Genomic DNA, 144179 nt, shown 5'->3' with positions numbered 1-144179 from the left:
AAAGGTACGACATGGAATATGCCCACTCGCCCACCACTCTCCCCCATACTTATCATTTTCCTCTCCCATCTCAGCTGCGACTCATGCATATCCCTCCCTTCCAGCATCTCTCTATCGCTTTCAGCCACGAATCACCATGTATCATATCTACTTTTGTAGCATGAGAACAACCCTCTGAGCAATTGTAGCAGTGTTAGATGTCTCAAGCTTACCATCAAGAAACTTAACAATCCAACTGCTGCAAGCCATCCTGAAAGAAACGCATAACACGAAAGTAGCCCTTAATAACATGTACCCCACCACCATTCACTGATACTTGTCTGTACATAACTATCTACGTCTCCAACAACAGCTATAAACTGTCAAGTTGCCAAAATACCGAATGTGCTTCCAATCCAACACACTCAAAAAAACCGTAACTCCATAGAAGACGTGGAACATCCTCCTCTGCCATTCACAGAATTGTACTCTCCCACACAGACTGAGCATTTCTCAGACTCAAATATCTCTCCTAGATGTTAAAAAAATATTTCTCAAAACTATAAGTACAACAGATTATGTCCGCAGCTCGTTGTCTAGTAGCTAGCGTTGCTGCCTCTGGATCACGGTGTCCCGGGTTCGATTCCCAGCTGGGTTTGGAATTTTCTCTGCCCAGGGACTGGGTGTTTGTGTTGCTTTCATCAATTCGTCATCATTATCATTCGTGGCAGTGGCTAAACTGGATTGCGTAAACATTGGGCTGTGTAGAAATTGGGACTTTATATGGGCGCTGATGTCCTCGCCGTTGAGCTCCCTACAAGCCAAACTTCACCATCTAGTACAACAGATTATCCAGAAGAAACAACCAGTTATAGAAAAGATCTTGATCCCAACATCTATAGAGGTCTCCTCTCCAAACTCCCTCACATTATCTTCGATCCCAGAGCTTCCTTAACATTTCTCAGTACCACCACGCAGACCAAACAACTGCAACGTCACCACCGTCCTCCCACCCTCACTGCTATCATCACGAAGGTTAAACTAGGAATCATGAGAAAGCAGACTCTGATTTCAACTCCCACCCTGATATAATAATCCAATAGATTCTTCCCGTTAACAAAGACTTAACTTCAATCATCTTGTCAATGTTTTTACAGAATCTGCCTCCACAGTGGATAATATTCTTAATGAGGGAGCACTGATATGCAAATACCGATTAGAAATTAAACCTTCCAAATCCAATAGTCCGCTGTACGGCATCCAAAATTGTCCTTCCTACAATGATCACCTCACAATTGCAAAAACCCACCCCACCTAAGCACACTGTAAAGCCTATCATTTTCTTTAATAATACAGCAAACTCACCTCCCTCTCCTCCCGTAAAACTGATAACTCCTATCTTTCCTGTATTGCTAAATACAAAGCCAAGCCTCACCTTACCAAACAAGAACTAACAGTGCCAGTCCATCCCATCGATAATGCGATTCACCCTTACAATTCCTTCCGCCCCAACCTCCCCTCCCCCCAACTACGGCTGAAGATGTTACAGAATTTCTTAATACCATACTCCAAAATAACCATTTTTAGAAATGTGTATGATGCTGCCTTGGGTAAGGATATTAACAGCGAAGATCAAGTCACTAACACCTACCTAATTTTTCAACCTACGTATTTGGTTCTTGGTATAATGAGCTGCACGGATGCACTAGATGAGCAACGTAAATGACAGTGTGGGAAGCCCTTTTGCGGGCACCAGATGCGACCTAGAGATGGAATGAATCCAACGGTGAAGCCACCTGTGCCGAGGGCAGCGCCCTGAGAGATTATTGGCAGATAGAAACTGAGCCCATGCCGATTTGTGCACTGTGGCGCTAGAGTGTAGCGTATGACTCCAAATTTTTAGAATTGCAAATTTTGTTGTTAGTGGCAGGGGCCACTTTGTAAAAGTACTCTGCTTGGGAATGATGCAGAGCATCACACCAAAGTGAAATAAATTATTGCACTAGCCACCATCTTTCTTAAAAGAACAAATTGCCGAAAAGTCTTCCAAGAAAGCCATAGAGAGCCGAGTTGGGCAAAATCTATCTCACCATTTTCACATGAGAAAGCTGTTTGGATTTTACTGGTAAAGTGCTTTCTTCTTCTTGTGGGAGAGGAATTGTGTCATCCGGATGCCAGGCTACAATCACAGAAAAACTTCTCTCTTCCGATGCAGGACAGCACCTAGTAGGGTGGCCTGGAAAATATTCACCAGGTGACAGGTTGGACCTCTTTTTCTTAAATTTCGTTGAGCGATAATTGACCGAGTTGAACATTGCGCTGATCTTTTGCGGGAATCTCTGGAGCAGGGTACCAATGTAAAATTTTCAAAAGTCTAGGACTTGTTCGGCAAATGTTGAACGAGACACGTGGACTTGTATTCGACAATCAGCTTGTCACTTCATGACTGAAGAGCTCCATCTGCCACACCAGACGTAGGTCTTGCCGTCACAAGGCGTTGGTGTGGTAAGAATAACTTGCAGCGATGGTTATCACAGGAGGAAAATGGATAGGTGTGTTTGTTTCGTTTCTTTTCAACTTATTTAGATAACACGATCTGATACAGTATTACGTCTTGCCGTAGAGGGCTCATGATAATTGCGTGTGAAATCAGTGCCTTGTTCCTGGTACAATCAGAGGAATAACACGCACCGAACAGCGGTAAGGTGTTAGAGGGGCTAGATCTGGTGAGATGATCGTCACTCTTACCTTATCCATTCCCTGCTGACATGTCCAGTACATTTAAGAAGCTCTAAAATTGTTCCCATTTCCACTGCTTGTATTACTATTTTCGTTTTTGTATTTGTGAATCACATTAATGTGTGCTTACTGTTGGTGTTTTTCTTACAAAGGCTGAGTGAACGTAGGGATAATCTGGCCCAATATCATCAACTCAGTAGATAAACAACTTTCTCCAGTTATTAATCTTCAGTGATCTTTCAGGAACCGACACCCAGAACACATTTATGACACATTTATGAGAGCCTTTCATTTGTTATTATGTGATCCATTGCACCACAAATTCGATCATGTATCGGAATGTATGGGAAGAAATCTCCCAGTCGGCCCATCCAGAACATATTACAAAAATGTGCAAAAGTTTCACTAGCACGAGTCTGCGTCTTGCAGCCTACTCTGAAAATCAAGTCCATTTAGTCCCCAACCTCCCCGACACCGTAGATTAAATCTTCTCTGGACCTCACCCACACAAACCTTTCCCAACCTACACTACAACATCTGGTTCTATTACACTGAAGCACCAAAGACACTGGTATAGGGATGCGTATTCAAATACAGAGATATGTAAACAGGTAGAATATAGCACTGCGGTCGGCAACGCCTATATAACACAACAAGAGTCTGGCGCAGTTGTTAGATCTGTTACTGCTGCTACAATGGTAGGTTTTCAAGATTTAAGCCAGTTTGAACGTGATCCTATAGTCGGCGCACGAGTGTTGGGTCACAGTATCTCCGAGGTAGCGATGAAGTGGGGTTTTCCCGTACGATCATTTCACGAGTCTATCGTGAATATCAGGAATCCCGTAAAACATCAAATCGCCGACATCGCTGCGGCCGGAAAAAGACTCTGCAAGAACGGGATCAATGACGACTGAAGCGAATCGTTAAACTTGACGGAAGTTCGGCAAGTTGCTGCAGATTTCAATGTTGGGCCATCAAATAGTATCAGCCTGCGAACCATTCAACGAAACATCATCGATATGGGCTTTCGGAGCCGAAGGCCTACTCGTGTACCCTTGATGACGGCACCTCACAAAGCTTTACGCCTCGCTTGGGCCGGTCATCACCGACATTGGACTGTTGATGACTGGAAATATTTTGCCTGGTCGGACGAGTCTCGTTTCAAACTTTATCGAGCGGATGGACATGTAAGTATATAGAGACAACCTCTTGAATCCATGGATCCCACATGTCAGCTGGGGACTGTTCAAGCTGGTGGAGGCTCTGAAATGGTGTGGGGTGTGTGCAGTTGGCGTGATATGACACCCCTGATACGTCTAGATACGACTCTGACGGGTGACACTAAGAAACAATCCTGTCTGATCGCTCGCATACGTTCATGTCCATTGTGCATTCCGATGGACTTGGGCAAATCCAGCAGGACAATACGACATCCCACACGTCCAGAATTGCTACAGAGCGGTCCAGGAACACTCTTCTTATTTTAAACACTTCCGCTGGCCACCTAACTCCGCAGAGATGAACGTTGTTGAACATACCTGGGACGCCTTGCAACGTGCTGTTCAGAAGAGGTCTCCTTCTTCCCTTCCCCCTCCCAAGGGATTTATGGACAGCTCTGTAAGATTCATGTAGTCAATTCCCTTCAGCACTACTTGAGAGATTAGTCGGGTCCATGTCACCTCGTGTTGCGACACTTCTGCGTGTTCGCGAGTGCCCTACTTGATATTAGGCAGGTGTACCAGCTTCTTTGACCCTTCAGTTTATGTTCGTTCACTCCCAGCAAGTAAACCACTCTTTATGCATAAACCTGCCCCAATACAAGACCCACGTCTTCATTTTAAATAAGACGTTCTAACCCAATCACACCAACCGAGCCTCTCCTTGTATCATAAACTGTACAGAAAATCCCGATCCCCTTGCTAGAGGAGGAGTTGCAACCAGCCACAAAAAGACAATCGCTGTTTATCCGCCAACCTCACACATAACAACCCTAATATAGCGTACGTGTAGTCTTCCGCGGCCATTGTCACTGTCGATAAGATGCTTCAGGTTGTGTGACCGCTTTGTCAATATATGAAATTGTCCGACGTTTCGGCCACTGTTGTAAATGGCCTTTCCCAAAGTATTTGGAAAAATTCCATAGGGAGGCCTTTTGCAACAGAAACTAAATTTCGGAAAATTTTAGATATTGACAATGCTGTCATATACAATACTCGCACTGAATACGTTATCCTTACCCCCTTTCATAAAATTTTAACAGTTACCTGTGCCATCACATGCATCCGATCCCATCACACAGTTCTTTTCGTCCTTAGCCACATACATTTTACTCGTCCCATTTTTTTATTGTCCCTTTCCAACATTTGGTGGAGTTATTGAGGCATCAGCTTTAAGTCTGGTGCATGTTTGACGCCAATCCTCGTTTTTTTTTCGACGTTGTGTAAGTTTCTGGTATCGTCTCTGTAACTGCAGATAGCGCCTTAGAGTATTCTGTTCCGTAGTCTGTAGGCACAAGCAGTGACTAGATTCAAATAGAAGGAGTAAAGCTTGTGGTGTTGGGGGTGGGGCGAGGGGGGGGGGGGTAGGGAGTACAGTGGTTGCGATAAATAGGTTTGGTAGAGACGTGGGTGATATGTAGTCTGACATGGCGTATTGAAGTAAGAAAATGGTAAGAGGTGTATCATCAGCGTTTTGAAACTTTTGTGCCTAGCTCTTTCAATGTAGGTTTTTATGCATTCTTGGCAGGCACTCTGTTTGGTACTAAAGTAATCAAGCATAAGTTTTGGATGGACGTTAGGACGCAGAACATTGAGATCAGACGAGGGACATTGGGTGGTAAATAGGACGCTTAGGTAGTCACCTACAATTGGATCTATGACTTCCGTTGGCGTTATGTACAAGGAGGAAGGTAGAGGGCTTATAGGATAAAATTACTTTCAAGACGAATTTGTTACGAGACAAGGACTGTGTCATTTTGGAACCAGTGTGTAAACTGACGGCACTGCTGGAGTTCTACCGAAAATAAAAAAAATAATGGGAAATGCGTGGTCTATGTGGACGAGAAAAACCTAGGGAGTAACATTGCTTAAAAGCTTTGTGAGACGCTGCGGTCTTATCTTGGACTTTATTTCATTATAATTAATTTCCACATTGCGCCATTTTCAGAGGAACAAAATATTGTTGATTCAAAGTATCAATGAAACGGATTGTATTTGGTGGCACAGCGTTTAAAGAAGAGGGTAAGGATAAGATGTTCAGTAGGAGTGATATGTGTATGGGTTGTATCCGAACAGTGGTATTCTTCTGGTGGCGCATTGTAACTCTGTCTCCAGCCAAGGGGAGGATCATCTGTACCGTGTAGGACACATGGAGAGATTCACATGGAGCGATAGGGTTGGGGGAAAGTATTATTTAAAATGAAGGCGTGGATTTTATTTTGGGACAGGTTATGAATAAAAAGGGATTTATTTGTTGGGCGGGAATGGATGTAGGGGAACAAGATATTCTAGTGCTTTCGCACGATGATGGTGGTTTTGGACTGCTTTGTGTGGGTGAGCGGTGGAAGCGATTTCGACTAGGATGTCGAGATGGTTGGGGGCAAAGTTAACACCGTTTATAAATAAAGTATAGAACTCCAAAATAAGGCAAACACTTAATCTCAGGGGGTTAGATGCAAGGAAACAACGGCAGTAGCCGATCAAATATACAGAGAGAATAGGTAAGTGCGGCGGGCAGAAATAACGAACAAATGAATCACAATGTAATTGTGACACAGGTTTGGCAAATAGCTAGTACCACATAATGAGGGTTTACTAGAATCTTCCTAAACTAGATACCGTTCAAAATTTGTAGGAGAAATTTAAATTACCAAGAATGACCTGATGGCAACCACACGACGAATTAAAGCATACAGTGTGGACGCTTTCTGGGTTTGCTCTTGAATACAATAAATAAGGTATTAAATTGTGGCTTATATGTGTTATAACAGACATAGGGAGAATTAAATTCTATTCTAATAAACTATGAAATACCAATAAATAAAACACGGCTGCGAAGCACTGACTAGGCATACGCCAGAAGGATAGCTTACGGAGAAATTTTAACAAGATCAGCGTCCTGGTTTCCGGCTAACTCTCTGAACAGCACCACAAGGACTGTCACCACACAAGCAGCTGCTTCCTCGCTTTGTGGGTGATCCACTGCCTCAGATTCGTGTTTTAATATTTGGGTCACGTCGTGATTCAAGTGGTTATCAATATCCCTTGCGTGATGAGCGCCAGAAGGTGGATATACACACAGCACCTCTTTAGTCTCAGCATCGTCTGCGACCTGGATAGCACCCTCGTTAAGTCCTGGTGGTCGGTCTCTAAGCACAATGGCTTATGCTCGAGAAAAGAGCTTGAAACGTTGCAATCCAAATTATACAGCTAGGACGTCCAGTCCGTATAACAAGTACTTGCTGTCCAAGGATCCCTCTCTCCCTCCCTCTGTTTTAGGAGAATTGCCTTGACACGTGAATTGGAGTCGTCTGCCTACAAGACAAACTCCCCGTCGAAATCTGTCACAGCTAGGACGGGTGTACCAGCTAACGGCGTGCCTGTTGAGCATTATCTCACTGAAAGTGCTCACCCTTTCTCCACGGTTAGTTAAGGGAGCCAGCCAACTGCATTAATGTGGGAATGGATTTTCAGAAAAAATCCCCATCTCTACGAACCTAGGTACGTTATTTTTATCCTTAGGCCTTGGGGAAGGATGAATAGCCATATTTCAATCAAGGCTGGCCCTCACACCTTTACCTGACACGAGATGACAAACGAAAGCTCTTTTCGGGTTAGGTTTGCCTCAGCAGATATTGTGGTCAGCCCGGCTTCCCATTCACGATTAAGGTCTTACTCTCTATGATCCAGATGCCCACTGAATGTTTTGTTGTGAATACCCACGTCCTATAGACAAAAATAAAATTTAAAGTCTCCCAGCACGGAATCTAGTAGGTGCGATCGCCCGCTGAACAGAACTTAGTCATATTCAAAGTGCTGTCAATTCGTGCAGTTAATCTTAAGAGGTTTAGACTCCTCTGCAAGAGGTACCGGGTAGTAGGCCTAATTCAGGTCAAGAGCGGTAAAATACTGTGCACCAGAAACCCAAGTAAAAGAATTATGAACAAAGGTTCAAATGGCTCTGAGTACTATGGGACTTAACATCTGAGGTCATCAGTCCCCTAGAACTTAGAGCTACTTAAACCTAACTAACCTAAGGACAGCACACACATCCATGCCCAAGGCAGGATTCGAACCTGCGACCGTAGCGGTTGCGCGGTTCCAGACTGAAGCGCCTAGAACAGCTCGGTCACACCGGCCGACTATGAAAATAGGGCTATCATACTGATTCCTGAATACCCTTTTGTTTCAGCACCCTATAATCCGTAACCAGCCTGTGCACGTAACTACTAGGTTTCAGAACCAGACTATTGATTATGAATACGGCGAGACCGATAGTCGAATTACAATTTCAGCCAAAATCTGATAAACAGTTTCTCTCAATTCTCAAATTCTCAGTGGTGACCAACAGTGGGGCGACTGCCAAACTGGCACCTGGTCTATCAACAAGACCTTACATTGGATTTTGTCTCAAAAGCGCTCACTTCCTTGTACACGGTCTGAACAAGCTCGGCGCATTAACCTCACTGCAGCTACGCCAACTCTCCCTCGCTTAGCTTACCTCCTGGCCCCAGAGAGCCAACTGCCCACAATCAGTGCAGCGACCCGGAGATAAGCAATCAACCATGGATCGACTCGGAAAAAGCCATCACGGCTGAACCGCCCCCACCAAAATCAGATATTCCCATCCCTCCCCCCTTGCAAAAACATACGGGACGGAAGAAGCTTATCGACTCGTCTCGACTTCACCGCCAAACTAGCTTCCTAGTGCCTTAATGTGGTTACATTGCAGTGGTAGGTTACTGAAACTATGTATTGGTAGGACAGAATAATTTCTCCCTGTACCTTGTGTTTTTGTTTTAGTGTTTGAGAAAATGAGCAAGAGGTGGATTGTCCTGGATCGGAGAGGTGTTTTGAGGATGTCCTATCTCACGGAAGCCCAACAATAGAATCAGATGGCTGTTCAGGGCGAAGAACCAGGCAGCAGCATTGCGGAACTGGAACAACGCTTTCGGGGTGCGCAGACTTGGCCGATCAAATATTGGAAAGAATTAGCTTAGCACGGCGGTCAGAAACAGCAAACAAGCGAATCACAGTATAATTATTACAACGGTAGCTGATATGGCATATAGCTAGCAACAAATAATGAGAATTTACTAAAATGAACTGGCCAGCTGTATTCCTAACCAAAATACTCTTCTCATAGACGTACGAGGAATTAATAGTTCCAAAAATAATTCGATGAATGCCAGTAGACCGGCTAAAGCATAAAGAGAGGCCCTTGCCGGCTTCGCTCTTGAATTCAATAAACAAGTTCTTAAATGATGGTCCATCTGTCCTTTAACTTACACACATTATGGGAATTAAATGCTATTCTAATAAAACACAAAACACCAAGATATAAAACAAGGCTGACAAGTACTATTTAGGCAACACGCCAGACGGGTAATTTACGGAGAAATTTTAACACTAGGAGCAGGTTTGCGTACCCCGTCAGCGGAGCCACGCTGCCCAGTAACGTAGTAACGAGGAATCAAAATCTGAATTACAGTCCACGTTTGTAAAAAATCGCGAATACATGTCTGCAAAGTGGGCTAAACACAGACTGGTAGAAAAATACGAATGAGCGCCTACGCTCACAACAGAGTGTCAGAGGAACGATCACAAATAACAGCCAGATCCGAAAGGAAACTGGATGCAGTGGCTCACACGCCAGTTAAGATTAAAATTATTGGCCCTTACGGGAAAGGGCTCGCCATGAAGTCCACAATATAGGCACGCAGCTGCCTCCAACGATCGAGTGGCTAACAGTTAAACTCCAACCAGCGTGATGGCAGCAATAACACTCCACACGATAGGCCGCAGCCGTCCAGCTACGTGTGTCTTGACCGAGCACACACACGCACACACACACGCACACCCACACACACACAGAAGCACACACACACATACACACACGTCCTACGTGAAACCGGACCTTCAAGTCGTCGCCACCCTGCTACCAGTACGCGCCTTCCCTTCTGCTTGCTGCTGTGCCGCCCCTACACGAGTATCTCTGACCGCCAGCGTCCACGTGCACTCTTGCGGGCCTGGGATGTCCAGTTTTTCATCAAGAGGCGCAAAGCGGCCAGACCCTGTCGATAATTGAGCGCCTTGGGTGTAGGGTGAGAATTTGCCACATTTTATGGTTTTTCCTACACGGATTCGAAACAAATGACCGGTGACTTTCACATTTTGTTACAACGTTGCTACTCAATCCTCTTGCAGAATGTGACTCAACAAAATTTTTATCTGGCGACAGAGACGGGGGAATACAGCTTTTCCGACGAAACATTCTCACTCCGCAAGTGGGTGACACTGTGCTACTACTCATGTGAGCCTGAAACGAATGGAAACCAATTTGTGGCACATTGTCACCTCTCACTGACTCACTAGAAAACAATTTCGCCTTATACTTCTACTAGAAATTCACAGTTCTGGAGGAAGAAAATATAATTTCAACTTAATTTCGGGAACAAAAACCATGTTGATTTCAGAATAACCCTCTTTTACTTCGATGTTAAAGAAGTTGCGATGTATACCGTATCTGCAATACACATAATAACCACTTCTGTCCGTGTCAATAGATCCCGCTAGCAAACCTTAAGATGAAAGATGAACACACCCAATGTACTACCGAACATAGATACTTAGGTATCTACAAATATGTTTAAGAAAGTAATAAGAGTTCCAATGAAAAAAATTAAATTAAAATGTCTTAACTCACTTTTTAGTACCTTCCCTGATAGAAATGTTCCTAGTGTTCATTTCCTCCAATGCTAGGTATACCTGATCAACTACCAAATTGCAATGCCGCCGCCCTCCGACCTTTTTCGTCTCTGTACGATCCATACAGCTGAATAACAAAGGAAAGATGGGCAAGAAATTTGTGGCAGACGCTCACCCCCATAACTGTTGACTTCACTTAAGTCCATGTGTTATACGGAAACTGTTGAATTTGTAGGAACATCCCTACAAAGTTATGTTATACAATAGTTTTAGCATTGATGAACTAACTTGTCTTCACGTGATTTAAATTACACTACAAACAAGATTATACTCCAGTTATCTATAAAACTGATGAAGCAGCCACCAACCTGAATAAATACTGATAACGGTGATGGGGTGAAATAAACAAGGCTAAGAGTCCAACGTTATCGTTGACATCTGGGGAATTTTAGCGAGCAGGCGGAACACCTTACTTCATCAGAAAAACCATTATATGGCACGCAGGCGTCAAATCTGTCGTGGCACATTGTAACCCATCTAGGTACATTCTCACTCCGGTTGACGGTACGTTTGAAGGGACTAATATAACTCATATACATTGGATATCAGTGCAACTTTTGCATACTAGAAGATTTGTCGCATCAAAGTTTTGGAGGTGTGGAGAGTAGTGGAATGGTGTAATTTCGAAGTTCGACCAGTTAGCACTTTTAGTATGCCTATTTTGAGCTTTCTATTGACTTGTTAGTAGGAGAGATTGCGATGTTAGTTGCCAGTCAAGGGCTACCTCAAGATATTTTAGAGCATTAGTTAACTTGCTAGTATGGTCGTGAATGCTGAAGCAGAAGTCATAGAGGAAGCTGTGTTTTTTCCTACAGTTGTTACCTGGATTTTAGAGGGGTTTATCTTGAAGAGCCATTCGTTGCACCAGGAAGTAAACGGCCTGAGTTGGATATAGAGGAATTGTTGGGAATTATGGGGTCTGGGGTAACAGCAAGGAAGGCGGTTCCATCATCATACTCAAAGAGGTGGACTGAAGATGGACTGGTCATGTCAGCGGTTTCGAAGGGATAAAGAAGTGAGAGGAAGGAGTCCTAGGTGCACGCCGGTAGTGGGATGGAAGGTATGGGAAGTGATATCGTTAATAGTGAGAGCTGAGTGATTAGAAGGTGTATATGCAAATTACAATTAATCTCTATGAATATGTAATTGTTATTAGCATGTATAAAACAAGTCTATAACTGATGTAGTAGAAAAAATTGGATGATCTTTAAGAATGTTCGCATATGACACAGTTGTCTATAACTAGTAGCAACTCCAAAAGACAGTATCGATTTTCAGAATGAAATGCAGAGGATTGATAAATGATGTAAAAAAGAAACCCACCTTTCTACAACTACACTGTTGATGAGAAATTGTTGGAAAAGATGTCTACGTAAAATATCTAGGAACAGCAATGACCACATTAAGCAAACAGCAGGGAAAGCAGACGCCAGTCTGTGATTCATAAGAAATCTTATGGAAACTTAGCTCACCCACGAAGGAAGTGGTTTATAAGGTACTTGTTCGTTCTATTCTTGAGTATTGTAGGTCAACATGGGATCCAGGATGGACAGAACAGGTAAAGACCCAAAGAAGAGTGGCGTGTTTCGTCACGGGATCGTTTAGTTAGCGTGACAGCGGTACAGAGGTGGTCAGCAATCTCAATTGACAGACGTTACAAGAGAAGCGCTGTGCATCACGCTGAGGTTTATATTGAAATTTCGATAGAGCGCTTTCCTGGTAGAGTCGGACAACATATGACTTCCTCCCACACACACTGCACGCAATGATCGCGATGACAAATTTCGAGAAATTAAAGCCGCTACAGAGACTTACCGAAAATCATTCTTCCCACACGCCTTTCGCAAGTGGAACAGGGTAGGGGGGATCAGTCAGTGGTACCAAAAGTACCCTCCGCCACTCACCATTTGGCTTCTTGCGGAGTATGATGTAGATGAAACGAGCACCTTTTTACTTAAAATCCAAGGAAATGAATTACACTTAATTTCCTTGAAATCTAAATCCCTTAATTAATTCTAATTATATGTAGATGTTTGCGTGACACCCTTCACTTCGTGGCGGCATACCAGTGTGCCACGGCACAACCATTGTAGAGCACTGTTCTATTGCACCACGCATTAAACGTTTCGATTCTTGTTTTAAATCTGAGGAAGCCAGTAACGTAAAGACATTATGTTTACGTAGTATATTGAGATTATTGCCTTATTCTGTTACGTATCATACCCTTGTTAAACTCTGGCTTGTGACTTATAGGGAAGTGTGCTTTTAATAAGGCTTGTAGTCAGAAACATGTCGCACTTGGAATGTTAAAATAGAATCAAAAAACCGAAATGGAATCATTATTTCTTGTTCCCCATAGCAAATTTCTTTGAACGCTATTAAAAGAGATAATGCGTCCGCTTGTCTGACAGTAACAATATAGAGACAAATGGAACAGAAAATTAAGGATTTGTTATACATCTGTTAACTTGCTTCTAGGAACGGAAAAATTACCAGTGAGGCGATTCTGAACTTGATAATAGGGACAGAGTCTAAGAAAAGTCGAGGCACCATGTGTTGACCAAAGCGTTTGACACGGTAAAATATTGCATGACGTTTGCAATTATTAGAGAAGAAGTGATATACAATATGTACATGAATCAGTAGGGTGCAACAAGAATGCTAGAGCAAGGTAGAAGATCTGGAATTACGAAGCGTGCAAGACAGGGATGAATTCTTATTCCCCTTACCTGTACATCGAAGGAGCAATGTTCGAAACAAAATAAAGATGAATTCTTAGATATGCAGTTGTAACTGTAAAATTACTTAATTAATTAATTAATTATTTTGGGTAAAGAAAACTTATGTTAAAGTGACACGTTCCACATCATTACGAAATGTCGTATTCATGATCAATGGAACAAGGATTAATGTATGTATGTATGTATATATGATAAGCAGGGAGATTAAAATTTAGGTAGAAAGTATAACAGTCATTAGGATTAGCTGATGAAATTGACATCCTAGGAGAATGTGACTAAGAGCTATACTAAAACGGACTGACAATATAATAAAGAAAGACGAAATTAAAGAGGAGAAGCTGAAATGTCGTAAACTTATCAAAATAGAGGACTAAATAGTAGACGAAATGTAGGATTTATACTGCCTCTGAAACAAAATAAAGCGTGAAGTATGAACCAAGAAGAAGCAGAAAGTTTGTAATGCCTTATTGAAGAAAGGGGATATGATAGAATAGCGCAGTCACAGAGGACTCCCCTTGCTAAAATAAATCTACCATTATCGAGCATAGGCATTAATTTGAAGAAGAAATTTCTGAGATTATACACATCGAGTAAAGCACTGTACGAGTATAGAATAGAATGATGCAGTTGGGGAAACTGAAGAAGAGGGTAACGCAAGCGTTTCACATTTGGTGTCACAGTAGGGTGTTGGAAGTTGATGGATGGATGAGACACTCAGCAAAATTGATGAGGAAAAGAATATGTGCAAAACACTAGCTGGATGAAGCGACAGGACACCAGTCCATGTCTGAGAGAGCCTTTAGGGATACACAGAAATTGGGATATATGCAATGAATAAGTTATGCCGTGGGATGAAAGTGACATTCTGAGAGATACAATAGAAATTCTGTGTAGGCAGATTAACTTTCTGCGTTATTCAGTGTCATCTGGCTAACTGTGGAAGTACAACATGAAAATCTTTCCTTTCTAAATCCATGTGAAAATTTCATATTTTCCACAATTGGAAACACGTTGTATTTTAGTACCTGACCATGTCGTTCGCAATCAGTAACCGTATGTTCTCATACTTTCCTGCATCATCTGTGGTAGCTTGCAGTACCGAATTAATGAAGCTGTGACAAATGACGCATGTTTGATTCGAACTCGTGTACTGTCCATCACTTTCATCTCTAATGAACTCAATGCCCCCGAACTTCATTCTGTCTTTCCTCCCGTTCATCTGTTGTGTACGCGTATAATAGCTGACGCTATTTACTAATTACGTAATATGTGCAATATTTCTTTTATCTGCTACCATCTAACACCACGTGTAGCCCAGTGACTCATTTATCTCATCCTTAAATTAGGTAGAAAAAGAAGTGTACGCCACGTATTGTGCAAAACATATTTAGTTCATTTCCATCATTCTACATTGCATAAATACAGTATGAACATCATAAAATAAAACATTTAACAAAGTCCTGGTGATATTATTTCAGCACAACGTACTTAAATATAATTTTTTATTTCTCTTTTAAGTGTAAGAATAAATAAAGTATTGTTATTTTGAACAATCAACGAAACGATTACAGTGCAGTCTGCAAGACTTAATTATTGAATGCCTGGATATTGCTGATAGAGATCGATAGGGTCACTGTAAATTGATGTCTCTTACATTAAAAGAGAGCTCTTTAGGGGTTAGTTGTATCCGTAGTATAAAATCTATTTTATGTTCTCCTGTTTCCATTATCAGCATCTTCTTTACACGAAGCCTCGTGTTACTACAAAGTCTTAGCACGTCAAAGTATTGTGGTTAAACAACTGAAGAATCCACTTTAAGTAAATAACAATTTGGTAGACACTGAGCTGGCTCAGTCGAGTATGGGAACTAATCTGGGACATTAATGACCTTTTGTATAAAGGTGTCTAAACACTAATGTTGACTACACCTACAAATACGGTCTTCTTCGGTTTTCATTCTCTAGGTAGTTTGGTTGAGTAATGACCCATTACACAGAGCGGGACTTAACAATATAGGAGAGATGGTAGTTGGGTAGAGGGAGCCCAGGTTGGGAATATTTGAGAGGCGTTTTCCAGTACCAACATTTGTCCTACAGCGAAGGGAAATTTCCTGAGAAGCCTTATCAAAACTGGGTTAGTTTACATCTGGGCTGTTGAGTCTCTAATCATATACACGTTTCACAGGCTTACCCAATTCTATGATACAAAGTCAAGGTGATGGGCACAATAGGACATTGAACCGCACGTGGCGTGAAGGTAACGGGTGATTATAATTAAAGTGTAATTACTGATGGAGGTCCAGCGTGGGCTATATTCATCGTATTGCAGCGTTAATGTGGAACTGATTTAAGATGGAGAGAAATGACTTCCAATGTGGGTCACCGGATGCAAATCTGACTTTCGTAAAACGTCTGTTCGAAGTATCAGGTGCTCATATTCAACACATTGCGTAACTGACGGGTAATATCGACATTATATCTTTCTGACTTGTTTGCCCCTTTCTTTCCTCTTCCTGTACATATCCCATTACAAAGGGAAACATTTCTATAAGTCTTTCTTGAATTCACAGCACCAGATTTGCACCAGGTGGACAGAATTGAAACAAAATTTTTTCCAGGGTAAACTGGCCCCACACTGACGCATTCGAATATCTACCAAGTTTCGCTGCCATACGACAATTGGAGCTCACAGTGGACCTCTGTGAGTAGCTGCCCTTTTGCTATCACCACCAGGTAGTTTGGGAAGCGAATAGTCTGCTAGTCCTCTCTGTATGTCTATTCCTTTTTCCTTGAGGTATGGACAGTTTTATAACAATGTATGCTTTTGCTACCATGATGTTAGAAGTATAGGGGGCTTGTGCTTCATCATTCTTGCAAATCCTTCTGATTCGACAATTCGGTGTATTTCTATCGGATTTCTATCGCATTGCTGAGGATTTCTATCGGGAACTGACTTCATTCTGTGATGCACAGCCAAATGTTTCACAATTCAACGAGAAGAATTTGCCACGATTATCATTAGGGAAGTTATTGACTGGCTATCAATGATGTTCACCTGGTTAGTAGAGGTGTTCACTGGAGTACTAATATCCGGGGACATGGCATAAATGGCGCCTTGTTTGTAATCATGCTAGATGATAACATCCTCTTAGCACTGTGGACAAGCAGACACACCGTCGGCAGCAATCTTGATTGTCTCTCCGACATCTTGTTTACGTTAATATGGTACTTTCAAAAGGGAAAATTCCCAAAATTTGTATCCTGAACACAATTTTCACGATGTTCATCTGCGGCTGACTTGGTAGCTCGCTTTAACAGCACATTCTGCTCCCTTTTAAGTGTTTTCCAGCTGCACGACATCTCTCCCCTTAGAGTATACATTCCAACCGTCTTGAGTGATTTTGTTTGGTCTTTCATCAGTCATAAAATTTCTCATATTTGAAGAGTGCTGCAAAAAGTTACCTTTAATTAGCTTGGAGGATCTTTACGATGCTACTAGTCACGATTTCTAAGTATTGTTTACTCTTTTTCTTTCTTGTCTTCTCACACGCCACAGCTGTGCCTCATGACATTAATTCATAGTCACTTGATATCAATGTCGTGCTTACGTAACTTATATCTTCTTTGTTTTTGCGCACGGACATCCACAACGGTTGCTCTATACCAGGGCCGGCCAGAAATTCTGCACGCGTGCGGTGCTCCTGCACATGTGCAACTTCCGGGTCACAGCGTGCACGCCGCAGCCGTCAGCGTTCACGTAGTGCATGTTTCTACGCACAGATGTCGCTTTATCCACTTGCTGGGATACTCTGTACCGGCGAATTCTAGTGCTCTTTCCACAGCTTGCAAGCCAACCATGGGAAGGTATTTCGCGTATTAAACATTACTGTCACAGTCTGCTCATTGAGACGTCTACTTTTATGTTAACAGTTTAACCCAGTAAGACAAGCAATACAGTTAACAACCGTGGGTTTTTATTAAGGCAGCTTGACTGACGGCACGTAAATACGTGTAATGTTTTTGATCTAGTATTTAAGAAAGAGAGCATTTAGCGACTTCCAACGAACCTTATTCATGATTTCAAATAACATTAAACTAATGCACCCACGTAATTTCTGTCTTACTGATCTCTGAAGAGAATGACAACCGCAGACCTCTCGATGATCACCTGTTATTTCCATACCATTATTGCTATATCTTTCATCAGTTCCGTCTGAAATCTGCATAATAACCGACAGTTAGATGAATGTTATGTTTTATCGACTTCAGCTGAGCGTAGCCCTTCACACATTAATAAAAACCTCTAAATGTAAGTATACATTGGAACAATCGGTTTAATGACCAATTTTCCTGATAATAATGTAACATGGAGCAGAATGAGGCAATAATGCACAATTAGTAAACAATAATTTTTAATTATGAAAGGAATAAATCCGAACACGTTTATCACTGGTCATTAGAAATGATATAGTTAAAATCATGCGCAAAAGCACGGCTCATAGACAAACGCAAGCAGTTGCGAAGATTTTCATCACTTATGCTTGATCGAAACCTTGACTTATTGATTTTCATCACCGAGAAAAATCATTCACAAACAAGCTCTTGCTTGTACCACATAAACAGGGAAGTGAAGTCGCCGCCGTTCATTTAGGACACATGTCTAATAACAGATGTCGCTGTCGCTCGCTGTCGCACACGTGCACACATGTGCAGCACTTCCGCACGTCTGCACACTGTGCAGCGTTTGGCCGGCCCTGCTCTATACACTTCATGGCCTACTACTTCCATCGGGTTCCTAGAGACCTTCGAGGAACGTCGAAGTGCAAGTGCCCTCTCTTGCCACAGTCAAATTAGTTTTACTATGGCTACATTTGGAATTCCAGAGCTTCTCCTCTCTATGTGGCCCGGCGACGACACTATGAATTTAGTGACGGAGCGAATAGAATGGTTTTTTAGGCGTTTCCTCAAGAACACTTCTTTCGAAAGCCTCTGTGAACGTTTCTGCAGCCAGAGGTAACAGAGGAGAGCTCATTTCCCATTTTTTGCATAAGCTTTGTGAGTACCTTGGTTGCCTGCCCTCAACGCTACGATCACACACCCAGAACGCGCAAAAAAAAAAGAAAAAATTAATAAAAAATAAAAAAAATAAAAGAAATAAAAACGTGAACAACGCATAACTTACACCATACCGTACACCCTCTAACACAGCATTGAACATCTCCACAGATCACGGGAGCGTCATTCAGTTACAAATCATAGATCTACTTGGTGATAGAGAAAATACTGTCCTTCAATTAACGAATGTTTGACAGTGGGCTTCAGTCTGAAGCCAGTTCATTGAAGAAGGTCTCAGCAAGAGGCGTGAAACTCCTGATCGTAAGTTTCTGTAAGAATGGTGAGGTATTAATCCCAGTGTCATTTACTTCATAGGTATAGACATTGTTTCTGTGATTATTTGACAGCGATTTCAGTCTGAAACGTTATCGAATTTACTAACTTCCAGCATGCTGGAGTAGCTTGGGTCAGCAAGTTTCTGTTAATCAGTAGATCGAAAAACCAGGCCAAGCTGCAAATTTCTACTTTTTATTCATTCGATGACTAGTTTCGGGCCGAGATCGTTTTACAAAACATCATAACAAAGTCGAAAATGACATTTCCGAAGATGTCAAAAGTGTGGAATTTACATTTATAGTTCACACAGATAACAAGTCATCGAGTCATCAAATGAATAAAAAGTAAAAATTAGCAACTGGGACTGGTTTTTCGTTCTACTGATATGGAATTTGCCAGATTTCCTTCATGGTGAGAATAACAGCGATGGAGTGACAATTCCAACCCCATGTTACGGCCCACCCTTTTGACCTTGGAATTCGGGTTTCGACACTGTGCTGCGTACACCCAGTCCTACGACGCTAACTTCGGATACAAGAATATAAGTATGGAAGAACAGAAACTGGAAGGACATCTCAGGAACCGCCAAATATGATAGTCCCTTTGGAGACAGAGTGCTGGATGTAGTGGAGAAGAACGAAACAGTGACTCTTAATCATTTGGGGAAACCACAGTAGTATGTACCTGAAGTAGTTCCGGGACACTACTATAATACTAATTCGGGATACCCCATTAACAGTTTTAGCCTACTACTCTAAACTACGAGTAGAGTACTGTGTGTCACTAACACAGCTCGTTAATAATTCGCCACTACTAATGTAAAATCTACAAAGAAAATTGGCGAAAAATAAGTAGTGGTACGTGTATCTTTTTACGATAAACTAAGAACTCAGATTTTGATATGAAAGAATTAGGAGATCGTTCATAGGAGCACAACATTAAACTCTGTATAGTGACTGCATACTCTTACCACATTCCGTAAATTTTCGAGTCATTTGAATTACACTACTGGCCATTAAAATTAATACACCCAGAAGAAATGCAGATGATAAACGCGTATTCATTGGACAAATATATTATACTAGAACTAACATGTGATTACATATTCACGCAATTTGGGTGCATAGATCCTGAGAAATTAGTACCCAGAACAACCACCTCTGGCCGTAATAACGGCCTTGATATTCCTGAGCATTGAGTCAAACAGAGCTTGGATGGCGTGTACAGGTACAGCTGCCGATGCAACTTCAACACGATGCCACAGTTCATCAAGAGTAGTGACTGGCGTATTGTGACGAGCCAGTTGCTCTGCCACCATCGACCAGACGTTTTCAATTGGTGAGAGATCTGGAGAATGTGCTGGCCAGGGCAGCAGTCGAACATTTTCTGTATCCAGAAAGGCCCGTACAGGACCTGCTGAAACGTAGGGTTTCACAGGGATCGAATGAATGGTAGAGTCACGGGCCGTAACACATCTGAAATGTAACGTCCACTGTTCAAAGTGCCGTCAATGGAACAAGAGGTGACCGAGACCTGTAACCAATGGCATCCCATACCATCATACCGGGTGATACGCCAGTATGGCGATGACGAATACACGCATCCAATGTGCGTTCACCGCGATGTCGCCAGACACGGATGCAACCATCATGATGCTGAAAACAAAACCTGGCTTCATCCGAAAAAATGACGTTTTGCCATTCGTACACCCAGGTTCGTCGTTGAGTACACCATCGCAGGCGCTCCTGTCTGTGTTGCAGCGTCAAGGGTAACCGCAGCCATGGTCTCCGAGCTGATAGTCGAAGCTGCTGTAAACGTCGTCGAATTGTTCGTGCAGATGGTTATTGTCTTGCAAACGTCCCCATCTGTTGACTCAGGGATCGAGAAGTGGCTACATTATCCGTTACAGCCATGCGGATAAGATGCCTGTCACCTCGACTGCTAGTGATACGAGGCCGTTGGGATCGAGCACGGCGTTCGGTATTACCCTTTTCAAGCCACCGATTCCATATTCTGCTACCAGTCATTGGATCTCGACCAAAGCGAGCAGCCGTGTCGCGACACGATAAACCGCAACTGCGATAGGCTAAATTCCGACCTTTATCAAAGTCGGAAACGTGATGGTACGCATTTCGCCTCCTTACACGATGCATCACAACAACGTTTCATCAGGCAACGCCGCCCAACTGCTGTTTGTGTATGAGAAATCGGTTGGACACTTTCCTCATGTCAGCACGTTGTAGGTGTCGCCACCGGCGCCAAACTTGTGAGAATGCTCTGAAAAGCTAATCACTGGCCTATCACAGCATCTTCTTCCTGTCGGTTAAATTTCGCGTCTGTAGCACGTCATCTTCGTGGCGTAGCAATTTCAATGGCCAGGAGTGTATATAAAAAATTAAGATTCTTAAATAAGAGTAATATCATGCACGTTCGTAACAGAACAAATTTACCAGCCTTAGTAGAAAATCCTTGCTTTAAAAATTCATGAGACAGACGTGAAACCAATAACTAGAGATAAAAGTAAGCGTTCACTGCCACTAGTCAAAGAACGCTAAATTTACGAGGGGCATTCAATAAGCAGTGCAATACATTTTTTTCTGAAAGCAGGTTCATTTTATTCAGGTTTCCAGTACATCATGTTAATCCCCACTACTTTGGCTACAAATTCATATTTTTCATCATCACCTGCTTTCAATATGACGGCATTACGCCTCCTTGCTCGGAGGGTCTGCATGCCCACATGGCACCATTCTACTGGTAGACGTCGGAGCCAACGTCTTGCTGTATCAGTAGCCTCATCATCCTCGAACTGCTTCCTTCGGGATGCATCCTCCATTGGCCCAAACAGATGGAAGTACGAAGGTGGGAGATCTGGGCTGTAGCGTGGATGAGGAAGAACAATGGTATGAAGTTTTGTGAGCTCCTCTAGGATTGTGAGATCTTGCATTGTGATAGCTTCAGTTCGAACGCATTTCTGTGGTGACGAACACGAAGAAGTGGTTTCTTCAATACTCTTCAGACCTAATCGTTGCATCATGAGGGAGGACATGGAATGGAATAACCCCTTCAGAGTCGCAGAAGACCGTCGCCATTACTTCACCGAGGGAGCGACTTTGAACTGCTTCTTCGGAGGTGAGGTGGTGTGGCTCCAGTCTATGGATTGCCAGTTTGTTTCCTGTTCGAAGTGATGGACCTATGTTTCATCGCCTGTGTCGACGTTGGAGAAAAAATTGTCACGATCGGCCTCTTAACACCAAGGAATTGCTCACAGATGTCCTTCGTTGCTCTTAATGGTCTTTTGTAGGGCGGCGACGAACGAGATGGGAGCTGCTTGATTGTGATCCGTCGATCACCTCGAATGATCGCGTCCGCACTCTCCAACATTGCAGAAGTCACAGCTGCGGGAGGCCGGTCGGCAGGAGAGAGATCGAACACATTTGCGTGACTTTGATGTGATTATGACAAACGCTTCCGCCGACGACTCAGCGTGCTTTTGTCAACTGCCAGATCAGCGTAGACATTCTGCAATAGCCTATGAATATCTGCGATGATCTGGTTTTCCGCCAAAAGGAATTCAGTGACAGCTCTCTACTTGAAGCGCACCTCTGTTAAAGAGGCCATTTTGTGGGCTGCGTATAGCGCACTTACTAATCGGAACTTCTTGAAACTAGAATTATGTTCCATAACAAATTTCGCATTTTTGCAACCGAAGCTGACACAGAAAAAATGCATTTCATTGCTTACTTAACGTCCCTCGTATATCATAAATGAATGAACGATAAAGTAGCTTAATCACATTGACAAGTCTGTTACTTCTTATTCGCTTGTCAAAAACGTAACAGGCACTAATATTCTATGCAGCATCCTCATTCATGATAAAGGAGTACTGACTTATTGATGAACCACGAGTGTTCCACAACTTATCACTGCAGAGCCTTTACCTGTTAGAGCTATTCCAGCCTACCCTCGGCTGCACGAGCCCCTTCCACCCCGTTTCAACGGCGGCTCTTCCGGATTAATCAACCGCCTAAGTTCTCGCCGGGCGCCCGCATTTTTCCGGTCCTGAGCCTGTGCAGAGGAACTTTTCGACTCATCCATTTTCTCCTGCTCGATGAAAGTGCTCAGGGCGTCCTCGGACGCTTCTTTCTTTGGCATCATATCGATTCGACGCCTTAATTCCAGCCACATTATCCACCTCCCTCACGAGGGAAATGCAGTGCATTCTTTTTTTTTTTTTGTCTTTAAAAAATGAAAACCATGCTGCCGCTGCTGTTCTGTGCTGGGTGACTTTCGAGGATTACTTCTTCAATAGCGCACTTGCGTGTGCCGACTTCATCACATGACTGACTGCTTTGAACTCGTCTTCAGCACATTTGTCAATTGCACTCTGATACCTCTCGTGAAAGCTAAAATCGTGTCATCGATAAAAGGATGCAATTAAAAACTTGTGTGGTGTGTGTGTGTGTGTGTGTGTGTGTGTGTGTGTGTGTCTGTGTGTGTGTGTGTGTGTGTGTGTGTGTGTGTGTGTGTGTATTTGTGTGTGTTCCAGCATAGCTGTAGAACGACTGGAATAGTTTCAACTTTACTTGACAAACATGCGCCAACGGCCTCGCTGCAGTGGTAACACCGGTTCCCGTCAGATCACCGAAGTTAAGCGCTGTCGGGCTGGGCTAGCACTTGCATGGATGACCATCCGGTCTGCCGAAAGCGGGGAGCACTCAGCCCTTGTAAGGCAAACTGATGAGCTAATTGACTGAGAAGTAGCGGCTCCGGTCTCGTAAACTGACATACGGCAGGGAGAGCGGTGTGCTGACCACACGCACCTCCATATCCGCATCCAGTGACGCCTCTGGATCTGAGGATGACGCGGCGGCCGGTCAGTAGCGTTGGGCTTTCCAAAGCCTTGTTCGGACGGAGAGAGAGGAGTGACGAACATGCGATTTAATATCAAGAGACAATAATTGTGAGGTAAGTCTCCAACGGAACTCCTGTTCGTGGAGTCGTCTACGACAGTAGTGACATGTGAGGAAAACTCTGCAACCTCTGAAGCAATTCCGACCAAACTGCACATATTATGATGTTAAAAAATAAATAATGGAACGACAGAACATCTCTAGCTGCATTAGGGCAGGGATGAGGGTGAGAAGGCAGTGGCTAGTAGAAACGTCGAAACAGGAAGATACTGGTGTCGATTCGACACTTCTTGGATTCGGTTGCCTAGTGAGTGACAGACCAATGACACGTGAATCGATGAGGCGTGGATTGCGGTAGGGAGATGAGACGTACAAAGCACAACTCGTGAATACTTGGAACAGTTGCTACCCAACTTAGCTCATATTTAACCACATTTCCAATTTGATAACTGTACTGTAGGAATATGTAACTGAAATATGGCAACACCCGATTTTCGAAACTATCACTACAAAATAAAGGAAGACATGCATTCCCTAATCCCTCAGGTACTGTACTGTGTATACGTGTAAACAAACACGTTTTTACGAACTCTAGAATTTAATATTTTGTCTTTCGTTCGTAATAGCAGCCGAAGTGCTCATCGAAGCAACATGCTGTTCTTCTTAGTTCATCCTGCATGCGTTATTTTGTTTCTGAGGAAATAGTGTTCCTTCATTTCCTTCCCCATGTAGTCCTCAGTTTCGGTAACTTTATCGCTAATCTCAATTCAGCCGCTCCTTTATAAGTTCGCTTTCCTTCAGCTTACAACCAGTGTTTCTTCTGTCTGCATTAGACCATATATTACGTGTGACGTGAGTTATAATTCTTAGCCAGGAGGAGGAGTAGGAGATTAGTGTTTAACGTCCCGTCGACAACGAGGTCATTAGAGACGGAGCGCAAGCTCGGGTGAGGGAAGGATGGGGAAGGATATCGGCCGTGCCCTTTCAAAGGAATCATCCCGGCATTTGCCTGAAGTGATTTAGGGAAATCACGGAAAACCTAAATCAGGATGGCCGGAGACGGGATTGAACCGTCGTCCTTCCGAATGCGAGTCCAGTGTGCTAACCACTGCGCCACCTCGCTCGGTCTTAGTCAGGTTCTCTTAGGATGCTAATGTTATCTGCGAATGTTAATGATTACTATCCTTTGCACCTAACTTTTAATCTCACTCCTTATTTCTCTTTTATTGCTGTCATTGTGTTTTAGGTGTATGTGTTGATGAAAAGGGGACTAAGGCTGCATCCCTGCACCCTTTTTAATCCCAGCACTTCTATCTTGGTTTTCCATTTTCATTGTTCCCTGTTGGTTCTAGCACAATGTTATATTACACGGCTTTTTCTACATGCTCTACACGTTTGTCTAAAAATTAAATTATTATTTTGTGGCCAATCATGCAACTACAGATTTTTTTACTGTCTACCAGTTCTTATGCAGAAATTTTTCAATGAAATAGGAGTCGCCCAGGAGCCACTGAGAGCTTTACCTGGGTAATAAATGTCTTTTTCCCTCTAGCATTTCAGATATCGACATCACTGTTTTTCTCAAATTGAGATGAATTACTTATGAGGAATTTAACTAGCGATTATGTGTATTGTGACGGTGCAGTAAAGATGCCCAGCTCTTTGAAGAGTTACCTACTTGACATCGATGGCTGAACACGTTGTCGAATGCTTTGGTCAACAAATAGTGCCTGGATTTTTCTTAGGCTTTGTCCCCGTTATCAAGCTCACCAGAACATACTAACCAACCTAAAAACTTACTGCCAATAATAGCTATTATAATTAGTTTGCAAATGAAGTAAATGCTGATGTAATGTCGTTCAGTACACTGTGCCCAGTCAACAGAATTATCTGCCTTTATACAGATAACGCCCCTTTTAACGGATCCTCAATCTTCTATTTCATTTTTGCGTATACTATTCTTGTCAAAAAAGGAGAAGCATAATCTGTTAAGTGGATTTATTTGTTAACTGCGAAAAGCTCTTCGATTTGTTTTTTATTTTTAAATTTTGAAGAAGAAAGGACTTCGTTTCCACTTATCCGAATGCGCCCATTTCAGACAGTTGATTTTTACAGGAATTGAACAGAACCGATGATAGCTCATAGAATATTATCTTAATTTTTCTGGAAAAAAATAAGTTATGAGACTTGGCGTTATCAATAGTAACCTGCGACAAAACATCAAACTGCAGAAAGTCGTAGCAAGAATCAACCCCTTGATGACATGTGTTGTTCAAAAGACAATAACCAAATACATAAAGCAATGGAAACCAAACGCAATGTTTGTACACAGGACATGTGGCTTGTATAAGGGAAATTGTCCGTATTAGGGAAAGTGTCATGGTGATCAGGCCACTGCTAAAGATTCCGGTCTAGGCCTCCACTCGGGTCCCTGGGAAAGTATTGACAAGGGGGAGACGACGATGAGAAAAAGAGTGAACAACTGAAAGAAGGATAACCAACTTTCAACGAGTCGGAGCGTGGAATATCAGACGTCTAAATGTTGGAGGGAAACTGGGAAATCTGAAACAAAGCTGTGATAACTTTCAATCTAGGTATATTGGAGATAGGAAAGTTAGATGGGAAAAAGAAAAGGATTTCATGTCAGACAAATGTAGGGTGACATCAACATCTGCAGAAATTGGTATAATGGGAAGAGGACACGATATGGATGTAGGGTAGAGATTGAGTTACTGCGAATATGTGAGCGATAGACTTGTTCTCATCGCTATCGACAGCAACGTGACTCCAACAACAATAGTTCAGTTACACGTGCTGACGTCACAAGCAGATGACGATTAGGTAAGGTATATGAGGATACTGAACGGCTGACTGAGTACGTGACAGGAGATAATAATCTAACAATCGTGCACCGTTTAAACGTGATAGTAGAACAAAGGGTTACAGGAGGATATGAACATGGTACTAGGAATAAAAGAAGAGAGAAACTAATTGAATTTTGCAATAAATTTCAACTTGTACGAGTAATAGAAAATACGCTGTTCAAGCATCTTAACGGCATGAGGTGTTTTGGAAAAACGCCTGAAGACGAAGTTTCCGAAATTTGATTGTTGGATGTACCCATAATATGATATAGCCTCCTATCACAATTTAGAAGTGATGAAGTGCAAGCAGAAGTTTGGGAGACTCGCCTACTTCGTGTTTTGTGAAACGCATACCACATTGCAAAAAAAAAAAAAAACTCCTATATCAAAAGTAAATTAAAATTGTATTCACCCCCTCAAATTAATTATTTTCCAAATGTGTGATTCTTGTCAAATCTCACAATGTTCTTTCCATGTCTAGAATATCTCCAAAAATACGTCAGCAACGACAAAAAAATGCAATGATTACGTGAAACTGGTGGGTAAGACATCATTGTTAACTCTAAAGTAAGTACCTGAATGCTATTTTCATACGTAAACAAGTGTGGGCTAAGTTGGCGGATAAACTTCTTATGGAATTGTAGAATGAGTATAAAACGTACTTAATATAAACAGCGGAAAACCAACCTTTTCTTATGAAGTATAATTACTAGATTAGTCATATGTAGGTTTTGAAGACGTTTTTCTCCTCAAATCCTATTCCGAAAAACTTGACGCGACAAGTCAGCTGCTGCTTTAAGTTTGGCTTAAGGCACAACAGAGCCTAAAATTATTTATTTTCCGCAACTATGTGCTTGTCAACTGTCACAGATCGTTTTTCAAGTCTGAAATATCTGTATAAATATATTAGAAGAGTGAAAGTTACTGGCGGAAATAAAGCTGTGAGGACGGGTCGTTAGTCGTGCTTGCGAAGTTCATTCAGTAGGAAACTTTCCCATGAAAGGCAAAAGTCTTGACAATGAGTCTCCTTCTGCTACACAGTGTTAATCAGAAATTTTCAAAATTTAAGGTATATGTGCACATTATGCCACAAACCACAGTGTTCTACCTAGTCTCATTTTTGTAATATACTTAATGAAATTTGTAAAGACCTCTTTGGAACATCCCGTATTTGCATATTACGGTAAACAATGTATTTCCCTTCTAGCACTATCTTCTTTGGATGTGTTTCATCTCTGTCTTTTTCTTTGTTTATGATATGTGTAAACATAGTAGACGTTCTCGTTTTGTATAACGAAAATTTGCAGCTTGTGCGGTACAGCACGATAAAATTGTGAAAACAGCTTCTTCGTTCCTTCGTTGTGTGCTCAGTTTGTTTTTCTTTTGGCTATATTGTGTTTGTGAGTGTGTATTACCCCATAACGAATTTTTATTAGGCATTCGCTACATTTAACAGTTTATTATAGGAGTTACACTGTGTTGTCGCGCGGGATTAGTCAAGCGGTCTTAGGCGCTGCAGTCATGGACTGTGCGGCTGATCCCGCCGGAGTTTCGAGTCGTCCCTCGGGCATGGATGTGTATGTTTGTCCTTAGGACAATTTAGCTTAAGTAGTGTGTGAGCTTAGAGACTGATAACCTTAGCGGTTAAGTCCCATAAGATTTCACACACATTTGAACTTTTGAGTTACATTGTGTAAATTTTAGGCTGTCTTGGCACCATAGTTCCGATTGCTAAATATTGCAACCTATGTGGAAAGTTGTTACTGCATAGACCCTAGTAGATCTGCATCATCTGTAATAAAAGGAGTAATTGTGAGTCTACAGACATAAGATGTAATGTCAGCTGTTAGTTTAGCGTGGTAACTACTAAGGCATTAAAATAGCATTGCAGTATTTACTATAGAGGCCACAATGGTCTTTTCGATAGCAATTGGGAGGAAATGTTTGTATGTGTAAAGTAACGTTGAAATTCTCGATGTAAACATTTCATTTTTTGCTTCTGTAAAGTATTTTGCAGACATTTCAGACTTTAAGAGAGCGTTTTGACATTTAAAAGCAGCAGAGATAGTGGAAAAAAATTAATTTTAGTCAGTGCTGTGGAGTAAACCAAGCGTTACACTCGAATCGAAGTATAAACGCCGCTACCAATTGGTGAGAAGCAACAGGAGCTTAAACCAGCAATTGGTTTCATTTCGCCTTTTTTGAATATTTGCGCGACAGGATTCGGAGTGAAACTCATATTCGACAACTAATGTTACTAATTTGTTTATTACATTGCATAAGAGAATACTGGTTTTTAACTATTTATGGAGGGTGTGTTTTATATTAGCTCTCATATTCCCATAGAACTTTACCTACCTGTTTCGTAGGTCATATGTATTTAGACATGAAGATGGCATTCGGGCACTTGCTTTAGAGTTCGCAATCATTCTTTAGACACCTATTTGACCTAATAAATGCAATTTTTGCGTTGCTGGCATATTTTTGCTAATATCTTAGACGTGGAAAGATCATTATGATGGTTGACAAGTATAATAGATGTGGAAAATAATTAATGTGATTGGGTGACTATAATGTTTGACCGACAGACAAGTTCATGGTAATAACGTTGTTTACTCTTGTTGACAAGTGCACGTTCAACTGTAGTTCCCATATGTGCTTTGGAATGTGGCATGCATGTCGTATTATGCCGATTAGATATGAGACTTGTCCAAAATTGGTCCCTTTAGTCATCCAACCAACGAACGAACTTGTCCAGGGAAAATGCTCAGTGAGTGAGTGAAGCCTTTCCGATGCCTAATCTGTTGTGTCGATTCCCTAAGGTCTCGACACAATGAGTGGCTAGGTGCACGCGAAACTAACGCAGACGGGCGTAAATTCTGAAACAGGAGACTGGATGAAAAACTATAAAGAAAAGAAGAGAGATTGTCATCTACTTAACTTTTAATAATGTTCTTCTTGTTGAAATACATCTCTTGCATAGTAGTAAGCAATTAGCAATGATACACATGGCGCCTTGCTAGGTAGTAGCGATGGACTAGCTGAAGGCTATTTAATCTGTCTCTCGGCAAATGAGAGGAATACTTGGTAGGTCTAGTCGCAAGCTATGTCGTCCGTACAACTGGGGCGAGGTCATGTCCGTGTCTTGTGACCTGCCCTGTGGTGGCGCTAGGATTGCGAGTACACAGTGGCGACACGCGGGTCCGACATGTACTACAGGACCGCGGCCGATTTAAGTTACCACCTAGCAAGTGTGGTGTCTAGCGGTGACACCACATTCCTCCCCCGCAAATCGGCGAACGGTCGTGAGATAAGGCTTCCGCCCGCCGTGGGGAGGACCCCATGTTGACGTATGCGATGAGGTGGGGAGCCTAACAACAGGCGAGGCTGTGCCACCCGCACCCGGCCATTCGGTCCGAGGGGAGCGAGGAAACGCCTGCAAACCTAGTCCAGGGTGCACGTCAACATGAGGTGTATGCGCACGTAATGATATAAGAGGAGCCGCGGGGTCGACCTCCATGTGGTCGGAGCACCCGACGGGCGAAGACGACATCTGGTCCGGAGCGGGCAAGAGGTCCATGGCGGAGGACGGCTGGTCACGGGAAGCAAGCGGCGGCGCGTGACCCAGGGAGGCGCGAGGCGGCTGCAGCGAAGCGTCCGCTGCTGGCGGCGCCGGCGGCGGCTGCGGCGGCGCGACGCCATGAGGCAAAATGGAAGGCATCGTCGGTAACACCTGGGGATGAGGCGAGCCAGTAGATGGGTCCCCAGGGCGCTGACCTGACGGCTCCGTCGCTGAAAGCAGACGGGGAGCGGCAGAACCCAGGCGACGACAGAGGCGCAGCTGATTGAGATGCCGACGCACCTCACCAGAGGCCCCCAAAACCAAATACAGCGCGCGGCCGAGGCAGCGAAGAATGCGCCCTGCGAGCCAACGCTGTGAACCGCGATAGTTGCGATAATAGACAACGTCGCCAGGAGCAAAAGCAGGAGTCTGCCGCTGCACAGGAACCTGATGTGGCGGATGCAGCAAAGACATCAGAGTTCGATGAGTGCGACCATGGAGCAACTCAGCCGGCGAGCGACCATCGCGGGGCTGAGAGCGATATGAGGACAAAAAGAGCAACAAAGCGTCCTCCCGAGAATGCGACTCTTTCAACTTCAACATCTGCGACTTGAAAGTCCGGACCAATCGTTCAGCGGCACCGTTTGACTGAGGCGAAAACGGCGCGGATGTCAGATGTTGAATACCATTGGCCTTGCAGAACGACTGAAATTCTGCGGACATGAATTGTGGGCCATTGTCGGAAACAATAGTCTGCGGAAGACCTTCAATGCAAAAGATAGCAGACAAGGCTTGGATTGTGGCAGAAGACGTCGTGGAAGACATCCGGACAACAAAAGGAAAATTACTGAAAGCATCGACCACAACCAACCATCGAGCATTCCAGAATGGACCAGCAAAATCGATGTGCAAGCGTTGCCAAGGGGAAGTGGCTTTCGGCCATGCAAAGAATTTCCGCGGCGGTGCGGATTGTTGTTCGGCACACGCCACGCAAGAGGAGCACATATTCGCAATCGCAGCATCGATTCCGAACCAAGTACAGTGCTGTCGAGCAAGTTGTTTCGTTCGCACTATACCCCAATGTCCTTGGTGAAGAAGCCGTAAGACAGAGGACTGTAACGAACGTGGGACTACGACTCGGGATTGATCATTATCGGAACGCAACAACAAAACACCACGTCGGACAAAAAGTCTCTCCTTGTGGGCAAAAAATCGGCGAACCAAAGGATCCTCGATCCGTGACTTTGACAAGGGCCATTGCGTAGCAACAAAACGCAAAACGGGAGCAAGGACAGGGTCAGCAGCTGTGGCTGTAGCTACACGACGAAAATCAATCGGAAACGATGCGACCACGTCATCGGCTTCCGAATCAATGAACATGCAAGCAAGTTCGGAAAAATCGAATGCCTTATCCTCAGCAACAGGCAAACGGGACAACGCATCAGCGTTGCCGTGCTTAGCAGTGGACCGATACAAGATATCGTAGCGGTACTGCGAGAGAAAAAGTGACCAGCGAATGAATTTCTGCGCTGTACGTGGAGGTACAGGCTTGTCCGGATGAAAAAGCGACGTCAAAGGTTTGTGGTCTGTGATGATGGTAAAGTGACGACCATACAAGAAATCATGAAACTTTGTTACACCAAACACAAGAGCCAAAGCTTCCTTCTCTATTTGTGAATAATTTCTTTGCGCAGATGAGAGCAATTTGGACGCAAAGGCAATAGGGCGATCATGCGAGCCATCCTTGTGCGCAAGCACAGCACCGATCCCGAAATCCGAGGCATCAACCATCAACAAAAGGGGTTTTCGGGGATCGAATGGCGTAAGGCAAGTATTTGAAAGTAACGCCGATTTCAACTGACGAAAGGCGCGTTCGCATTCCGTCGTCCAGACGAACGGAACACCTTTACGGCGTAAGCGATGAAGCGGAGCTGAAATGGAAGAAGCATTGCGCACAAATCGGTGATAATAATTTACCTTACCCAGCACACTCTGTAGCTGTTTTAAGTTCTGAGGTGACGGCAAGTCCTGAATGGCACGAAGGTGCTCTGGACTCGGATGTATACCTTGGGCATTTATGACATGCCCCAGGTACGGTAAGTCACGAGCAAAAAACACACATTTGTCCTTCCTCAAGCGAAGACCATTCTGACGCAATACCTGAAATAATGTTCGGAGATTTTGCAAATGGTCTGCTGCTGTCTTTCCTGAGATTACAATATCGTCCAGATAGTTCGCAGCAGTAGGGACCGACGCACAAATAGTTTGTAAATATTGCTGAAACAAAGCAGGGGCGGATGCACACCCGAATGGCAGTCTTTTGAAGCGATACAAGCCAAGATGCGTGTTGACCACTAAGACGCGCTGGGAGTCTTCGTCCACAGGTATTTGCAAGTACGCATCTGCTAGGTCCAATTTTGAAAAATATTTTCCCGGGCACAGTTTGTCAAAAAGATCTTCCGGGCGGGGCAAAGGAAAAGTAGCAGTCACAAGTTGTGGATTCACAGTTGCCTTGAAGTCCACACAAAGTCTCAATTTTCCGGAAGGTTTTGGCAAAATTACTAAGGGTGAGGCCCAGAGAGAAGCCTGCACACGTTCAATGACACCTTGAGATTCTAATTCGGCCAACGTTCTTGCGACCTCATCACGCAATGCGTGGGGAACATTGCGCGCTCTGAAAAATTTTGGTTGCGCGTTATCTTTCAGTTCCAAATGCGCTTCATAGTTCTTAGCGCAACCAAGGCCCGGTGCAAAAATGTCTGCAAATTCTTCACAAAGACTAGAAACACTGGCGGAAGGCACAGTCTGATTCACTGATAGGACCTGATTTACAATAGACATATTAAACAATTGAAACAAATCTAAACCGAACAAGTTCACTGCACTAGAGGAACGAAGAACATAAAATGACACAAGTTTTGTCTGTCCCTTGTATGTTGCAAGAAGGCTGCACTGTCCTAACACAGGTATATGCTGTCCTGAGTAACTAGTTAACGTAACATTTGCGGCACGCAATGGCGGTTTGCCCAGTTGTTTGTACGTGTCGTGATTGAGCAAGGAAACTGCAGCTCCGGTATCGAGCTGGAATGGGATCACTTTTCCTGCAAAGTCTAAGTCCACAAAAAGTTTATTGTCTTGTTGACGACAAGAGCGACTGTCACTTGCAATTTGACGGGATGTCCGGCGACGTCGACGCACACGTTGGGTGGGACGAACACAGTCACTGATAGCTAAAGTGTCACTGGACGGGTGGGAATGAACGACATGAATGTCCATGGGCGAAGGTCCACGAGCCTGATTGTCCTGGGTGCGATTCCGGCGCGAAGCAAAGGGCCTGGAATTTGTGTGATTGTCTGATCTTAACGTTTTCCGGCAAACACTTTGTACATGTCCTTTCTTTTGGCAGTAAAAGCAAATAGCTTGGCGTGACGGGCAATTTGCACGCGAATGTCTAGTGGCACACCGCGGGCAAGATTTCACTGCAGTTGCTTGCTTACGCGGCGCACGTGGTTGCAAGCTAGGCGGCCGCTGCGAAGTCGGGCGCGAGGGCCGCTTAGCGTCCCGTGCAGCGGGCCGGGCGGGCCGATTAATGTGACACACTGCTGGCGAAGTTTCAAATGATTCCTGAGCAAAGTCAAGTGTGTCTTGCCTGTCCAATATGTCTATCACTTGTTGCAGGGAGGGATTAACTAGCTTCAAAATCTGTTCCCTTATGCGAACATCAGAAACGTTCTGTGCAATTGCATCACGCACCATAGTATCTGAATATGGGAGGCCACATTCACAGGCAAACGCGCAGTCTCTAGTAAGGCCTTGCAAAGTTGCTACCCACTCCCTATTAGTCTGACCGGCCGTACGTTTTGTACGAAAAAACGTATACCGTTTTGCAACTACATTTACTGTTTCTTTGAAATAGGCATCTAAAGCCGACAAAATTTCTTCGTAGGACAGAGTTGCTACGTCGCGTCGGGGAAACAATTTCACTATCACACGGTAGGTAGACACACCGACACAAGAAAGCAAAAACGGCTGCCGCTCTTTACCTTGAATTCCATAAGCTGTGAGGTGGAACCGGAACTGATCGGCCCACTCAGTCCAGCTTTCGGTTGTGGCTTCAAAGGGCCGAAATGGCGGTGCGACAGCGTTGTGTGGCTGCGGTAGCGATGAAGCGGCTGCCGCCGCATCGGTTTGCAGCGCACGTTGACCCTGGACGAGCTGTCCAAGGGCTTCCAATAACGCCTGCGTCTGCTGATTCTGCAAGCGAAAAAATTCGGACAGTACATCTGGAGAATGCGGCGAAGCCATGACACAAGCAAATTAGAGCAAGTATAACACAAAGACTGCAACGTGGGCGCGGCACCACACCTCGTCGCCAAAATATTGTTGTGTCGATTCCCTAAGGTCTCGACACAATGAGTGGCTAGGTGCACGCGAAACTAACGCAGACGGGCGTAAATTCTGAAACAGGAGACTGGATGAAAAACTATAAAGAAAAGAAGAGAGATTGTCATCTACTTAACTTTTAATAATGTTCTTCTTGTTGAAATACATCTCTTGCATAGTAGTAAGCAATTAGCAATGATACACATGGCGCCTTGCTAGGTAGTAGCGATGGACTAGCTGAAGGCTATTTAATCTGTCTCTCGGCAAATGAGAGGAATACTTGGTAGGTCTAGTCGCAAGCTATGTCGTCCGTACAACTGGGGCGAGGTCATGTCCGTGTCTTGTGACCTGCCCTGTGGTGGCGCTAGGATTGCGAGTACACAGTGGCGACACGCGGGTCCGACATGTACTACAGGACCGCGGCCGATTTAAGTTACCACCTAGCAAGTGTGGTGTCTAGCGGTGACACCACATAATCAATATGCGAGTAATACAGTACTGGCTCGTAACTAAAATTTGTGTGGGAACAGCTCCAGAAAATTTTTAGCCTTTGTTTTTTAAAACTGTAAAAATTAACAGACATGCATAAAAGAAAATTTGTTCGGAAACTTGACAAAATCCTAAAAAAAATCAGTCATTTGTGCTCACTTTTACCTAAACTGCTACAGTTCAAGCTTGACATATTCCTTTAAAATGAAATCCTGTCTTGTTTTAATTTATGCGACAACATCTATTATTTTCTGATTGCTGTGTGGACGACAACTGAGGAAATTTGTCCCCATTGAAAGCACTGCAAGTGCATTTAGATTTTCTGAGTTCACAATGCTTCTCGGAAAGATTCTTTATTCTTTTCAGTGTTGAAAAGCAGCGTTCTGCCGCTGCTGTACTAATGGAAACTGTCTAGAGAAATTTTATCAGTCTCGTAATTTCACTAAGAACATCTGGACTATTTTTCATGACAAATTTGATTAGCTCAATTTATTGGCGGTTTTCATAAATATCAGACCTACAATGAAATACCTTTAGTTCAACTTCTAGTACATGTGTGCCGATGATGGGTATTGCTTGAGTGGTCAGTACTATTTCTTCTGTAGGATGTTTCATCTCAAAACTAACGGCATACATTCTTGTTGAAAAATTTAGAGTCCACTAAGTGCTTAGAGGTAGAATATCTTCTGTCATTGTATGTCACACAATGCTATGAGTGATGAGTGTCTTTGAAGGATTTTCACACTACTTTGAGTTCCTTGATTCTAAAATAGCAGTTGTGAAATCTGCTATATACTCGTTAACTTTAAACACTGTTAATTCTCGAGACTGCATTTGGTTATAAATAATTTCAAAGTGTGGCGTAACCTAAGTAACAGCTATAATCAAAACACGTAAATATCAGAATTCGAAATTTGTGAAAATCATGTTCCTTCTGGAGTAGTTTGATCCGCATGAGATATTGAGTGAATTTCAAATAAGCTGATTTTTAAAGGCTGCAAAATTTTCATAAATTCTGGTTACGGTCCATATATAGAAGTCCCATCTTCTAGAGGATCGACGTGGAATGCTGTCACCTATACCCTTCTTGAGAATGGACAAACGTGACTGTGAGTTTGAGAATAACCAGGACGTTAGAGAATAATTTTCTTGCATCAGAGGTAATATTAAATTTCGCATTATTAAGTTAAGTTGATGAGCATAATAGTAAATGAAAGATGCATTACTATACATGTGGTATTATTATGCTGTAATTCCTGATATTTGCCTCATACGACATTAGTAATATGAAAGATCAGAACTACTAGTATATGCCCGTTTCCCAGAAATATTGTGGCCAATTGTCTTAAAACACGTTTCCATATGCCATTTGCAGTTCGAGTTTCTGGAATAAAGGCTCCCCAAAAACGAAATACTTTTCCATTTAATACATATCGCGGAAAAGGACTTTCTGTCCGTTTTCTAAAACCTGTTGTGTCATCAGATGTGATAGTTAGAAAGGAAGCTTTTCTAATATCTGTCCTTATCTCTCACTGGTATAGTTGTCGCAGTCTGTCAAGTGTCTCATTCTGAAAATTTCACTTGTTTCTGAGTGACTGCTCGAATGACAATGCAATTTAGATGCAAAATATTTTACTGCCCTAAGCACTCCTGCATCCTGAATCTTCTTTTTCATTACGTCCATGGAACAGAGCTCCCAATTTTCTGTGAAAGGAAGCGTAATCAATTATTTTGGACTAAATGACACTGATCTTTTTAATCTTGATAGGACGCTCATTGATTGAATGTCGGCATGGCTCACTAAGTTTCTCCTTAATACTTACAGCTCCTAACTGTGTCAGTGAGACTACTCTATCAACGTGATTCTTAGCGTCTCATGCTTTTCAGTTTTGTTTATACTTGTAAAACTATTTTCTGTCCACGGTACTTCACCTCCAAACAGCCAACTCTGAAATCAAAACAGCGTATTTTTTACTTCACAACCGCAAAACATTCAGAATTAGAGCTACGAGTATATTCTTTGTAGTTGCTTATGCTAGGCTGAGATATTTGAATATGTGTTGAGCGGCCTCTTTTCTCAACTGTGCCTGATGTTCACCTACCGCCACAAAACTTACTGCTTGGTGATGCAAGGCCATCGTTACAGTCTCCTGTAAACTAGGACAACATATAGCTTACTCTGTGCACATGCAGACAACAACCAAATACAACAACACTGAAATTGTGAACTGCACAGTTCGATACGAAGATATTTGTATCTTTCTCACAAACTTTGGGGTGGCTACAGACAATAAGTTTAAGTATTATATACTGTACAAGAATAGAGAAAGACTTAAAGAAGGAGGACTCATTATAGTAAGTATTTTCAGCAATATTGACTGGTAACGGGGAGTGCTCCAGTTTCATAGAAGCAATAGGCGACATGCCACTGGTGTCAAATTACGCCGATTGGATGTGAAACTTGTCGGAAGAAGCAAAATGCTGTAAGCAAGTGCACTCTTACTTATACCCGCCTTGTTGCATTTGATAATTTAGGTGTGGGAAATAATTAATTCATGCTATGCTCGAACTTTGCAGTTTGACACATAGTACTTCACGTAATTTTTTGGGTAACTATCTTTGAAGAAGGCGGCAAAAGGTGTTCAGACCGGTTGGATACTTTTAGCGTCCTCTAAAGTACTATGAAATACTGCAAGTAACGCCCTGTATGTAAATTTTGTATAAATACATGTGTGTATCTTGGGTATTAATAAACCGCTAAAGCTGTATTTAGTCATTTATTTTTAGGTCACTACCTGTTTCGCGGAACTATGGGTTTTTAAGCCACATCTTCATGAGAACATCTGTATAAAAATAACCCAGAAGGAATAATAACCCCGATAAATCGATTGATATGACGATTTCCTAAACTTATTTTAAGATTAAGTTTTTTTAAATAAACATCTATTAGAAACTTAAAATATTTGTACTCACACAACTGAAACATTAGAGCTAAGAAGCTCGGAAGTTTGTATTCAGCATTCGTTGTCCGTCAGAAAAAAACTCCACTAAAAGGCGATATGCCATGGATTCCATTCCAGTACGGTGGATTAATGCTGCAAAAATATTATACCGTGCTTTATCCAATGGTAAGGTGAAAATTAATGGAAAACTATTAAGACCTAACTTGTGGATAGCACGAGAAACCATTAAGTGGTTGCAGCAAAATGGAGGGATGTTGTATCTGGCCCAAACCCGTCAAGTAAATAGCTATTGACGGAAAAGCAGGACCCGAAAACTGCACTTACCGCTTGTCCGGTCCATACGCAATCGCCAATAGGTGACGCGGCTGCGTGCAGTGTCACACTGATGGTAAGAATGTTAACAGCCTGCGTATTCACAACAGCATGATCGGCAATCTTTTTTGAAAAACAATCTGTGGAATATGATAGTGACAGCTGAGATATATTTACGTAATAACATCCGTAAGCTATGCTAACAGAAAGGAACTCTTGAAAGTTTAGTGGCTTAAAGAGGAATATCAGATGCCTATACTACGGGAACGAAACAGGTATGCCGGCAGTGAAAAAACATTAAACCTTTAAAAATGTTAAGAACTTTTGTATTCTAAGAATTATCGTTTTGTAAAGCCTTTCAAAAGTTCTCCACGTTTTTTTACAGTTAAAAGGAGCGAACTCTAGTGAATTTTCATATTTGTGAAGTATAAATAAAACTTGAGAAAATTTAAAAAAATATTAAAAACATACTTGAAAGGAAGATGCGCAAATCCTAAGATAATAAGAAGAGGGGGGCGGCTTGCGTAGAAGGTGGGGAGGTGAGGTGGGGAAGAGGAAAATGGAAAGAGCCAGGAGATACAAAGAGGAAGTAGGTAAAGCAAGTACAGAGTATTACGTGAGGCACTGCAGTCATGGACTATGCGGCTGGTCCCGGCGGAGGTTCGAGTCCTCCCTCCGGCATGGGTGTGTGTGTTTGTCCCTAGGATAATTTAGGTTAAGTAGTGTGTAAGCTTAGGGACTGATGGCCTTAGCAGTTAAGTCCCATAAGATTTCACACACGTTAACATTAACACAGTATTACGTCAAATATCTTAGGCAATCGAAATTTTCCAAAATGCTATGGCGCCTCAACTCCGTTTGTCTATTCAGAGTTTGGTGCGGAAAACGACTAAAGGATCTCATAATTTCGACCCCCTGCAAGATGGATGAAGTGTGACTCTTGTTTTCTCCATGTAAAATCAACGGAATGCCTCTGCTCGCGATAGTGGGTATTCAGGGCAAATTTTTAGCTAGAAACCGTCAGATTTCCTTAAACCTGCTACTAAAGCTCCTGCCAGTTTATCCGAACTACCACATGGAGCAATCTTTACAAGTGATGCAATACACATGCTGCATTATATTTGAAACAAGTTGCATGTTCTCTGTACCTATACTTTGCGACAACAGTACAGTGTATAAAGACAGCCGGTTCGATAGTTTTAGACCGCAACTGTGTGCAAATATTTTCGGAAGTATTACCGAAATGTGAAATTTTATGATACGTGGTACCAGCGACCTTCCGACTGTCGGCGTAGACAACGGTGCTATCCGTTGCGTTAGCTTTCTTTCTCATCTTTCTGAGGATACCCAGATTAATACCATTGACAAACTCACTGTCTTAATCATTGTTGTAGGTTATGCACCATATAATTCGAAATTCTCTATCGACGTCTTTTTTCAACAACGGGGCACTATGAAGCCTGCGTAGAAGTGACCAGAAGACTGATAGCTTGTACTTGATAGTCCGGTTGGAGGAGTTAAGGATCAGTATATCAATGGTGGTTGCCTTTCTGTAAATATCAAATGCGACTTTACTACCACATAAGGTAAGCTTAACTTCCAGACGTGGTAACGTCCGATCTTCATTCTGCTGAGCAGCAAATTTAATATTCTCGTGCAAGCCACTCATCTCATCCACGAACTAACAATATTGATCGTGTGTTCCATTGAAAAGAAGGACAATGTCATCTACGTACCGATACAAAGCTACGATGTTGCTAACATATAATGGAAACTGAGTCATGGCATCCGACTCAAAAGCTGTCATGAATATATCGGCAACACACTATGACAAGGGGGACCTTATTGCAAGGACCTTCTTTTTGTAAAAAGATGTCTTCCCCATATCTGAAAAAATGAACCTTAGAACCAATTCCAAAAGCTTGAATACATCACTGATTTCGTGGCCACGTTGTCTGCTACACGCTCTTACATTCTGAGGCGCAGTACCCTGCACCTGATTTGCTGGAATACTGGAATTCAAGTTCTTGGCATCCATGGAGACCAGACGTGTTCCTGGTGGGATGTTTAACCTAGAAAGGTTTTCAGTTAACTGTCCCATACTGCGAATATTAAAGTAAATTGGGCGGCACGCTGGCCGAGGTGCTCAGTATTGTAATAAGTCTAACTTCCGGCGTTAATAATTGGACGAGCTGGCAAGTCGATTTTGTGGACCTTAATCAAAGCTCGGAGTCATGGTGCTACTAGTTTCTTGAAATGAAGTGCTCTTATTAATGGTCTTTCGTTTTTGCTGGCCAAATATCTATTCGTAGGAACTGCATTAGTCTTAACAACCCCATCATCTGCAAAGAACGACTGAATTTATTCACATATTGATCTTCACTTAAAATAACGACTTTATCCCCTTGTCCACGTGGAATATTAGAGCTTTATATTCAACGAGCTTTTTGTTGACTTTCGAAAACAGCCTTGCTACTTTAAAGCCGTTCCGTCACCTCTAAGCCCAGAGACGGCGTGGGAGATCAACGCCGGCCGGAGTGGCCGGGCGGTTCTAGGCGCTACAGTCTGGAACCGCGCTACCACTATGGTCGCAGGTTCGAATCCTGCCTCGGGCATGGATGTGTGTGATGTCCTTAGGTTAGTTAGGTTTAAGTAGTTCTAAGTAAGTTCTAGGGGACTGATGACCTCAGAAGGTAAGTCCCATAGTGCTCAGAGCCATTGGAACCATTGGAGATCAACGGACAAATCTGTTATTGATTGGTCATATCATTTATGTTGTAGGACAATCTTTTCTCTAAAAATAACGTTTATTTCTCATTCAAAGTAATATCAGAAATGTTGCGCACCGTAGGATCAAAGTCAAAATCTCACTCAGTGACATCCCGATCAATACTCTTGTGGTCCTTATGAAGTGACCTACATAGTTTATCTTGATGTGTAGCACTAACACGCTCTCTGAACTGTCCTACTACATCCTCAATGTCATCGTGGACTCAGTCATACTGCGACCCGCTTACTGCCCGGTAAACACGAATGGCCCTAAACTGAATCACTTATTTACGTGATTTTCTTAGCATACAAACGTCATATTTCATATCTGACATAAATATGTCATAATCTTGCGGACATAGTGTTTAGATATAGCTAATCTTTGTCGGAACAAGTGTTTTATGTAATTTGGAATGCAACCACTTTTGTGACACATCGTATTGATAAAGAGTAATATCAGAAATTGAGTCCGCCTTGATGCAAAACACTTTGTTATTCGTTTACTTCTTTATTCTCCCAAACTAGTTTCGGCGACAAAACTCACCATCATCAGTGGGGTTATTTTAATCTAAAACATGCAGAAAATAGCATGGTTATACAAACACAGTAGCACATTATTACATTTTTACTATTCGTTTTTTGAAATATAGTTTTATGGATACTTTCATAGCACCTTATTTATTATATGTTACAGCGTGTTTTAATCTATTATTGTCGTTGTTTGCGACGTATTTTTAGTGCGCTATTTATCTGTTGCCGTTTTTTACTTAGCGAACATCATGTCACTTGCAGCCATGTGAGCTGCTGTTATTAAACAAAAAACTTTTTACCGGTTTCAGACTTGGTCACTGACGTTTAAATCTAGAAAGCAGATGTCTCCTGCTTTTTCCTTCCATTTCTGGAGGTGCTACGCCCAAGAGATAGTGGATTTTACCACCCGGTGTTGCCCGTAGGCAGCGTGTGATAATGCGCCCTGTTTCACTTAGGGCAATTTTTACCTGTTTAGCATGGCTGGAGTGCTGCCACACAGGTGCTGCACATTCTGCATCATGAAACTGACAAATAAACATAACTGACGTGAGAACCACTCTTTTTACCGAACAGTCTCTTTAAAATCATACGAGAAGGATTGCGGGGTAGCCGACGTGAGCGAGCCGTCCTGCCGTAGTATCGCGCCAGCCACCAGTTTGCCGAAAACTCACGGACTTGGCTGAACGGGGCCCTTCGCACAAATCCGGCCGTGTGCATACGTACTGTGAAGCCAGATCGCCAGTTCCGAGAACTGTGGGTATCGGTCTGACCGTTGTCTCTCCAGTAATGAACGGGCGGGGACTGCAGATATTCAAGAGTCCGCCTGAAATATCTGTAGCCCATCGCGGAAATCCCCTTGTGTATGGCCAGCTATGAGGCTGACCTTCCCATTTTACCGTGAGCGCTCACTGCTCAGGAGGCGAATGAGCGTCAATGTTCTTGTTCGCCAAGCCGCTTTCTGAACGGACATGTGTCAGATGATGATCAGTTTAGCTTTTGGAATAGTAAGGCACCAGAGAGGTGGTTCTGACGTTGCGGTTGTTATTGGCAGCAAGACTAAAGAAAAATCAAGACACGTTTATAGGCTTTGTCGACCTGGAAAAAGATTTCGGCTAGGTGAAATGGTGCAAGGTTTTCGAAATTCTGAGAAAAATACGAGTAGGCTGTAGGGATAGGCGGAAATATGAAATATGTACAAGATCCAAGACGGAAAAACAAGAATCGAAGACAAAGGAAGAACTGCTCGGATTAAGAGGGATGTAAGACATGTCTGTAGTCTTTCACCTCAACGTTTAATCCATACATCGAAAACGCACTTATTGAAATAAAAGGAAGTTTCAAATATGGGATTAAAACTCAGAGCGAAGGGATGTCGATGATAACATTCACTAATGATGTTCCTATTTTCAGTAAAACTGAGGAAAGTATCAGGACGTGTTGACTGGGATGAACTCTGTAATGAATACAGAATATGGATTTAGACTAAACCGAAGAAAGAGGAATAGTAGAAACGAGGTTTTCAATCAAATGGCCATCAAAATCAGGGGCCACGAAGCGAACAAAGGAATTCTGTTGCCTTGCAACCATAATTACATACGATAGACGAAGCTAGGGAGGGCATAAAGAGCACATTAGCATAGTCAAAAATGACACTCCTGGCCAATGGGGGTCTCCTAGCATCAGACATCGGCCATCTCATGAAGACATTTCTGGGAATGCCTAATTAGGTCAGTAGCCCAAAGTGACAACCCAAGATGGGTGTTCCAAACGCAACAAATGTAATTTGTTGATTTGGGATATGCTGCGGAGGGTTTTAGAGGTAAACATGTATGTGTGTCCACTATGACCGAATTATATCAGAAATAACTTTAAGAAGACATAAAGGTCACACATTTAGGTTCACAATGCACGTCTTGGGTGGTCTTGTGAGAATCTGGAAAAACATAATAGGGACATTGAGATGAAACTTACAGCTATGTAATGAAGTAATAATATTGCATCTAATACTTGTATATTTTAAAAGAAAACGAAGATAGTGCAGATGATCCCTGTAAACTGCAGTTCTGAGACATACGTGCCTAAAATGTCAAAGAAGAACAGATTGTCATTTCTCCACCGCCATTTTTAAGAATTTTCCACAATTTTGTGGTCTCGTGTGACTTACATCTTGTTACTTGTTATACTGTCCTTGAGAACGGTCAGTTGATTTCTCAGGTCCTATGTACAGAATGTTTCGCAATTCCTTGAGGCTGAAGAGGGGGGTCTTAATAGATAAAGTTCTGATAAGGAATCCATTTCCGAAAATGTTTTCTTCACAACCACTAGATTCCTGTAATAAAAATTGTTGAACACCCTGAACACTAATTTATGTGTTAATTTTGTAGCATTTTCTGCAAATCTGCAGACACGCACAACAATTAATGTTACCTTAATTGTGATATCTCGCACCTCGCGGTATACTTTGCCAATCTACGTAACAAGTGAGATATAATGTAAGGTAGGCGCAGTTTGCACAGCCTAATAAAATGTTTAAGGAACGTACACATAAACAACTGCAAAATACTATCGAGAATTCTTTAGAGACGAATGGAAAAACTGGTAGAAGCCGACCTCGGGGAAGATCAGTTTGGATTCCGCAGAAATATTGGAACACGTGAGGCAATAGTGACCCTACGACGTATCTCAGAAAATAGATTAAGGAAAGGCAAACCTACGTTTCTAGCATTGGTAGACTTAGAGAAAGCTTTTGACAATGTTGACTGGAATACTCTCTTTCAAATTCTTAATGTGGCAGGGATAAAATACAGGGAGCGAAAGGCTATTTACAATTTTTACAGAAACCAGATGGCAGTTATAAGAGTCGAGTGACATGAAAGGGAAGCAGTGGTTGGGACAGGGTTGTAGCCTCTCCCCGATGTTATTCAATCTGTATATTGAGCAAGCAGTAAAGGATACAAAAGAAATATTCGTAGTAGGTATTAAAATCCATAGAGAATAAATAAAAACACTGAGGTTCGCCGATGACATTGTAATTCTGTCAGAGACAGCAAAGGACTTGGAAGAGCAGTTGAACGGAATGGAAAATGTCAAGAAAGGAGGATATAAGATGAACATCAACAAAAGCAAAACGAGGATAATAGAATGTAGTCGAATTAAGTCGGTTGATGCTGAGGGAATTAGATTAGGAAATGAGACACTTAAAGTAGTAAAGGAGTTTTGCTATTTGGGGAGCAAAATAACAGATGATGGTCGAAGTAGAGAGTATATAAAATATAGACTGCAATTGCAAGGAAAGCGTTTCTGAAGAAGAGAAATTTGTTAGCATCGAGTATTGATTTGTCAGGAAGTCGTTTCTGAAAGTATTTGTATGGAGTGTATCCATGTATGGAAGTGAAAAATAGACGATAAATAGTTTGGCCAAGAAGAGAACAGAAGCGTTCGAAATGTGGTGCTACAGAAGAATGCTGAAGATTAGATGGGTAGATCACATAACTAATGAGGAGGTATTGAATAGAGTCGGGGAGAAGAGGAGTTTGTGGCACAACGTGACTAGAAAAAGGGATCGGTTGGTAGGACATGTTCTGAGGCATCAAGGGATCACCAATTTAGTATTGGAGGGCAGCATGGAGGGTAAAAATCGTAGGGGGAGACCAAGAGATGAATACACCAAGCAGATTCAGAAGGATGTAGGTTGCAGCAGGTACTGGGAGATGAAGAAGCTTCCACAGGATAAAGTATCATCGAGAGCTTCATCAAATAGTCTCATGACTGAAGACCACCACAACAACAAACACATCTTTCTGAAAAGCGGAGTTACTAGATATATACACGGTCCAGTGACATTAATGTGACCACTGCCTATGTTCGACGTCAATGCGCAATAACCACTCACGAACGGCAAGTGGCAGCGATAGCAGTCGAGGGTTACAAAGCATGTTGGGGACGCGGAAAATAGTACAGTCGCTGCCGTAACGTGGACATCGCGCGATTTTTCTGACGTCCAATGAGCATAATCATTAGGTTCCAGGCCAAGTGTGGAAGCATTTCCGAAATGGCTAAGACTCTAAACTGCTCGCGTGCCGCCACGGTTAAAGTATACCGTGGATGGCAAAAACGCGCTGTCCAAAACCGGTGCCGAGGGAACGTTGGTGCACCATGGGCCATAGATGACAGGGGTGAACGCCGGCTGCAGAGAAGTATGAGGGCGAACAGATGTTCAATTGTTGAGCATCTGTCGGCCCAGATGAACCAAGGGGCTACCAACAGTGTATCCCCAACGATCGTTCAGCGAACGTTACTGCATATGGGGTTTCGCAGCAGGCGCCTGACTCATGTACTCATGCTGAATGCTGTTCATCGGTGACTACGGCTTTACTTTGCACGACAGTATCGCATGTGACCCTTTCATGTGAATCACGTTTTGTACTCCAAAGGGCAGCCCACCATGGGTGTGCTCAGCGTGGGAAGTCTGGAAGCGTACAAGGGGGGAATGTTGTGGTATGGGTGTAAAGTTCTCGTATATTTTCTGCTATAATTCACTTTACTATAGCGGGAGATAGATGAATGAGTGCACTGCATGAGTAGTGAATAAGATCCTTGACTCAGTGTTTAGTTTTATCTGTGGACGACTTGTTTGTCAGTCAGTTATGCAGCGCTGGGGCATTCTTATTTGAGACGTTTGTATGTATTGTATTGTATGTTAGCCGGGGACCTAGAAACGACGGAGAGGCTCCGTCCCCGCCGCAGTCGCAATGGTCCACAACCCCACGACGACTACCGCAGTCCACTTCACCCCTCCGCCGCCCGACACCGAACCCAGGGTTATTGTGCGGTTCGGCCCCCGGTGGACCCCCCCCCCTCCCCAGGGAACGTCTCACACCAGATGTTTGCGTGGTAGAGTAATGATGGTGTACGCGTACGTGGAGAACTTGTCTGCGCAGGAATCTCAGACATAGTGTAACTGAGGTGGAATAAGGGGAACCAGCCGGCATTCGCCGAGGCAGATGGAAAACTGCCTAAAAACCATCCACAGACTCGCCGGTTCACCAGACCTCGACACAAATCCGCCGGGCGGATTCGTGCCAGGGACCAGGCGCTCCTCCCGCCCGGAAAGCAGTGCGTTAGACCGCACGGCCAACCGGGTGGGCTATTTGAGGCATAGTAACGAGGAGAGAATGAGATCTGTTATTTCTGAATATGGGAGATCCTCTGTGGAATACATTATTATGGAGATAAGAACTCATCTATATTACTTTCTTTTTCTTTATGCTGATGGCGAGGATTTTGGAGGCATTTTAAGGGTAAAGAAGGCACGTGCAAGATCGAAATGTTTGTTTGTCAGAACCATTAACTGAAGGAAATCTTTGTCCCTCAGATAACTAATAACTTTCATGATTAATACTAATTTTATCTCTTTTTTCATTATGTTACAAGTAACTCCATTAAACACTTCGACATGTACGGGGGACATCGTTTTGTTCACCGATGGGTCGAAAACAGATCAAGGCGTTGGGGCAGGGTTGTACGGAGTTCAGCCAAGACTGGAGAGCAGCATCTCTCTAGGGAAACTGGCCTCTGTATTCCAAGCCGAAATTACTGCAATCAGGGCATGTGTGGAGGAGAATATGAGTAGGTGCTACAATCACCGTAGCATCTACATCTATTCAGACAGCCAGGCAGCCCTGAAATCATTGGCAGCTCCTGCAAGAAGATCTAAGATGTTGCAGATTGCCACAGGGCTCTGGTGGAGCTAGGGGGAAGCAATAGGGTGTACCTACTGAGGATATACTAGATGGTATCAGATAGATTATATAATGGTAAGACAGAGATCTAGGAACCAGGTTTTAAATTGTAAGGCATTTCCAGGGGCAGATGTGGACTCTGACCACAATCTATTGGTTATGAACTGTAGATTAAAGCTGAAGAAACTGCAGAAAGGTGCGATTTTAAGGAGATTGGACCTGGATAAACTGACTAAACCAGAGGTTGTACAGAGTTTCAGGGAGAACATAAGGGAACAATTGACATGAATGGGTGAATGAAATACAGTAGAAGAAGAATGGGTAGCTCTGAGGGATGAAATAGTGAAGGCAGCAGAGGATCAAGCAGGTAAAAAGACGAGGGCTAGTAGAAATCCTTGGGTAACAGAAGAAATATTGAATTTAACTGATGAAAGGAGAAAATATAAAAATGCATTAAATGAAGCAGGCAAAAAGGAATACAAACGTCTCAAAAATGAGATCGACAGGAAGTGTAAAATGGCTAAGCAGGGATGGCAAGAGGACAAATGTAAGGATGTAAACGCTAATCTCACTAGGGGTAAGATAGATACTGCCTACAGGAAAATTAAAGAGAGCTTTGGAGAAAAGAGAGCCACTTGTATGAATATCAAGAGCTCAGATGGAAAACCAGTTCTAAGCAAAGAAGGGATGTACTTGAGGACGATATTATGGAAATGGAAGAGGATGTAGATGACGATGAAATGGGAGATACGATACTGCGTGAAGATTTTGAAAGAGCACTGAATGACCTGAGTCGAAACAAGGCCTCGGGAGTAGACAACATTCCATTAGAACCACTAACGGCCTTGGGAGAGCCCGTCTTGACAAAACGCTACCATCTGGTGAGAAAGATGTATGAGACCGGCGAAATACTCTCAGACTTCAAGAAGAATATAATAATTCCAATCCCAAAGAAAGCAGGCGTTGACAGATGTGAAAATTTCCGAACTATCATTTTAATAAGTCGCAGCTACAAAATACTAACGCGAATTCTTTATAGTCGAATGGAAAAACTGGTAGAAGCGGACCTCGGGGAAGATCAGTTTCGATTCCGTTGAAGTATTGTAACACGTGAGGCAATACTGACCCTACGACTTATATTAGAAGAAAGATTAAGGAAAGGCAAACCTACACATGTACCATTTGTAGACTTAGAGAAAGCTTTGACAATGTTGACTGGAATACTCTCTTTCAAATTCTAAAGGTGGCAGGGGTAAAATACAGGGAGCGAAAGGCAATTAACAATTTGTACAGATACCAGATGGCAGTTATAAGAGCAGAGGTGCAGGAAAGGGAAGCAGTGGTTGGGAAGGGAATGAGGCAGGGTTGTAGCCTATCCCCAAAGTTATTTAATCTGTATATGGAGAAAGCAGTAAAGGAAACAAAAGGAAAATTCGGAGTAGGAATTAAAATCCTTGGAGAAGAAATAAAAACTTTGAGGTTCGCCGATGACATTGTAATTCTGTCAGAGACAGCAAAGGACTTGGAAGTGGAGGTATTGAATAGAATTGGGGAGAAGAGGAGTTTGCGGCACAACTTGACAAGAAGAAGGGACCGGTTAGTAGGACATGTTGTGAGGCATCAAGGGATGACAAATTTAGCATTAGAGGGCACCGTGGAGAGTAAAAATCGTAGAGGGAGACCAAGAGATGAAGGACGTAGGTTGCAGTAAGTACTTTGAGATGATGAAGCTTGCACAGGATACAGTAGCATGGAGAGCTGCATCAAATCAATCTCAGGACTGAAGACCACAATAACCACAACAACAGTTCGGGTCCCTGGCCACTCAGGGATCTGAGGCAACGAACAAGCGGATACATTTGCTAGGATGGGGGCAAAAACTCCTTTTATTGGACTGGAACCTGTCTTGACATCACCAAGGATACGATGAAATTTGAAGTACGGAACTGGCTTAGGAAACAGCACGTAGGATATTGGACCAAGGTCCATAAACCTGGTAAGGTAATGATGCCCAAGCCATGTTTTAAAAGAATCTCTGTAATCGTGGGATTGAACAGGAAAGAGATCAAACTCATGACTGGACTGACGACCAGCCATGGGAACTTCAAAGAACACCTACACACAATGGGTATAATGGAAGAGGAGCCTAAATGTAGGATCTGTGATGGGGGTGAAGAAACTGCGTCACACCTAATCTTTGAATGCATGGTATTGGAGAGTAAAAGATACAGAATTTTCGGGACAACTAGACCTGAAAAAATTGTCTAACAAAAAACTGATAGAGAGACTCCTTGCACTATTTAAGGGCACTGGTTGGCATTAATAGATGTACAGGGAGCTATACAGCACAATAAACCTAGTTTCGGTGCGGGCAGTGGCGGGTCAGAACTAAGCTGATTTAGTTCTCCTGTTAAAATCAATCAATCAATCAATAGCTCCATTGCTTGAAATGTTAAGAGTTTCTTTGTAATAAGAGAATTTTGTAACCTGTTATAGTCTTCTTACGCTGCACTGTTTTTTGTCACTAACCAGAGTTTCATTTCCCAAAAACGATTTTATTTAAAGTAAAACAAACTTCCATGATTCATAATAAAGTTTTAAATATTCAGCCGTGTGTGCGTTACACCTTACGCAGATTATCTGTAGCTGCTGCAATTGCTCATCTTTATTTGCTTTCTAGAACGCCAGTACTCCAGACACAAAAACAGCGTGCTATGCAAGTGGTAAGTCACTTTTCTTTCAGGACAGGTCTCACCTTGAATTTTGTAGGAAACAGAGTGTAGTCAAGCATGTAAGGTGTTGTGCTAACAAATGGTTCAAATGGCTCTGAGCACTATGGGACTCAACATCTTAGGTCATAAGTCCCCTAGAACTTAGAACTACTTAAACCTAACCAACCTAAGGACATCACACACACCCATGCCCGAAGCAGGATTCGAACCTGCGACCGTAGCAGTCCCGCGGTTCCGGACTGCAGCGCCAGAACCGCACGGCCACCGCGGCTGTCTGTTGTGCTAACAAGCAGATTAATTTTCAGTAAACAGCACGGTAATTACAAACAGTTATTTTTTTCTAAGCAGAGCAGTAATTTAAGTTTGTGATTATTCAGTGTCAAACATTGCGTTTCATATCACGGAACTTTCATAATGAACCTCGGTATGCCGCGCGGAGTGGCCGCGCTGTTAGAGGCACAATGTCACTGTCTGCGCGGCCCCTCCCGCCGGAGGTTCGAGTCCTTCCTCGGGCGTGGGTGTGTGAGTGTGTGTGTGTGTGTGTTGTTCTTAGCATTAGTTAGTTTAAGTAGTGTGTAAGTCTAGGGAACGATGAGCTCAGCAGTTTGGTCCCTTAGAAATTCACACACACACATGTGAACTTCGGTACTGAATTGCTGGTATATAGTTTTCACTGGGCACACAATTACTTTATTTTGGCAGTTAATTAGATTAATGCAATTTTGTCATATGACGACATGGTTGGAGACCGTGGCTGTTATTTGAGGACACATGTTGATGGTGTTGAGACAGAAACCAGCCACAAATTTATTTTCAGTTCCTTTATTCGAAGGGTAGCGTTACCGGTTTCGAATCGTTGTGATTCATCTTCAGACTGTTTCCATGCTTTCATTTCAATGATTTTTACAGATTAAATGTCCTAAAATATAAATAATACATAATTATAAGCACGCCACATTGGTGTTAGCGTTACAGATTCTCATTGGATATGTCACTTACGTGAAATATCGGTTTGGAGTGTTTGTTTTCATTACATTCGTCCAACAGATGTGAATACATTTCCACTGCATTCTTATCGTCGCACACGTAAATTTTTCTCGCTGGACACTTTAGATTTGTCACAGAAAAGATTCCTAGCACACATCACATGTTATGATACAATATAAAGTGCTTACAAACATATGAGTGACAAATATGGTATGATATACTGTAACATCCTGAAGATGTCCCATGTTTGGAAAAAGATCATAAATACACTTGTTGTTGTTGTTGTTGTTGTTGTGGTCTTCAGTCCTGAGACAGGTTTGATGCAGCTCTCCATGCTACTCTATCCTGTGCAAGCTTCTTCATCTCCCAGTACCTACCGCAAACTACATCCTTCTGAATCTGCTTAGTGTATTGATCTCTTGGTCTCCCTCTACGATTTTTACCCTCCACGCTGCCCTCTAATGCTAAATTTGTGATCCCTTGATGCCTCAAAACACGTCCTACCAACCGACCCCTTCTTCTACGCAAGTTGTGCCACAAACTTCTCTTCTCCCCAATCCTATTGAATACCTCCTCATTAGTTACGTGATCTACCCACCTTATCTTCAGCATTCTTCTGTAGCACCACATTTCGAAAGCTTCTATTCTCTTCTTGTCCAAACTGGTTATCGTCCATGTTTCACTTCTATACATGGCTACACTCCATACAAATACTTTCAGAAACGACTTCCTGACACTTAAATCGATACTCGATGTTAACAAATTTCTCTTCTTCAGAAACGATTTCCTTGCAATTGCCAGTCTACATTTTATATCCTCTCTACTTCGACCGTCATCAGTTATTTTACTCCCTAAATAGCAAAACTCCTTTACTACTTTAAGTGTCTCATTTCCTAATCTAATCCCCTCAGCATCACCCGATTTAATTTGACTACATTCCATTATCCTCGTTTTGCTTTTGTTGATGTTCATCTTATATCCTCCTTTAAAGACACTGTCCATTCCGTTCAACTGCTCTTCCAAGTCCTTTGCTGTCTCTGACAGAATTACAATGTCATCGGCGAACCTCAAAGTTTTTACTTCTTCTCCATGAATTTTAATACCTACTCAGAATTTTTCTTTTGATTCCTATACTGCTTGCTCAATATACAGATTGAATAACATCGGGGAGAGGCTATAACTCTGTCTCACTCCTTTCCCAACCACTGCTTTCCTTTAATGCCCCTCGACTCTTATAACTGCCATCTGGTTTCTGTACAAATTGTAAATAGCCTTTCGCTCCCTGTATTTTACCCCTGCCACCTTCAGAATTTGAAAGAGAGTATTCCAGTTAACGATGTCAAAAGCTTTCTCTATGTCTACAAATGCTAGAAACGTAGGTTTGCCTTTTCTTAATCTTTCTTCTAAGATAAGTCGTAAGGTTAGTATTGCCTCACGTGTTCCAACATTTCTACGGAATCCAAACTGATCTTCCCCGAGGTCCGCTTCTACCAGTTTTTCCATTCGTCTGTAAAGAATTCGCGTTAGTATTTTGCAGCTGTGACTTATTAAACTGATAGTTCGATAATTTCCACATCTGACAACACCTGCTTTCTTTGGGATTGGAATTATTATATTCTTCTTGAAGTCTGAGGGTATTTCGCCTGTCTCATGCATCTTGCTCACCAGATGGTAGAGTTTTGTCATGACTGGCTCTCCCAAGGCCATCAGTAGTTCTAATGGAATGTTGTCTACTCCCGGGGCCTTGTTTCGACTCAGGTCTTTCAGTGCTCTGTCAAACTCTTCACGCAGTATCTTATCTCCCATTTCATCTTCATCTACATCCTCTTCCATTTCCATAATATTGTCCTCAAGTACATCGCCTTTGTATAAACCCTCTATATCCTCCTTCCACCTTTCTGCCTTCCCTTCTTTGCTTAGAACTGGGTTGCCATCTGAGCTCTTGATATTCATACAAGTGGTTCTCTTCTCTCCAAAGGTCTCTTTAATTTTCCTGTAGGCAGTATCTATCTTACCCCTAGTGAGACAAGCCTCTACATCCTTACATTTGTCCTATAGCCATCCCTGCTTAGCCATTTTGCACTTCCTGTCGATCTCATTTTTGAGACGTTTGTATTCCTTTTTGCCTGCTTCAGTTACTGCATTTTTATATTTTCTCCTTTCATCAATTAAATTCAATATTTCTTCTGTTACCCAAGGATTTCTATTAGCCCTCGTCTTTTTACCTACTTGATCCTCTGCTGCCTTCACTACTTCATCCCTCAAAGCTACCCATTCTTCTTCTACTGTATTTCTTCCCCCATTCCTGTCAATTGTTCCCTTATGCTCTCCCTGAAACTCTCTAAAACCTCTGGTTCTTTCAGTTTATCCAGGTCCCATCTCCTTAAATTCCCACCTTTTTGCAGTTTCTTCAGTTTCAATCTGCAGTTCATAACCAATAGATTGTGGTCAGAATCCACATCTGCCCCTGGAAATGTCTTACAATTTGAAACCTGGTTCCTAAATCTCTGTCTTACCATTATATAATCTATCTGATACCTTTTAGTATCTCCAGGATTCTTCCAGGTATACAACCTTCTTTTATGATTCTTGAACCAAGTGTTAGCTATGATTAAGTTATGCTCTGTGCAAAATTCTACAAGGCGGCTTCCTCTTTCATTTCTTTCCCCCAATCCATATTCACCTACTATGTTTCCTTCTCTCCCTTTTCGTACTGACGAATTCCAATCACCCATGACTATTAAATTTTCGTCTCCCTTCACTACCTCAATAATTTCTTTTATCTCGTCATACATTTCATCAATTTCTTCATCATCTGCAGAGCTAGTTGGCATATAAACTTGTACTACTGTAGTAGGCATGGGCTTTGTGTCTATCTTGGCCACAATAATGCGTTCACTATGCTGTTTGTAGTAGCTAACCCGCACTCCTATTTTTTTATTCATTATTAAACCCACTCCTGCATTACCCCTATCTGATTTTGTATTTATAACCCTGTAATCACCTGACCAAAAGTCTTGTTCCTCCTGCCACCGAACTTCACTAACTTCCACTATATCTAACTTTAAGCTATCCATTTCCCTTTTTAAATTTTCTAACCCACCTGCCCGATTAAGGGATCTGACATTCCACGCTCCGATCCGTAGAATGCCAGTTTTCTTTCTCCTGATAACGACGTCCTCTTGAGTAGTCCCCGCCCGGAGATCCGAATGGGGGACTATTTTACCTCCGGAATATTTTACCCAAGAGGACGCCATCATCATTTAATCATACAGTAAAGCCGCATGTCCTCGGGATAAAATACGGCTGTAGTTTCCCCTTGCTTTCAGCCGTTCGCAGTACCAGCACAGCAAGGCCGTTTTGGTTAATGTTACAAGGCCAGATCAGTCAATCATCCAGACTGTTGCCCCTGCAACTACTGAAAAGGCTGCTGCCCCTCTTCAGGAACCACATGTTTGTCTGGCCTCTCAACAGATACCCCTCCGTTGTGGTTGCACCTACGGTACGGCCATCTGTATCGCTGAGGCACGCAAGCCTCCCCACCAACGGCAAGGTCCATGGTTCATGCAACTGAAACGCCTTTTACATTAGTACAGACCGACATTCATTTTGTGAGCTTTAGAGCGCATACTATTACATTAATTACAAAGGTGATCCATTTTTTTAGTACTGTTTATGTAAGACAGTACATTATTTATTTACATTTAGCATCATGACAATTGTAGTAACATATAAATTTGCTACTTGATCTGCTGATAGTCGTAGGAATATTATTTACTTTGGAGGGTGGAAAATAGTTTTTGGAAATTTTTCAGAAAAGGAGTGTTAGCTAACTCGGTTTCTTCATTAAGGGTATTGTCTGCGGTGTTGTTTTTGTGTATGTGAATGTGTATTTCAATTTCTTCTAATATATTCATAGTGGCTCCTTTTTCTGCTAGATGTAAAATTTAAGTTAACTAGAGTCATTTTCCCATTTCAAATTCTACATTTCTATGAAGTTAAAAATTTTGCTTCACAACGAAGTTCACATGTGCAACACAGGGCCAAACAACACTCACTTCTGGTCAGCAGTTGTACACGCTATCTTAAATACACGTTACACGCGGATGAAATTTTTGAATTCAATACGTTCAGTTTTATCACATACAGACAGTATTTTTTTATTTTTCTTTCTTTATTTTTTTACATGGGTATTCCGCGGATGATATTGTGATTCCGGAAGGCACAATGGATCAATATAGGCCCGCATCTCGTGGTCGTGCGGTAGCGTTCTCGCTTCCCACGCCCGGGTTCCCGGGTTCGATTCCCGGCGGGGTCAGGGATTTTCTCTGCCTCGTGATGGCTGGGTGTTGCGTGCTGTCCTTAGGTTAGTTAGGTTTAAGTAGTTCTAAGTTCTAGGGGACTGATGACCATAGATGTTAAGTCCCATAGTGCTCAGAGCCATTTGATCAATATAGGCATGCATCTATCCTTGCGGACCGTGTCCACACCTCCATGCAGTTTGGTTTTGCCTGGTACTATGGCGACTACTGGCAGGACAATGGACCGTGTCACACAGCTCGCTGTGTACGTCCATTGATCGAAGAGCACCCAGCTGAGTTTTCCATGGTCCACTGGCCACAAAACTCTCCGGATTCAAGCCCAATCGAGAATCTGTGAGACCAGGTCGGTCGGGCTGGTCGCGCCGTGGAGCCTCAGTAGGGGAACGTAACGCAGCTCCCCACGGCGCTGGAGTCAACATGGTTCCACATCCCTGCCGGTACCATCCACAACTGACTCGCTACCTGCACGTCTCGCAGGAAAAAATTGGAAATCTGTGTAAGGGCGTGTAGGATCAAACTGCTAAGGTCATCGGTCCCTAAGCTTACGCACTACTTAATCCAACTTAAACTCACGCTAAGGACAACACACACGCCTATGCTCGAGGGAGGACTCGAACCTCCAACGGAGGGAGCCGCGCTGACCGGGACAAGACGCCCCTGGCCGGGCGGCTACCCCGCGCGGCGTCTCGCAGGCTTTTGACAAGTGCTCACATATATGCGACCGGACAATGTAGTCTGTAATTTCTGTTCGTTTTTTTATACAATCTCATATTTCTGGTTCCATTCGGTCGAAAATTGCTTTCTTTGTGGAAGTGGAGAAATTCGTAGTGTAGACGAGCGACGTTCATTATTCAACCTCTCTGCTGAATCGGCTCTACCAGGCGACATGCCATTGACCAGTGACACGCCCCCCCCCCCCACCAACACCTTCGGAGCCGGAAACCGCTGACACCGCACCGGTCTCGCTCCAGATGTAAAAGAAAGAAAAAGGGGCCCATCACAGGAGGAGTCTGGCTGCACACATGCTTGCATTATACACACGACGACCGAGCACCGTGCCCGACTTCCCGCGTCCTGCATTATAGGCAAAACCGGGGTCACCGAGGCGACATGCTAACGCCAAACGCAAGGTTGGTGGCCACTGCGCTAACGAGCGCTGCGCATGATGAAAAGCGTCGCCCCAACTCACTGGAACGTCATGTAGACAAAATATCCACTTGAGGGGCTCCGGAACGCCCTATACTTGCAATGTTAAAATAACGCTTATAAAATCTTTCCTCACAAAGTATTTGAGGTAGGAAGTTGAACTTTTTACAGATTATTTATTGGAATATGGGCTACAACTTAACACAGGGATTTTACAAAATTTTAGTTCAGTTATTTAAGATGATTTTTTTTCAATTTTAATGAAACTTCACAACATTTTTTTGCAATTTTTTATTTATATATTCAAAAATATACAGTTTTTTGGAAAAAGGCTGTGTTAAATTATGCAAAAGGTACTGTGTAACATTTACTGAAATTTTGAAACAAATATGTTTGGAAGATCCTTAGAAAACATGTAATTAGTATGAGAAAATAAAAGTTTTGGGAATCGAGCGACAAAGATTGGATTAACTTTTTAGTGCATTCCAGGTCCATAGGATGGATTATCTTCATCCTCTGCAAACTCCTCCTCCAGCTTCCTCTTGTTCCTCCTCCTGTTTACTCTTGCTTGTATTTCTAGACTCTTTACAGCCCTGTCTGCAGCCCGAAGGCGTTCCTTGTGTAAAGCAAGCATCGCTCGTACCATGTTAGAACCTATCTTCATTCCCATATTTCTAAATACCTTGACCCTTCAATGTTGCCATCATTGAAAGTCGCAACAACATCATACACACCAAAGTGAAGTGTTTCTATTCCAACAAATACAGTCTTGGGGATTCTCGACCATATAACACTATTTACACTTTCATTGGGGTTTTGAGTTTTTCCGTGAATACACTTTTTCAACAGTTCAGGTGCTGCTAAGTCTCTGAAAATAGGTTTTATCACCTCCATTATTGCATGAGGCAGACTATGCTTATGAGTGTACACTTCACCAGTTAGCAATCCTTTGTTATATTTACACCAACTGTCTTCTTCTTTGGGACACAAGCTATGTTGGGGATTTTCATCGTCTTTATTGTTTACAGTAATAACACATACCTTTGGCTTTCCAACATTTCTCCTTTTCTTAAAAGCCTTCAGAGGATTTCTAATAACTTTACTTTTACTCATTATTATACTTCAACAAAACAGAGACTCAAGAAACAGAATTAATTACGAATCTTTTCGAGATAACGACAGAGTAAATAAACATGAAACAATCGACAATCACACCAGCGATATATATTGAACCATCACAGGTTAGCCACAACACATACTTTATCTCACATCACTAAAATGTACCTGATGAACACGGACGTTAATAATAACACCATTTGACAGCAGTTTAACAGCGCCACAGTAGGTCACGCCCATGTAGAACACATTTCAAAAAAAATTTAAAAATAGTTGTAGTCTTCGGAATTGAATAAATTATATATCTATTAAAAGGTAATAGTCTGCAGATTCAGAAAACGCAAAAAAGTAAAAATTGAACTTTTCATGATTTTGAGCCTCTCCGGAGCCCCTTAATTTCACTAAACCATCCGATGTGTCTGTTTTCTTACGCCGTCGTGTGTGTTTGCGTAACGTTACTAGTCGCCCGGGGTGCTGCTAACACCCCAAAAAGAGATAGCTATAATATCATTGTTGTTCAGCATGTCGTTAATATAAATAACTTTACTTAATAAACAGCTCTTCAGAATGTTATCTCGCAGTAAAAGAGTGTAATTTTCATACTACTAAAGCGTCGAATTACTTTTTTTTTGAAGCACATACAATATATCTTACAACATTTTTTGGAACTATTTATTTTGGTATTCTTCATTCTAATAAATAAACACCATCGTAGTTCTGTACTTCAGGTTTAACTTTTATGTCTTCACTCCGATGACAAACTGTGCAGCGACTGCGCTTAGATATCTTTTGTTCAGAAAATGATGCACTGTCGCTGTCTTCGATTCCCTTCATTTTAGCTCCTTTCTCCCTGACATGTTTAGGAGTGAATGCATGCTACCTTGGGCGCGATGGAGTTTACTAATGCTTTTCCTACTTCACGTAAAAACTTTCTTCATGAAATCCCCTCACTGTTGTTACTTGCATATATGATGGAGGCGTTAATGGCAGCTATGTCAATCATTCGGAAAACCAGGACAAGTGGCTGGAGTCTGGTTTTCCTTGAAAATGAATAAGTAGCGCACATTTGTTATATTGTGTCTGCTCCTGTTTTGGTCTCATTGTACAGTGTTACAATTTATGGTTTCTTCCCATCCGCAATATTAGTGTCAACGACAGCCTCATGATGCAAAGATGAGTCGCGGGGGGGATAACGATTTGTCCTTTATTTGTGTCACATACGAAGTTGTAAAACTGCCCCTTCCCGATCTAAAAGGGTTGCTTCTTAATCCACGATCTCTCGTGCAAGTGAACTCTTTCTAAAAGTTCTTACTATTGTCAGTTTCTTCCTCAGGAGTTCTTCAGCCAGAGGGCTGGAACAAAATCAGTTGTTAGGTGTCACATTTCGTCCTGTCCATTCGATAGGCCGTACAAGTCTATTTACTATTTCCTTAGGTGAGTTTGACAATGCACAGGACCTTCTGGTTGTTTTATAGTACAGATTTCCATCCCCACAATGCACTATGTTCTTGCATTGCACGAGGTGAAAATCTTCAGTCCATATCTGGCTAGCTTGTTTGGTATATATTGGCGAGAATAAATTTTGCCTCTGAATGCAATCAGTTGTTCATTACTGTGGTATACTCAGACACAGTATAATTATTGTCACAGTTCGACAGGCAACCTGTAGTTCAAACACTTCACTGAATACAACTAGACGCTAACGCTCTTTTCGCGGTGGTTTGTTTCGAATATCAGCGAATCTCAGACGGCACAACAACAACAAACAAAAAAAAGAAAATTTGTCGCAAACGTATTGTTGGCTGTAACATTCGATTCCAATGCCATTTCTATCCTTTAAGTTTTCCAGATTTTGGTGTCCTGTGTAATACCCACCCACAGACAAAATTTGATCTCCTCTTCAGCGGTTCATTTAGCATCACGGTCTCTTGTGAGATTTGATGCGTTGTGCTGTATGTAAAGATCCGCGCACGATTTAATCATTCTAACGATTACGTCATTTCTAAACAGCGAGAAACAGCCCACAGAAATTTTTGCAGCTTTTGTGACAGCTGTCACGCCTCGAAGGCGAGTTACAAGACCTGCACTTTGAGTTCTAACGTTGCGACTAAGAGAGATTTCAACCATCTATTAACTTTACCTTTCGCAACAAAGAAACAACACGTGCTTTATTGTCTGCTGTACTTAGGCTACTTGCGATTCTAGGTTGTCTTCATCCTCTATTTCGTGTGGCTGTGATGAGAGGGAACTTCATAACTGTCTGTTTCCTTTTCTTTTTCTTACTCTCCTTTTCCCAATACGCCTTGCAAAAGCTTCCTCCCTCTTTCTTGTTCTACCTCGTAAGTATCCACTACTGAATTAATCACACAGAGTGACAACAGACAAGCAGCTGCTACGGAATTCAAAAGCAGACTTTCTCAGCACATACACTGCTGGCCACCGTAAATGCAACACCCTGAAGGAAGCATCCGAATCAAGTGAAATTTACACCATGGGTTTGCAGCGATGAGATATGCAACTGATTAGAATTTCAGCGCAGACGCACATCACGCGCGCCTGTGGCGCCACCTCATAGCGCCATTTAAGGCTTGGCGATTTCGACGAGTGTACGTTCGGCACCTGTGTTTACCTTGTGGTTGTTTCACAAGACGATCGGTTATGCCTCGTAGACAACAGCGAACATCGTTTGATCAAGTATCCGAGTTCGACAGAGGAAGGATAGTGGCTTACCGAGATTGTGGATTATCATACAGAGAAATCGCTAGTCGTGTTGGACGAAACCAAACAACTGTAATGCGGATATGTGACCGTTGGATGCAGGAGGGTACGACGGACTGACGTGGTCGATCGCATTCACCTCGGTGCACCACTGCACGTGCTGATAGGCAAATTGTGCGCATGGCGGTAACGGATCGCTCAGTGACATCCCGAACCATAGCACAGCACATTGCGTCTGTAACGCATCATCCAGTGTCTGCGCGTACCATTCGACGCCGTTTACAGCAGAGTGGTCTGTCCGCAAGACGTCCATTGCTTCGTCTACGATTGACGCAGAACCACAGACGTCTCCGTCGCCAATGGTGTGATGACAGACGGATGTGGCCGGCAGAATGGAATGACGTATTTACTGACGAGGCACGCTTCTGTCTGCAGCACCACGATGGTCGGATTCGAGTGTGGAGACATCGTGGAGAGAGGATGCTGGACAGCTGCATTATGCACCGCCACACTGGTCTTGCACCGGGTATTATGGTATGTGGCGGTATTGGATATTACTCTCGCACGCCTCTAGTACGCATTGCCGGTACTTTAAATAGCCGGCGCTACATATCCGAGGTGCTGGAGCCAGTTGTCCTTCCTTACATTCAGGGCTCGGCCACAGCCATATTTCAACAGGATAATGCGCGACCACACGTGGCACGCATTGTCCAAAGGTTCTTCGTCAATAACCAGATTGAATTGCTTTCCTGGCCGGCTCGCTCTCCGGATCTTTCGCCGATAGAAAACATGTGGTCCACGGTTGCTCAACGAGTGACCCAGATTACATCCCCAGCTGCCACACCAGATGATCTTTGGTAACGTGTGGAAGCTGCTTGGGCTGCTGTACCCCCGGAACACATCCAACGTCTCTTTGACTCAATGCCGAGACGTGTGGCAGCGGTGATCTCCAACAATGGCGGCTACTCTGGCTACTGATTCTGGCAGGAACCACATGTCACAGACGTCTGTAAACGTAATCATTTGATACTTGGTCAACATGTTATCTACAAAATAAATTTTGTTGTGCTACCTCTTGTCTTTCTTGGTGTTGCATTTACGGTGGCCAGCAGTGTAGTAATGTGAAGAGGCGTGGAAGATGTAGATATCGCTCCAAGGCATACTATTGCGTAATTTCTTGGAACTCGAGCTTCCATTACACATTTTGAATGAGTCATAACATTCGAACCAATAATGTGCACATTGCATTTTTGGGAGGTGGTAATAAATTGGGATATTACATGCACATATACGAAGTACTCATAGAAAATGTTGAAAGTGCCCACATTCCGTGACTTTCTGTTAAGTATATCCTCGCCAGTGCTGCTTACTTCGTGTGTAATGGCCTCATGGAGTTCTGCAGTTGCCCTTGGTCTATTTTTGTTCATTCTGCTTATAAGATACCCCTCACAAGAAATAATCAGAGTGGGTTAAGTCAGGTGATCGGGTGTGGGGGTGAGAGCGTAGGGGAGGCATATATTTTTTTAATTATTCTGTCACCAAAAAAACTGATTACTAGTTGCATGGAAGTGTTAGACGTATTACACGATGCTCCATATTATTGGAAATAATCTTCTGTAACTTCAACGTCATCCAGTTGCTCCACAAATGTGTTGAAGTTGCCACATAAATTGTAGTGTCCATGGTCGTATCAGAGAAAAGGGGTAGCTGACTCCGCCCACTATGCTCCAACTTTTTCATCGTACAGTGGTGTTTCGTGGACCATACGGGGTTCACACGAGCCCTGTATCTGCTGTTTTCTGTGTTGATGTAACCTGACATATGGAAACATGTCTCATCCACAAACCAAGTTATGGAGAGAATATCTGGACATTGAATACGAAACTCCTGGAACCATCGACAGTAACCCATTCTTATATCAGGATCTGTTTCTTGCAGTTCTTGCATCAAGTACACTCTGGTCAGAATTCCAATTTCTTCGCAGCTCTCTGACGTATGCCATATGAAACACCTATCATCTGGCTCAGTCGACGCAAAGAGAATAGCCAAGCGCCTCCAAATATTGTCAGTAAACTCTGCATTCACTGTTAACCTGGAGATTAGAAATCTACTCTGTAGGAATCAGCATGGGTTTCGAAAAAAACGATCGTGTGAAACCAACTCGCGCTATTCGTCCACGAGACTCAGAGGGTCATAGACACGGGTTCCCAGGTAGATGCCGTGGTTCTTGACTTCCGCAAGGCGTTCGATACAGTTCCCCACAGTCGTTTAATGAACAAAGTAAGAGCATATGGACTGTCAGACCAATTGTGTGATTGGATTGAAGAGTTCCTAGATAACAGAATGCAGCATGTCATTCTCAATGGAGAGAAGTCTTACGAAGTAAGAATGATTTCAGGTGTGCCGCAGGGGAGTGTCGTAGGACCGTTGCTATTCACAATATACATAAATGACCTTGTGGATGACATCGGAAGTTCACTGAGGCTTTTTGCGGATGATGCTGTGGTATATCGAGAGGTTGTAAAAATGGAAAATTGTACTGAAATGCAGGAGGATCTGCAGCGAATTGACGCATGGTGCAGGAAATGGCAATTGAATCTCAATGTAGACAAGTGTGATGTGCTGCGAATACATAGAAAGAAAGATCCCTTATCATTTAGCTACAATATAGCAGGTCAGCAACTGGAAGCAGTTAATTCCATAAATTATCTGGGAGTAGGCATTAGGAGTGATTTAAAATGGAATGATCATATAAATTTGATCGTTGGTAAAGCAGATGCCAGACAGAGATTCATTGGAAGAATCCTAAGGAAATGCAATCCGAAAACAAAGGAAGTAGGTTATAGTACACTTGTTCGCCCACTGCTTGAATACTGCTCAGCAGTGTGGGATCCGTGCCAGATAGGGTTGATAGAAGAGAGAGAGAAGATCCAATGGATAGCAGCGCGCTTCGTTACAGGATCATTTAGTAATCGCGAAAGCGTTACGGAGATGATAGATAAACTCCAGTGAAAGACTGTGAAGGAGAAACGCTCAGTAGCTCGGTACGGGCTTTTGTTGAAGTTTCCAGAACATACCTCCACCGAGGAGTCCAGCAGTATATTGCTCCCTCCTACGTATATCTCGCGAAGAGACCATGAGGATAAAATGAAAGAGATTAGAGCCCACACAGAGGCATACCGACAATCATTTTTTCTACGAACAGTACGAGACTGGAATAGAAGGGAGAACCGATAGAGGTACTCAAGGTACCCTCCACCACACACCGTCTGGTGGCTTGCGGAGTATGGATGTAGATGTAGATGTAACCTATGTTTACCACTGTGTCTGTTTAGTACACCACTTGTCTTCTGATTTCATACAGTTGACAAAATTGCTGCTTTTGTCTCCTGAATATCCGTTGTGTTGTAACCAATCAGTCTGTCTTCCAATATACTTTCACAATAAAAACTGGCTCTATAAATGTGTACTGCACGTTTCTCCAAGAAGAAGACCACGAACGCATCAGTAAGAGGATTGTGAAGGACCCAGTGATTTGATGGTTATTGTCACGCGGCCCGAACTACCCATTCACAGACTTCACAAACCGCGACCGACATTGCTACGACCGAACACGAGCCGAGCAATTGCGACTTTATGCCAGGCAAACGACCTCATGTGCGGAAACAGCAATCATATAGCGAAAAACGGGCAGTAATTCTTATTCTGAGATCTACTGAGATAATTAAAATAACTTTCCCGTTTCTATGAGCTTTCAGAGGGAAATTATGTCCCATTGCAGCAGTTTAGGTCTATATGGACCGATCATGGAAGTTCACGAAACTGGTGTACGAAGACATTTTAAACTGTGGGTTTCTTCCGTAAGTGGGACAGGAAAAAGTTTGTGTATATCATTGATAGTTGGAGAGGGCAGACTGGTCTTACCATATACGACACATCTTCTGGATGAGACGAAAGCGTGCAACTGCACCGAACCATTTATCCCACCAAAGTGTATTCCACTTTGCCAGCCTTATGATGTATATTTTTATCGACAGGTTAAAATTCTTACGAAGAAAATTCAGAAGGGTCCAGATTCGTTGAAGACTAACAGAGCAATCGCGTCCAGGGACGATTCCATAAGACGGCACTCATTAATTTTGCATCAATTCATGTCACCTGCTTTTTCGAATATGATCAAATACGCATGATTCGAATCAAAGTTAGCTAATAGAAAAGAAACCGTTTCGAAAGTAAATACACAATGTTCTCCGGTATCGCTCTTAACAACTCCGTGCGCCTGCAAGACAGTAGCTTTTATGAAATGTGCTTGGTGCAGTGAGACATTGTGTTTCGGTATGTTTTTACAACATATATCATCGGGATTTCTGTTGCCGCATGGCAAGCGATGCAAGCATTTTGTAATAATGATGTGAAAATTAAATTACTACGGCAAAATCGAATATTTCTTAATAATTTCACACAATGAACACTGTTTGTTGCTATTCTGTGAAATAAAATTGAAAAATGTCGTACTATTCTGATTAAAAGCAGCAAAAACACATAAAGGACTCGAACCCGATACCTCCAGCGTGGTGGCTGCAGACCTTAATCACTGCGCCATACTCACTGGGTTGGAACATGGCTAACGTTACACGCATTACAGCACGCTGTGAACTTCAAAATCAATTTTCCCGAAATCAAAGGCCCGTCGCTAGGAAAGCGGATAGCCTCATCCTGAGGGCAGGTCCCTTTACAACGATTCCGAGACCCACCAAAATCCGTTATTATACTTCTAATGGTCCCCTTGTAAGATAATGGTAAAGAGGCAACCCCTGCACCAAGGTTAGATTCTCAACAGGCCTTCTTGCATGTAACTAGTCATCTAACACTGCGTCTTTTCAATATATAAGAGCAAAATCCGCGAATTGCTTCATGGGACATCCGACGGTATCCACTAGGTCATATATGCAATGTGAGACATAAGTTCACCGACAAATTTTCAGAGGTAGTAGTATGGGCCAACACAAGGAAAGCTGTCCAGTAAACATGGGCTCCAGAATGCAGAATGAGACATAAGTTCACCGACAAATTTTCAGAGGTAGTAGTATGGGCCAACACAAGGAAAGCTGTCCAGTAAACATGGGCTCCAGAATGCATACCTTAAGAGCTATGAGCACTTTTTCATTTTCGCTGCTCACGTGGCACACTGCTCTTAAGGTAAGCCTTCCAGACTCCATGCTTACTTCAAAAATTTTTCTTGATTCCGTCGCTGCTACCACCTCTGAAAGTTTGTCGGTTGAGTTCGTGTTAGCCCTGTATGCTTGAACTGTGTGAAAAGCGATGGTACTATGTTAGGTACCATGTAAGATGCGAGCCACTGTTGGATAAATGTCCTCTCCACCTTGACCTGCGTGAGAGACAGACAGCTGCTATGAACCCAAAAACATTTTTAGATTATACATAATGGAAACGCTGATTATTTTAGTGATAATTAATGGTTTAAGTGACGTCGAAATAGGCCCACTTCACTGGGATCTTGTGTTTATACCCCTGAATTTACAATACCTAACATGGAATGGAAAAGACTTTCTAAGTATTTGAATAAAATTCCAGGTCTGGGAAAATTACACATTTATTGCTTACATACATATTTATAACGGAATGAAGAAATTATGCCATAAACAAACATTGATACGGTTATTAATACAACATAAGGGTGGCAAATTTTTTTTGGAAATTTGTGGTAAGACCTTATCTGACCAACCTGCTGAGGTCATCGGTCCATAATCTAACACAATACTTAATCTAACTTAAAATGACTTAGGCTAAGGACAACACACACCCCCACGCCCGAGGGAGGACTCGAACCGCCGACGGAGGGAGCCGCGCGGACCAAGTGTGCCAAGACCATGTTGATAACGTGTGGGCAAATGGACAACATCGAGTGGATTTAAAATACAAACTCAAACTGTACCACTACTTGTTAATTGCGTGATTTATTACACGTAACTGACCGCAATATCATACCTAGTCTCAGATACCATATTTTCCACAGCGGGTCATTGATGACCCACAAGAACATTTACATGCATGGAATGACGATTTAAGATTGCGTACCACCTCTGATCAGAGCGGTTCAATCACATATAATTTTTTCTCAGAAAATCTGTATCCACTGAGACCCACACTAGCTTTCCCGTACATGCCGGTAGTTTATCCTGCTGATCGGTCTTCACTGAAAACGTATGCAGCTTGGTTTCACCTCCATGATAGGCGAACCTTGCACTATTGTCTCAGTTGCAACTATTTTCCCCAGTTGAAAGAAAGTACCACTGAGTTGCACTGTGCGTTACAAAAGATCAGTTTTAGCGTGATGTTTCTAGAGAAAGTCTAGCGCGAGAATTGCTGAGTAAGCTTCTCCGTAGCGTGGCAACACGTCCATGCGTTCGCTAAACTTGTTTAACCAACTGAAAACACGAGTATTGCCCTACCGAGTGATTCTGATCTGTACATACACTCCTGGAAATGGAAAAAAGAACACATTGACACCGGTGTGTCAGACCCACCATACTTGCTCCGGACACTGCGAGAGGGCTGTACAAGCAATGATCACACGCACGGCACAGCGGACACACCAGGAACCGCGGTGTTGGCTGTCGAATGGCGCTAGCTGCGCAGCATTTTTGCACCGCCGCCGTCAGTGTCAGCCAGTTTGCCGTGGCATACGGAGCTCTATCGCAGTCTTTAACACTGGTAGCATGCCGCGACAGCGTGGACGTGAACCGTATGTGCAGTTGACGGACTTTGAGCGAGGGCGTATAGTGGGCATGCGGGAGGCCGGGTGGACGTACCGCCGAATTGCTCAACACGTGTGGCGTGAGGTCTCCACAGTACATCGATGTTGTCGCCAGTGGTCGGCGGAAGGTGCACGTGCCCGTCGACCTGGGACCGGACCGCAGCGACGCACGGATGCACGCCAAGACCGTAGGATCCTACGCAGTGCCGTAGGGGACCGCACCGCCACTTCCCAGCAAATTAGGGACACTGTTGCTCCTGGGGTATCGGCGAGGACCATTCGCAACCGTCTCCATGAAGCTGGGCTACGGTCCCGCACACCGTTAGGCCGTCTTCCGCTCACGCCCCAACATCGTGCAGCCCGCCTCCAGTGGTGTCGCGACAGGCGTGAATGGAGGGACGAATGGAGACGTGTCGTCTTCAGCGATGAGAGTCGCTTCTGCCTTGGTGCCAATGATGGTCGTATGCGTGTTTGGCGCCGTGCAGGTGAGCGCCACAATCAGGACTGCATACGACCGAGGCGCACAGGGCCAACACCCGGCATCATGGTGTGGGGAGCGATCTCCTACACTGGCCGTACACCACTGGTGATCGTCGAGGGGACACTGAATAGTGCACGGTACATCCAAACCGTCATCGAACCCATCGTTCTACCATTCCTAGAGCGGCAAGGGAACTTGCTGTTCCAACAGGACAATGCACGTCCGCATGTATCCCGTGCCACCCAACGTGCTCTAGAAGGTGTAAGTCAACTACCCTGGCCAGCAAGATCTCCGGATCTGTCCCCCATTGAGCATGTTTGGGACTGGATGAAGCGTCGTCTCACGCGGTCTGCACGTCCAGCACGAACGCTGGTCCAACTGAGGCGCCAGGTGGAAATGGCATGGCAAGCCGTTCCACAGGACTACATCCAGCATCTCTACGATCGTCTCCATGGGAGAATAGCAGCCTGCATTGCTGCAAAAGGTGGATATACACTGTACTAGTGCCGACATTGTGCATGCTCTGTTGCCTGTGTCTATGTGCCTGTGGTTCTGTCAGTGTGATCATGTGATGTATCTGACCCCAGGAATGTGTCAATAAAGTTTCCCCTTCCTGGGACAATGAATTCACGGTGTTCTTATTTCAAATTCCAGGAGTGTATGTCATTGCGTTTATCTTACGGATTCTATCCGAGAATGCTTCCACAGACTCGTGGTGCCTTAAACATTTGGGCAGTAGTGCGGCGACATTTGACGTTAATGGGCTACGGCAGCAGGCAACCGACGTGAGTGCGTTTGCTAACAACACGACGTCGCCTTTAGTGCCTCTCCAAGGCTTGCAGCATAGACGACTGGAAACCGTAGCCTGGTCAAATGAGTCCTGATTTCAGCTGGTAAGAATTGATGATAATGTTCCAGTGTGAGGCCGATCCCCCGACACCATGGACCCAAGTTGTCAAAAAGGATCAGTGCAAGCTTCTGGTGGCTCCATAATATTTTGGGCTTTGTTTATATCGAGTGGAATGGATCCTCTGATCCAACTGAACCGATCATTGACTGGAAATAGTTATGTTCGGTTACTTGGAGACCATTTGCAGCCATTCATGGACTTCATGTTCTCAAATAACGATGGAATGTTTAAGGATGACAATGCGCCATCTCAAGAGGGTCGTGATTGTGTTGAAGGACGTTCTGGACAATGTGAGTGAATGATTTGCCCTCTCATTGAACGTTTATGAGACATAATAAAGAGATCAGTTGGTACACAAAGTCCTGCACCGGCAACACTTTCGCAGTTATGGCAGCATGGCTCAATATTTGTACAGGGGACTTCCAACCACTTGTTGAGGCCTTCCCAAGTCGAGTTGCTGCACTGGGCTGGGCAGAACGAGGTCCAGACGAGGTGTCGCATGACTTTTGCCACCTAAATGTATTTTGCTTCTTCCCAGTTCAAGTTAGAAAAAGGATTAGTATAGGCTTTCAGATAAATTCATGCGTTTTATGTTTGTAAGTATCCTTTTCCCATAATAATTATTTTTAAATGCTATATGCAAGCAAATAATTTAAATTATTCACATTTGATTCTACCCTAATGTTCCAGCTATTCCGATACTACTAAATCAAGATTGCCGTGTGCTATTACGTGGTCATATTTACCAACATAATGTTATATTGTTGATCGAAATTTTCTGTTTGATTACGACAGAAAAAAGCGTACACACCACAGTCGACACAACAAGGCCGTTTTTACACAACTTATCAAGGCAGCTAATCAACGTCTATTTGTTAGGCTCTTGATATGTATTGTACAGACTACGCCTCGCTACAAGATTATTTAACTGTATTAATACATTTTTGTGGTGACTGCCGTTTCACTGACGCAAAATTGTATATTATTGTACTTTTTGACGCCAGAGTAAAAACGATACCTTAATAATTTTGTGCTTACTAATGGTGACTGCTGGTAGTGAACAGACATTTATTTCATTGGCTGCCCTTGGTGGTTCTTAAATATGTTATCTTGAAGTTTAAGCAGTTTATAAACGTGTGAGTTATTGTTGCTTATTTATGTCTTTCTATCGCTGCGAATATCATTTAAGGCCATTGATTCCTCATCTCTATATACTAGGAATCCTCTTTTCGCTGTGTACTTTTAACTGTTTATTCTGATTATGAGTTGAATCACTTGCCAAATGTGCGTAATAGACATTTCACTGCCTCTGCTAATCTTAAAACGATTTATCATTTTACAATATAAAAAGAAGAAATAAATCGGGAACGGAGAAATTTTAAAGGGCGTATTAGTAACCAGTTTTTAAAACTAAGTGAATCTTTTCGAGGCTTGGTAAAATTCAAAGTTTACTGCTCTGAAAGCACGTAGACAGCTACTATGAGCTAAATCGCACATGAAGTATTGCAGATCGTTTCTGGAGCCGCTGGTTTCAGTTTTGCGATATGACGGGGTAATATTATATTGTAACTACTGTCACGTCAGTACAAAATTTCAGTACATTTGGATGGCGTAAAGTGTAGTAAGTAGCGATAAAAATGTAGAAAGACGTACTTGGTGAAATGTGACGTTAATAAGTTCGTGTTGGGCCGAGCGGTTCTAGGCGCTACAGTCTGGAACCGCGCGACCGCTGCTGTCGCAGGTTCGAATCCTGCCTCGGGCATGGATGTGTTATGTCCTTAGGTTGGTTAAGTTAAGTAGTTTTAAGTTCTAGGGGACTGCTGACCTCAGAAGTTAAGTCCCATAATGCTCAGAGCCATTTGAACCATAAGTTCGTGTTGCTGTCGTGCGATAACATTCCGTAGATCAAAAGAAGGATGTAAGTCCAAAAAGTGTAAGGTTGGCGGAAAAGTTCTAGAGTTTTCCTTATAGTGAAAATTTTTCATGGAAAAGAAAATATTTTGGCAAAGGTTTTATATTATGTGGCTATGTGTTCTACAGAACAGTGTGTTTGGTTTCTTTATTCTGCTAATGTACTTAACGTTCTTCTCAGGTCATAGAAATGACGTATCTCTTTGACAAAAAAGAGAATTCCCGAAAGCTTCTGCTTTTTTCGTTTAATGGAGGTTGCAAACCCATAGAAGTTGCTGTAGAGATTTGTGAAGTGAATGATAAAGAAGCGATGCCTCTTAGCATGACTCATAGTTGGTTTAAGCGATTCAAAGACGGCAATTTCGACCTCAAAGACATGCATCGCACCGGCGCCCCATTCTGTTCGATGAGAAGCTACTGAATCAGCTTATTCACGAAGATCCACGCCGGTGATTAGGTTATTTTCAGAGATAATGTAGTGCCCCTATATTACTTTAGACCACCAGGTAAAGGTTAAAAAATTGAGCGGCCGGGTTCTACATGCTTTAACTGACAACAACAAAAATCAGCGAGCAACGATCTCTGCTGGTTTGCTTGTCCGATATAGTCTATGAACACAAGTAATTCTTCTACCAAATTGTTACCGCCGACGAAAAATGACGCCTGTACGTCAGTATGAAGCAGCGTAAAGCATAGCTTTGGCCCGACAGACGGGCGACACCGTGAGCAAAACAGGATCTTCTACCGAGCAAAACCATATTCCGCGCATGGAGGGGCTGGGAAGGCGTGATACACCATCAATTGCTGTATCGGAACCATAGAGTGAATACGGAACCTTACACCCAAAAAATGCAGCCCAACAGCAAAGGACCTGATCGGAGACGTGGCGTTCTTCTGCAACAGGACAACGCCCGCCCTCGCAATACCAATATGACCAACGAAGTCAAACCATTCAGACGACTGTGAAGTGCTGCAACATCCTCCGTGTTCTCTTGACTTGATGCTTTCGAATTTCCATTTGTTCCTATCAATTTCGAATCAGTGCGTGACCTTCAGTCTGGAACCTCGCGACCGCTACGGTCGCAGGTTCGAATCCTGCTTAAGGCGTGGATGTGTGTGATGTCCTTAGGTTAGTTAGGTTTAAGTAGTTCTAAGTTCTAGGGGAATGATGACCTTAGATGTCAAGCCCCATAGTACTCAGAGCCATTTGAACCAGTGCGTGCCGTTTTGTTCAATAACGACGTGAGTTGAAGGCTTGGCTGAACAATTTCCTCCAGTGAAAGTCAAGTGATATGTACCGTCGAGGCATTGAACAGCTTCTTGAACACTAGGTAGGAATCACAAAACAACAACGGAGAATACATTATTGATTGATTTGTTGTCCATTTCTTGTTTATTTTTGTGGTAACCTAAACTAATACGTAAGCATCTAAACTTAAGAGCCAACCCAATATAAAAAATCTCTAATTACTGAACTATTGTTTATTGGACTCTGCGGCGAGATGTATATCTGTTAACAACGAACAAAAATGAATGAATCACGAAAAAGTTCGCAGTTTCAGTCATGGACATAACTGCAAGATAAAGTAAGTAAAATGGTTCAAATGGCTCTGAGCACTATGGGACTTAACATCTGAGGTCATCAGTCCCCTATAACGTAGAACTACTTAAACCTAACTAACCTAAGGACATCACACACATCCATGCGAGAGGTAGGATTCGAACCTGCGACCGTAGTGGTCGCGCGGTTCCAGACTGTAGCGCCTAGAACCGCTCGGCCACACTGGCCGGCTAAAGTAAGTATCATACTTTTATTTTATTATTTAAGTTTCTTGCCATGCTTATGTTCATTTGTCCCTAATAAATGCTGTTATTGTATTTATTCCGACATTGTGTTTCTCATTTGTCTCGAATAAAGAATTTGCAGAAAAAGGACGTGCTATGACCTCTTGAATTTTAGATATAGATGTTTATGCTCAGCCACAGGTGTGTGGAGATGAGATAACTCAAACAAAATTTTTACGACAGTACAGATCCCGTTACTGGAACTGTCGTCTGTTTTCTGCTGTGGATTTCACTGTCAACGTCATAAGACCCTGCCTCTGAACTACAGAATCGATGCTGCATTACAATTGTTTGCCATAAATCCGCTCTGTGGTTTACGTGTGCGATCCGCAGCCCGTTTCCGCAAACATAGTTCAAGCACAAATCTCCTGCATGAAGCTGTCTCCTGTGAAAATGGCTGTCCGTTCATTTCCACGTCCTGAAACTTAACGACCCTCCTCGATTATACAACACGCATGAGAAATAAGCTGCCCCCGTGATCACAGAAGCGTTCTAGTTGCGTCATTATTTTCTCTGTAAAAAATGAATACCAATAGCATTTCGTCGCATGTTTGTGTGGCAGAGCAGCCCTATAAGTTTGTTAGGCGTTCGCTATTCCGTTGACATGAAGAGGTGTAATACTCGTATTTTTGAAAAGTACTTAATCGTAAGTACTCAATTCCAGAATTCAGATTGTGAATATACTTCTTAATAAAAATCGATCTTCAATAGATGACATGTATCGCAATTACTAGAAAGAGGTCATGCCTTATTATTTCTCGTACACTCACGAAAATGGGGAATGCTGCACTATGAACACATTTAACGAACACTACCAAACTGTACTCCAGCATTTCCATACATCTGAGATATGTTGGTTAAAATTTTGTCCTTAAGGGATATTATTTTCATTACAGAAAGAGTGTGGTTACTGCAAATGAGGGATGGCGAGAGTTCGTTATGGCTATTGGATGTGGCTGACTTTTTAGTTGGAGATTACAACATAGCATGCCCAGGTGACACGCACACCCAGTTTATTTCCATCTCTCGCTGTTTGAGAAAGGATGAATCATTCCCTTGAAGAGACACACGAAGGCCATACTGAGAGACCGCACGGACAGTTGACTATTGTGCAACTCCTGCAGAATGCATGGTGAAATGGACTCAATAGAACAGTTTGCCGAGAGGCTTCCTGAAGGACTGCACTACGACACGATCGTAGGATTGTTCGACTGGCTCTGATGAGTAGTTAGATGACAGCTGAGGTTGCAGGTGAAGTGTCACCATGAATCGGCGGGCAGAAAAGTACTGAAAGTTGGGAAGAGATCTCGAGTAGCCATTCGTCGTTTACAACTGAAAGCGTGCAGAGACTTGCACGGTGTGGGGTCAGAGAGGACTTGGATACTGAGCGATATTCTGTGGTGTGATGTTCTGTGGTGATGAGACGGGCTTCTGTTTGTGGCTGGCATATCAGTAAAAACGTGTCCATAGACGACTCGGCGGAAAGTCACAGCAAATAATACCTGTCTAGACCCATACTTCTCTAACTCCTGGAATATGGCATGCGGAACTATTCGATGTGACCACAGGACTGATTTGGAAATAGTCGAAGGGAGGATGAATACTTGTATGTGGTTAGAATAGTAAATCTAGTAGTGATACCTCTCATGTCGAGGATAGCAAATGGTGTATTCTACCAGAATAATGCAACACCAAACATACGAGTTCTCACCCGGAACACATAGAGGAATGTACGGATCCTTCACCAACCTGCCCATTCCCTTGACTCTTCATCAATTTTGATTTGTTGAAGGTAAGAGGAAGACAGCTGCTGGCTGGCTCACATATTTTCTTAATTTTTCTACCTTGTACTTTAAATGTTTGAATAGATCTTTTCTACGTGGAAATATTGGTACCTTACTGTTCGTCTATTCACGAAAGATATTTAGTACAGTACTACTACCAGGACCAACTTACGCCACCCATGGGTGAATCTGGCCCAGCAGTTGGTGCAAGTGCTCTAGCATGATTTTATAATTTCAGTTAACTATGACATTGGTTATTTAGTTGAGAATATATTTAATACAGACTGCTATAGTTTTATGACAAAAACTACAGTCATAAATTGTATCATTGTTATAATGACAGTTTGACAGAAAAGTATGTCCAAAATTTTTATCAGTCTCCACCTGATCGCTTGAAAGTATCTTCACTGTTCACTCATAAAAAGACCTTCCATCTAATTTTTCACAAATCGCAGATTTGCCCAGAGCACACGAGATGAGCATGGAATCCATTCATCACCTTGAATGCTGAAGGAAAAATGGTTTAAGACTTCCGATACACTGGGAATCCTCATCCTGATCTTCTTCATCTTGAAGGATCTTCTTAGGAATGCCAACTTTCTTTCTCTGCTTTATCTGAGTTCCATCATGTGATGTAGTTTTACCATTGTCACATTTTAATTTTTAATTTTTTAAATTTCTTCTTACATTACATCTTTTTCTGTCAGTCGAGGCTTGCTGTTTGGGTTCTGTCAGTGCTGATCTCATGTTACATCAGAAACATCGCCTCTTTCATTTTCTTTTTGTGATTTCGAACCATCCGAAAAACAAAACGGCAGAATGACAAACAGTACACCCCTCACTACGTTCGAAGCTTTTAACATACCGCTACGGACAAGGTCACTAGCGGATAACATTCGAAGATACATGTAGATTTGCGACTTGAAAATACATGTACTTCAGTGTCCCAAAAGTAATATTTTCAAAATTATACCATAATCGCTTTAATTGAATACCTGAACACAATTTAGGTGTTTCGGAAGAAAAGAAGAGCAAAAATCAAATGAAATACGTACTGTTTAAAATTAATACAGGACACAGTTAGCTTAAATAAAAACTGCGTTGTATACGATCTAGACATTGATAAAGTCAATTCACCGAAACGTCTGTCATTATGAGGACGAAGGGGTTTTGGGACAGCGTTGTAAAAGAAGCCACAGAAATAAAAATATCTGGAAATGGTTTGCAGCTCAGCAGAGCCTGGGTCCCGGCAATCGCGTGGTTGAAGAAGGGGAGACGGATGCGAGTCGAAAATTTTACCGTACTTGGCGAGGAAGAAAGCACCGATGACGTCATATGCAGTAGGTTCTGTATAACAGCGAGGCCACAGCGAAATGACAGTCATTTACTACTTGACAAAGGCCGAGGCGAGCTCGGTCGAAGGCTTGTAGGATTTTAATCACCTGAGGCGGCCGGAGGTCGGAGAAGATTTTACTAAAGTTAATGAGGGGTAGTTTGATCGTGTGGGTCGACGTGGCCGTATTTAAGTGTGCCATGATGGTCCATCTGCATACTTAAATTATCTTAGTTACTTCGTGGAAAGGTTTTAAACACATACCGTGGTATATAACGTCAAAATAGTCTTAAATCTGTGGACTTTAATTGTTGTTCAAATGGCTCTGAGCACTATGTGACTTCACATCTGAAGTCATCAGTCCCCTAGACATTAGAACTACTTCAACCTAACTAAACTAAGGATATCACACACATCTATGCCCGAGGCAGCATTCGAACCTGCGGCCCTAGCAGTCGCGCGGTTCCGGACTGAAGCGCCTAGAACCGCTCGGCCACCACGGCGGCTTCAATGGTTGTACTAACTTCTTTAGTAAAAGTGTTGTCATGGAGTACACAACAGAGTGTCTTGGTAAGCGTAATTCACTATCAATAACAATTAAACTTAAAGTGCCTGGCCTTCCTCACTCGACAATTTAAATGCACTGACGCGTTTTTGGAAGAACGGCGGTATTGTTGCCTTCAAGCACCATGGTAGGTGGCGTATTCTAACGACAGTTTAACGAAATAATCGTGCCCCTCTGGTCAGTGTGCCCAGGAAGCCCCTCATACTTCCGTATCAGCCTCCAGTGAGCAATCCTTATAAATTGACACGACATGGGTTTCAAGCGCGGCGCGAAATTCCGTGAGACGGAACTACGAATATACTGGTGAGTAAGAGGGTTGTACTTCATAATGATGTTGACGATCGATATCAGTTAGAATGAAAAGGAAGTTCTATTTTCTAATTTCCCTTTATGCTATGAATATCTGTACACAAATTGATAAATATAAGACTGGTGCTTCCTGATGTCTTTCCATTTCCGTCGCAGTACGTCTCAGAGATGAGGCAAATGAAGGTATCACTCCACAGTTGTTAGCACAGTCGCTCGATATTCTTGCTTAATATTTACGTCATAGGTTAAAGGCTCAGCCACTGCACCGCGAAGCTAAAGATAAATTCCGCAAGACACTCTACGCGTAGTAGAGGACGCTACTTACTTCAGTACTTTAGCCTCGCGTTCCTACCTTTGTGTTCCAGTTGCGTATCGTGGCCTAGATGAACGACTGTCAGCATTCCTGTGTTATGTTTAAATGATCCAATTTTACTGTGGTATTTAAACGACTAAACTCACCAGTGATGAACCACAAAGTTCTTTGATATATTTTTTCTTTTGCACTCGAACTGGTAGAGATTCGCCATTGACAAGCAAGGCTAATGTATCGCCAGTGAACCACCATATTTTCGGCAGAACTATTCTTCTTTCTCCTTACGATTATTATCAACAATCTCAATATCATACCTACTCTGATGTTGTTGTTCCATTCTCAACAACTGCTGAGTATTGCTGATGCCTGTAATTGATCGAAAACAATAAGCCAGATGGTAATAAGATTTCAATTTTCAGCTCGAGGAAATATTAACTTTTTTGTACATTTACATTCCTGGTACAACTGTGGGTTTGTGAATCTACAGTTCCTTATCTTCAGATCGACAACTTTTCAAAAAACCTTTTATAAAACACAATGTCACTATCTTTTACACAAATTCGTCGATAAAGGGGAGCTTCGGAGAGCTCCGGACTGCATGCAAAAGAAGACAATATAATAAAAAGCTATTCCAGATTGGAGCATGTAGAACCGCTCAAAACTACAAGCTACCGTAGGTCTTACATGCACCGAAGTGGAGTTACACAATCATGAAACGGCAGCCAACGAGTACCGAGTGTGCATAAATCAACTCCTGTGAAGAGCTGGTCGCAAGGACATTTTGAGGCAGTAATAATCAGAAAAAAAATTGACGATATGTTAGATAACGATGATTTCGGCTTTAGGTAAGGTAAAGGTACCAGAGAAGTATTTCTGACGCTGTTGCTGATATTCTAAGGCTAAAGAAAAATAAAGACACTTCCATAGGATATGTCGACCTGGAAGAAGGGTTTTACAACGTACAATGGTGCAAGATGTTTCAAGTTCTGAGAAAAATAGGGGTAAGCCACAGGGAGAGACGGGTAATATACAATACGTACAAGAGCCAAGAGGGAATAATAAGAGATCTGGGGTTAAGAAGGGTGTTAGACAGAGAAATACTCTTTTGCCCTAGTGTTCAATCTGTACATCGAAGAAGCAATGATAGAAATAAGAGATTGGTTCACTAGCGGAAATAAATTTCAAGATGAAATGATATCAACGATTGGATTCGCTGATGACATTGCTATCACGAGTAAAAATGAAGGAGAATTACAGGATGTGCTGAATGGAATGAACAGTCTAATGAGTACAGAATGTGGACTGAAATCGAAGAAAGAAGAAAATAATTAGAAACGGCAAAAATGAAAACAGCGAGAAACTTAAGAGGATTGATGCTCATGAAGTAAATGAAGTTAAGTAGTTCTTCTACCTAGGGAGCAAAGTAACCAAGGACGAACGGAGCAAGGAGGACATCAAGAGCAGGCAAAAAGGGCATTTCTGGCCAAGAGAAGTTTATTAGTACCAAACACAGGCCTTAATTTGAGGAAGAAATTTCTGATAGTATACGTCTGGGGAACAGCCTTGTATAGCAATGAAACACGGACTGTGGCAAAATCGGAACAGAAGAGAATTGAAGCATTCGAGATGTGATGCTGCAGAAGAATGTTGAAAATTAAGTCGACTGATTAAGGGGAGGAATGAAGACGTTCCCCACAGAATCGGAGAGGAAAGGAATATGTGAGAATCAATGACAAAGAGTAGGGACACGGTGATAGGTCAAAAATGTTCAAACGTGTGTGAAATCTTACGGGACTTAACTGCTAAGGTCATCAGTCCCTAAGCTTACACACTACTTAACCTAAATTATCCTAAGGACAAACACACACACCCATGCCCGAGGGAGGACTCGAACCTCCGCCGGGATCAGCCGCACAGTCTATGACTGCAGCGCCCTAGACCGCTTGGCTAATCCCGCGTGGCATGATACGACATCTGCTGAGAGTACAGGGAATGACTTCTATTGTTCTAGAGGAAGCTGTGGAGTGCAAAAACTGCAGAGGACGTGGATGAAGAGGGTGTCACAGGAGATGAATTCGTGGTGGACCGCATAAAGAAAAGAAAAAAAAACCGGAAAGTCATTGGCGAATAACTCTAGAAATTTTCGAGACAAAGTGTATGTCGTTGCCAAGCTGTAAGCAGTAATTTCTAACTATTACTGCAAAAAAACCACTGCTTTTGAGTAAAATGTTTCTTTCTTTATAGGTTTCTCAGTCTGCTATTACTGATCTGCTTGTTTGGATGAAAGGCCATTTGTGGTCCCCCTACAACAGCAAAAACTGAAAAAAGAAAGAAACTTTGGTTTCATTATTAACCGAGTGTCCCTTTCAGAAATACATGTTGGCTACCTTACTGCATTGCTGTTTTTTTAATGCCTCTGTTATATTGAAAAATAGTGGAATGACATTAAATCTAGTGCGGTTTCTTTGTGAGGCTTTATAAATATCACATCAAAATCGCACCAAACGAAGGCCACCATGAGAAAGAATTTAAAGGTTGCGTAGCTTTGATCATGCTGCTTGAACAATTACTTCGAGTAATTTAGCTACTAATGGTGATCTTTACCATAAGAGATGAGCGAAGTTCGGTTAAGTGTACACACTTTCACACCTGTGTACATTGCGCTTTTACAAGACAAGGATACGTCTAGTCCTTCATTTCAAATTACTGCAAGGAAAATCAGTGGATTTATACGAAATAATCACCAGGATCACTATTACTTGCGTATAAACTGTCATCTCTGCAATAGCCCAAACCTACGGTTCATTAATAGAATAACTTCCTCTCACTGGGATGTTTTTGGGCTCTAGCGAGTCAATAGTCTCGTCATAAAGATTACAGATCTGTGACGCAAGAATGAAGGCGGTTTTACACCTGCCTCGGCGAATACGGTCTTGTTATTCCGCCTCAGTTACACTATGTCGGCGGTTGGTTTGCTAACTCTGTCTCCCCGTATGCGTGCACCATAATTTCTCTACCGAGCAAACATCGCGGGTTACACTGGTCTGGTATGAGACGTCCCCGGTGGGGTCCACTGGGGGCCGAACCGCACAGTAACCCTTGGTTCGGTGTGGGACGGCGGTGGGGAGGGTGGACTGCTGTGGCCTGTTGGCAAAATTTTGCTTTGTAAATACGATGATGATTGTTTGAAATATGGGTTTATGTTTTCTGGCACAGATCAAGAGCCGCTTCCTCAGTCTGTTGTGTGCTTTGAAGTACTTCCTAACGAGAGTATGAAACCTCCTAAATGAAAAGACATTTATTAAAGAAACATCCAGAACACGTAAGTAAGTCAATCGATTTCTTCAAAAAAAAAAAAAAAAAATCAATTCAAAATCAATGATGACGAAATCGACTTCTGGTGAACAAAATAAGCAAGCTACAATCGCTTCGCATCGACTGTAATTATTGATAGCCAAAAAGGGGCAGATCACACCTTATGAGGGGATATTATTTTACCAGCAGCCAAAATCATATCTGATGTTTTATTTAGCGAAAAGCACACAAGACTAATTGACGAAATAGCCCTATCAAACACAATGGGAAAGAGAAGGGTCGATGAAATGTCAGAGTTTGTAAAACAGTCGATGATCACAGTTTTCAAGCAAGGTGACTACTGTTCATTTCAGTTGGATGAAAGTAGAGATATAGCCAGCGAGCCTATTCTTTTGTTAGATTTGAATCTGATGGGAATATAGAAGAAGAAATGCTCTTTTGTAAATATTTGCCAATGACAACCACAGGTGAAGAAGTTTTTAAATGTATTGATGGCTTTATGCTAGAAAATGAAATAGAGTGGACAAAATGTGTTGCACTGACGCCCATGCTATATCTGGCGTTTATTCAGGTTTGAGTTAGAGCAGTTGCCCCTAATGTTCAATGGACTCACTATAGCTTGCACCGAGAGGCCCTTGTATGTAAAGGTCTGTCAGAAAGCTTAAAGAAAATCATTGATGAGCAGTGACAATTGCGAATTTCATTAACTGTAGACCTAAAAATTTAATGTAGTTTTCCATACGTTGCGATGAAATGGGCAGTGAGCACAAAACAGTTCTCCTGCACTGTGAAGTACGCTGGCCGTCAAGAGGGAAAGCGCTATCAACATTATCTGAGCTTCGAAATGAGCTGAGATTCTTCCTGTTGGGGCACAAAAGTGATGTGAAGTCTGTGGGCAGTTTCTTGGACGTATTAAATGACAAAACTGGATAATACGTCTTTGATATTTGGGTGACATATTCAGTGCTCTTAACATCCTCAATTTATCGCTGCAAGGTAAGGATTAACACAAGTTATGTGTTCAATAGGAAATAGAAGTAACTATTAAAAAAACTTGAAAAATGGTCCAGTAAAGTGAAGGAGAGCTGTTTTGAAGCATTCCCACTCCTCAGTGACATCTTAGAAACATATGGAATCAAAGTTAACGAGGTGGCAGCAGCTGCCCTGAAGGAACGTCTTGAAGAACTGGCCTCTAGTTTCAGGTACTTATTTTGAACTAATTTTACTGGTAAACACTTAGATTTGAAGTATTCCTTATTACACATGTTCATAATTTTCGTGTTATTGTGTTCCACCCAATACAGAAAAGTTACAATTAAGTTCAACCGCCTCCATTTTCAAAATGGATAGTTAGGCCGTCCCCACATAGCGAACTCAAAAGAATATGGTAGTTTCACGTTAACGCCACTGATAGTTGTTTGCTTATTAAAGCGTGTTACTTAATATTGATTTCTTGTTGCAGGTATCTCTTTCCAAGGATTCCTGGTGAACTGCTATGGGTAAGAAATCCGTTTGAAGAAGATAACCTTAAAAAGTTAAAACTGTCAGCATATGCGGAAGACTCCCTGATAGAACTATCGTGTAATTCTTGTTTGAAAACTTTATTTCAAGAATTTAGCCGAATCCCATTTCGGATCAAATTAAAGGGAGAGTATGGAGTGCTTGCAAACATAGCTTTGAAGGAACTAATGGGATTCACAAGTACTTACTTACGTCACCCGCTTTTTCTAGCTTTTTTCTGTTTTTTGTTTTTTTTAACAAATATAGGAGCAAACTCGGCGTGGAAAACGATTTACGGCTAAAAGCAACAAGCTTCAGTCCAGAAATACGAGGAAGTGTCACTAACACCAAGGCTTATCAATACCGCAAATCTCATTAACTTTACTAATTCAATTTTCATGAATTAAAATTCTTATGTACCAAAATATTGTTTTTTTTTTCTTCAATTATGTTCCCTTCACCATTTTCAAAATTATTACTCAGCAAAGCATTTTTTCATACAATACTAAGTTCAGTTTCACATTATATATAATATTTATATTACTATTAACTAGTGCATAGTGATTTCTTGGTGTAATGGTAGAGTGCACATACGTATACACTGGATCGCGAAAATGTTTCCAGAAAAATAGGGAGTCGCGTTACAAAAACGTAGATCATCGTTGGGAACTTTGCCGACTGCAAGATTTATGAACAGAATTAGATGCCCAACAATGAGAATTTTTAATAAGCGAAGTAAATTTCCCGCGCGAGTTCGCGATCATTATGAGTATTTTATGAAGCAACGCAAGTTAATATCTAGAAAATGGGCAGTTAGTAGAAAGAAGGTTTCCATTCCTTATTGGATGGTAGTGCCTTTTTATCTTACTGGAATTATTTTGAATTCAGCCTCTTTAGTTTTCGGGGAAAACTATTATTTTGGTACATTAGTCGTGTAGTCATAAGGATTTATGTGTTAATGTTGGAGTATAGAAAGCTGTTATTTGTTGTGCATATTGATTTAAATTACTTCTGATGAAATACAGGAAAGCTAACTACGTTTTAATCAAGAAAACTGTCCCCGACATGTATTTTCGTGAGGTACATATTTATTTGAAATAACTAAAACATTTAGTCACATGTGAGTCTCTTTCCAAATTAATAAAGCATTCTATATCTTTTTAATTGAAAGTATTCTATTCTTTTCATCGCTACAGTACGAGTAACTGGCGTTGCGCGATGGAATATCTAGCCACATAAGTCCTTTGTACGCGGTTTTGGTATACAAACCAAACCTCCGGATTAACTACCAATAACAGGGGATTTAGCGATTGCACCATAGGGACAAGTAGATTCGGTTAGCTCGTATAAATTAAAGGCAGAGCGTGTAATTTCCATTTAAAATGCATGTGACTGATTCGAAGCTCTATCAGCGAGAAATGTTGTTTTGGACCTCTGTTCTCTTCCAGACAAGTTTGCTACGAATAAATAACAAATGTTACGTACCTGCAGCATTTATAGGTATTTTTATTGTGATACACTAAAAATCTTTGACGATATGGCCGAAAGTCAAACAGTATTTTTTAGCTTTCTAATGAAACACATTTTTAATGGAAAATACTGGTCGTTGTAGCAAATGTGATAAATGCCTCAGTAGGCTATTGATTTTGTTACAAAATTTTTAAGATTTGAGAGATTCACGTCAATGAAACTTAAGGGAAGTTGACGGATTGTTTCATTTTTTATATTATTTAAGCTGATGTCCTTGTCTTGGTGATGGAAGGTCACTTTTGACATGTGACAGTCAACAAAAGTTAGTTGTATTAATTTTTTTACATTTATTAAAATATTTATGTCAGACCAGGCTCAATCATTATCGGTGGGCTATTCCGGCTTAAGCCTGTCCCCTATCGCCTGCGGCTAACTAACTAAAGGACTTACTATGTAAACGCAACGTCTGACAACGTTAATAATATTTTATAGCAGGGCAAACTTCGTTCGTTCCTAAAACATACATACAGTCTCTTCTTATAACTTATTGACAAACCACTGATCACCGAGACATCTAATATCATTAAATATAATGTAAGCCATGTTCTTAAGGAAGAAGAGCGTATCGCACACCCAATAAGTAAACTATACAGTGTAAAACAAAAGAAGCTAAAGTATGACAATAATTCATATCACCAGGCAGATTTCTGTAACTATGAGGTTAATCACCAATCGTGTCTGATATCTAAATGTTTCTAATACACAAATTTGCCTGGTCATATGATTAAATTTTTTACATTACTTGCTTATATTTAACACTGAAATTATGGACAGCGTATTTGTTCAACCTAATAATCTGTAGTGGTTCTTACTTTAGGTCACTGAACGTCGATGGATACTCTGTGTGGCAGTGTACTTGTGTGAAATTTGATTGTATTTCATGTATCGATACCACTTTCATTTCATCATCATTAATAATCGGCCATTTAAAATTCATTGCCGGATAAAGACCTCTTCTAGATCGTCCATGAATTATTTTTTCTGCTATAGGCCCCCACGTCTACGCTTCAAGTTACCTAACGTCATCTACACACCTGCCATTAGTTCGCAGTGTTCATATTCTCCTATCCCTTGTGTTCCAGCAAATGTCTACGCCTCTCTACCATCTGTTGGTCCGGAAATAGGTCCCACCTTCCTATATCGCGTTTTCATTACAGTTGCAATATGCCTCCAACTCCGCTCTGTGTAATATCTTTCCTGTTCCCAGAGTAATTTCAATCAAACACTAATCACTTTGATTGTGACACCATAGACAATCATTTACCTGGCTACAGAGAGGTAGGGTCCCCTTCCCTATTCCTCCATTGGGGTAATTCCTGTCTGACGCGTTCACGTCCCGGGTGTGGGCATCCTATACTTCAGTAGGCTGGAATGATAGGATGGCTGAATTCAGGCAGGGACCCAATAGCGTGTCGTATAACACGGAACTCATGCCCAGGTTTACGGGTGAAGACCTTAATGGCAGCGACGACTGAGAAGAAGATGCCAGAGCGGTGAAGCTGACCGATGAGGCAACCCCCTCTTTCTGGGGATTAAATGAGAAGGGAACCACTACCTTCTTGCGAAGGAGAAACTCCAAAATGTAAGGGAGACAACCCCAACAAAAATTCCTTTCTTGCATTAGGCCGAGCAAGCCAGTAGGAGAGTCTTCATATATTGTTTTCAAAACAAGACGACTCTCGGAACGAACCTCTCTGCTTCTTCAAGTACCGGTGCGAATGATAGGAGACCTGATGATATTCATCAGTACAAGAAGATGAAACCAAATGGACAAATAATAACCTAAATATTGGCATCCTTAATATATTAACCCTCAATGGCAAAATGGAAGAAATGACAGATGTGCTAACAGAGAGAAAGTTAGATGGCTCTGAGCACTATGGGACTCAACTTCTGAGGTCATCAGTCCCCTATAACTTACAACTACTTAAACCTAACTAACCTAAAGATATCACACACATCCATGCCCGAGGCAGGATTCGAACATGCGACCGTATCGTTCGCGCGGTTCTAGACTGTAGCGCCTAGAACCGCTCGGCCACTCCGGCCGGCGAAAGTTAGATATTGTGGGATCAAGCGAAATGAACTGGAAGCGGAAAGGTGAGAAGAATTTGGAGGAGGAAAACTGTACTGGAGTGGGAATAAGAGATTTGGAAGAAATGATGTAGCAAACCTGTTTCAAGTGGTTCAAATGGCTCTGAGCACTATGAGACTTAACATCTGAGGTCATCGGTCCCCTAGAACTTAGAACTACTTAAACCTAGCTAACCTAAGGACATCACACACATCCATGCCCGAGGCAGGATTCGAACCTGCGACCGTAGCGGTCGCGTGGTTCCAGACCAAAGCGCCTAGAACCGCTCGGCCACACCGGCCGGCAGCAAACCTGAGATTCCAAGAAAAACACTAGAAGTTATCCAGATTTATGCACGTCAAGTGGGATGTAGCGAAGAAGAGAAGATTGACTTTATTAATGAGTTAGAGAACCATATACAGAGTGCTAATATAGTGATGGGAGATTTTAGTGTACATGTAGGCAAAGAAAGAAAGAGATTTGAGCTAGTATTGGGATGTTTTGGATATGGAGGCATAAATGAGGACGAGGAAAGAATCCTTGATTTGTGCCAGAGGAATGGAATGAAAATAGCAAACAGCTTGTTTGTGAAGAGAGAAAGTCATCTGATCATCAGATGCAGTTGGGATGGAAGAACCAAGAGTGTAATTGATTATATTCTAGTAGATAGGAAAAGGGAAGAGAAAGTAACAAATGTTAAGGTAACTCGAAGTGTGAGTGCAGATGGAGACCATAGATTACTGGTAGGACAATGGAAAATGAATCAGTGCGTGAAAAATAGAAAACAGAAGAAAGTGATGAGGATACAGGGGTGGTATCTGAAGGAGAGTGAAAGTGCTGAGATGTATAGAGAATTAATCACACAAAAATTTCCAAAAGAAGTTTTCTGCGATGTAGGAAAAGAATGGAATACATTCAAAGACACTTCAGTCAAAGCAGCTCAAAAAGCATGTGGTACAACATCTGGAAAGTAAAAAGTAAGACAGACTAGTTGGTGGGATGATGCTACAATCCAAGTAGTCAGAAGAAAAAAATTGAGCATGGAGAAAGTGGTGGAAATCTAAAAAAGATGAGGACCATAAAATATTTATAGAGGAAAAGAAGTGCAAAGAAATAATGGAAACAGCAAAGAAGAGTTTACAAAAAAACTTGAAGGGCAACAAGAAAATGATCTACAAAATGATGAAAAATAAAAGGGAGGCCTCTGATGTACCAGTAAAGATGGAAACAAAGGATGGTACTATCATTGAAGATCCAGGGACTGTAAAAGATGCCTGGAGAGTACATTTAAGACACTGAGGAGCAGGTACACGAGGAAACAACAAATAATGGAGAAACTGGTAGAAGTTGAGAAGCAGAATTAGGCAAATTAAACGGGAAGAAATGGAAATACTTGTGAAGAAGATGAATGGTGGAAAAGCCCCAAGACTTGATGAAGTATCAGTGGACATGATAAGAGCTGCAGGTCCAGTGGGAATGCAGTGGCTGTATAGAGTACTGTCAAGTGTGCCCGCTCGGTTGGCCGAGCGGTCTAACGCATGGCTTTCTGGACGGGAAGGAGCGCCTGGTCCCCGGCACGAATCCGCCTGGCGAACTTCTGTCGAGGTCCTGTGAGCCGACCAGTCTGTGGATGGTTTTTAGACGGTTTTCCATGTGCCTCAGCGAATGCGGGCTGGTTCCCCTTATTTCGCCTCAGCTACACTATGTCGGCGATTTTTGCGCAAACAAGTTCTCCACATACACGTACACCACCATTACTCTACCACGCAGACATAGGGGTTACACTCGTCTAGTGTGAGACGTTCCCTGGGGGGAAGGGGGGGGGGTCCACCGGGGGCCGAACCACACAATAACCCTGGGTTCGGTGTGGGGCGGCGGAGGGGTGAAGTGGACTGCGGTAGTCGTCGTGGGGTTACGGACCATTGCGGCTGCAGCGGGGACGGAGCCCCTCTGTCGTTTCTAGGTTCCCGGTTAACAAAACATAACATAACTGTCAAGTATGTGGGGAAATAGAGTAATACCTGACGATTGGAGAAGGGGAAACATTGTTCCCATCTTCAAAAAGGCAGTAAAAGACTTTGTAAAAACTACAGCGGAATAACCTTCATGAGTCATACAGCGAAGATTTTTGAAATAATTGTACTAAATCGAATAAGTGAAAAGATGGAAACTTAGTGAGTGAAGTACAGCATGTGCTTAGGAAAGGAAGAAGCATGATCGACCTGATATTTTCTATCCGTCAACTAATGGAAAAAAGTTGGGAGTTTAACAATAGGGAAAGACTCTGGGAAGAAATGAAGAAGATAGGTATAGACGATGGATACACTAATTTAATAAAGAGACTGTACAGAGGACACAATTGTAGAATTAGAACACCATTGGGGAACTCTGAATACTTCGAAATAAGACAAGGAATTAAACAAGGAAGTGTTCTATCTTCTGCACTTTTTGATGTTCTGATGGAGAGAATGAATAAGGCAGTTAAAGGTATAGTAAAAGAAAAAGAGAAAAAAGATGATTATTGCAGATGATATGGTAATATGGGGTGATAAAGAGGTAGATGTATAATTACAACTTGATGCCTGGAAGGGAATAACGAAAAGGTATGGATTAAAAATAAGTAAAGATAAGAATGATGTAATGGTATTTGGAAGACAAAGGATCAACGGGGATATTACTTTGAATGGAGAAACCCTCAAAGTGGTAGTGATGAAGCAATAACCAACGGAGTGTATAGGAAGTTACAGAAGGGAGGCACTTTCTACCAAACAATGGAATAATGAAGTTTCAGAAACGCAAATCTCCTTATGTATAAGAGTTATTACTTCCATATTGTCACCTGTGGAGGAGAAACATGGACAATGACAGAAAGGGACTGGAGCAGATTGCAAGCGGGGGACATAAAATTTGACAGAGCAGTTAAGGGAAAACAAGAATGGACAGAGTAAGGAATGTAGAAATTAGAAATGACTTTAAACAAGATAGTATGAGAGAAAAAATCGAAAAAAAAAGAGATTAAGGTGATAGGGGCATGCTAAGAGGTTGGGTAGGGAGAGACTTCCCAATATTATGGAAGAACTAAAGATGGATGGAAAAAGACGTAGAGGGCGCCCAAGAAGACGGTGGGAAACGGGAGTGAGAATATCTGTGGAAAGGAGAGGTGTGACCTTGCAGCAAGTGGAGGAAGAAAAGTGGTGGGAGGACCGAGCCAAATGGAGAGGACTCGTCAGCACCCAGACTCGGCAGTAGCTGGAGTGGGATGCGGATAAATACATACTTATCAACACGTGACTTTAAGTCGTTTTCGCACGTCTAACACCCATCGGTTAAAAGTGGTAATACACATTGACTGTAAACATTCGTTTTCAGACAAATCTGGAGCTTCGTTTTTGGTTTAATATAAGCACTCAGTGTCGTTTTTATTCTTTTTTGATATCTTTTGCTATTCAGCAAAGCTTGTCATGAAATACCAGGATTGCAAAAGTTCGTCAACTTGTTCTATGATTTCAGTGTCTATTTTCTACTTGATACGATGTTTTTACGATGTTTTAGTTTTATTATAATTGATATTGTTGTCTAGTTTCAAATTTTCTCTATTAAGTGCTTTCGTTAATTGTTGATGTTATCTCTGTGGAGGGGAGCAATATGAAGACATCCAAAAATATTAGGCAGTTTCTTTTAAAGTTTGCATTATCGCTATGAACACCAGTGGAAGCTATAGCTATGTATATTTTGTCATTATACTAACATCGGTTGAATCGGGGGTTTCCTTCTCTAGGGCTTCTAAAATCGTTTATTTGGTTTTTGTTTGTAATTTGGAACAAAGCTTTCTCAGACCTATGAATCTTACCCTGTCAGTCCAAAAACTATGTACACTGGATTGGTAAAAAGTAGAGGGAAGTTAAGATTATGGTGTTAATGATTCAGGTTTTCTACATAGTCTCCCTCTACTTGAGTGCAACATATGACTGTAATGTTTAAAAAAATAGAAAAATGGCATTGGTGAATTTTTATTACATTGTTCACCTACGTATTCACTACACAGTTGGTGTCGTAAAATGCCCTAACCACCTTGCAGAGTATACTACATTTTATGAACGTATGTCTTTTCACTTTCCTATCGTCACCGATTTTGGTTTCCCTACCTCACATCTTCTAAAGTTGTCTCGCAGATCTCGTTCCGATTGGCTTCTTCTCCATACAGGCGCAGGATTCGATGACGGGAAAAAAAGCTGTGCTAAATTGAAATGGCAGTGTGGGAGAAAATCCAGTGCTACGAAATAAAGTTATCAAAACATAGCATGTCACTTGATTTTAATTCATTACCATTTGGCGGTAATGAAGGAACGCAAGTAAGAACCTAATTATGCTCATTCATTACATCAAATCCTGCAGAAGTTACGTTCAGAGCAACGCAACAAGGCACATTCTACCGCTCCTTAGTATTAAAAGATGTTCGAAGCTTAACGCGACCGTTCACCAAGGCACTGTTCAAGTCGTTACACTGTACCTTCGAAAGAACGTGTTGCATTGCTCATATGTGATATAAAAGATCTAGTGAGTTGTTGCACGCAAACATTTTCGGAGGTACTGTTAATTGCGACGAATCACTGCCGGCACTCTGTTGCACTTGACCGTCCCGACGCGTCTTGTCTCCCTTGTACCCGGTAGAGGACTCGGTGTGAGTTACGGTAACAGTTTGTTGCCTGCTGATTCAGTGCGTGCGTCTGACTGGTCCACCAATAATGAGTAAGTTAAAACGTGCTTCTCACTCGAGTTTTTACTTTCGTTAATTAACCATCTATCACTGCAACTAACGTTGTCTGTATGGTTGGAGCTGCATAGCAGTGTCAAGATAATACGTATTAAGTAACAACATTGCACTGCTTCGCGCCACGCTCAGTCTGTGATTCCCGGCTGTCGTGATACACTCACCGCTAGCAGGCGAGTATGCATGCTTTGGAACCATCTGCCGAACAGTGCACGGTACCTTCCTCCTACCTTGCTGTTACTGAATGTTCTTGTGCGACAGATTTGAAGTAGTAGTAAAATGAAAATGCAGTGTGGGCTAAAAACGTGACACAAACGCCACATGTTCATACAACCATGTGAACCTCTCAGAAAAGTGCTTTTGTGGATTGTTGTTTAGTTCGCGTGTTATAACGAGTTGAATGCCGGTTTTGTCGTCTAAGCGTCGACTCTTTATTTCAATTTCTGCACTTTGTTGTATTTTTAGCAGGTTCGTATTGTCACCTGTTACATGTGATGAGTTTTTCTAGAAAAGAAATTTCTCCATTTTGCATTTCAATCAAGATGCGGCTGGCGTCCACGCGTGTTGTTTTCTCTCATGGGGCGAGGTGTCCGGCACAAATTTTCCACACACTGAAAGGTATGTGCTGAGATTCGATCAGGATAGAGCCAGTGAAAAATGTCGATAGTTCCAAACCGCAAGGTTGGACTAGTAGTACATCTTCGAGTAGTAAGATCTTTGACAGCTAACAGAGCTAGGTGCACGCGGTAAAAGTTTGGGTATTGGTGAGGAGATGCGCAGAGACAGCAGACGTGTTTCGAGTCGGAGCTAGATGCCTGCAGGAGGCAGCCGGGTCGTGACAGCATCAAAGTACGAATTGGCGCTACGTACATAATAAGCTATATATTGAGCGAAACTCGGCACATACCTGGGGAAACTAGAAAGAATGATTAATAAAATAGGTTTTCTTTGGTTAAATAATGTCTAAAAGCTAGATGGAAATCCCTTTGTTGATGCAATAAGCGTTTTGTGAAACTTTCTCGTAAATCCATGCTACAGAAGTTTTTTTTAGTTTCTCACATGTGCCTTAAAAGTTTGAACAATAAATATTTTTTAGATAAAATTAGTTTCATCTCACACCTTATGTCGTTCTCCGCATCCTGTGCTTGCATTGAACCAAAAGGTACATTAAAGTAAAGTTCCCATGAGTAAAGCTGATTTCATTTATCAGGGTAAAATAATCTATATGCCATTGCACAGTTGGCAAATTATTCAGATCAGGACGTAATTTTTATTAAGTAACAAACAGGGCCAAAATGAGTAAAGTTATCTAGAATGACAATTTTATACCATTGCACTACGGCTGAGTTGAATATATGTTTTATTATCGGCTAAACGGGAAGGAGTGCACGAGTTAAGTCCACAGACGCAGTCAGACGCAGGTTGGTGACTTTCATTTATTTTTACCACTAAACTTTCATGCAGTCAGATGTGTATTTTGAGTATTAATTTCCCAACAATAATTTCATGTAGTCAGATAAAGTTCAGTTCAGTTAAATACGCAGTCAGATGAAAGTTTTATTAAAGACTAAAGCAGTCACATGCATTTCAGTCTAGTTTAAATAGAGAATTTTTATTAACAACACTTTCAACACTTTTGTCTTTTTCGAGACATTCTGGAGAATGCAGTGGACACTCAATATAGAGATGTTATCCATTGTGAATTCTGACCCAACAACGTCAACCCACTACAGCCACATGTCTATCATTTAACGTTGCCTGCTGGTACAATGATTGGTCGAATGCACGTCTGTTGTTCCCAGTTGTTAGTTCACTCTGTCACCGTAGTTACCGCGTTGATGCCATACGGCACAAAAAATCAGTCTCGGAACTTTCTGGGCAGATGTGATCAAAAGTATCCGGGCACCAGCTGAAAATGACGTAAAAGTTCGTGGCCCCTCCATCGGTAATATTGGAATTCAATATGGTGTTAGCCTACCCTTAGCCTTGATGACAGCTTCCACTCAAGGAGGTATACGTTGAATCAGGTGCTGGAAGGTTTCTTGGGGAATGCCAGCCCATTCTTCACGGAATTCGGCACTGAGGTATTTATGTCGGTCGGTGAGGCCTAGCACGAAGTTGGCGTTCCAAAACATCACGAAGGTGTTCTATAGGATTCACGTTAGGACTCCGTGCAGGCCAATCCATTACAGGGATGTTACTGTCATGTAATCACTCCGCCACAGGCCGTGCATTATGAACAGGTGCTCGATCGTGTTGAAAGTTGCAGTCACCATCCCCGAATTTCTCTTCAACAGTGGGAAGCAAGAACGTGCTTAAAACATTAATGTAATCCTGTGCTGTGATAGTGCCACGCAAAGCAACAAGGGGTGGTAGCCCCCTCCATGAAAAACACGACCAAACCATAACACCACTGATCCGTGCGTGGCTCGTGTTCTAGCCATCATGTATTTTACACCCTGTTTTTAACGTACTTCCACCTCACTACGTTAATTTAAAATACTACTGCTTTGCCTGACCGTGACCGGTGCTAGCAGCGCATATCGATATATCTCCTCTCGTAGTGTCTTTACTCGACTGCTATTACTTCCCGGTCGTTGTCTGTCGTGAGGGAGTTCGGGTCGCGAGTTCGGTCTGCCAGTCAGTTGGAACACATCTGAAGTCCGAACATGCCAGTCGGGGAGTTGCAATGCGGCACTAGTGCAGTCGGGTAGGAGCAGCAGTGAGGTCTGCATCGTCATAGCTCGCCCGACCATTGCCACCACGCTTCACTTAAGCCGAGCCAGGGTCTTGCTGGATCGTCGGTCGGTCGTCCTACCGGACAAGGCGTTTTGGCTCTCCGATCGTTCATGAGTCGCCTGTGTGTGTGTGTGTGTGTGTGTGTGTGTGTGTGTGTGTGCATCGACTACCGAATTGTCTTCGTACTACCGATTTGTCTTCGTGCGTGCTTAGTTACTGTTGGGTATCGTTCGGGTCTTCGCGCAAGTGTTTATCAGACTGTGTGTGTAGTTGGCTTTATTTCCAGACGACTATTTTAGATGTTGTCGGCATTCTAAGAGGAGTTGGTCGGTTGCTGCGGACCAGGGAAGTTATCTCCGCGCGGTGCTGTCGGCTGCTTCCGCTGGCAGTCCCTGCGCAGTGTCGGAGCGTGTGTGGAGCTGTCCGATCGCTACGAGCTTCGTGGTTCACCGTCCCAGGACGTAAAATTTGAGTGGTGGTTTCAACTACCCAAGCCACGTCCATTCGTGTTGTGGTGGTTGGTTTCGGTGGTTTGCTGTTGGGGAGCTTTTCCTGTGAGCAACACTGAGCATTTCTATGGCTGAAATTTAGCCGCCATGCGGTGTAATTAACTATATTGGTTGACTACAATTCGAATGCACTAGCAGAATTTTCTGCCTTGTGACCGTTAGTGTTCTGGTTACCTGCCCTGGCCACTGACGTAAATTGAAGCAGTGTTCTTTTGGGTGAAGTTAACTATATTATCGTATTTTCTTTCAGTTACCTGCCCTGGCCACCAACGTAATTTCAGACAGCGTACTTTCCTCACCTGTTTTTGCTGTCCAGCATGGTGTGTAATTTTGACAGCTAATACATACATCATTCTGGATTCCCACGTTCGTAACCTTTTGTGTTTGGGTTCTCATGTACTGTCTGACGGCAAGAAAGTCGTTGTGTCGGTCGGTCCGTGGCTGTCCACTGGTTGGGTTCCGATGGATCAAGTGTAGTTGGGCTCACCACCTGTCTCGCCTAAGTGAACGAGAGCAGACCGACCTCCCTGGGGCACCTGAGTGCCGTTGTCTTTATTGTCTTTCCCAACGGTGTTTAATTATTTGTTTTCAGCTGTTTAAATTTTATGGCTTATAGTTATATTTCTTTAAAAACTTTGGAAAATTGATTGTGGGCTTTCAGCCTTGCAACTTTATTCTTCAGATTATCTTTCAAGATTAAACATTGCGGCCTTCTGCCTTTAAAAGATTATGGTAATATATTTTAAATTTTGAAATTTAATTTTGACCTTCAGCCATGTTTGTTCTATCTACTTGCCTTGAGGCTTTCCTTTTAGCTGTGATATGTTTTTTTAATTATTTTATTTGCTATTTTAACTGCATTTTTGTCTTGTTGATATTTAGATTTCTTGTTTGGAGGCCTTCAGCTGTGAAAGAGTTGCGTTTGGTAAAGGTTCGGCTATGTGAGCCTTTGGTTGTAAATGTGTTGTTAAACTACAATAAATCACCATTAGAAAGTGAAGCTGACCCCAATCTTATTTGGCCCCTTCCACAATCCTAATTACCTGTCCTGCTCAGCGGGTTTAATGGGCGTTTCAACCACCGCCTCCGAATTTTACTGTTTTCACTACACAAGCTGCCAGATGACGTTCACCCGGCATTCGCTATACCCGCATCCTGCCATCGGATCGCCACATTGTGTACCGTGATTCGTCACTCCACACAACGTTTTTCCACTGTTCAATCGTCAAATGTTTACGCTCCATACACCAAGCAAGGCGTCGTTTGACATTTACCGGCGTCATGTGTGGCTTATGAGCAGCCGCTCGACGATGAAATCCATGTTTTCTCACCTTCCGCCTAACTGTCATAGTACTTGCAGTGGATCCATATGCAGTTTGGAATTCCTGTGTGATGGTCTGGATAGTTGTCTGCCTATTACACATTACGCTAAATAGGTCACGTGTCCACTACACACAGCAGGCGGCTACACGGGGAACCGGGGAAGATAAAAAAGGGTTCCAGTCTCAAGGGGTACAGGGCAAAGAAACGACGAGAATCGACCAAGCAACAGTCGGTATTGTAGTTGTAAATTGTTGTAGCAATGTTGGAAAAGTACCAGAGATTCAAGCGCTGATAGAAAGCACTGAAGCTGAAATCGTTATAGGAACAGAAAGCTGGTTAAAGCCGGAGATAAAATCTCCCGAAATTTTTACAGAGGCGCAAACCGTGTTCAGAAAGGATAGATTAAATAAAGTAGGTGGTAGTATGTTTGTGTCTGTTGGTAGTAGTTTATCTTGTAGTGAAGTTGAAATGGATAGCTCCTACGAATTACTATGGGTAGAGGTTATACTCAACAGCCGAACCAAAATAATAATTGCCTCCTACTACCGACCCCCCGACTCAGATGATATAATAGCTGAACGGTTCAAAGAAAACATGTATCTCATTACAGATAAGTACCCCACTCATACAGTTATAATTGGTGGAGACTTCAGTCTGTCCTCGATTTGTTGGCGAAAATACACGTTCAAAGCCTGTGGAAGACAGAAAGCATCTTCCGAAATTGTACTAAATGTTTTCTCTGGGAATTACTTTGAACAATTAGTTCATGAGCCCACACGAATTGTAAATGGTTGCGAAAACAAACTTGACCTCTTAGCCACAAATAGTACTAATCTAATAGAGAGCGTCATGACGGATACAGGAATTAGTGAACACAAGATCATTGTAGCGGGGCTTAAAACTATATCAAACAAAACCACTAAAAATAAACACAAAATACATCAATTTAAAATAGAGAAGATAAAAATTCCCTTGATGCCTTCCTAAGAGAGTCTCCATTCCTTCCAAACTAATTATGTAAGTGTAGATTAGATATGGCTCAAATTCAAAGATACAGTACCGACAGATTCACACTGATCCACAATGGTACACAAAACACGTCAGAACACTGTTGCAAAAGCAACGAAAAAAGAACGCTAAATCCCCAAGACTGGCTAGGTTTCATGGAACCTCGAAATTTAGCGCAGACGTCAATGCGAGATGCTTTTAATGATTTCCACAATGAAACATTGTCTCAAAATATGGTATAAAACCCAAAGAGATTCTGGTCGTATGTAAAGTACACCAGAGGCAAAAAACAGTCATTACCGTCACTGCGCGATAGCGATGGAAATGTTACCGATGCTGGTGTAGCATGAGTGACATGGAAGTAGATATTTTAGGTGTTACGAAACAACTCAAATCACTTAAGAAAGGCAAGTCTTCTGGTCCAGATGGTATACGAGTCAGGATCTTTTCAGAGTATGCAGACACAAGAGCTTCTTTTTTAGCAATCATATACAACCGCTCACTTGACGAAACGTCTGTTACTGGAAAGTAGCCCAGGTCACACCACTATTCAAGAAAGGAAATAAGAGTAACCCATTGAATTACTGACCCATATCACTGATTTCAATTTGCAGTAGGATTTTGGAGCATATACTGTATTCGAACATTATGAATCACCGTGAACAAAATGACTTATTGATACATAACTAACACGGATTCAGAAAATATCGTTCTTGTTCAACACAGCTAGCTCTTTATTCCGATGAAGTAATGAGTGCTGTCGACAAGGGATCTCAGATCGATTCCATATTCCTAGATTTCCAGAAGGCTTTTGATACCGTTCCTCAGAAGCGACTATTAATCAAACTGCGTGCATATGAAGTATCGTCTCAGTTGTGTGACTAGATTCGTGATTTCCTCTCAGAGAGGCCACTGTTCGTAGTGATAGACGGTAAATCATCGAGTGGAACAGAAGTGATATCTGGCGTTCCGCAAGGTAGTGTCATAGGCACTCTGCTGTTCCTGATTTACATAAGTGATATAGCTGATAATCTGAGCAGCCTCCTTAGATTGTTTGCAGATTAAGCTGTAATTTACCGTCCAGTAAAATCATCAGACGATCATTTCCAATTACAAAATGATCTAGAGAGAATATCTGTATGGTGCGAAAAGTGACTATTGGCACTAAACAAAAAAAAGTGCGAGGTCATCCACATGGGTACTAAAAGAAATCCGATAAATTTTGGGTATACGACAAATTGCACAAATGTAAGGGCTGTCAATTCGACTAGATACCTAGGAATTACAATTAAGAACAACTTAAATTGGAGAGACCACATAGATAATGTTGTGGGGAAGACGAAACAAAGACTGTGCTTTGTTGACAGAGCACTTAGAAGATGCCACAAACTCACTAAAGAGACAGCCTACATTACACTTGTCCGTCTTCTGCTGGAATTTTGCTGCGCGGTGTGGGATCCTTACCAGGTAGGATTGACGGAGGACATCGAAAAAGTACAAAGAAAGGCAGCTCGTTTTGTGTTATCGCGCAATAGGGATGAGAGTGCCACTGCTATGATACGCGACTTGAGGTGGCAGTCACAGAAACAAAGGCGGTTTCCTATGCGGCGAGATCTACGAGGGCTATTCCGAAAGTAAGGTCCGATAGGTCGCGAAATGGAAACCACGGTAAAAATCAAAAATGTTTTATTTGTAACAGTTAGATACACCTTGCAGCTACTTATCTCCATAGTCGCCGACCCGACTTAGACGTGTATCGTAGCGTTGTACCAACTTTCCCATACCCTCGCTATAGAAGGCAGCCGCCAGTGCTCTCCGCCAATTCTCTACGCTGGCATACGGCTCGTTGCCTTGTGCCGAAATGTTGTCTTCATAACCAGCGGTTCATGTGACCAGAGCTGAAACTCAGAGGGAGACAATTACGGGCTGTATTGTGGGTACTCTCACATTTCCATTTGAAAACGATGCAGGAGCATCTTCATTGCCCCTGCAGAATGCGGCTGAGAATTGTCTTGAAGACGAAACAGCACGACAGTTATGTAATGTTAGCTGCATAGCTTCAGGGGAAATTTCTCACCAGGCCCCCGTACTTGGCGGCAGACACTATTTTCTAGACATCTTTACGCACTCACTGCGAGCTCAGAAATGAGAAGAGCGACGTGATGCTAACGGGGGTTATACTAGAGACACTACCCAACACATCTGTGCAAAGCTTTATCGGATTTTCATAGTCGTTTCCATTTCGTGACCGATCGGACCTTACTTTCGGAATAGCCCTCGTATTTACGAAATTTCAATCACCAACTTTCTCTTCTGAATGCGAAAATATTTAGTTGGCACCCACCTACGTAGGGAGAAATGTTCATCATAATGAAATAAGAGAAATCAGAGCTCGAAAGGAAAGATTTAGGTGTTACGTTTTCCCACGTGCCATTCGAGAGTGGAATGGTAGAGAAATAGTACGAAAATGGTTCGATGAACCCTCTGCCAGACACTTACGTGTGAATTGCAGAGTAACCATATAGACGTAGATGTAGATGTAGACTTCAACTGTCGTCGGTCTCTGTCAGTCAACAGACGAGGTTGGCCTGTACGCTCTTGTGCTGTACGTGTCCCTTCACGTTTCCACTTCACTATCACATTGGAAACAGTGCACCTAGGGGTGTTTAGCAGTGTGGAAATCTCGCGTACAGACGTTGGACACAAGTGACCCCCACTCACGTGACCACGTTCGAAGTCCGTGAGTTCCGCGGAACACCCCATTCTGTTCTCTCACAATGCCTAATGATTACTGAGGTCGCTGATATGGATTACCTGGCTGTAGGTAGCAGCACAATGCACTTAACACGAAAAACGTATGTTTTTGGGGGTGTCCGGATACTTTTGATCACATAGTGTAGTAATTCAAACTCATTGCCTGTTTTGTTCAAGTCTGTCAGGTGGTCTGTTAAGTTAAATTGATTTGTAAAGCCACCTTTTTCCTTTGCCTTAAGGTAATGTTGCCATCAGTCAAAAGATCAATTTGAGCACCATAGTGGTACACTAGCCATATTAATATGTATCTTTGGAGGTGGTACGCTGCTCTCTTCCTGCGGCCTTTGAGATGACATGGCGCGCCAGAAACAGCGAGACTTACTGATTAGCTTGGACTCTCAACAACGGTCCAGTTCGGCAATTTTCAAATTAACAGACATGGTCAGAGGAGGGAAGAGTGATAACTGTAAGCTTAAATCCGACAACAGTTCAGGAATAGAACGACAGATTGTAAGAACAGTGCTCGGTTGGCTTTATTAAAATCTGTTATTTTCCTGCTCGGTTCGTTAAGAAATGTCTAGAACCTATCAAGCCTAGCCAGTTAGGAATGGAATACACACAGTAATCACAGCAATTTACCAATTTTTGTGATCTATCACTGACTTTGTAGAAACCATTTTGCATGTTCCTGCTATAACATTTTGTATCCATATGAAACCATTTCATGTCAAGAATCGTAAAAGCTAAATGTGCACCGTAGAACGAGATCAAGTTATGAAAAAATAGATGAGAAGGAGGGACAGATAGGTTGTATAGATAGACAGCTTAAAGAGAGGAGAAGGCGATGGATTGCATTAAATCACACGAAAGACCTGTATTAACAAGTAAATGAATAAAAAACCAGGAACACAGAGGCCATTTCCGTTTCCTTTGGAATGCCTGTCATCATATCTCGATCGGTTTTATGAATCTCATCTGATATTCCTCCTGTAATGTTAAAATGCGTAAAAATTAAAGGAAGTCTTGGAACATTTGTAGAATTTGATCTTTGTTGTTATTTACTATTACTACACAGCCAGCCGTCTTATCTAAAAATAGCTGGTGCATACACAGTGAAAAAGTTTCCTCTCCTTCAGGCTCTAACCGTTTTCAGCCAGATTGTTATTATATCTCTTTTTACCCACCGAAAGCATTTCTGGAAAGATTTGTTTAACTCGATAATTTCACGTCCCAACTCAGGTCCTATCAGCAGTTTGTACGAAGGTGACCTGTGCAACGCAATCAGAGCATTGATGAAAATATAGCCTGAATTTCACTAAGCCACGTGTAATGGATTGAGAGGGAGGAATTCACATAGGATGGATAGCACAGGTGATCCTGGAACGGAGAGGAGAAGTTGTGGTCCGTACTAAGTGAATAACCGTGCAAACACTTACGGAATTGATTGAACATAAATGTATCTCCTTCTGCTCAATAGTTTAACCTCATTCGAAGACGCGTGTCCTAGCGACTGTAAATCGTAGCAAATCAATGAGTACGCCCTTCTACCCAATATGTGAGGCCTCTCCACCAACTGCCGATTCCTGAATTCTAGCTTTCGCTATTAGAGACAAGTGCTCTGCTTGCCACCCCTTTTCAGCACTACACAGTCAAGTAGCTTAGCTGCAATTGGAGACAAATACCACACAGCACTTATTCTTATTTATATTTTGACAGACAGAAAATATTAACTATTACTTGTTACGACTTACGGAGTGAGACATCTTATTCACAATGGGATAGAAGTGTGAGACAAAGCGTTTTCCTCCCTACATTCTGACACAGTTCATGAAGTTCTAGGAATCTAGAGGAAAATCAGCGGACATTATTTAATCTTCAGTCTACCTACATTACTCATGAAGCTTTTATCGGTGGTCCTGAAGTATAATTATTTAAAATTTTGGGAACATATTTACACTAAATGCTGGGCTGGCCATGGGCTCCTCTATTGCCACGGCGTTAGATAAAATTTACGTAGTACATTTAGAACAAAAATTCCTTAATGAAATCCGGTGGTTTAAAGACAACATCGTAGCTAGGAGGTATATGGACGACGACATTGTCATATTTCATGTTAATAAGGATCAGCTAGATGAAATGTATAGAGCGCTTAATAGCTAACATCGTAATATTGCAGTTACTGTCGAATTCACGCGAGAAGGTGTGTTACCTTATTTGGATTTGAAGCTCTTCTGATTCGTTTGATACGGTCCTCCATGAATTCCACTCCTGTGCCAACGTCTTCATCTCAGAGTAGCACTTGCAACCTACGTCCTCAATTATATGCTGGATGTATTCCAATCTCTGTCATCCTCTACAGTTTTTGCCCTCTACAGCTCCTTCGAGTACCATGGAAGTAATTTCGTGATGTCTTAACAGATTTCCTATCTTCCTGTCCCTTCTCCTTATCAGTGTTTTCCACATATTCCTTTCTTCTCCGATTCTGCGCAGAACATCCTCACCCTTTGCATTATCAGTCCACCAAATTTTCAACATTCTTTCGTAGCACCATACCTCGAATGCGTCTATAGCCTTCTGTTCCAGTTTTCCCACGGTCCATGTTTCACTACCATACAATACTGCACCCCTAACATACATTCTCAGAAATTTTTTCTTCAAATTAAGGGCCTATGTTTGCTACTACTAGACTTCTATTGGCCAGGAATGAAGTACTTGCGAGTGCTAATCTTCTTCTGAAGTTCTCCTGCACATTATTAGCTAATTTTCTGCCTAGGTTGAAGAATTCCTTAACTTTGTCTACTTCGTGACCATGAATCCTGAGCTCAATTTTCTCGCTGTTCTCATTTCTGCTACTCCTCACTACTTTCGTCTTCCTTCGATTCACTCTCAGTCCACATACCGCCCTCATTACACTGTTCATTCAGTTTAGCTGATCATGTAATTCTCCTTCGCTTTCACTCAGGATGACAGTATTGTCAGCAAATCGTATCGTTGATATCCTTCCACCTTGAATTTTAACCCCACTTTCCTATGATAATCGGTAGCATTGAGGATAACTGTGGCGTTCCCTTTGTCGGCTGGTAGCACAACTAAATCTTCATCCTTCCCCAACGATTTCAATGCCACAGTTATCCTCAATTCTACCGATTATCATAAGAAAGTGGCCCTACTATTGGAAGATACCACATACCGGATCCTTAAATGGGATCCCAGAGCAGCACTTAGCAGGAAGACAGGGGAGCTACTGAAGAATTCTGGCCTACCAGAAGAACTAGTCAAGAATTTACGACCAAGAGCACCAAGGCCACCCAGGTTATACGGTCTACCCAAGGTCCACATGGATGGGGTCCCGTTGAGACCTATTGTTAGTGCTATTGGGTCTTCTACATATCGGGTGGCAAAATACTTAACCAAAGTATTATCATCTATAGTCGGCCACTGTAGCCATCATATTAATAACTCAAAAATGTTTGTTGGCATCATAAAGCAGATGAGGATAGGTCCGAATGACATCATGATCAGCCTAGATGTGGTCTCTTTGTTTACAAAGGTACCGGTGGAAGATACGTTAAAACTGTTGGCTGCTCATTTCTCTCCTGAAATAGTGAAGGTCTTTAGACACACTTTGACGACCACTTATTTTTTGTATGGTGGAAAATATTATGAAATGACTGACGGAACAGACATGGGTTCGCCACTGTCACCAGCTACTTCATGGAGGATTTCGAAGAACGAGCGTTGAACAGTGCTCCCTTACGCCCATCCTGCTTCTTCAGGTATGTTGACGATACATTTTTAATCTGGCCACATGGTAATGAGGCACTGCAGCAGTTTGTTGATCATTTGAATGGTATACATCAGAACAAAAGATTTACAGTGGAGGTGGAGAAGGATGGGAAGTTACCCTTCTTAGATGTGCTGGTGGAGCGAAAATCGGATGGACGTCTCGGACATTCTGTCTACAGAAAACCAACGCATACAGATTTACATCTCAACGCACGTAGTTTTCGCCACCCAGCTCAGAAGAAAGCTTTGCTGAATACCTTGGTGCACAGGGCAAGGACTATTTTGGACAAGGATCATCTCGGCCCCGAGATTAACCATCTGACGACGGTATTCAGAAAAAATGGATACTCTGATCACGATATCAGATCTACTCTGTCGAATAAACCTAGGAAGGACGCTGTTCGAATAGATGAAGAGGACCAACATATCGCGCGGCTACCATTCTGCGGTGCAACGACCAGCAAGTTCGGCAGAGTCCCGAGCCGGCAGGGAATCAGACCAGTCTTCCGGCCACCCAGGAAGATTAAGGAAATGTTGCGACCCGTGAAAGATAGTCTCGGCCTGAGAGTACCGGGAATTTACAGCATTCCTTGAGAGTGTGGCAAAAATTATTTGGGCCCGTCTATAAGAACTGTTGCCGATCGCTGTGTGGAGCATCAGCGTCACCTGAAATACAGGGATCTTGAAAAATCAGAGGTGGCTGAGCACAGTTTGTTAAATAAACTAAAGATTTTATTTGATGAAACGAGAGTACTGGCTCACGCTTCAAAGTATTGGGACTCTGTCATCAGGGAAGCAGTTGAAATTAGACTTTGTGAAAATAATTTAGCCCGCATCTCGTGGTCGTGCGGTAACGTTCTCGCTTCCCACGCCCGGGTTCCCGGGTTCGATTCCCGGCGGGGTCAGGGATTTGCTCTGCCTCGTGATGGCTGGGTGTTGTGTGCTGTCCTTAGGTTAGTTAGGTTTAAGTAGTTCTAAGTTCTAGGGGACTTATGACCACAGCAGTTGAGTCCCATAGTGCTCAGAGCCATTTGAACCACTTTTTTTTGAAAATAATTTCAACAGAGACTCCGAATATGCACTCAGCAATGCATGGAAGCGCGCAGTTGATAAAGAAAGAGCACAGAGGGCGACTTCATACATTCGTCGCAGGTCTCCGCCTATTGCGGTGGATGGCGCTGCAAGCAACGCAGGATAAAGCGCGCAAACAAAATCTATGGTCATAGAGGCCGCCGCCTCCGTATGCGCCGTTTTTACCGTGACGTCATCCATGCAGTCTTCTGTCTGGTTTGATTCTGCCGCCACGAATTCCTCTCATGTGCCAACCTTTTCATCTCGGAGATACACGGTGTCAAAAGTGTACCGAGAATACCAAATTTCAGACACTACCTCTCACTATGGACAGTGGCCCTCGGCTTTCAGTTAACGACCGGGAGCAGTGGCGTTTGTATAGAGGTATCGGCGCCAACAGACAAGCAACACTGCGTGAAATAACCACAGAAATCAAAGTGGGGCGTACGGCTAACGTATCCGTTAGGACAGTGTGGCATAATTTGGCGTTAATGTGACATGGAAGCCGAAGAACGACGCCGGTGACTTTACTGACAGCACGGCATTACCAGTAGCACCTTTCCTGAGTTCGTGACCTCATTGGTTGGACGTTGTACAACAGTGAAACTGGGGCCTGGTCAGATGAGGCCCGATTTCAGTTGGTAAGAACTGATGTCAAGGTTCGATTGTGGGGGAGACCCCACGAAGTCATTGAACAGGTTGTCAACAAGGCACTGTGCAAGTTGGTGGTAGCTCCATAATGGCGGAGGCTACGTTTACATAGTATAGACAAGGTCCCTGGGTCAAACTGAACTAATCATTGTCTTGAAATGGATATGTTTGGCTATTTGGAGACGATTTTCAAACATCCATGGACTTTACTTACATAAATAACGACGTAACGTCAGCGGGCAACAACTGATCGCAACTGATTTGAAGAACATTACGGAGAATGCGAGCGAATGATTTGGCCACCAAGATCGCCCAACATGAATCCCGTTGAATATTTATGGGACATAATCGAGAGGTCAGTTCACCCACAATATTCCGGACCTGCAATACTTCCGCAATTATGGACGGCTGTAGGGGCAGCGTGGCTCAATATTTCTGCAAGGGACTTTCAACGGCTTGTTGAGTCCACGTCACGTTGAGTTGTTGCACTACTCCGGGTAGAAGGAGGCGTGACACGATATTAACAGTTACATACCTATATGGATATGGTGTATGTTCTTTCGGACATGTCCGAAAGAACAGACACCATATCTGTATAAGTATATAGTTCTGGCAATTCCAGCCAATACCTTCTTCTACTGTGCGGATGCACACATATTCCCCGAACTCTCACGGGACTTGGTAAGAATGTCTTCCACGAATGTAGCGTGTGGACATACAAGGTGAGAATGTGGGTCTCGTGGGAGGCTTCAGCGAAATGGGCCCTGCAGTCGCAGTATTCTCTGTGCCCTCGGTGGCTGAGATGGATAGAGCGTCTGCCGTGTAAGGCAGGAGGTCTCGGGTTCGAGTCCCGGCCGGGGCACACATTTTCACCTGTCCCCCTTGATATATATCAACCTCCGTCAGCAGCTGAAGGTATTAATATAATTCTAATTTCGATATTAGGAAGTATCCCATGACGTTTGTCACCTTAGTGTATATCATTCGTTTACAGTTACTTCCTGTATTTTTTCGATTTGCTTACGCCAAGTTTCTTGTTCTATGAAGCTTATGTTGGGATTTATTGGCTCTCTATTGGTACCACAGTGGTTTGCTACTGTCTAATGCTAACTTTATGGTTAAACTGGGTTCTACAGTTTCGAAATTCAGTTGTTTCTTACGGAGGGCTCGTTTACGGGCTTTCTTATTGGAGGCTACAGCGTTTTTTATTGAATTATTGCCACTGATTTTATTATTTTGGTTTTATTTTTGATGTTATTGATGTGGTCACTGCCGCTGACAGTAATGTTCCTTAAAAATCTTTCATTGCAGTTTCTGTTGTAACGGCTATTCTTAAAGAGATTAATATTCCTCTAACTTAGCTGCATTTGCTATAATTGCTGTTAGGCTATAGCTGTTAGGTGTTCAAAAGCTTAAGTTCTAGGGGACTGATGACCACAGCAGTTGAGTCCCATAGTGCTCAGAGCCATTTGAACCATTTTGTTCAAAAGCTTCGTATAGGTAAAAATTAGTGACAGTTTGGGACTATAGTTTCTAAGCGTTCTATATGAATTTTTGAATGGCATTAGAGGAATTATGGAAATTTACTTTGGTTGCTTCCAGTTGGCTGGTTTGCAATGTATTCTCCTGCAAATGCGGTAATCTGTAATTAGTTTCTCGTTAGTACATGAGAGAAGTTAGCTTCCACTGCTGAGAATACTAGTTTGTGGTTGTTACGTCAATGCCAATTTTGACCGTCCGATGGCGTGGGAAGTCAACTCGCTTACATTAAGTGTACCCTGACACTTCCCCCGGCATTTCAACTCTGGGTTGTGCTTGTGGTGGAGGAGATTAGAGTTGAGCGTCCCGTCGACAGCGAGGTCATCAGAGACGGAGCAGATGCTCGGATTACGGAAGGACGTCAGCCGTGCCTTTTTCGAACGAACCAACCCGGCATTTGTCTGGAGCAATTTTGAGAAATCACGGAAAACCTAGATCTGGGTGGCTGTATGAGTATTTGAACCATAGTCCTCTAGAATGCGAGTCCAGTGTGCTAACCACGGCGCCACATCGCTGGGTGATTGTACTTGATACTGGTCTGATGGGTGTGTACGCAGCACTGATATGCAGAAAATTTTACTTAGCGTTTTACACTGTATTGACACAGACGCAGATGAACATGGCTGCAGGTCCGCAGCCTATGTAACCCCCCTCCCCCCCCCCCCCCCCCCGCACCCTTTTTAGACGTTTCAATCTATCTTCATGCGGATCTTTGTTCGGCACACCTTTAAGGTCGTTAATACTTTATTTGATTCAACGGTGGTTTCCACTCTTTTAATTGGGGACATTTGTCCTTTACGGTAGGCGTCTTCGGCGAGAGGCATTCTGGCAGGCCTAGGATTGAAGATAATACCTTGTTTTACAACATGTACCTGGCGTGCACTATGTGAACGTATTTTAACCTATTTTCAACTTCGTGATGCATCCTTTATGGGTCCACCTTTTAATGTGCGTACAGGTTTATTTTTCTAAGACCTTCTGTTGGTGCCGTTTAGCTTTTCTTCTCCCACAAGAAGTGATGAAGAGTAGGCGGAAGTTTAAGAGGCTAGGCAGCAGGAATCATTGCACAAGGTAGTGGGATACGGAAGTACGAAGGAATGAGGAGAAACGCAAGACGTTCTCAGAAGCTACAGATACCGTCATAATAAGAGATCTGTGAGCAGTTAAATTGAAGAGGAATGGGCATGTCTAATACAATTAGTTGACAAAAGTCGTGGCATACCTCCTAATATCGCGTCGGGCCTCATTTTTCCCGGCCTAGTGCAGCAACTTGGCGTGGCGGGAACTCAACAAGTCGTTGGGAGTCCCTTGCAGAAATGTTGAGCCATGCTGCCCCTATAGCCGTTCATAACCGCGAACGTGTTGCCGTTTCAGAATGTTGTGGGCGAACTGACCTCATTATGTCCCATAAATATTCAACGGCATTCGTGTCGAACGATCTGGGTGGCCAAATCATTCTCTCGAGTTCTCCGGAACGTTCTTCAAACCAGTTGCGATCAATTGTGGCCCGGTGACATTACATGGTTGTTTAGGCACATAAAGTCCATAAATGGCTGGAAATGGTCTCCCAGCAGCCGAACATATCCATTTCAAGACAGTGATCTGTTCAGTTCGATGTAAACACAGGCTGCTCCACTAAGGAGCCACCACCGCTTTGCACAGTGCCTTGTTAACAACCTAGGACCATGGCTTTGGAGGGTGAGCGCCACACTCGAACCCTAACATCAGTCCTTACCAACTGAAATCGGGACTCATCTGACCAGGCCTCGGTTTTTCGGTTGTTTAGGGTCCAACCAATAAGGTGACGACCTCAGGAGAGGTGATGCAAGTGATTTAGAGCTGTTAGCAAAGTCTCCCGCGTCGTTGTTCTGCTTCCACATCACATTGACGCCAAACTATGCCACACTGTCCTAACGGATACATCAGCCGAACGCGCGGAATTGATTTCTGTGGTTATTGCACGCAATATTGCTTGTCTGTTAGTACCGACAACTCTGTACAAACGCCACTACTATCGGTCGTTAACTGAAAGCCGTCAGCCACTGTGTTGTCCGTAGTGAGAGTTAATGTCTGAAATTCGGTATTCTCGGTGCAATTTTGACACTGTGTATCTCGGAATAAGGAATTCCCTAACGATTTCCGAGATGGAATGTGTCATGCGTCTAGCTCCAACTACGACTCCACGTTAAGAGTCTGTCATTTCCCTTCGTGCGGTCTCAATCATGTTGGATACCTTTCCACTTGAATCATCTGAGTACAATTAACAACTCCGCCAATGAATATACTACCGCTATCTGTATATCTGCGTAAAATTATCCCATGATTTTTGTCACCTAAGCATAAGGGGAGTCACAGAAGTTGGAGACAAAACCTTAGGTACAAGGAACGCAGCTGTGATGAAACAGTGGATAAGAGAAGAAATACTTCAATTGGTTGACGAAAGAATAATGTACACAAATGTTCAGGTAAATTCAGGAATACAGAAATAGAAGTCGCTTAAAAATGAAATATGAATTCCAGGAGAAGCTAAGGCGAAATAGCTACATGAGAAATGTGAAGAAACCGAAAAAGCAATGAATGTCGGAAGGACAGGCTCAGCACACGTCAAAGTCAAAACTCCTTCCATGAAATTAAGAACAAGGGCGGTAACTTTAAGGGTGCAATGGGAATTCCACTGATTAATTCAGAGGAGAGAGAGGATAAGTGGAAAGAGTAAATAGAATGCCTTATGAGGGGAGCGCTTGTCTGATGACGTGACAGAAGAAACAAGAGTCGACAGTGAAGAAATGAGGTATCGAGTATTAGAATAAGGATTTAAAAGACCTCTGTAATACCTGAGATCAATTAAGGCAGAATTACATCGGAATTTCTAAAATCACAGGGTGTAGTAGTAGCTGCAAAACAACTGTGACTTTGCTGTGTGGAATGTTTGAAACTTTCTGGAAAAACACTATCCACACAATTCCGAAGACAGCAGGAGCAGACACGTGTAAGAATTATCGCACAATCAGCTTAATAGCTGATGCATCTAAGATGATGACAAGAATAATATACAGGAGAATGGAGAAGAAAACCCAAGATCTGTTAGATGACGATCATTTTGGCTTTAGGAAAGGTAAAGGCACGAGAGAGGGAGTTTTTACATTGTGGATGATAGTGGAAGGACCACTGAAGAAGAATCAAGGGGCATTCATTGGATTTGTCGGCCTGGAAAATGCGTTCGACAATGTAAAATTGGTGAAAAATGTTCGAAATCATAGGAAAAATTGGGTGGCCTATACGGAGCGACGGGAATATACAACATTTATATGATACAAAAAGGGACCAGCAAGAGTCGAAGGCCACGAAAGAAGTGCACAGATTAGAAAGGTTTAAGACAGAGATGTAGTCTTTGACCCTTACTCTTCAATCTATACATCGAAGAAGCAATGACGGAAATAAAAGGAAGGTTCAAGAGTGAGATTCAAATTCAGTGTAAAATATCAATGAAAAGACTCGCTGATGATATTGCTATCCCCAGGGAAGGTGAAGAAGAATTACAGGACCTGTTGAATGCGATGAATAGTCAAACGAGTACAGAATACCAAGGCAGCAAAATAATCCATGATGGAAGGAGCAAGGAGGACATAAAAAGCAGACTAGCACTGGCAGAAAGGGCATTGCTGGAACTGAGAAGTGTCTTAGTGTTAGTTGTAGACTTTAATTTGCGGAGGAAACTTCTGGGAATCTACGTTTGGAACGTAGCATCGTCTGGTAATGAGACATGAATTGTGGGAAAACTGGAACAGAATAGAATCGAAGCCTTTGAGATGTGATGCTACAGACGAATGTTGAAAATTAGGTGGACTGACAAGATGAGAAATGGGGATGTTCTCCTCAGAATCGGCGATTGGTGAGACTTACGGAAAACACTAACAAGTAAAAACCGACAGGGTGAAAGGACATCTGTTAAGACATCAGGGAATATTTGCCGTGGTACTAGAAGATGTTTTTAACGCTAAAAACTGTATAGGAAGACAGAGACTGGACTACATCCAGCAAATAATGAGGACATAAGATTGTAATAGCAACTCTGAGCTGATGAGAAGGTTGTCTCCGGATAAAGAGAGAGAGAGAGAGAGAGAGAGAGAGACAGAGAGAGAGAGAGAGAGAGAGAGAGAGAGATGAGGATAGGTGTTATTATTTATTTATAATTTTACAGATGCACCGGAAGACGGCACAGGGTCTGAAGCAGGTTTGTGCTTCCATTTGAGAAATAAATAATTTTGTACAGTTGATTTTTACAGCTGACATTTACAGCTGATTTTATCAGTGGTGACGAATATCAAGAGTCGTGGATGTTCCGTGAAGTGAAACGTGTACTGCTTCTGCTGAGTACAGCCGCGCTGGCAGCTCCAGCTACGCCGCTGGTGTTCTGGTTCTCGCCATCAGTTATTGTATGAGCGCTTTCTTGGCTCGACATCAAATTCTTACATCATACGTAACTTTGACCCAGAAACCCTCTTTCGGGTGCGCACCTGACACTGCTTGTGTGCTCTCTTAATGTTACTCCTTCATAAAGTTCGTTTACTTTCATAGTATCCTTGACACACGTTCCGTTACGTTAACGAAATTCCACAGCCATGACTGTGTGTTCAATATTGTTTCTAATACTATTTATCTGAAAATCTGGCCCTTTCTTGCCTGTGCCTACAAGAGATTTTCTTGTCTTTTGAGCTATTCTTACATGCTACACACTTTGTCATTTACATAAATATCTTGATTAAATAACTGCCTCCTGACATGCATAACCGTAAACATTCCTAAGATGCTGAAGTTACCGAATAAATTTATTCAGTACACATCCATATCTTTAAAGATATTCATAATCTGCATTTGATGCATCCTCCCTGATGATTCTGTGTCTGTCTTGCAACACATTTATCGACGTTTTTATTTAATATGGCTTTTGTGTCACTATGATGTAACATCCACGTCAACGTTTTATTCATTATTTATGATAACTTAAGTAATTGTAATTAATTTATGGATGTATTTCCAAAAGTAATGTGCTGTGAAAAATGTGAAGAGCTAAATATTTAATTGTAATTCTGGTTCATGCCCAGGGTAAGTAGGTTTGTAATCATGTAAAACTTCGAGGGAAGTCTGTCCGCGACGGAACTGGCTAGGCGGGAATAGAAAAGATGGAAGTGGCGGTCGAACTGTGAGGCTTCTGTGTGGCATGAGTCAGTAGGTGGCTAGCAGGCAGTAGATGCTCATCTTGTGAACTGAAAGAGGAGAGAAGAACTGGAAGATTATATAATACAGCTGCGAATGCGGAAGTAATGCGGTTTAGTATTCATGGGATACTCTGGTTAGCTCTGTACTATGAAAATCCGATGCTACGAAGAGAATTCTAGGGTCTTGTTGCACAGGAAGTGCCATGAATAATTTCGCCGCCTTTTCTGAATAGTACAATAGATCGACGTTGCCACCACCTGCATCTCAGTGTGTCAGCTAAGTACTGTATAAGTGCATGGACCAGTTATGTGGTCTCGTTTTCAATAATAATTTTGTGTTCTGTAACCTCTGTGTTGAGCAACCGTATTTCGTTCGTAGTCATTTGTCTAGACAGGGTCCAATCCCAAGTGCGATGTTGAATCCGAGTATTCTGTTTTACTCATCCGAAAAGCAAATTTTTCCCTTAACTAAAGTTAAGAAACTTTGTGGAGTTTCAATGTACATAATTATTTAATGAGCACAAGTTTTGAAATATTTCCTGTAGTTTTCATAAATGTAATTCAAAGATTCTTTTCATTGAAATAATAGATTTTAGAGTTTCATGTGTTATGTAGCTATGCTTCCCATATTGTGTTGTGACCAAAGCGTTCACCCCATGCTAACTATTGAGCCAAATTTAAATGTTGTAGGACAATAACACCAATCAAGCATAAATAACTGGCTACAGTGATTTAAGCTGTACTACGAATAGAACCAGGTGCTACATATTCCATTTGAGCTAAATACTATAAGGCACTGAATAGACCTTGAGAATACAAAGAATAATCAATTACTTCAGAACTGTTTCAATGGTAGTAATTTTCTACAATTAACTGACAAAGGAACCTCTCGTCCACTTCAATAGTGCTCCACCATTAATAAGCATTTAGCTGTAATTATCAATGTCTTCCTGCTGTAACGTACATATAGTGTTAATGAGAGCCAGTTGTTGCCTAAACACATTAATACATCTCCTGCGTAGTTGAAGAAAATTCACTGGTACATTACTTTCTAAACTGTGCTGCTGTTTTGTATCATATCAGGAAAACAGAAGTTTAGTATTAAGTAAAATCAACCCACGTAGTTAATCTTCTTTATGAATCATGCTAGTAGTAGGTACAGCTTTGCCTAATTAGGCTGGCAATCGTTTCTTTTAATTAATTACAGTTTGCTTGGTTACTAGTAGAGCCTTGGTTCGATCCCATTTAACTTGCTACTGCTTCCTTCCAAAAGAATTCTTTATGGGAAGAAAATTAGTCTGATAACTTACTATTATACATCGTCATGGTGACAAAATTAAAAATCCTTTCACAGGGGTAACATTACCGGAATATTAGTATTTTAATTGTAGCCGGCATTTCTTCTGCATGCATCTTACGAGTGTATGATTACTTTAAATTATGAAATGGTTAGGAGTGCCACAGCATTTACTATTTCTACATCCACATATATTACAAAAATGAGTGTACATGTGGGTATGTATGGTCCAGATTTCCTCCCAAACCGCTCGATCGATTTCAACGAAACTGAGTACACCTGTCACTTACTGTCTGGAATAAATTGCTATGTGGGTAAGAATTATACCTATCACAGGGGTGGGGTTAGGGGTGAGAAAGAAGCGTTGCTCATGACGTACGAATACTCATACTTTATTAATCTATCATTTGAGAATGAAAGAACTTAGTGACTTGCAAAAAACTTTACACAGTGACCTCACTGACAACGCGCACAAAATGATGAAAGAAAAAAAAGTTTGTCTCTTACTACATTTTCGCCGTTTGTGCAGTAAAATTGCCGCAGTGGGCACAATGTTTTCAGTTATTGCTTCTTTGTTATTAACTCTATTTTAAGACGTTTTACTGAAATTCGTTAAAAACTGCCGCATGATGCATGACGTTTAAATTTCTTACTACTCATAACTACCTCTATTCGCAAAGCATTTCGCAAACGGTATCCACACATGTTCTTGATTGTACCTAAAAGTTATAAAATTGTACCATGCATTGTTCAGACGATGAGACGTCATAAATGTTGAGCTGTATGAAAACGAAACTGCTGGGCGAAAGTAACTAGAGATGATGGCTAACTGTCTGTACAAAGATGTGTGAAATATGTTAAATATTTATGAAATATGTGTCTCATGTGGGTACACAAGCAAGTAAACGGGTAAAAAGCTCCTCCGAAACCCCTGGATCGATTTCAATCAAATTTGGTACACCTACTACCTACTACTTGGAAAGAAATAATGAGGTGGTAATAAGCAGCAACCTCCTGCTGGTGTAGGGGTAATAACGTCGAGAGAAAAGGGATTCGGAGAAGATAGATATACAGTGGACAGGCAGAGGTGGACACAAATAGGAGGGATGGACACAGATAGGAGGGACGATGGACACAGATAGGAGGGAAGAGGAGATGGACTGCGTGGAGGAGGAAATGGACAGAAAGAGGCGAGGAGGAGAAGTACAGACAGAAGATAGAAAAGGGGAGGAGACAGCAGATAGGTAGGGAGGAGGAAGAGATAGACGGCGAGAGGCGGAGGAGGATATGGACAGAAAAAGGAAAGTGATGGTCAGGAAGAGGGGGGGAAAAGGAGATGGGCAGAGAGAGGTGAAGGAGGAAATGTACTGCGAGAGGGGGAAGAGCAGATGTACAAAAGTGGGAATAGGAGATCAGCGTTGGATAAGATGCCACGACGAATACAGGCACGCAACAATGCAAGAGAACGTGCTACTGGCTATTGGAGGTACCAGTATGTACAGGAATCTGGACCACCATCTCTGAAGGTCTCGCTGTATGGTTGTACAACATGCAATGTGTTGTTTTTGACGAGAAATAAAAAGAGCTGAAATGATGTTTATGTTGATCTCTACTCCAATTTTCAGTACAGGTTCCGGAACTCTCTGAACCGAGGTGATGAGAAAGATTTTTTTTAATGAGCGTATTTACTTGACAATAACACACTAGTAAATCTTTGAATGATATTGAACTACTACCAGCCAGAACAAAACAACCATGCTCGCTACTATTTCAATGACAGTCATAAACACATAGAGACAGGTCACATGGGTTTGCATACAGGGCTTTGGAGTGTGGTGGGTGGTTGTTGGGTGGTTGGTGGGAGGGGGGGGGGATGGGTGGGAAGCCCAGCAACACAAACATCGTTCACATTTTGCTAGATGACAATTTATTTGTACAAGCTTACCAGTTAGTGAATGGACGCAATTAAGCAAATTTCATCATGTGTGAAATATTTGAATGAAATAGTGATTACACTGTAACAGTTTTTATTTAGAGAAATGTGTCACAGTAAAGCAGTTGTTCATAAGAATTTCAATAAATCTTGTATTTAAGAAAATACTTTACAGTAAAGCAGATGTTCGTAAGAAATTCCGTAAATTTTAGATTTAAGGAAATACGCAGCTAATGCTTACTAAACTATCTGTCAATATCAGTTATCTGTCCTACACAATTTGAGCAGAATTTGCAATTTTAGAAAAAATGGTCATTTGGCACTTACCAACGTCTATTACCAAACTTCTAACTAACAACTGCAACTAAGAAATGTGCGCCACTTTGCTCACTATGTCTACAGCTGATATCATTTCGCGTTACAAGATATGTATGATCAACATAATCCACAGCGCTCAACAAATGATAAATTAAATATCAACAGGCTTGTGCGAAGTAAGCTCCGAACTTATATGTGAACAGCCATCGGAATAAAGGCAGATGTGTTTAAGAAGGTGTGATACACAGAATAGAGTTATTATTGTTACTCAGCTCCTGGCTTGAAGCGTCAGCAGACTGACATGAGATGGCTCGGCCTTTTGTGACACTGGCACGTCGGTGAGTCGGTCAGTATGGGAGCGGTGCCAGACCCGTGGCCGGGGGACTGGAAACCTATCCTAAGCTCTCCCCTGTTAACATGGGACGTGACACAGGCCCACAGGCGGACTGAACTTCAACAATAAAATTCTTCTGGGCTGTTGACCGCCTTGTCAATATATAAAACTGTCAGACGTTTCTGCTTTATTGTAAGTGACCTTACTCAGGGTTTTATGCTGAGCTGAGCACAAAGCCCTGAGGAAGGCCAGTTGCAATAGTGGCACAAACGTCGGACAGTTTTGTATATTTTCACTGCGGTCAACAGCCCAGAAGAATTTTATTGACGACTTCAGACCCATGGTTGACCGGAGCAGTGAAAAGCTGCCCTAAGCTCTCGCCCGTTAATGGGGAGATGAAATAGGCCAATAGATGGACTCAAATACAACAGACAAAAATTCTAAATCATCAAATGTTTAAACACAAGGGTGAATAATTACAAATGAGGAACAAACAAATTCCATAAGGGAAAACAGACTGACATTCTTACATTTATCTGCACAATGGCTAGAGAACACTAGAAACTTAGCCATAAGTCAGGCAATTAATATTGTTCCTAGAACATCAATAATTGCTACCAAACGCAGTAGAATATTAGGCTTGTAAGGACACAACGACCAGTCACAACTCTATTACATTTTGACTATCAGATATTATACTGCTTTGGAACATTGGCTGTCTTAATTGGTGGATAAGACAGCTCAACAAAAAGGTAAACTTCTTGTCCATTAGCTCCACTAGAACTTCAAAACAGCGCATGGCGTTGTCCTTTACTTGTAAACAGGCGATCCCCGGGGAGGTTCGAGTCCTCCCTCGGGCATGGGTGTGTGCGTTTGTTCTTAGGATAATTTAGGTTAAGGAATGTGTAAGCTTAGGGACTGATGGCCTTACCGGTTAAGTCCCATAAGATTTCACACACATTTGTAAACAGGTACTTATCAGTTTCAGAAACTGGAATTGGCCACATTGGCTGCCGACAAATTCTCAATGGAAATCAGAATCTGAAGGTTGTCGCTCCTCCCACCAGTCATCGGCGTCCAAACACCACACACACAGACACGAAGGCAGCAACGCCACCGACCTGGGCGCTGTCCTTCTCCTCGGCCTCACATATGCCTCTCGCTGCATCCACTCAAAGTTCCTAGCTACCTCTTTTCTCGTACTACCAGTCAGTCAAATCTTCACGCAAAAAATCGTGAACCAGTCCAGTAGCGACATATCACCTCAGCAATCTCACTACCTTATTCCTGTAATCTGTAAGAGGAATTCTTTTCTGCCAGTAAATCAGCAGCTCCATTACACTCCAATATAGTCTATAAGCTCTTCAAAGATAATTTGAAAGATGAGGCCACTGCATTTTGAAATGCGTCTTGGAATATTTATTGTTGGTGAGATGTTCAGGCCATGATTTAATAATTGAACCGTGCTCCGGCTCGCGTTGGTTCTGTTGTACGTTTCCGTCCTCTGTTGGAGGCCAGACTACATCGTTTAATTGACATGGTGGCGGTTGTTTGTCTTCTTCTTGTGTTGACTGGCGCCACTTGCCTTCGCAAGCGTTGCCTGTCCACTAGTGGCAGCAGCGGCGTTATCGATCTGTGGTAACTGTGAACTTATCTTTGGGGTGATGTCGTAGTTCTTCCGGGTCGTGTGAGTGAGCAGTTCGGTTGGGGATGCAAGAGGAGCCAGGTCTGTGCAGAGCGTGAATACGCCAGGACCGCTGGCGGCGCGCATTGACTGCTGGATCGAAGGGCTGTGGTCACGAGGGTGCACGACCGCGTCGAAACCGAATCCTGCAAGTTTTAAGTTGAGTGCATTTCACTTGGAGCAGAAAAACCTCCACCACTGTGAAATCTCGCTATTCTCGAGTGACTTGAGTTGGTGTGGCTGCTCGTAGTGTCGCTGAGGCGAAGAGAAGCGAGTGGAGTGCTCGGGGAAGGCGGATCTGATTAGCTTTCCTGGTCTTGTAACTACTATTTACTACCTTCAGCTGGTTACAATTGGTAAGTTCAACCAGCGGTATTTTCCTGCCTGGTGGCCGCTAACGCCCCAGTTACCTGCCCTGGGTTTTAGTATATACAGGGTGTTACAAAATGGTACTCCCAAACTTCCAGGAAACATTCGTCACACACAAATAAAGAAAAGATGTTATGTGGACATGTGTCGGAAACGCTTACTTTCCATGTTAGAGCTCATTTTATCATTTCTCTTCAAATCGTACCAGCGTGACTTCAAACACTTTGTTACAGGAGATGTTCAAAATGTCCTCCGTTAGCGAGGATACATGCATCCACCCTCCGTCGCATGGAATCCCTGGAGAATGGCGTATTGTATCACAGCCGTCCAGAATACGAGCACGAAGAGTCTCTACATTTGGTACCGGAGTTGCGTAGACAGGAGCTTTCAAATGCCCCCATAAATGAAAGTCAAGAGGGATGAGGTCATGAGAGCGTGGAGGCCGTGTAATTGGTCCGCCTCTACCAATCCATTGGTCACCGAATCTGTTGTTGAGAAGCGTACGAACACTTCGACTGAAATGTTCAGGAGCTCCATCGTGCATGAACCACATGTTGTGTCGTACTTGTAAAGGCACATGTTCTAGCAGCACAGGTAGAGTATCCCGTATGAAATCATGATAACGTGCTCCATTGAGCGTAGGTGGAAGAACATGGGGCCCAATCGAGACATCACCAACAATGCCTACCCAAACGTTCACAGAAAATCTCTGTTAATGACGTGATTGCACAATTGCGTGCGGATTCTCGTCAGCACACACATGTTGATTGTGAAAATTTACAATTTGATCACGTTGGAATGAAGCCTCATCCATAAAGAGAACATTTGCACTGAAATGAGGATTGACACATTGTTGGATGAACCATTCGCAGAAGTGTACCCGTGGAGGCCAATCAGCTGCTGATAGTGCCTGCACACGCTGTACATGGTACGGAAACAACTGGTTCTCCCGTAGCACTCTCCATACAGTGACGTGGTCAACGTTACCTTGTACAGCAGCAACTTCTCTGACGCTGACATTAGGGTTATCGTGAACTGCACGAAGAATTGCCTCGTCCATTGCAGGTGTCCTCGACGTTCTAGGTCTTCCCCAGTCGCGAGTCATAGGCTGGAATGTTCCGTGCTCCCTAAGACGGCGATCAATTGCTTCGAACGTCTTCCTGTCGGGGCACCTTCGTTCTGGAAATTTGTCTCTATACATACGTACCGCGCCACGGCTATTACCCAATGCAAATCCATACATCAAATGGGCATCTGCCAACTCCGCATTTGTAAACATTGCACTGACTGCAAAACCATGTTCGTGATGAACACTAACCTATTGATGCTACGTACTGATGTGCTTGCTGCTAGTACTGTAGAGCAATGAGTCGCATGTCAACACAAGCACCGAAGTCAACATTATCTTCCTTCAATTAGTCCAACTGGTGGTGAATCGAGGAAGTACATTACATACTGACGAAACTAAAATGAGCTCTAACATGGAAATTAAGTGTTTCCGGACACATGTCCACATAACATCTTTTCTTTATTTGTGTGTGAGGAATGTTTCCTGGAAGTTTGGCCGTACCTTTTTGTAACACCCTGTATAACGGCAGTGGATGTTTCCTCGCCTTGCCGCCGCTGTCCGGCGAGGCGTGTAAGTTTGACAGCTTTCTTGATTGTAGGTTGGTTGACGATTCTCCTACTTTGGTCGTAGTGATTTATTTCTTTTTATGGGCACTGTAAGCACAGTATTTTGTGGGCAGAGTCCAGACCGCTGGTTCCGGCTTTGGTGGATTTTTACATCCTTCCATGTGGTTTACTGGTAGTCTCACCAAGATTATCATTACTTACTCGTTAAAATGCCACTAACCTGAGTTACCATATGTGATACAAATATAGCTCTTGGCTGCCTTTCTTATCTCTCGAGAAAGTGTTTTTGGCCTGACCTACTCAGAGGTCGATTCCTGGAGTACCGTCTCTGACTGGCCCTTGTGTTTTATTACTGTGTTATTATTTTATTGTTGTATTACCAAGTTACCATCATTTGTCTCACGTGTTTGGTGATCAGTAGCTTGTCTTTTAGATAAAATTTTGCTACTGCATCGCTGTTTGACAGTATGTTTCCTACATTTTTTTAACAATTGCCATTCTTGGCGTCAAAAGCCTTCAGCCGTGACTGTCGTTATTTGTCTTAAAATTCTAATGTGGCACTTGTATTTTAGCAGCTAGCTTGTAAGACCTTGGTGATTTGTCTTCAGTATTTTAATAACTGTAGTTTTTAAGTTGCAACAAGTTCAACAATTCTTAATTTATTGCCATTAAGGCCTGAAGCCATTAGTGTCGTTACTTGTCTTAAAATTTTAATTAGGCAACTGTATTTTTTGCAGCGATCTTTAAGATTTTGGTCACTCGTCTTTTATATTTTAACAACTAAAATGGTAAGTTGCAGCAAGTTTAATCAATTTTTAATTTATTGCCATTAAGGCCTTCATCCGTGAAAAAATTTTTAAATTTTTACCATTATTTTATTTTGTTGTTGTGTGTGGTGATTAAAAGAAAAGCTAACCAATAGTGACTGATTACGGCCCTGTCCACAATCGCAACTGAATCCTTCCTTCCTTGACCATCGGATCTCAATAATATGCTATCTTCATAGAAAGTGTGGTAAAATGATGTGTTTATACAATGAGCTGCACAAGCAAGACGTTCGTGTTTCTCCAAGGCCGTTATTATATTAGCACCGTAGCTGGAAACGAAAACCAAATGTTGGGCCATATCTGACGATATGTTCCAATGAGCCACCCTTCCTTCTATTTCTTTCAATGTGCGAGGCGTGTTCTTAAAGTGAGTACCGTTTTGAAATTAAAAAAAGACGTGCTAAGATATCTCAATTATTTTATTTTCACATGATCTACTTTTCTACATAATTTCCGTCAATATTGAGGCACTTGTCATAACGTTGTATCAGTTTCTGAATACCCTCCTCATAGAACTCTGCCGCCTAACTTGTTAACTACTGCATCACCACTGTTTTGACATCGCCTTGAATACGCTGACCGTCCAGGTGTTTCTTCCGGTGCAGGAACAGATGGTAGTCAATGGGCGCAAGATCGGGGCTGTACGGAGGATGATCTAGAGTTTCCCGTCGAAAAGATGTGTTGAGGTCTTTGGTCTGATTCGCCACATGCGGACGGGCATTGTCTTGCAGCAAAACAATGTCCTTGCTCAACTTCCATGGACTGCTGCTTTGATTCTGGTGTGACTTAGGCCACCAATGTTTCATCGCCCGTAACAATTTAGCTTAAGAAATCATCACCGTCGTTGTGGTACCACGCAAGGAAAGTCAATGCACTGTCTAAACGTTTGGTTTTGTGCACATCCGTCAACATTTTCGGTATCCAACGTGAGCACAGTTTTCGGTAATTCAAGTGCTCGGTCACAATGCAATACAAAACACTACGAGAAACATTAGGAAAGTCATCCCGAAAGGAGGAAATCGTAAATCATCTGTTTTCTCTCACCTTATTGTCCACTTCCTGCACCAAAGTTTCATTCACGACCGAAGGACTCCCACTCCGTTGCTCATCATGCATATTTGTGCGGCCGCCTTTAAATGCTCTCACCCACTTCCTCACCATTCCATCACTCATAATGTTTTCTCCGTAAACTGCACAGATCTCCCGATGAATATCAATCGCTTTTAGGCCTTTAGCACTAAGAAATCTTATAACAGCCCGTACTTCAGTCGGCGGGACTCACGATTATCGGAGGCATCTTAAACACTCAGTACACAACGTAAACAAGGAAGAATCAGACTGTAATGGCGTCAGTGCGTAGACTAAGGTACAGGCTTTCATGTAAAAATAAAATTATTGAGATATCTTAGCACGTCTTTTTTAAATTTCAAAATGGTACTTACTTAATAAACACGCCTGGTATTTACTCCCTTAAAGTGTGGGAGTAGTGTAGAACCGTGAACTGTCACTCAACGCAATTCCAGCCCAACAGCAGTCCGTAATTTCCAGTCACGGCACCAGTCCAAATGCAGCCGTTAGTGTTGTCGTGTTCGTTTTAGACTACGCATGGGCGGTAATTCCCTAGTCTAGTCTCTGACCAGTGGTACGGCACGACATGTATTGTTGCACGGAGCCTATATCTTGTGACCGGATGCCAGGCACAGATGTGAAGTGATTACAATGTACTTAGTACACAATAATGCAAATGTCATTCGTGATGGTTATATATGGTCAACCGGAAACTCACGATGAGTATGCCTTCTTTCACACTACCATGGAATTTGACATTGGGTTAATGTCACACATGAATGTCACCAAACCTGTTTATTGCACAATTCAACCAACTGGCCAAGCACAGACCCTCAGTGAGCCCTCTTTCTAACTGTCTCAGCTGCTGATAACGGTGTCGCACACAAGTATGTAGTATCTCCGTAACGTTCAAGGGGTCATTGACTCTGTTGATGACTTTTAAATTACCATCAGGCCTAGTAATAGCACTAAACCTGAACAACAGAAACAGTCTGGTAGCTATCCTACTTTTTTATTTTATTTTTAACTTTTATTAGGTGTAAAAGTTTCACAACTACACAGTACATTCACAGACACATACATACTATACAGGAAGACGTTCAACAAAGGACTGCAGTACACTTAACAAAAGTCTGTTCTGCCTGTTGGACAGAGTATCAGGCAGCATCACAACACTTAACACATGTGCAGCTGCCTAACCAACGCCAACGCTGTCCTTTGGTCGAACCACTATTATTGGTCATATATTCTCGCATAAGCCAAAGCCCAATAAGTGCGTGTCTCGACATCACACAAAATTCTCTCTTCTTAATGCCGAGTGGTAGAAGGTCCCCTGCTGACTTTGGGCCCAGACCCCTCTCCAACTATTGGTGGCTGAAGTGACTGCCACCTCCATAGCTGCTGGACAGGCAGCATTGATTGCCTGATGTATGGCCAGGGTGTTGCAGTAGGCACTTGTCTTCACGTGACGTTTTCCCAGGTCTTGGTAGTCAGCAACTACCTGAGCATCGGTGGTGTGTGCTGCCTCACAACGCAACGCAAAGATGTCTGGCTTCCAGAGCCCATCAGTGGTCTTCAGATGTACAGTCTGGAAGCGCGCGACCGCTACGGTCGCAGGTTCGAATCCTGCCTCGGGCATGGGTGTGTGTGCTGTCCTTAGGTTAGTTAGGTTTAAGTAGTTCTACGTTCTAGGGGACTGATGACCTCAGAAGTTAAGTCCCATAGTGCTCAGAGCCATTTGAACCATTTTGGTCCTCAGATGTGGCTCAGTACTGTCTTCAAACACCTACTGATGCAAGCCCCAGGCCAAATAATTTACTGTGACATTTTGCCTCTTGACTCGGGGTCCACTGCTCCGGAAGCTTTGCTGGATCGTAAGGTTGTAGGTCTCCTTGGCACCTGCTGTTACTTATGCGCCTTTGTTGCAGCCCCATATGAGTGTGGAAGGCGTTGATCTGGGCGCGGACACACTGTATGAAATCTGATCCACACAAGAAGCGAGTAGGATCTGACAACTATCCATGCTGCCCTGGTGTTCTGGCCGACTATCTCACTCCCTCCACCGACGAGTGGAGGTTGTTGGCCGACATTCTGTCCACCTGCAAAACATAAGACAAGAATTTGCCGTTGAAAAGGAGGTGCTGGTTCAGCCTCACCAACTCACGCTCTACATATTTCGAATCCCTCTGTCCATCGGCACTCCAGAATGCTCTCAAACAGAGCAAACGGTTCCTTTTGGGGAGGGGCCCAAGTCAGCGGACCGCCGGAACACCCAAGGCCTCTTAACTAACAGCAGCATGGATGTACCTCAGGGGTGTGTATCCAGTGGCACCTGCTGCCATGATTGAACGGCTGCCTGCAACTCGTTATCGAACTCACAGAGCGCACCGGGACGAGTGCGACCCAGAGCTAACCCACAATGTAATGCGGGCACGACATACGTCGTAAGAGCGTGGAGCCGTTGTTGTCGTTTTAACGGCTCCCTCGTCAGTATCTCCAAACGAAGCACTGCCTCCTCTCGCATATTAAACAAACTTTTTCCATGGTGTTGAACTGCAATTACAACATATTTACATGGAAACATTAATTTCCAGAAAGTGAGAGACTGGGGCACTGAAAATCCAGACTAAATTATGGCGCATGAACGATTTTAGCCGAAGGTTAATGTCTTGTCTGCAATGTCACACATGAAGCTGTATGGGCTGACTTTCTTCTATGAGGAGATTGTGAGAGATTTCTCTTTCCTTGATACGTTTTCAGCTGTGGTTGTTTTCCCAACTGAGTGCCTTATTCCGAGAGTTTCATTTCCAATAAGTCGGGGCATCCCGGCATTGGAGAATCGATGTTTGTCGCGACGACCTTGCGCATCGCTGCATTGATGATGAAGATGGATCAGCTCTGTTTCCTTGTTCCCCCCTCGCCCCCGCCTACAAGGACAGTGGCCTGACCTAGCACTTTGTGACTTTTTCCTCTGTGGATGCATTATGGTCCGTGCTTACGTGTCCGCGCTCCCAAGATCACAACAGCTCAGATAAAGTATCAATGCTACTGAGATATCCCTCGACAGGAGTTGCTACATAAGGTATGGAAAAAACTTGACTACCGCTTTTGCGTGTGTTGTGTGATCTGAGAGGCATTTATAGACTATTTTTAGAGTACAAAATGCAGCCTTGGTTAGATAACAGTGCTATTCTTACATGCATCATATGTACACCTAACACTCTGGAAAGCACAGAGGTTTGAAAACGAATGAGTCATTTGCAATAGCATTGTGTATTTAAGTCCTGTGTGGGCAGTGTAACTGCGAGTGTGCACTGTTGTTACAATGCACATGGCGGAGTAACAGGGAGTCGAATATTACCTAACAGAAGATTTTGACTTCTCCGACGTGTAAAAATCTGTTCTACTGAACAGACTGTCTCAACTGTGTCTCTTGGCAACTGTTTCTTTTTTATATAGAAACGTTTTTCTTTGCTTTAATTCTCTTCATCCTTTTTATCCTTTTTCCATTCGACTCTATGTGTATAAAGTTGGTACGAGCATTTTTAACAGTTTATTTACATAACATGGCTGCAGGAAAAATGTGAAGACATCGAAAAAGATATGATTGTCGGAAGGACAGACTCAGCATACAGGAGAGTCAAAAAACCTTTGGTGACATTAAAAGCAACGGTGGTAACATTAAGAATGCAACGGCAATACCACTGTTAAATGCAGAGGAGAGAGCAGATAGGTGGAAAGAATACATTGAAAGCCTCTATGAGGCTGAAGATTTGTCTGATGTGATAGAAGAAGAAGCAGGAGTCGATTTAGAAGAGATAGGGGATCTAGTATTAGAATCGGAATTTAAAAGAGCTTTGGAGCACTTAAGGTCAAATAAGGCAGAAGGGATAGATAACATTCCATCAGAATTTCTAAAATCATTGGGGGAAGTGGCAACAAAACGACTATTCACGTTGGTGTGTAGAATGAGTCTGGCGATATACCATCTGACTTTCGGAAAAGCATCATCCACACAATTCCGAAGACGGCAAGAGCTGACAAGTGCGAGAATTATCGCACAATCAGCTTAACAGCTCATGCATCGAAGCTGCTTACAAGAATAATATACAGAAGAATGGAAAAGAAAATTGAGAATGAGCTAGGTGACGATCAGTTTGGCTTTAGGAAAAGTAAAGGGACGAGAGAGGCAATTCTGACGTTACGGCTAATAATGGAAGCAAGGCTAAAGAAAAATCAAGACACTTCCATAGGATTTGTCGACCTGGAAAAAGCGTTCGACAATATAAAATGGTGCAAGCTGTTAGACATTCTGAAAAAAGTTGGGGTAAGCTATAGGGAGAGACGGGTCATATACAATATTTACAACAACCAAGAGGGAATAATAAGGGTGGACGATCAAGAACGAAGTGCTCGTATTAAGAAGGGTGTAAGACAAGGCTGTAGCCTTTCGCCCCTACTCTTCAAGCTGTACATCGAGGAAGCAATGATGGAAATAAAAGAAAGGTTCAGGAGTGGAATTAAAATACAAGGTGAAAGGATATAAATGATAAGATTCGCTGATGACATTGCTCTCCTGAGTGAAAGTGAAGAAGAAATAAATGATCTGCTGAACGGAATGAACAGTCTAATGAGTACACAGTATGGTTTGAGAGTAAATCGGAGAAAGACAAAGGTAATGAGAAGTAGTAGAAATGAGAACAGCGAGAAACTTAACATCACGATTGATGGTCACGAAGTCAATGAAGTTAAGGAATTCTGCTACCTAGGCAGTAAAATAACCAATGACGGACGGAGCAAGGAGGACATCAAAAGCAGACTCGCTATGGCAAAAAAGGCATTTCTGGCCAAGAGAAGTCTACTAATATCAAATACCGGTCTTAATTTGAGGAAGAAATTTCTGAGGATGTACGTCTGGAGTACGGCATTGTATGGTAGTGAAAAATGGACTGTGGGAAAACCGGAACAGAAGAGAATCGAAGCATTTGAGATGTGGTGCTATAGACGAATGTTGAAAATTAGGTGGACTGATAAGGTAAGGAATGAGGTTCTATGCAGAATCGGAGAGGAAAGGAATATGTGGAAAACACTGATAAGGAGAAGGGACAGGATGATAGGGCATCTGCTAAGACATGAGGGAATGACTTCCATGGTACTAGAGGGAGCTGTAGAGGGCAAAAACTGTAGAGGAAGACAGAGATTGGAATACGTGAAGCAAATAATTGAGGACGAAGGTTGCAAGTGCTACTTTGAGATGAAGAGGTTAGCACAGGAAAGGAATTCGTGGCGGGCCGCATCAAAGCAGCCAGTAGACTGATGACCAAAAAAAAAAAGTGAATGCATTGAAGACTGAACTAAAAAAAAAAAAATCAGAGTACATCCAGTAAACGAACAAAGAAAGAAATTAAGGTAACAAACTGACACAAAAATGTTACAGTATTTCATTCGTTGTCAAAAACTGCGCCACAATAATTAATCTGGGACCACTGTTGGTTACAGAATGCCCAGTGTTTAACAAAAAAGTGGTGATCAGGGGAACTGGTAAGAAAGAATTTGTTTTCGTGCAAGAAGCTGAAGAGAGTGATAATTTATACCGATGTATGGAAAACTTGCCTACATAATAATGGATGAAAATCATTTCGCGGACAGGACAGCAATAACATTTTACTATACAACACAGAGGTTTGGATAGAAAGGGCCAGCTGAGAAATCACTTTCAAAAGGCACACAGTGTAGATAACGAACAAACATCTTGCATAAGTTTTTTATACTATTTAAGTTGATATATATACTTTAAGGTTTGAAACGTGCTGTGGAGGATGTATCAACAACTACTATAAAACCATGGTTTCGTTGATGAGGTTTTACTACAGATACTGCTATTTTATCTTAGTCACCTAATTAATGCTATTCTCTAAAATGAAGGTCCTATTCTCTTGTCACTACTAATATAATGACAAAAGATTTCCCCAGATTCTTTTCTTTGTGTTCTAATAACGTACTGTGGCGGGAAAAAGTCGAGATAATTTAGAGCATAAATGGGAAGAGCGTTTTTAAGGAAACCTTTAATTAAAACCGTGCGTTGGAGGAAAAACAGTCCGCTGTATGAACCAACCTTTGTTCATAAGAGCAGCATTTAGGCGGTGAATGCTATATTAGAGAGATAACGCAAAGGCTCTCGTGTAATATTCTCCAGAAGTCCTGATAGCACTTCATTAGTATTCAAGAGCAGTGAATTATTACCTTGCAATATGAAGCTGACGTTAACTATTATAAATCATATAACAACAAAAAACAGCACTTGTCTCTTCTTGAAGATAACTGTTGAATATGATAGATAAAAGAGATGTACATAGTTATTATCAGTTGGAACCTGATTTGATTACAGTATAACTGATGACGAGCGTATGTAAAATCTAAATCTCTAGAAGCACAGATTAATTTTTTTTTGTTACCTGCCATTACAGTGACGATAGTAGATCACAATTATTCCCCATTATTATCTGACACTTAACATAAGTATCAACTACTGCTTACATTCGCTTACTGCTTTACCATAGGTATAAACACGGTACATTTATTGCTCAAAGGATTACTTCGAGTTATATGAATGGATGAATTTAAAATTGTTTGGTGCAGAACAGCCTGGTCATGAGCACTCGGGCATAAAATTATGGAACTGGCGGAGAAGTAGCCATTCTGATTAAAAGAAAAAGCAAAGGCCTTATGACTACATTCTCTTAAAAAAATCAACAACAATACTCTGGTATGTCTATCCATACCGTTTGCATTCGTAAATATTTTTAAAAAGGAGAGAAGAGCATAATGATGACTGGCTGATGGCGAAACAATATGATGTACCAACCACCCAAAAACATACAACACCATTCGTCCTGACGTTACGCAAAAGTAAACAATTTTGTTGTTACAACCTTAAGCAAACTTAGTAAACCTGAGAGATAGAGGATACACGCTTCATAGAGATATTTGTTGTAAGAAGGGAATCATGTGTTAAATGATAAGAGAAAAAATAATGTCTAATATTCAACGATTAAAGAAACTTTTCCAAATACTACATGCAACGGATCCAAGACTGTAATGCTTATAAAAAAAAGACGGTTAGTATAATTTTTTATGTATGAGAGTTTTTTTTTGTTCAAATCTAGCGGTGTTACCGTGAACAAATTGTCACATATAATTCAGTATATTCTAGATTAAACTGACAATGGGATACGTTCCCATTTGGTCACTACGCATCTTCTCCTTTGTATTCTTATAATTAGCTACAATTTCGAATTGTTCTGATTATTCTGCTGCACGCCGTCGGTAACTAGATAGATTACTTTAAGTCGGTGGTACTTTCATCTACTCAGTATATTTTACATTCTTAATTCCTGTCTGTGTCCTCAGTTTGTTACAACAGTATGCTCACTGTAGACGAAACGTAATCGAAAGCAAGGTCACACATAGCGTTACAGATCACTTTCCCATTACTCTTACTGGAACTTCGCTACCAGGCTTGATATGCAGCCTTAAGACTGAGTCTAACCGCAGTGTCAGAAGCGTTGTTTCTAACGCCTCACTCAGACACGCTCGCCTTTCTAGATATCTTATAATGTTGTGTTCGTAGTGTGAGCTGCTTGTCAACGGCACACCATCTACACAGTGCCCGACAATGTCGACGATTACAGGGCTCACGTAATGGTCCTTATCCTGTTTTACATTAATAACTAAAATCTAGAAAAGTTATCCTGAGATATTAAGGCAGTGGGCTTTTACTATTTAATGTGGTATGGAAGGAGGTGACTGTATCAGAATAAGTTCTATAATATAGCTACGATCCAAAATTGAACCAGAATTGAGGTAAGAAAAGTCTAGGTGTCAGATCAAGATTCCCACAGTGGCATGTGGACTGGGCTGCGTATGTTAGGATGAAGTGCAGTTCCACCACTTGGGTATTGACTGCAGTAATTGTGGCTGACCGAGTGAGGTGGTGCAGTGGTTAGCACACTGGACTCGCATTCGGGAGGACGACGGTTCAAACCAATGTCTGATTTAGGTTTTCGGTGATTTCCCTAAATCACTTCAGGCAAATGCCATGGTGGTTCCTTTGAAAAGGCACTGCCGACTTCCTTCCCTATACCTCCCTAACCCAATGGGATAGATAACCTAGCTGTTTAGTCCCCTACCCCAAGTCAACCGACCAACCAACCAACGGTGGCTGGAGTCGAATGGTTGCTTGTTGGTAAAACAACCCTGGTTAAAAAAGTATTTTATTCACAGGAGTTACAATGACGGACACGAAGGTGGAGGGTAGTCGGTGCCCTATGGATGCCGCCGTCCACAGTTGCAACAGCGTGTTGGTGTCAGCAACTGACGGGGATCCATGTGTAATATGGCTGGCGGCGGCTTGCTGCTTCATCACAGCAGCAGAATGTCGAAGTATGGTAGCGTGGCTGCTGGCAACTGACAACAGGAGGTAGCCATGGGTGCCAGCCTGGTTCCAAAGCTGTGGGAGAAATTCCACCTAAGCGACTGGGATTAAACTGCGGCGTCCGGTATGGATGACGACGACGATGGCAGTTTTGGACAGATGGCATTTACAACATAGGTCCACCTGGGTCTGTGGACAGCGATAATGTGGCTGGGTAGCTAGAAGGCTAAGGCTCGAATCCACAGCTCACCACGGAGGTGGCCAGCAGCAGTTCCAGGAAGAAGGTATCAACATCGTTTCTCCATCCTTGGCGTCCTTGGTGATATATTAATAGGGCCTCACATCCTACCACAAAGATGAAATATGATTCATTGTCATGAATTTTTAGTTAAAGTTCTGACTGCCTTCTTGGAGAATGTGCCTTGTCATCAAAGAATACACATGTGGATTATCGATGACGGCTCACCAGTACATTTCCTCTGCACTGAGCGTGAACTTCTGATGATGACGTTTCAGAACCGCTGGATTGGTGGGTGAGGCCCCATGACCGTTCGCTTACTTCAGTCCTCTAGATTTTTGGTTATGGAAACGACTGAAGACGTTAGTTTACGACACTCCAGTCAACAATGTCAGGACACTACAGGATCGCATCTTCAGTGCCTACTTACAACAGCAACGTGGGGTATTTCAAAGGTGCATCAGTCCTTACGCCGAAGGGCAGAGAGTTACTGGCATGAACGGAAGTCGAATTGGTAACCGCCTATAGCAAGCGTTGTGAATGGAAGTCAGGTTGAAACTCTTTGAATAAGTGTGCAGGTCGCAAAAGGTATCAGTTTCTAGACCCACGTTAATGGCTTTTTTCTGTGTTGTCTGTCACCACTTCCCACAATGCTTGACACCTTTGTTTTTAGCTACCATGAAGTTTCATTTCTGTATCAAAGTTTACTGGGATTTTTTTCTTGTTTTGGTCGGTATTACGGTACTACCATCTCTCAAACTATATGACACATTTTCAGCACCCTATACTCATGAACCTACACAGCCATCACACCCCGCTAAAATAAATCTCGAGCATTCATACAGTGTGCCATTAACACCTTTAAATTTAGGAATACATTTGTTTCTCCTTCTTTACATGATGTCCTTACGAAATAGTTACATGATATACTTATTTATTTTCTGGCTTCTGTTTTGTAAGTATACTGTATCTTCTTCTGCAAGAGGGCAATAGACAAGGGTTCGCAGGTAGATGCCGTGGTTATTGACTTCCGCAAGGTGTTTGATACAGTTCCCCACAGTCGTTTAATGAACACAGTAAGAGAATATGGACTATCAGACCAATTGTGTGATTGGATTGAAGAGTTCCTAGATAACAGAACGCAGCGTGTCATTCTCAATGGAGAGAAGTCTTCCGAAGTAAGAGTGATTTCAGGTGTGCTGCAAGGGAGTGTCGTAGGACCGTTGCTGTTCACAATATACATAAATGACCTTGTGGATAACATCGGAAGTTCACTGAGGCTTTTTGCGGATGATGCTGTAGTATATCGAAAGGTTGTAACAATGGAAAATTGTTCTGAAATGCAGGAGGATTTGCAACGAATTGACGCATGGTGCAGTGCATGGCAATTAAATCTCAATGTAGACAAGTGTAATGTGCTGCGACTACATAGAAAGAAAGATGCTTTATCATTTAGCTGCAATACAGCAGGTCAGCAACTGGAAGCAGTTAATTCCATAAATTATCTTGGAGTAGGCATTAGGAGTGATTTAAAATGGAATGACCATATAATGTTGATCGTCGGTAAAGCAGATGCCAGACTGAGATTCATTGGAATAACCCTAAGGAAATGCAATCCGAAAACAAAGTAGCACACAGTACACTTGTTCGCCCACTGCTTGAATACTGCTCACCGGTGTGGAATCCCTACCATATATGGTTGATAGAAGAGATAGAGAAGATCCAACGGAGAGCAGCGCGCTTCGTTACAGGATCATTTAGTAATCACGAAAGCGTTACGGAGATGACAGATAAACTCCAGTGGAAGACTCTGCAAGAGAGACGCTCAGTAGCTCGGTACGGGCCTTTGTTGAAGTTTCGAGAACATACCTTCACCGAGGAGTCAAGCAGTATATTGCTCCCATCTACGCATATCTCGCGAACATGAGGATAAAATCAGAGAAATTAGAGCCCACACAGGGGCATACCGACAATCTTTCTTTCCACGAACAATACGAGCCTGGAATAGAAGGGAGAACAGATAGAGGAGCTCAAAGTACCCTCCGCCACACACCATCAGGTGCCTTGCGGAGTATGGATGCAGATGTAGATGTAGAGGATGTGTCTCATAAATAACATTACTTGCTCTTGTGAGTCTAGTAGGCATAGGCAGTAGTTTATTGTCGGACTCTTCTCTCATGGGATATTTCCATTTGCTGTTCATCAATCAGCTGCTCCACACCCTCCAGTCTTTTTCTAGATTTCCCTGAATCATCTAACCTAGTTACTATATGTCTTAATGGTAATTCTAATGTTACTTTTGATACGTTTAAATTTTTCTCTAAGTCTTCACTAGGAACCATGGACTTTCTAACGACATTGGTCTGTATATTTTATTCGACTGAATGTACATTTGCAGTTTGTATGGAACGTTAACAATCCCATCCCACGTAGGTATCATTGGAGGCGTCTTTCTCTCTCAAATAGGTCATTCTTTCTGCTTTGTGCTTTAGCCATTATCAACATCGTGTGTTCATAAATTTTTTCTAAGGTAATTAAGTTTCAGGAGCAATTCATTGGAATGCCACAGTTTCGTAATAACTGAACCCCACACTCGCCCTGGTTTGAGATGGGCATATTTACCAAAGTCTGTTCCCTTGACAATTTCTTTGCTTTCTGGTTGGTCTTCTGAGAGTTAGTATACAACGTCTTAGAAATGTCTAGTAATAAATACAGTTTCTCTATCGTCTTACGTTCGAAGTAGGAGCATTGTATATTAACTGAAGTCATTGTTTTCTATTAAGGGAATGCTAATTACATATCCCAATACATGAAGAAGACGTCTAAGTCCATTATTTCCGCCGGCGGGGGTGGCCGAGCGGTTCTAGGCGCTACTGTCTGGAACCGTGCGATCGCTACGGTCGCAGGTTCGAATCCTGCCTCGAGCATGGACGTGTGATGCCCTTAGGTTAATTAGGTTTACGTAGTTCTAAGTTCTAGGGGACTGATGACCTCAGATGTTAAGTCCCATAGTGCTCAGAGCCATTTTTGAACCATTATTTCCAGAGGCATGTGTCCATATGCTTCCGGCAAGAGTGCAGGGAATTGTACATTTCTAAGGTCATCTTGGGTCAGCCTTAAATATTTACTGTTTGGACGAGATTGACAATATGTGGTGCTTGGAACCTCTGTTGTGCATGCATATTCTGTAATTAAATCTATAAATTGTGAGACTACTCATAATGGTGTCATCTGTTCGTTGATGCTGATGAACGTCGCTATTCTCTTTATTCCTCCATCTGTCGTCTTTAGTGAGTACGTACGGAACTGGTCCGACTTATTGCTACCGCACTTTAATATTCGCTCGTTACTCTCAATGCACTCCACCATGTGGCGCATCCCAGACAATCTTCCTCATCATAAGGTAACTTCTTCCTTTGATACTTTAACAGACTTTCTAATCGCACTTGCATTGTATCGATGAGTGTTTTGTAAAATGTATCATCTGCTTCGTCCATACTACTGAGTAGTATTTTTCTGAATTCGCCAGTGAAAATGAAAACTCCCTTCTTGGATTTTGAACTATGTTTGGTTAATTGCTAAAGTAAATCTTTAGGATGTTCTAATGTGTTTTTATTACTATCAACTCCATTACTTAGAAGGTTGGTTTCTGTTATACTGTTAATTTACCTAATCTCTCTCTGCACCATTGGAGAACCTTGTTTCCTACACATGGCACTTTATAGAAATTCTCCACAACTGTTCTCAAGTTTACATACGTCACAGTTTTCCATGCAGTATTCATGGCAGTATTCATGATCTATACATTGCTCTGATGATGGTAGAGTCTTCTATCCTTCGGTTTTCCACTGCACCTTCATGTGATTCGGTACTCAGCCACCTACTTAGCAGGAACAATGTCCATGAGATCTGCTTCACCTGAAACGTGGTTCCGGTAAAAAAATTTTGGTTGTCGTATTGTCTCCTCTCAGCTCTTATACTCATGTATGTACACTACTGGCCATTAAAATTACTACACCACGAAGATGACGGGCTACAGACGCGAAATTTAACCAACAGGAAGAAGATGCTGTGATATGCAAATAATTAGCTTTTCAGAACATTCACACAAGGTTGGCGCCGGTGGCGACATCTCCAACGTGCTGACATGAGGAAAGTTTCCAACGGATTTCTCATACACAAACAGCAGTTGACCGGGTTTCCTGGTGTTATGTTGTTGTGATGCCTCGTGTAAGGAGGAGAAATGCGTACCATCACGTTTACGACTTTGATAAAGGTCGGATTGTAGCCTATCACGACTGCGGTTTATAGTATCGCGACATTGCTGCTCGCGTTGGTCGAGATCCAATGACTGTTAGCAGAATATGGGATCGGTGGGTTCAGTAAGGTAATACGGAACGCCATGCTGCATCGCCGCGCGGGATTAACCGAGCGGTCTTCGGCGCTGCAGTCATGCACTGTGCGGCTGGTCCCGGCGGAGGTTCGAGTCTTCCCTCGGGCATGGGTGTGTGTGTTTGTCCTTAGGTTAATTTAGATTAAGTAGTGTGTAAGTTTAGGGACTGATGACCTTTGCTGTTAAGTCCCATGAGATTACACACACACACACACACACACACACACACACACCTTTTTTTCTTTTTTTTCCCTGCATTCTAGCGGCCTCGTATCACTAGCAGTCGAGAGGAGACATCTTATCCGCATGGCTGTAACGGATCGTGCAGCCACGTCTCGATCACTGAGCCAACAGCTGGGGACGTTTGGATGACAACAAACATCTCCACGAACAGTTCGACGATGTTTGCAGCTGCATGGACTATCAGCTCGGAGACTATGGCTGCTGTTACCCTTGCCGCTGCATCACAGACAGGAGCGCCTGCGATGGTGTACTCAAGGACGAACCTGGGTGCACGAATGGCAAAACATAATTTTTTCGGATGAATCTAGGTTCTGTTTACAGCATCATGATGGTCGCATCCGTGTTTGGTGACATCGCGGTGAACGCACAATGGAAGCGTGTATTCGTCATGGCCACACTGGCGTATTACCCAGCGCGATGGTATGGGGTGCCATTGGTTACACGTCTCGGTCACCTCTTGTTCGCATTGACGGCACTTTGAACAGTGGACGTTACATTTCATATGTGTTACGACCCGAGGCTCTACCCTTCATTCGATCCCTGCTAAACCCTACATTTCAGCCAGATGATGCACGACCGCATGTTGCAGGCCCTGTACGGGCCTTCCTGGATACAGAAAATGTTCGACTGCTGCTCTGGCCAGCACATTCTCCAGATCTATCACCAATTGAAAACGTCTGGTCAATGGTGGCCGAGCAACTGGCTCGTCACAATACGCCAGTCACTACTCCTGATGAATTGTGGTATCGTGTTGAAGCTCCATGGGCAGCTGTACCTGTACACGCTATCCAAGCTCTGTTTGACTCAATGCCCAGGCGTAAGAAGGCCGTTATTACGGCCAGAGGTGGTTGTTCCGGGTACTGATTTCTCAGGATCTATGCACCCAAATTGCGTGAAAATGTAATCACATGTCAGTTCAAGTATAATATATTTGTTCAATGAATACCCGTTTATCATCTGCATTTCTTCATGGTGTAGTAATTTTAATGTCCAGTCGTGTACAGTCTCCTGGTTACTTCTAGACGTTTTAATTATCATGCGTGGCAGGTCTACTGCCATCATTTATCATCGTCCCTGAAATTGTGTTTATAGTTTCTCAGAACCTCCTCGCACCATATAAAAGAACCTTATCACGTGTCCTAAATACTGTTGGCATCTCCCTTTTGTCAGAGTGAGCATTACTGATTTCATTCGCTTTTCTCATCTTCCCTTGTGCTACTAGGCTACTAGTAGCCTATTTGGCTACTGATAATCATAATCATCGCAATTATATCCAATAACCCATCCCTCTTTCTCTAGGATCATTGGTATGTTTATTGTAATCCCAAACATTAACGTAAACATAGTGTACGCACTGCTGCTATGTGGAGTTGTATTTATAAAAAAAAGATACTTATTGGCACCTATAGATTCTAATTGCTATGGACATATTTTATGAAGTATTGTAAATATTTCACCAGCAACCTATGTTTTCTCTTTAGTGCCCGATTTGTCAATGGGTGGGTGAAACGCTGTGGTCTGGATCTTCTGGATCCTTTATAATTTGCACACCCTCTTGAACCCTTCTCCTAAACAATTAGATCCCTTGGTTGTTCACATTACTGACGGATTTCTATGCCTTATTGAAATTTTTTCACCAAATTTCTCCGCCGCTGTCTTGGCATCGTGTCTCTCGATTCGTACTGTTACTATAAAGTTGCTCAAGTCATTATGGAACTTCGGGATATATTTATTGTCCTCCGGTGTTGTATGTTATGGTCCTACAAAGTCAATGTTAAATTTTTGAAGACTGTTGTTACTGTGTATGTAATTTATAGAGACATCTTTGTCCTGCTCTGCGTGAATTTATTCATTTGGCATTTCTCGTATCTCCTAATGTATTATTCTACATCGCTTTTAATGCCTTTCCACTGCTTACAATACTTCGTTCGGTCTAAGGTCTTTTGCATCCCTTCATGTCGACCTAACATTTTGCCATTTCATTTATGATTTTTCCTCTCCACTAATATTCTCATTTTCTTTATCTGGTTATCATTTTAGCTAGCTACTATTATGTGTCCCGTACATTCATTTATATCATCTACACCATCAGACTGCATTCGTCTTAATGCGTCTACATTTGCACTGACCTTTCCAGGTTTATACGTATTGCAACAAGTATACTTTTCCAGTTTCAAGCTCAATTTCAGTAGCCTAGACAGTGGATCTTTGACACTGAAATTTAATGTTAGTGGCTTGTGATCTTTTACTATGATGAAATGTCTCCCAGATACGTATGGCCTAAACTGCTTTGTGGCCCTCACTATCGCTAGGCACTGTAACTCCATTGCGGAATATTTTTTTCAGCCTTATTTAATGACTATGAAGCATAGGCAGGTATATTTCCCCTTTTGGTTTTCTCTGCCAAGGAAAATGGGCCTCTCAGACTGTCGTGAATTAGACCACATGTAACTTTAAGTTTCTGGTTATTGGAGATATGTTCACGTGTGCTGAGTGGGTTTGTAGGATCCAAAATCATAACACTGTGATGATTCACAAGTCCAGAACTATGGAACGATCCTTCACCTTAAAAAAAGTACATTTTTAAGGTCAGCATGGAACACGCGAATGCATACAGCAGAGAACGATTATTCGTATGTAATGCTTTGACACTTGCACTTTTAACACAAAAAGGTGGAAATGTTTACGTGACACTTTATGGACAGTTGATCTTGCTTCCTGTAATTCGCTTGACGCATGGCAAAATGACTTCTTGGGCGTGTATTCAAAAGTATCTTGCACTCTGTTAACAAGTGTTTCAGTCATAAGGGTCTATCGTCTTTGAGGAAGGTCTTTGACATTATCAGCCTTTTCAAAATTATCTGAACCATCTCGTTATATTTTTGCCAGTGGTTCTCAGCTTGCTGTTTTCTCACACGATATACTGTGGACTATGGATGAGAGGCAATTTTCAAACTTCCGGAAAGCATTTGCTAAAGTGGCCCACTGCAGGCTGTTAAAGTGCGAGCATATGGAATGGGTTCACAGACGTGTAAGTGGCTCGAAGAATTCTTAAGTTACAGAACACTGAATGTTTAGAAACTGTTCGTGAGACAGGACTACCGTCAGGAGTGTCCCTGGGAAGTGTGATAAGACAGCTATAATTCTCTACATGCATAAATGATTTGGCGGACAATGTGCGCAGCAATTTGCGGGTATTTGCTGATGATGCTGTGGTGGACGACAAGGTGTCAAATTGAGTGAATGCAGGAGGGCACAAGATGGCTTAAACTAAATTTCTAGTTGACGCATTGAGTGGCAGCTAGGTGTGATATCCATAAATGTAAATTAAGGCTGGTGAGTAGGAAAAACAAACCCATAATATTTGGATACAGCGTTAGTAGCGTCCTGCCTGACACAGTCACAATGATTAAAATATCTGGGCGTAACGTTGAAAAAGCGATATGAAGTAGAACGAGCATGTCAATATTGCGGTAGGAAAGGCGAATATCGACATCGGTTTATTGGGAGAATTCTAGGAAATTTGTGGTTCATCTGTAAAGAAGACCGCATACAGGACGCTAGTGCGACCTATTCTTGAGTACTGCTCGAGTTTTTGGGATCCATACCAGATCGGATTAAAGAAAGACATTGAAGAAATTCAGAGGCGGGCTGCTAGATTCGCTACTGGTAGGTTCGAACAACACGCAGGTGTTACAGACATGCTTCAGAAACTCAAATGGGAATCCCTGGAAGGAAGGCGACGTTGTTTTCGAGAAACACTATTGAGAAAATTTAGAGAATCGGAATCTGAAGCTGACTGCCTAACGGTTCTACAGCTGGCAACATACATTGCGCATAAGGCCTCAGATGATAGGCTACGAGAAATTAGTCATCATCCCGTGGTCTTGCGCTTCCTGCGCACGGGGTCCCGGGTTCGATTCCCGGTGGGGTCAGGGATTTTCTCTGCCTCGTGATGACTGGGTCTTGTGGGTTCTTCATCATCATTTCATCATCACTGACTCGCAAGTCGCCGAAGTGGCGTCAACTAAAAAAGGACTTGCAATACGGCGGCCGAACGTCCCCGCATGGGGCCTCCCGGTCAACAGTGCCATACGATCATCTCATATGGAGGAATATAGACCGTCGTTTTTTCTTCCCTCCATTTGTGAGTGAAACTGGAAAGGAAATGACTAGTAGTAGCGCGGGGTACTCTCCGCCCATGGTGGTTTACGAAATATGTGTCGATGTAGATGTAGGTATCCTCCCATAGTGGCGACGATAATTTCGCAGTACCGTTGTGACACTTAACATACTACACCTTCTCTTGATATATTACTATTTGGATGAACTGAAATTCAGTCAAATTTGGGACGAATAAGTAAGGAAAAAAAAACCTTGAGTGCTGCTAAATGTTTTACATGAAATCGTGATTCCCTAATAATTTCAAAATTACGATTTTTTGAAACGTTAGCGGGACTTCACTGGCACACTGTTTTTGCTTAAAGAGGTTTCCAAAAACATGCAAACATTAGACCTATGTGATATGCTTAGACAGTAGCAGTACAGCTCTGAAGTAAGATAAAATGATAGGAAACCGTGCAGAGGAATGTTCGTTCCAGTCATTAGATATCTACGTCAGTTATTGCAGGAAACATCTGTTGCAGTTAATGTCAGAGATTAGTGACAGAACGACCCACCGCAATGCGATACGACCAGATTTTTGTGATAATGCTGCTGCCAGCTAGGTCCTACCGGTAGCTAATATGGCCACTGACGGGTTACAGTATCCCAGGTGGCAATCAGAGGTGTGTGTGTGTGTGTGTGTGTGTGTGTGTGTGTGTGTGTGTGTGTGTGTGTGTGTGTGTGTGTGCGTGCGTGGGTGCGTTGCTAATGCTGAAGAAAGGCGTACGTTTAGCGACATGAGAACATTATAGAAATTAGATGAAGTGTTGATATCGGTCGTTTCTCCTGGTTATCACTCAATCAAAGCAAACAACTGTGACCTGCAAGTAGTTGTATGTCGGTACAGAGTATTCATTCACTTGTTGTAGAAAAGCTTTTGTTGTCAGTTTTGCCTTTCTCGTATATACTCTGATCTGAATTACCTATTTTATTTACAGTGGAATGTAGAGTACATCTCGCCAGTCTGTGAATACGGTACCTAAAAACCCACCTAAATGGGTACAGCAAGTGCCAATAATTTCCTGAGATGTGTAGTTCTCTCTAGTTGTATTTTCAGAACTGCAGTACAGTGTAGGTACTATGAAATCTAAGTGCTAGATAAAGAATGACTGTAATGTATTGCACGGAGTCGGCTGAGTATCCCATAAGGATAAGCAAGAAGCTAAGAGCACCGTTCGCTGAGATACGCGTGCCGTGTCGCGGTGAAGATAGCTTTCATGGTAAAGCTTTCCTCCACGGCTGCCGAAATCCGAGCCATCCGTCTTGCTTAGTCGGCGGAATGCAACTAGCGCATTCGCCGACGATCTGAAATCACATTACGTTTTTTCGCATTTTTGCACAAATCCTTATTTCATTCCAGATACAGGACAACTCGTACGTTCAGTAGTTGCTTTCTGTAAATGCATAGAAATATATATCTACGGAGAAGAAAGCACACCATAAAACGGCGGTATTACGCTCAATTCAACTTTCGAAGAGTATTCTGTGCTTGGCCATCACCGGTTTAATGTAAATAGAAAAGGATGAAAGTCTCCAGTGTAACGTTTTTTATCAACAGTAAAATCATCTATATCCCGTGATCAGTGTGGTACACATCAGTAACAAACAAAAAACAACTGTCGAATCAGACTATCTGTCCCAGCTAGTTTAGTCCGTCTCTTCCTCTTCCCCCTCCATTTTTTCATCACATCCTCCCCTCTGTCTCCCACTGTCTCTCTCTCTGCACATCTTTTCTTCCTCTCTTCCATCTACTCCTGCCCTCTCTCTTTGTCCATCTCCTCCTTTTCGCTCTGTATATCCATTTTCTCCCACATTTCTGCCCATTTTCTCTCCCACCCTACCCTCTATGACATTGAGCCTTATTTGTTGTTACTGCAAATTCTATGTTGGTATTGTACAGTAGTAGGCCAATTAGCCAGAAATACAACAATGATATTTTCTGCGAAAAACGTCTGTTTAGAAGGAAACAAAACAGAGCATTGCTGTGTATGCAATTTATGTTTAAAAATACATACAGTGTGAACATTAATACAACCGAAAAACTGCAGGGACGTGTTTCTAACTGAAAATGGAGGAAGAAAGGTAGTATGAAGATGTGTACGTAAATGAACAGAGTGCGTGCAAAGACAACAAGTCATCCTGGAACACAGTAAAAAGTGGCATTGCATATATGTCACAACAGATGATCAAAGTAGCCTCCAAGGAATGCAGTCATAGTACAGATTGTCAAATTGGTTCAAATGGCTCTGAGCACTACGGTACTTAACTTCTGAGGTTCAAAAATGGTTCAAATGGCTCTGAGCACTATGCGACTTAACTTCTGAGGTCATTAGTCCCCTAGAACTTAGAGCTTCTTAAACCTAACTAAGGACAGCACACACATCCATGCCCGAGGCAGGATTCGAACCTGCGAACGTTGCGGTCACGCGGTTCCAGACTGTAGCGCCTAGAACCGATCGGCCACTCCGGCCGGCAGCGATTGTCATGCAGGATACAAATAACTGTACGTTCTCTTACACCATGATGGCGGGCCACTTGCTTGGAGTTTGTGCTAGGGTTCGTCTTAATATCTTGAAGTACCGGCCGGTACTTCCGCTATTTTCTGCAAGAACCTTATTCGCACAAAAGACCGAAAAGTAATTCAAACGTCGTGTGATGTGATTGGTGTCTGTGGGAGTACTTATTCTGGTATAGTCGTTTTCATTTGCTTGCCGTTCACAAACACCATCTCGGCTTGCTCCCGACATGAGTAACGGGCCACTGCTGCTTACAGTACAATGCATCAATCGCACAGCTTGCAACACTGAAGGAACACACGGCATGTGGTCAATGGAACTGTCAATCGTTACCACCATCTACTGCAGCAATTATGCATTCCCGGACACGTGTTCATAGGACCTTCTTTCCTCCATTTCCAATCAGGAATCTGTCTCTGAAGTTTATCGGTTTTATTGATATTCACTCTATATAAAGAGGAAGAATATATTTATGAGAAACAGTTTGTCTAATGGTTCAAATGCCCCGCTATCGAAGTTAAAACTGGTGGCACAGGGGAAAGAAAATCGCACGGTATCACAGCAGAACATTTTATTCCTGTCAGTCGGTTGTAGCAGACAACAGGCATTTGCCAATTGTCGGTGGGTACTCCACAAGGATGTGTTGTCTCCCATTCTTTTGAATATCTATGTGAACGATATGCCGGTCATACCCGAATGCCTCCTGGCACAATATGCTGAAGACACAGCGCTATACACCACTGGCGGTATTAATGACGCCATCGTCGCCCGCCTCCAGCGACAGGTGGACGCCACCGTGACCTGGTGCCGGACAGACAAAATAGCCCTCGGCGCCGCCTAAACTATGGACATCTAATTCAACAAACGGCTCCCAGTTCTCCGCCGCAATATTTCGATTGCAGGCGTTCAGTTGCCCTGGACCCCCACAACTAGCTATCTAGGGGTCAGGATTGGACACAACTTGCTCTTACATTGTCATGCGGAGTATGTTGCTAACAAGAGGGCAAAAGCTGACCAGGGCTTTGTACCCCTCTTCCGCAGAAGGGAACTTACCCTGCATACGAAGCTCCGCATCTACCGAGCAGTTACGCTTTCTGCCATGACGTATGGCTCCGCTGCATGGACCTTGATTACTGTCACCAGGATGCGGACGTTGCAGCACCTTCAAAGCCAGGTTCTCAGGTGGAGCCTGCACGCCCCGCCCCTCACGAGAATTGTGACTCTCCACGAGGAAGCGGATATTGTCCTCCTCAAGACAACCACACGCAACAACGCGCGGCCTATCTATGAGAAAGTGGATGCCCTGCCCGACACTGTCCATGGGTTACGCCACGTTGGGACATCACCTCCGCGCCACTAGCATCGACATCCGGTTCCCCTAACCATCCTAGAGGTATCAGATTCCGACCACGGCTAACAATTGGCCTGGCACCCCCACTACGGATGCATCCTTTGGCAGGACTGGCACCCCATTCTAAGTCCACTACTTTTCCACCCTACCTGCCCAAGTTGTACGCGTTGTGGGTCAAAGGCAGATAAACAGTTTCTGTATTATCCAACGTGACTTTTGCTGCAGTCATATGTTGATTATTTCATAGTGACCAGCTTCTTCCTCTAGTATCACTATATACAGGGTGAAACGGCTAAAACCGACAAAGTTTTTGAGGTAGCATGGGACACCAAAACAAACATTAATATCCAGTGACATAATTAAATGTGAGAATTTTTTTAATCTGGTAGTGGGCGTAAGCGCTCTTGCCCTTCCTGCAATTGCACGCAACATGGAGACGAATCAGACGAATGTAAGAGACGTCCTTCATGAGCAACTGTTAATCCATTTGACTTACGTCTTACAGCGTGTGCACAACCTGGAATCAGATGATAATCCACTCAGAACAGTTTCCGTATTGATACCTGGAACAGCGTCAAACGTATCTTGCACTTCAGTCCTCTGCGCTGTTTACAGATGAAGCAACGTTCGGGCGTGATGAGGTCTTCGACATCTACAATTTGCAATTTTTGATTGAGGTTAATCCACGTCTCATATTAACTCTCTCTCATCAAGTTCGATTCTGCATGGAAATGTAGGGAGGCGCTACACCCATTTCTGCACAAAGCTTCAGTTTCAGTCTGTCTGCCGATAATTTGTATTTATTGTTTAAATTTTCACTAGCAATTTCTTCTGCTGAAGATCTTCTGCTTCCACTATTTCTGTTGCAGTTATTTTAACGCCTCGCTAGAAGCAAGAGGAGTCTAATGGAACGTTTCTTTCTAGAATTAATAGATAAATAACTAAAATACCAAAAAAGAGCAAAACGACTCAAATATAATTCTGATTTACTAAACCCGAGCTCTCAGTGAACAACTTCCAGGGGATGAAACAATAAGTCGTTCAACAAAACTACGACGATCTGTTCTTCTGTAATAAGGCTACTGTAATTACAGTAAAAACTACCCCGTAGAGAAGTAGTACTACAATCTCCTTTATTGTCTTTTTGACCAAACTGGTACTCTGTATAAACCTGTTTACGTTAACTATATGACAGTTTCGTAATACTATGGAAATCCACTAACGTTGCCAATGTCAACGCTTCCAAATATTACTGATTACACGCGATGGAATGGAAATGAGGACAAAAGATGACTTGTACTTATATTCATATTTCGGAATTGTAGCTGTCTTAGTTCACTTTTGACAGTATAATCTATGGATTAGAAGTGGTGTTCGGTAAATTTGTATTAAAATAAATACTCTGCACATATTGTTTCTATAATGGTAAAATACTGTTTCATGTAATGTATCCAATACAACCGCCGTCGCCTACAATGTTCTGCAGCAGGTTGGGCAAAAGAAAGGCTGCGCACCAGGCTTCTTCGAGTCACAGACGAGTTAGCACACACAGACTTTTTCACGTTTTTACGGAGTTAATTTGCGGCACACAACATTAGCAACTGATGTGCATTTTCCGGCCGGTGTGGCCGGGCGGTTCTAGGCGCTTCAGTCAGGAACCGCGCGACGGCTACGGTCGCAGGTTCGAATCCTGCCTCAGGCATGGATGTGTGTGATGTCCTTAGGTTGGTTAGGTTTAAGTAGTTCTAAGTTCTAGGGGACTGATGACCTTAGATGTTAAGCCCCATAGTGCTCAGAGCCATTTGAGCCATTTTTTGACGTGTATTTGAAAGTGTTTGTATGACGAAGAATTGATTTCATTCCTCATTACCTCTCAATCTCACTTTAGAAAGTAACCTTTTAGTGTGTTTGTACAAGGGAGAGTCGATCCCAGTCTCAAATCTCCTAACCTCTCAGTGTCTCCCAATATCTCTCAATCTCAATATCTCAGTAAATAGTGTTTAAGATTCATTAAGTTGACATTTGTAACTTAATAGTAGAACAAACATCGTTCATAATAACAATAAACAGATGTTATGGAACCAGTGGGACTCCTTTATCAAGAAATAGAGGAACCCCATTATTGTAATCGACGAAAAATCCTCACAGTTTGTTTACTATACAAACGACCACACATTACTTCTTCTTGCAGTATAGCTATGCCAACGTGGCTGACGTATTACGAACTTCTAGGTCGTACAATTTTTCTCTGGAAGATGTTAATAACTGATACAGGTATGTTCCATGTGAGGGCTGAGCAGCAAGAAATGTCGGACGTGGTTGCATTTAAAACTACGCCGAACTGAGTCAATTGATGGTGAAAAGGCGATGATTAAATTTCACTGTAATGATGTTGAAGTATTATTAGGATTCTATGAACAAATAATGGATGAGGATGATTAAATAGGGTTATGAGGAACACTATGGTGCAGTTAGGTACCAGCTTCGATGATTCTATACATGAGGATTATGCAGGCTATACTGATTCGAGTACCAAAAATATTGACATGTTCAATGATAATGTACACGAAATTCAAGATTTTAGTGAAGGTCAAAGACTAGAGTTGCGTAACATATTGTTTAACAATAATACATTGCTTTCTGATGAACTGCAGAGAGTGTAGAATTTTAAATGTCAGCTGAATATAAAGCCACATATTCCAATTTTTGTAAGAAACATTATGAATTTTAAGTTTTACATATGTAAGGTTGACTGAGGGAAGAGTGCTGCGTTTTCCTTCAACTATCATATTGAGCTATGAAATTATCTTTCAATATCATTGCTATCTCTTGTATAAACGGATTTTTATAATGTCATACATAACTGAGTAAACAGATGTTTTCAACGTGTTGCCAGTATGAAATGGAGATCCTACGTTACTGTAATTGTTACGATTGTAAAAATTTGTCTACGAAGAGTTGTGTTAATTTTAGTT

The sequence above is a fragment of the Schistocerca nitens genome, chromosome 5, assembly GCF_023898315.1.
Source record: "Schistocerca nitens isolate TAMUIC-IGC-003100 chromosome 5, iqSchNite1.1, whole genome shotgun sequence".
NCBI lineage: Eukaryota > Metazoa > Arthropoda > Insecta > Orthoptera > Acrididae > Schistocerca > Schistocerca nitens.
Note: the sequence above shows the minus strand (reverse complement) of the source record.